Raw genomic sequence first — 144,179 nt, 5'->3', positions numbered from 1 at the left:
TTTTCCACAAACAAAAAATACATGTTTCTTTATTTTTAAAGGAGATTCTAAGTACCAATTTTTACATCTATAAACTTTAAAAGTTTTGAGATGTAGATACACTCATTTTAAAAATTCACCCCCTTTTCACCCTCCCATTAATTGGATTTTCCAAAAACAAAAAAATACGTGTTTCTTTATTTTTGAAAGAGATCCCAAACACCAATTTTCAGGTCTGTAATATCTTCAGTTTCTGAGATATAAGTAACCTCATTAAAGGCATTCAACCCATTTTTCACCCCTTTTCACCCCTCCTATTGGGATTTTCCGAAAACAAAAAATGCGTGTTTCCTTATTTTTAAAGAAGATTCTAAGTACCAATTTTTACATCTGTAAACTTTCAAAGTTTTGAGATATAGATACACTCATTTTAAAATTTCAACCCCCTTTTCACCCCCTTAGCGACGGAATATCCAAAAATTCTCTCTTAGCGAGCACCTACATCTTAACATGAATATATCCCCAAAATTTCATTTCTTTATGTCCAGTAGTTTTGGCTCAGCGATGATAAATCAGTCAGTCAGTCAGTCAGTCAGGACAAGTTATTTTATATATATAGATGAGCGGTCATCTGAAGGGAATTTTTCTTAGGCCGTCTGTTTACAATCACATCAAGGAATAAAACACGTGCATCTGCTGACTTAAATTCAGTTCCTGAATAAACAGGGACAGTCATTTTGAAACAAGCGATTTGTGACATGACTGACCCATGGTATTTCCTAACAGAAGACCAATACTGAACTATGTTCTCCAGAGGTCAAATATATCTGTAGCCAGAGAACTCAGACGAGCTCAGAACACATTTTAAATAATAAAGTAGCTCTGTTCATTGTGTTAGAACCTAATTATTCACGATGATGATCGTCATTTTAAGAGAGGATGACGTGATATCTACTGTAAGCGACTTCGTCACTGGAGGGTTACCATGTTCCAGAATGAAAAATACAGGGGTTGTAGGGAGGGAAATTATTCCACATTTTCTTAATTCTGAAAACATCTATAAACATTCTTCATGTGTCCATGGTTTACTTCTTGAGAAAATAATATTTCTTATTACCTCGAGCATTTCGAAGAAACTCATTTCTAAGTCTTGTGTTGTCATAGAATTGAGGACAAGTGACAAGTAGTTATAGGAGATAAGGAGAAAATTCTTGACGCATTTGTCTCATCTAACCAATGAACACATAATGCGGAAGATATTCTTGCCGCGGCGGCTTTATAGGTCACGATTGTAAAGAAATACTTACACTTTTCAAACATTGTGCATTTGTCTTCAGAATGTTTCCGCCATAGGCCCAATACAATTGTTCCCTCCCGCAGAAATGAGAATTCCTTAAATTTTCTCTTAGTTAACCTTCGGTACCTTCAACACATTCCACAAGTCAAAAACAAAGAACGAACGACTATAATACTAACATATCGGTAGATACTCTCGAAACAAAGGGTGAAAATGGTTAACAGTAACAGTCGATACTGATCGGCCAGTCTCAAGTGCTCCCATCCAGATGATACTAATACAGAAAACGGAGTTATCTAAATGTTTTAGCGGGGACTGAGAAAGGACATTAAAAACCGGCTGTCACCCATGTCAATCGATTAATTTAGCAACCCTCTACTGGTAACTCACCAAGGTGGCTGTTGTTTGAATTCCGGCCAATGCCTGTGGGAGTTACATCCGTGTGCTTCTGACTCCACACGTGTCTATAACCACTACATCAACAGACACAGAAAGCTTGCTTGGACAGCTGTTATAGGCTTATTAAGAAACAAAACAATTTATTAATCAGCACCACCGACATTAATACGTAATAATAATAATCACGAACATCTTCATTATAGACTGTTGTGCCTTTCCGTGTTCAGTCGTCTGCAAGCCTCTGTAAATTACAAAACGCCACCGCAATCCTCTATTTGTAATGAGCTCTGTGGCCTGGCTTAATTCTATATGCCTTATCTTTAAATCATTAGAAAATTAATCGAACCATTGTCGTCTTGCTACCCATCCCCTTCTTTTACCCTTCGTGATAGAGTCCATTATCCTCTTCTCTTCGCCTCACATGACTCCACCACCGAAGGCGGTTTATGCATACAACTTCGTAAACCGTGTTCATTCCTAACTTAGCCTTTATCCCCCAAATCCGAGTACCCTCCTACCATTCTCCCTAATAATTGCTAGAATGTATAATAGATAGCCCTTGCTATTTGAAGTTATATGTTTTCGTGTGTCCAGCCTATTATTCCTTGCTACTCTAACTTCCATGCTTTTCGTGTGTCTAGACTATTCCTTAAGAGATTTGGTGTAAAAAATGACGTCAACACATAAAACTTTTGTACCTGTATATCATATATTATGACCAATTTTATTTCATTAAATATTTGACGATATAACTACTGTACTTCTATGACCCGTCCGAGTGCCTCGTGAGCATTGGCGCAAATGTCGGTAGGCCTTCTGATCAGTGGAGAGATGTGGATTTGTATATCGAGCAAAAACTTACTTAACATTTTATAGATAAGGATAAAACAAATACCGCTATGTATTAACACTGAAATTCCAGAGCTGGTTAGGATATTCCTCACTCCTGGATCCCTGCTCGTCACCACTACCTCAACGCAGGCTCAACGCGCTCAAACTCTTTCTGTTTAATTCATTTACCTAAATGCTTAGGTTTATAAGGTGTGTTTCTTACAAATATTTTACGGATGCATCTAAAAGTCATGGGCCCCATAGAGTTGGCGCTTCTAATGTTATAATAATAATAATAATAATAATAATAATAATAATAATAATAATAATAATGTTATTTGCTTTACGTCCTACTAACTACTTTTACGGTTTTCGGAGACGCCGAGGTGCCGGAATTTTGTCCCGCAGGAGTTCTTTTACGTGCCAGTAAATCTATCGACACGAGGCTGTCGTATTTGAGCACTTTCAAATACCACCGGACTGAGCCAGGATCGAACCTGCCAAGTTGGAGTCAGAAGGCCAGCGCCTCAACCGTCTGAGCCACTCAGGCCGGCACTGATGTTATCAATTTGCTTCGTAAATGAATAAGTTCGGATGTTAAGGAAAAGTCATATTTCTTTCCTGAGCTCATTTCACCCGAAACTGAAAAAAACTACGGATGATCGGTTTCTGACCACGTTGAAAGCAAGTTTATATTGAATATAAATGCATATTTCAGTCATTTATATTATTTTGGTCATATTTTGCTCATTGTAATGATATAAGGTCTTATTTGGTCATATATATTGAGCATTATTGTTTAAATTAAGGCTTCGTTTTCAACAAGGTACATGTTATCTGCGTGGAGTTTCAAACACAGGATTTCAAAATACTGTAGTAGATATACTTTTTCTTTCATATAGGTATGAGGTTTAGAAGATGATTCCGAGATAGCTAAAATCTTGCTAACACTCCGTTTTTTCTGCTTTTATTGTTTTTTAAAGGAAAACAGAGTGCGAACTGCACCTCAGGGCTATGATACTGAATAAATGTATAAAGACTTGACGTACCTATTCTAGCTCTGTCAGTTTGCATGATTAAATGTGTCTGCTGTTTTATCGCCAATCACTTATTTGGCACGTTTGATGTTGGTAATACTCTCATACTTACCAGCTATTCCAAAATTGCTTACGTCATATTTGACCTTTTTTAGATCATACTTAGCTAGTTTTTAGGACATATTTGCTTGCATACTTTGTACTTCTTTAGGTCATAAACTTTCGAACCACATAAATGAATAACAAGTATGGCATGTACTTTTATATACAATGTTCCCTCTTTAGTTCCTTTGAAGTATGTCTAGATATCACTGAAAATGTATGTTCCCAGTATCTGGAATACCGTACCATCGTCTGACCTTGACAGTGAGAAACGAGGTGAAGTTCAGAGAGTGTAAGAGGTTGGGGAAAGTAAACATAACGTCTACTCCCACAATGCACCTCAAGTGGAACAAACGATCTTCTTTTATTAGGACGCGGTGCACTCTACGACTCCAAGAGAAAACGTAAGTCTTGTTTGTTCGCAGGAAACGCAAATTCACTGTGGCTTTAGCGGAGAACTGTGTCAGTGAGTTAGCTCCTGCTCTTCAAGGTGACATTCTTCTGTGACGAGAAATATGCCACTGTAAAATATTTCCTGTTATCAGTTTCACTAGATACTGAGATTTTTCTTTTCCGTTGCAGAAATAAGCATAAACCTATGTGGAGAAAGAACCAACTCGATTCTACCAACACACGGTTTGGAGACCAAGGTGCAGCGCGCAATTTTGCGAAATGGGGAGAACAAAAAAAAGTAAGATATATATATATATTGGTTATTTGCTTTATGTCGCACCGTCACAGATAGGTCTTATGGCGACGATGGGATAGGAAAGGCCTAGGAATGGAAGGAATCGGCCTGGTGTGAAAATGGGAAACCACGGAAAACCATATTCAGGGTTGCCGACAGTGGGATTCGAACCCACTATTTCCCGGATGCAAGCTCACGGCTGCACGCCCCTAACCGCACGGCCAACTCGCCCGGTGATAGTGTTTTTAAACATAACACAGTGTCAACTGTTCACGCCCACGTTGGCGGGCTCAGTGCTTCTGGTAGTTGAGTGTTGCGCAAGCTGGCGGGCTCAGTGGCTCGGGTGGTTGAGTGCCGGCAGCCCTGAAGATGGTTTTCCGTGGTTTCCCATTTTCACACCAGGCAAATGCTGGGGTTGTACCTTAATTAAGGCCACGGCCGTTTCCTTCCCATTCCTAGGCCTTTCCTGTCCCATCGTCGCAATAAGACCTATTTGTGTTGGTGCGACGTAAAGCAAATTTAAAAAACATTATTACAGACACTCAACACCTGACATGATGCGCATGATTCTCTCCTGAGTAAAAAAAAAGGCCATTCTGCATTTCAGTGATTCATTCCACAAATTTGTAAACCATTTTTCACTGGTACTTCAATAGGGGCTGCCTGGCCGAGGTGGTAAAGGCGTGTTCGGTTCGCCCGGAAGGACGTGGGTTCGAGTCCCCGTCAGGAAGTCGTAAAATTTAAGAAACGAGATTTCCACTTCCGGAGGGGCATATGGCCCTGAGGTTCACTCAGCCTACACCAAAACTGAGTACCAGGTTAATTCCTTGGGGCAAAGGCGGTCGGGTGTAGAACTAACCACTCTACCCATCACATGCCGCGGTTAACAATGATGGAAACCTTTACCTTCCACTCCTCCAAGGGCCTTCATGGCCTGTACGGAGGTGTCTTTGTCTTTGTTTTTGGTACTTCAATAGCTTCATGAATGTATATGACCCTACTATGATAACAAATTCTTCTTTCTGGCCTTTTTCTCAGGGCCAACAATTCGTGCGGATTTGCTCCAGCTTTTCTGCGAGATGCCCTTCCTGACTCCAACCTTGTGTGGAGAGATGTACCATCATATGTGGTTAGTTGTGTGTGGATGGAGATGTATATTGACACGTTCCGGGGTATTCTGTGGAACGCAGAGGTGAAAGAAGGTGCGGGATGGAATGGGTCTTCTACGAGAGTCAAAGGTGAATTTAAAACTTTAAAATGAAGGTTATATTTCTTTTCAGATATTAAATTTTAACAAAACTATTCACTTGGTGAAAGAACAAGATTTCAGGTACAGAGCTAGTTTGGTACAAAATCGACAAACAGAAAAACCAAGAATTGGTAAGTTTGAGCTTCACGCTCATAATTTACAAAGGTCCCAACATCGCTAATGTTGCGTTTAGTAGATAGGCAAGGAGACGAATCTCCCAATTTGTTTCACAAGAAATTTTAAATCGCAATTTCGAACAACACTTTGCTCCAACGTTTACAAGTTACGGCCTTCCAAAGGCACCACTCAATTTTTTTTTTTTGTTTTTTGTTAGTTGCTTTACGTCGCATAGGTCTTATGGCGACGATGGGACAGGGAAGGGCTAGGAGTGGGAAGGAAGCGTCCGTGGCCTTACTTAAGGTACAGCCCCAGCATTTGCCTTATGTGAAAATGGGAAACCACGGAAAACCATTTTCAGGGCTGCCGACAGTGAGGTTCGAACCTACTATCTCCCGAATACTGGATACTGGCCGCACTTAAGCGACTGCAGCTATCGAGCTCGGTCCACTCAATATTATACATATATATTTGACATTTGAAGAAAAGAGCCTCAGTGCTCTACTTCTACCCAGGAGACTACGCTCCCAAACCCTTACAGCCTACTCAAGGCAACATTTAAGTTTTACATTGGTGTTTAGAGCGTCTTTACTCACTAAAATTCACACTTTCAGGCCTCTCCAGGCACAACTTGCAACTTACAATACCATATCAATTACCTTTAAGTTTACACAGGAGTATGTAGTACCCATTCTACTGGGCCTTTATGGAAATGTATGGAGCGGACACTTGCACTCCTTGAAATCAAGAGGTTAAACCCCTACTTGGACTTGTGTCCCGACAACGCAGAGGCTAATCCTTAACTACTGAGGTGACTAGATGGACAAGTTAAGTTACAATTTACAAGCGAAAATGGTTACAAAATCATAGTCACCTCAAGATTAATGGAAAGGAAATTCGAGAGGGTAACGCACTCTCTATCCCCGGTTTTCAGTTTAAGTACTTGTGATTAACTTGAACTTTTACATGAGCAGAAAGAAAGTTTTGCATTTTAGAAAATTTACGGCTACATTATTAAAGATAGCGAACCTTCCCCTCGGGTCGGCTTGCGGAGATAACTACTGAGTTAGAAAGATGGTGGTCATTACCTTTGCTGGTGTTCTGCCTGCCGATGAATGAAGCACCCGTCTCCTGCCTTAGCACACACACTCAATAACACGACGATCAGTACGACAAGTTAGCTCGAAAAGGCGTCAGCTTTTATACACGAGAGGAAGGTTCGAGAAGGCTCTGGACTAAATCCGGACACACCCTCTCATTTTATTGGACAGTCGAAAAGTTACAAGAAGTCTATGATTGGCAGGAAAATAAACACACAAAATTTTCTAAACGTAAATGTCGAGAAGATCATACTTTTGTCAGGTATAAGCCGAGAAGTAACATTTAGAAGGCGGCGAAAAAGAATGAAAGATATAATATTATTACAAAATCTATTATTATTAAAAAAAATCATTCACCGAGCTCGATAGCTGCAGTCGCTTAAGTGCGGCCAGTATCCAGTATTCGGGAGATAGTAGGTTCGAACCCCACTGTCGCAGCCCTGAAAATGGTTTTCCGTGGTTTCCCATTTTCTCACCAGGCAAATGCTGGGGGCTGTACCTTAATTAAGGCCACTGCAGCTTCCTTCCCTGTCCTATCGTCGCCATAAGACCTATCTGAGTCGGTGCGACGTAAAGCAACTAGCAAAAAAAAAAAAGTTATGACAATAGGAAAATGGTCGCTTGAATGAGTATCTGATCATGTATGCCAGGTAATAAGTGGAGACATACTTCTACGGCAAAGAGTGAGATCAACAGCACTTGGAGCAGTGTCGTATGCTGGGATCAAGACGAGGGCTACCCCTAGACTTAGGTTACCTCTTTCTTGATGGTTGGTTTAGTGAACGTCAAGCCTTCGACGTTTTGAGTTGCGGCCAATAGCCAATGGAGTAGCCTGGTTGTGTTGTCAAAGCTGCTTCACAAGCTACTGCCCTGGTCTCGGCTACTGCCAATGCTCAACCCCTGATCAGTGGAGATGTTAGCCTAAAGTTTAGCAAATTAAAGTCCTGCTTGTCGCTAAATGGATAGAATGCTTGCCTTTAATCCGATGGCCACGGTTCGATTTTCAGAATCAACCCCCTCACTTGTTAATTCCCCTGACTTGGGGACTGGGTGTTTATGATGACTTCACCATTCATTTTATCCTCATTAGGTCACCACCAAGCCTATACAGATGCCATGCCCCATTATTATTATTATTATTATTATTATTATTATTATTATTATTGTTGTTATTATTATTATTATTATTAATTAGTTAGTTAGTTACAGCTGTAGTTTCCCGTTGCTTTCAGCCGTGTAGCAGTATCAACACAGCTAAGCCATGTTGAGTATTATTACAAGGCCATATCAGTCAATCATCCACTGCCGCCCATGCTACCCCCCTTTCGATGAACCATTCCTTAGTCTGGTCTCTCAACAGATACCCATCCGATATGGTTGCACCTGCGGCTCGGCTATCTGCATCATTGGGACGCGCAAGCCTCCCCACCGCGGCAAGGTCACATGGTTCGCAGGGGAGGGGGAGTGTCATAAAGAATGTCCAAAATAACCGAGATTACTGTTGAGTCCACAGTTTTCGGGTTCCCTAGGCTGATTGCTGACAATCCCAGAGACAAGTTGGAATCGTGTATCTCATAACTCTATGTAGTGTGGAAGAATTAATGGCAGGCTATTTTACACGTGCTGTTCCCGCGGTGTATGGGTAGCATGTCTGCCTGTTACCCGGAGCCCCCTGGTTCGATTCCCGACCAGGTCAGGGATTTTTACCTGGATCTGAGGGCTACTTCGAGGTCCACTCAGCCTACGTGATTAAAATTGAGGACCTATCTGACGGTGAGATGGCGGTCCCGGTCTAGAAAGCCAAGAATAACGGCCGAGAGGATTCGTCGTGCTGACTACATGTCACCTCGTAATCTGCAGGCCTTCGGTCTAAGCAGCGGTCGCTTGGTAGGCCATGGCCCTTCGGGATTGTTGCACCATGAGGGGGGGGGGGGGGGAGTATTATTTGACAGACGAAGAAGAGTTCTCAATGCCTAACAGGCATAGTTTCGAAGCTGTGACCAGGATGGAAAGCTTGTAGGTACTTATTCGATGTAGTGCTATTTCGAGCAATTAACCAGAACGATTATTAATAGATAAGAGGGGCTGTTTGAAAACAACAGCTGGTGGACGAAAGTCATTTGGTGGAGTTTTCTGCGCTCGCTTAAGCGTACCCATCCCTTTAATCGCCAAAAATAGAAGTGGGGAAAATTACTTTCTGGCTGTTGGAGAGTGGAGTTCGAACTTCATATTAGCAGGGCAGGGTGGGGAACTGAACACAGGACATTAACACTTTAACGATAAACAGAGCTTGGAAAAGACTATAAAAGTTAATACGCGTTGTTTTCTTTACCAATGTAAACATGTAATCAAGTATTATCATCCAACAAACACGGAGAGCTGCGAGCTAACAGGTATGTTTTGGTTTAACACGTAGTCTTAAGCTCTGCACGTGACTGAGAACAAAAAAATAAACGCGACAATAACAAACAAAACATGTAGAAACTTCATGAAGAGTGCACTACGCTGTGGGAGTTGCGGCGAACTCAATGTCAGCATAACGCATGCAGTGGAAGCGTGAAGCAAGGCCAGCCACCCGGCTCTGGGTGGGGGAGGTATCCCCTGTCTCTCGTAACAGGTGAATGAAAGGGGATCTCCAAGGACACACAATTTAGGAATCCTGCGGCATCACGAGGTCCGTAGCTGAGTTTGATATGATTTCTACTAATTATTTGTCATATGCCGTTTGTCCGACTCCTTGGCAGAGTGGCGGGTTCGATTCCCAGCCGGGTTAGGGATTTTAATCACGTCTGATTAATTCTTATGGCTCGGGGACTGGGTGTTTGTGTTTCTCCCAACACTTTCCTCTTCATATTCATGCAACAAGCCTCCGTGGTTCAGACGGCAGCGCGGCGGCCTCTCACCGCTGGATATCGTGGTTCAAATCCCGGTCACTCCATGTGAAATTTGTGCTGGACAAAGCGGAGGTGGGACAGGTTTTTCTCCGGGTACTCCGGTTTACCCTGTCATCTTTCATTCCAGCAACACTCTCCATTCTCATTTCATAGCATCTATGAGTCATTAATAAATCACTTTGGGAGTGGCAACCCCATCGTACTAATAGCCTATATATAATTTATTCATTCCTTCCCTGACCCGGTCAATGACTGGAAAACAGGTTGTAGGTTTTCATTTCATTCAGGCAACACACTACAATACCAACTATCACAGAAACACGAAATAGTGATTATATCCGTCCATATAGGGTTGGCGTCAGGAAGGGCATTCGGCCGCAAAACAGGACCGAATCCATATGTGTGACGCAGTTCGCACCCGCGACCTCACAGATGTGGGAAAAGCTGTAGAAGAAGAAGAAGATTTACCATATGGCATTTAGCACCGGGAGTGTCCGAAAGACATGTTTCTGTTCGCCTGGTGCAGGTCTTTCTGTTTCACACCTATGGGCGACCTGCGCATCTGGATGTGGGATGATGATGATGATCATGATGACGTAGGGAGAGGGTAACACTCGGTGTCAGCACGTAGCCTACTCCTGTCGAATAACACCAGTCCCATCCGATGGACGAATCACCATCAACTGTGTCAAATGTCCTCACTCCACATGAAACATGCGAATAGGCTTGGAATTGAATCCAGGTTTTTGGCACGAAATTTAGTGGTTAGTAATTGTATATCAACTCTCCTAGCCAGCCGGCCAATATTCTGATGATGAAAATTACTTCGATGAACGGGACTCGAACTAGCTAACCAAGAAGTCAGATATATAGACTTGATTCCTTTAACGATCATGTCCACCAGGAGGGCTTCTTCCACTCACTTGGGTCAGGTTTTTCTTTCTTATTCAACTCGTGTTCTTCTCCAACCCTTTCGGTGTTGGATTTACAAGGCCTTTCGTCACACTTCCCTTTCTTTGACCTATACCTTTCTTCGAAAGGTCGAACTTCTTCCTCTTTTCTTCTCTGGAGAGTTGCGAGGAGTTGGTTGACCATCCCATCACCACCACTCCATGCCGTTTTCACTACCAGACCACAGCATTATCCGAAAGTCGAAATTGGCATGCGGGCTGCCTGTATGGCACAACTTCATAAGGTCTGCAACCTGACAGTTTAGGACATTATTATTATTATTATTATTATTATTATTATTATTATTATTATTATTATTATTATTATTATTGTGCTAGGGGCTTTACGTCGCACCGACACAGAAAGGTCTTATGGCGACGATGGGATAGGAAAGGCCTAGGAGTTGGAAGGAAGCGGCCGTGGCCTTAATTAAGGTACAGCCCCAGCATTTGCCTGATATGAAAATGGGAAACCACGGAAAACCATCTTCAGGGCTGCCGATAGTGGGATTCGAACCTACTATCTCCCGGATGCAAGCTCACAGGCGCGCGCCTCTACGCGCACGGCCAACTCGCCCGGTATTATTATTATTATTATTATTATTATTATTATTATTATTATTATTATTATTATTACTGCTCAGTTCTTTTGCTATGGTCAGCTTCAAGACTTTCGGCTCAGAGTGTTCCGTGTCCGATTCCCAGACCGGTTATGGGATTTTAATCGCACCTGGTTAATACTCTGGCTTGTGGACTGGGTGTTTGTGCTTTTTCAATACATGTCTCTTCATACACACAACAGATTACATCACACTATCAACCACATAAACAAACAATAGTGAATGAATTCTTCCATCTAGAGTTGATTTCAGGAAGGGCATCCAGCAGTAAAATTGGTCATGTCCACATGTACGACACAGTTCGTACCCGCAATACCGCCAGTATGTACAAGAAAATGGCAGAACAAGATTATTATTATTATTATTATTATTATTATTATTATTATTATTATTATTATTATTATTATTACCATCATTACAGTACTATTTACGAGAATAGTGATACCATGAGTAAGTCAAGAGGAAAATAATATATTATACATGTTACTAATATTGATATACATGAATGATTAAAGCTTCAGATTAATACACATGATAGGTCAGCTTTTCATGAAATCTCCTCGAGCTGTAATGACGGCTGCTATGTCATGCCATTGAATCAGAGTGTTTAGATATCTCCTGGGAAATATCTTGCCACTTTGTTTATACACGATGCTGGCTGTTGGAAGACTTCGACGGGCTGGTTGTCGACCGATCATTCATTTTCCCAATAGGAGACAAGTCAGGCGAACGAGTTGGCCACGCAAGAGGATGTACCTGCTGTGCAATCACCAACTTCTTTGAAATCTAAGTAAACAATTGATAAGAATTTGAATCCTGGGCGACAGTCCTAAAGGAAGATGAGTGGTGATTGATTGATGAAATGAAATGACGTATGGCTTTGAGTGGCGGGATGTGTCCGAGGACTTCGGCTCGCCAGGTGCAGGTCTTTTTATTTGACTCCCGTAGGTGACCTGCGCGTCGTGATGAGGATGAAATGATGATGGAGACGACGCATACACCCAGTCCCCGTGCCAGGGGAATTAACCAATTATGGTTAAAATTCCCGACCCTGCCGGGAATCGAACCCGGGACCCCTGTCTCCAAAGGCCAGCACGCTAACCATTTAGCCATGGAGCCGGACGATTGATTGATTGATTGATTGATTGATTGATTGATTGATTGATTGATTGATTGATTGATTGATTGATTGATTGATTGATTGATTGATTGATTGATTGATTGATTGATTCGCCACTGTCGTGCGGATGAGATGTCTACCGTCCGTGGTGTTGTCACAAGTCGTGATCTACTGTCATATTTTCTATGCGTCCTGTTCTGTTCAGTTCACAGCTTCCACACTCGCATCACTGTTCTGCTACTAAGAAACATCGTGGTGCGAAAATGCAGACTGACACCGGACGATTACTCTTCCCCGCTCAAACTCTGTTGTATGTTTACACTGCGCCTTTTTATCATGACGAGGTGAAGTGACTCTTGGAGAAAAGTTCAAAACCTGTTGACTCTGATACACTAACTGCTTGACTCCTCGATAGCCTTCTATTTATAGACGTACCATGACAGTCCAAATAATAGCATTGCAGGGCCCAGTAAACAAACTCACTCACTTCTCTGTAAGTTTCACAGCCTTCCTTTATAGTGATCTCATTTTCATTAACATACGTGCATTTAGCAGTTGTAATGGAAATACTCAGAAAAATTTACGAAGAAGGTCGACACAAGAACGACATTCACCTCCTGTAAGTGAGGGATAGAAAGCTGCGTGGTCATAGAAAGTGACTAAAAGAGATGTCTCTTCCGGGGCTTGCTATTCGGCAGCGTAGGGTGGCAACCACGGGGTCCCAAGCTGATTTGACATTGTATTAGGGTCTTTCTAAAGAGTTTTACCGCCTCGTGCGATAACAGCAAGTGCTCCCACCCCCACCCGCACACTTTTACACATAATGTATTTTTCATCCGCAATGTCAATCCTCCGAGACTAACAAGTAACTACGTACTTACACTCAAACTGTCCGGCTCCATGGCTAAATGGTTAGCGTGCTGGCCTTTGGTCACAGGGATCCCGGGTTCGATTCCCGGCAGGGTCGGAATTTTAACCTTAATTGGTTAATTTCGCTGGCACTGGGGCTGGGTGTATGTGTCGTCTTCATCATCATTTCATCCTCATCACGACGCGCAGGTCGCCTACGGGAGTCAAATCAAAAGACCTGCACCTGGCGAGCCGAACTTGTCCTCGGACACTCCCGGCACTAAAAGCCATACGCCATTTCATTACACTCACACTCTGTTCATCACAACGCAATGCTCTGTTTTACATTCCATTGCATACGAACGAACGAGAGAGTTTTCTGCAGCAGAAACAGTCACGATGGCGACTGTGATTTGAATTAGTTTCTATTAATATACAGAAAGTTTTTTAAGGTGCTTTATGTGCTATATTTATGTCACACCGACACAGATAGGTCTTATGGCGACAATGAGACAGGGAAAGGCTAGGAATGGGAAAGAAGCAGTCGTGGCCTTAATTAAGGTACAGCCCCAGCATTTGCCTGATGTGAAAATGGGAAACCACGGAAAACCATCTTCAGGGCTGCCGACAGTGGGGTTCGAACTTACTATCGCCCCAATAGCGGATACTGGGCGCACTTAAGCGACTGCAGCTATCGAGCTCAGGATTATACAGAAAGTAGATCTTACGGAGCCAGAATTTTTTTTTTCCGTTGGTTTGCTTCTTGTTTCACGACGCACTGGTACATGGGAGGTTTTCCGCGACGGAAGTATGGTAAAGGGTTAGGACTAGTAAGGTACTGACCGTGGCCTTAATTAAGGTGCAGCCGCAGCCCTGTGTGAAAATGGGAAACCACGGAAAATAATTTTCAGAGCTGCCGACGGGATTCAAACTCACTATCTCCCGAATGTAAGTTCACAGCTGCGCGACCCTAACCCCACCACCAACTTGCTCGGTTAGAAATCTTCGAAATGCACAGCAAGACTTGGTATTACATAAGAAGGACAAGCCAACAGTGAGTGATTACTCATGACAGATAAGAGGGCAGTGTTGTAATATTCATGTGTCTCACACAAGGTTATTTGCATTTCCGTCATATTTCCTTATATCTTCATTGAGTATAACCCGAAAGTTCCCTACAGTCTGTAAAACACAAGATGCAAAATAGGCCTATATGAAAACACTATAATATACCTGTGGAAGATAATAATAATAATAATAATAATAATAATAATAATAATACACATACATACATCATTATAGACCGTTATGCCTTACAGCGTTCAGTCTGCAAGCCTCTGTGAATTTACTAAACGTCGCCACCATCCTCTAGTGGCATGGCCACAATTAGTTCTATACCATGTATCTTTAAATCGTTAGAAACTGAGTCTAACCATCGTCGTCTTGGGCTCCCTCTGTTTCTCTTACCCTCCATAACAGCATTATTCTCCTAAGTAACCTATCGTCCTCCATTCGCCTCACATGACCACACCACCCAAGCCGGTTCATGCGTACAGCTTCATCCATCGAGTTCATTCCTAAATTAGCCTTTATTTCCTCATTCCGAGTGCCCTCCTGCCATTGTTCCCACCTGTTTGTACCAGCAATCATTCTCGCTGCTTTCATGTCTGTTACTTTAACGTATTAACACGACATCCTGAGTCCACCCAGTTTTCACTCCCGTAAAGCAAAGTTTGTCTCAAAACAGACCGATATAAGGTTGTTCGCGACACTACCAGCATGATTTGCGTATGAGAAGATTTTCAAAATATTCTTCCTCCTGTCCAGTGATTCCCTGGGATCTATTATGAGTTCACCTGAATTACTCAAAACATTGTTCATTTCCTTTTTCCCCTCCCTTCTCAAGATTATTATTGTCCAGAAAGGTTTCCCTGCTGCTCGACCTAGCCTTTCCAGGTTATTACCAAAATCTTCCCAAGATTTCATTTTGGATTCAACAACTATTTGTCTCGCTCTGTTTCATTCATTTACGTACAGCCATTTCTGAAAAGCCTTCTTTTTACGTTTGCAAGATGCTCTCACTTCATAATTCAACCAACATGTTCGCTTTTTCCCATCTTTACACACAGTTGTTCCTAGGCATTACCTTGCTGTTTCTACTACAGCATCCCTCTGTTCCACCATTTCTCTTTCTATATCCTGAACCTGCTTACTGTTAGGAACTTCTCACTGATCATATCCATGCACTTCCGTCTAATTTACTCGTCCTCGAGATTTTCTACCCTTATTCGTTTGCAGACAGATTTCACTTTCTTTATCCTAGGCCTACAGATACATAGTTCACCACCGATCAGATAGTGGTCTGTATCATTGAAAAACCCCTGAAAACCCACTCATTCCTAACAGATTTCCTGAATTCGAAGTCGGTTAATAGATAGTCTATTATGGATCTGGTACCTCTACCCTCCCATTTGTAGCGGTGAATAGCGTTATGCTTGAAGAATGGGTAACTGTTAAACCCATACTAGCACAGAAGTCCAGCAAACGATTCGCATTCCTATTAGCTTCCATATCTTCAGCACATTTACCAATCACCCTTTCGTATTGTAACTGTTCGCTCTCCTAACTTTACACTTGAAGAGACGAAAGTTAATACTTGGGGACACATGGATATAAATATAAACTACATGTGGCTTGCCCGCAATTTGCCACGCAAATAGAATCAATTATCATTCCATGGTTTCCCATTTCTCTATGTAATGTTTGGGCGCCAGCGTTACAGTTTTAAACAAAACTGTAAAGCAAAATTTATATTTACTAGCATAGAGACTTATACTTAGGGGTAGGATTTTAAATAATTAAGTATTAAGTATCGCTTGAGAAAGAAAATTAACGCAATATAAAATAAAATGAATTTATTATACAAAAATGAGATGAATCGGAAAAGTTCCTTAAAGCTTGGAGGGATTTTAGAATCTACGTTACTGAAATTAACTGTTGCTTGCTTTATCTAATTGACTCTCACCAATTGCAGCTTCCGTTGAGGTCATCTATATTCCGTGGTAACTTGTTCCTCTCTTCTCGTTGTAGAATTGGCTCCATGGACATCCTTCCATCCTTCTGTGATATGGTTTGGGCTATCTGGACTAGCACTCCCTAATTGCCTAGTCTTTAAATTAGACATTGGCCCTGTACTTGTGACAATTGATCACCGTTGATCGTAGGAGGAGAAAATACAGAGATATGAATTTTTCCATGTCAACAGAAAATCTCAATCCAACTTAGCTATTCTACTGATACAATACAGACTTGCACCAAATTTCGTGGACGTGAACTAAATGTAGTTCTTCGTCCAGAATAATTACTGAATATATCACAAGTCATAATCTTGTTCCGTCTCACCCTGATCCGACAGCATCACAGCAGCTAAGTACTGTGTCGAAGCGACAACACACTGTCTGAAGAATAATAAAGTAGTTGTGGTTCTGGTAGTGGTAGTCGAGGGTTGCTCCGCGCTAGATAATATATCCCCGGGCAGTCCCCACTCTTGGTAGCAGCTCAATACCAAAACTCAATACAACGAAGCATCTGATTCGTAGATCGCATTACCATCTCCCTCTCTTCATTCTTCACAGGTAACCAGTAGGCGTGACGATGATGTAGATGCCTGGCTTGTTAGCCTCGCGCGCGGGTCGCTGTATAGCCTACTACCTTTTGCTCATGAGTTAAACCCGTGAATCGTCCAACTTCCCCGCTTCAAGAATAACTTTTCCGTGTACACAAGTATGAGATGAAACGACACCAACTCTGTCTCAACATTGACCATATTTACAATACATAATGAATTCCTATCCTACATAATATAATAATTTAAATAATAAATGATGTTCTGATATATACAATATAATTCCAAAAACCTTATTTACATATGATTGAAGTTAAATTAATATGTCTTTATGAATAATTGCCGATGGCGGATAATCTTGATATCGAGTGATATAGCGTAAAAGGATTGTACACTAATTTAATATGGCTGGAGAAGCCTGGACGGTTACAGTATCCTTCAGTTCTATTTCCAACTCTCGCATTGAAATCGCCCAGTAGCACTATCCTGTCCTTGCTGTTGACCCTGATTATGATGTCACTCAATGTACCATAAAATTTGTCTACTTCATCCTCATCTGCACCCTCACATGGTCAATACACTGAGACAGTCCTCGTTATAATTCCTCCAACTGTCAAATCTACCCACACAATTCGCTCATTTACGTGCCTAACAGAAACTACGTTGCGTGCAAGAGAATTCCTGATGAATAGCCCTACCGCAGACTCAGCCCTTCTCTTTCTAACACCCGTCAAGTACACTTTATAATCTCCTATCCCTTACTCGTTATCTCCCCTTACCCGAATATCACTTACTCCTAGCACATACAGATGCATCCTCTTTGCTGACTCAGCCAGTTCTACTTTCTTTCCTCCATAAGTCCGGTTAATATTGAGAGATCCCCATCGAATTCCATTTCGTTCGCCAAGTTGTTTCCAAGGATTCCCTCACCTGTCAAATGGAGTTGCACTTCCTTACTCCCATAAGGTCCGAGGCTTGCTTAAAATGTTCTGAGCTCGGTAAATTCATGAAGCAGGATGCTACCCTACTTACACATAGTCCAAGTGAGGATCTCTCCTCTAACGGGTTTGGGACCACCGGTGGATTGTATAGTCCTAGCCGCCTGAGCACAAGGAGGGCCATGACTCAGAATATGTCCGAGATGCCCACTCCCATTCCGTATCAACTGGCATCCCTACTCTCAGGACCATTTACAAGGCCACTCAGCCGTTGCCCATGGTTCACAAACTCGAACGTGACTGCAGTAACCCATACAGTGGACCATAATAATAATAATAATAATAATAATAATAATAATAATAATAATAATAATAATAATAATAATAATAATAATAATAATAATAATAATAATAATAATAATTTTATTAATAGTAATAATAATCGCATGACCTTGGCTACCGTGTGCAAGAGTTTTTAATTTGACGCCAAATGGCTGCTTGCTCGTCAATTTCGACGTCAGGTTTTATTCTAGGCCTACTAGAGAGCAGAGTAAACCGAATTTCTCTTGAGCAGCGTCTATGGCTGACTTTTCGATTAATTTTGTTGGGTGAACACCACAATTCACCAGAGATCTTTCAGATGCAGGCATCGTACGGCATGGAGTATCGGATAGACTTTTTTCCGCCCTTCAAAAATCCGACTAACTCTGCCGGGTTTGTACAAAATATAATAAAATATTTGAAATTATTATTTTAGGCCCTATATCACAGTATAAAAAATTGTCACCTTATAACGTCTTTTCCGCATGTTGAGACACCCAGGACGAATTCTATTTCGTTCGCCAAGTTGTTTCCAAGGATTCCCTCACCTGTCAAATGGAGTTGCACTCCGGTACTCCCATAAGGTCTGAGGCTTGCTTTAAATGTTCTGAGCTCGGTAAATTCATGAAGCAGGATGCTACCCTACTTACACATAGTCCAAGTGAGGATCTCTCCTCTAGCGGGTTAGGGACCACCGGAGGCGGTAAGAACGGTGGGGGCAAGAACGCGAGTTCGTCAATCTGAATCGCGCGGAAGTAAGAAAGTAACCTCATTTTCTCGAAAAAAAAAACATTTTCACCGCCAATCCGATTCCACCATCGTTCTTAACATAACATGAAGAGCATCTCTGATTTCTTTTTTGTCGGTATAGTTCTGATACTTCTTCTTCTTCTTAATCTGTTTACCCTCCAGGGTTGGCTTTTCCCTCGGACTCAGCGAGGGATCCCACCTCTACCGCCTCAAGGGCAGTGTCCTGGAGCTTCAGACTCTGGGTCGGGGGATACAACTGGGGATGATGACCAGTACCTCGCCCAGGCGGCCTCACCTGCTATGCTGAACAGGGGCCTTGTGGGGGTATGGGAAGATTGGGAGGGATAGACAAGGAAGAGGGAAGAAAGCGGCCGTGGCCTTAAGTTAGGTACCATCCTGGCATTTGCCTGGTGGAGAAGTGGGAAACCACGGAAAACCACTTCGAGGATGGCTGAGGTGGGAATCGAACCCACCTCTACTCAGTTGACCTCCCGAGGCTGAGTGGACCCCGTTCCAGCCCTCGTACCACTTTTAAAAAAAAATTCGTGGCAGAGCCGGGAATCGAACCCGGGCCTCCGGGTGGCAACTAATCACACTAACCACTACACCACAGAGGCAGACTAGTTCTGATACACTAATCATTATCAGTAATAGCTAGCAATAAAAACTGTACATTATTTTTTAAAATTATAATTGTTTTAAGAAACCAATAACGTAAAGTGACTTTTGGGATATTCTGTACATATCTACCATGAACTGAAGAAAGGAGTACTCAGATCCCAGTACAGAAAAAGAGTGTAAGATAAGAAAAAAATGTAATATTCCACGGCTTCATAGGCGTAACTTCGTCAGAGTCGCATAAGTACACGAGTTGATTTACACAGTTCAGATACGACGGTAGAAACTTGGCAGGAAAGTCCCGTGATCACCATACATGGTGTGAACCCCTGGGAAGAACAGATACACAGAGTTGATTGGCCAGCACCATATGTTGCTAATCAGAAATGATGCGGATTTTTATCGCGTGACCCTGGACAATGAACTCATTTGACCGTGAATAATAAGAGAATGCTACTGCCAAGCTCTAAAAACCTGTAAATCCTTCTTAATTAGCTCGGCGTTCTACTATAACTGAAATTCAACTTGTAACCGTACAACAGGGTTACAGATTCCATTCAGTATTTATTATTATTATTATTATTATTATTATTATTATTATTATTATTATTATTATTATTAACCCGATTCATTAGATTTTATATTCTGTTTCTCATCATTTAGACTGTAATAATTAGGCATCACGCATATTATTGTATTTAATCATAGGTTAAGTGAAATTTGTTTGTAATTATTCTGTATTGCTGTAAGTGAGATTTGTTGGTTTCATATAGTCATGCTATGGCTTGTAACTCTGGCTAGATGAGCTGGCATAGTATTTTGCAATCGAGGCTATGTTTAACTGTGCAAGTCGAATTCCCGGTGACGCATGAAACTTAGTCATCTGCAATCCGCTTGGGCACGCTTAGACAACACTTGACTGATGACAACAGTGCGTGGGCACGTGATTGCGACCAAGTGTCAGTATTCGCCAGCTACTGTATGTTGAAGTGGAAGGGATGAACAGAGAGTAGGGAGATGAGTCGTCATCGCGAGGTTATAAAAATCGATGCAACGGTGGTGAGAGGTATTCAGATCATATCGTTCAGATCATATCTATCAGATCATATGTATCAGTCAGATGTATCAAATGGAAGAAGTGGTCTTAGAGTGATGGTCAGAGCTAAGAGTTGTGTTTTCAAGAGGTCTTGTAATAATCGAGGAGGTCTACAAGTGGTGGTTGTATCCGAGCAGAGACGGGTACTATGCTGATAAAGAAACATCATCTTCTTGTGAGGATGGACTTCACAAGATGTTTCAATAATATTTTCCAATTACTTATAATATATTGAGTGGACGCAATTACATTGGAGCTCCCTACACGCGTTCATGGTATGTAGGCCAACTCCTTGTTATATAAGAAGATAACAGCAGACGGCTCCCGACTTCAGCTCATAGGTTTTCCCAAGAATTTCAAGTTCAACAGCGGTGTATGCAGACATCAGGTAATTAAAGCATCAGACATGTTATGCATTCATAACATGAAGAAGAATGTAATCAGCGGCGATATCACATCTCACTTGAAGTTCATGCCAATAATTTTTTTTTGTTTAGATTAAATTGTCCTTTTATTAGTACCGCAAATCTCACTATATATATTTTTTTGTTAAATTAAAAGACGTCAATGATTGTTCATTGTGACGTAAATTATAGTCATAAACTCAGTTTTATTTTAATTATAATAAGTGATTCCAGCTCCATGTACAATCCTCAATTGTGGAAATGCAACAGTAATTTAATATTGTGCTGATCCATATCCCTGTATATTGTCAGATATGTGAGTTTATCACCTCACGCCTTGAGATAATTGATATAAGAGGTATGCTCTACCGAATTTTGTTGTTTTTCTTAAAAAAGCAACTGGCGCTCAAACAAATGTTATTTATATTGTGTGGAAGATATGAAGGTATAAGAGTAGTGGTAGGAGTAGCCACAAACTCAAGAGCTTAGAAAAAGTATCCTTCCGCACGTGAGCACGTCCCCTGTTCCCTCTTTCCCGACTCCGTTCTCTATGTCCGCCACAACCAGCTTACATATTATTAACGCCGTGCGTCTATCTGACAAGTACTTCATTCTGAAATAGTGAAGCATCAAACAAAATCACATCCTTTCACATAGCTGTACTTTGATTACGCACCATACCTATTTATTCCTTTATTGACCATGTAAAACCTATAGATTACTGACGAATACCGAGGCAAGAGGAGCAAGGTTTATTTTTATTTCATAATGCAATTTGTGTGAGGCATATGGGGACTTACAACATAAGTATACGATTCCGCTCTCGTGCAGCGACTGTCAGTGGCAGTTTCTCACAGTTCAAAAAGCTGAAGAAACACCTGTGAGTGGGATTGCCAAATACAATGTTTCCAGGAACGTTGTAAATATTGTAGTCTCGTCACTCGGAAGGTAAAAACGAACTCATAATCCCCTCATGACAACACTTCTGCAGGTAGAGGGCGGTTACAAATATAAAGCAAAGTAGGCCTACAAACTATTATTATTATTATTATTATTATCATCCAATACGCCAAGAATCCTATTCCCATACCGTGTTAAGGCCCTTCCTGTTTTATTTACGGCGAGTGCTGAGCTGACACATCGACCTTTCGCTGGAGACTTGGATTTTCCGCGGAGTTAAAATTCCACGCGAGCATCGTAAACACCGTACAGAACGCCGGTCAGCACATCTTCCACAGTCCACAGTGGATTCTCATCTCGTAGGCTACTGTAAACGTTTAAAACAATTTGGTTTAGATTTCCTACTAAATTTTTCTCCATTTTTGTTAGCTTTGAAGTATTTCACAGGGGACTCGAGCGTCACAGCATCACACACGTCTTGCTCACAGCTGGCAGACATTATGAATACTGAACATGCTGTTGCAGCCAGTATTGCCAACAGTTTTCTTGGATCCATCTTCAACGTCGCACATATTATGCGAACTTATCAGCAATGGAATGAACTCGAACAAAGCTTACTAAGTACACAGTGCGCTAAGATATCAATATCATATTCAATAATTATTAATTTGATACATACACCACTGAGAACAATAACTATTCATAGCCATCTTCGTATGAAATATAAGAGTTGGTAACGAACCCGAATAACATACCACCCGTGATATAATTTTCCATATTTATACAGGGCAAAAATTTGTAATTCATCAAGTCAGTTCACCAGAATATCTAACCAAACTGAAGGAAGTTCCTGACTTCAGGAACAAGTAACAAACCGAGGGAACTATTTGGCGCTGCGGAAGACTTTTCGCCGACCAGACGTCTGACTAACATCAAAGGAACCGCTAAGGTCTTGAGTTGACTCTCAGTATAGCAGTGGTTGTGAATCATTTTGCCTCTGACCTCCCCGCCTTTCACATCTTTGACAAGGGAAGAGGCCCCTCTACCCTGTCTATAATTTTTTAACAAAATAGAAGTCATAGTTTTCATTTGTATTCACGTTGCTTTGTATTTTTATTCATACAACTAAGAAGGGAAGTGCATGAAGCGAATGTTAAATTTTCACGCTTTCATTACAGCCTGCTCGAAATACCTTTCAGGTCGTGTTGATTTTGCGCGGCAGCGAGCTAAGCCCCCATCAGTTCGCTTCACCCGGCACCACAGGTCAAGCCATAATGAACGGCTTTCGAACGCATTTTATGGAAGTCTCATAATTACACATTTATCTTCTTTGCTGCTTCGAGTTCTGCGCTAAACATCGGAGGTTAAAATTACACACAATGTCCTACACGTATCATCATGTATAGGAACCAATTTATTATTATTATTATTATTATTATTATTATTATTATTATTATTATTATTATTATTATTATTATTATTATTATTATTATTATTGTACCGGGCGGTACACCTCCACGCCGCGAATTTAAATATTGCGCCAGTTGAACTTCTCTACAGGAGAAAGCCTGAACTTTAACAAACTGTATTAACTCAACGGTTTCTCGGAATATGTCACTACTGTAAATTTGGTAATTTTGAAGTGTTCTGAACTGTGTCTATTTTGATATGTGTGTTTGTTTGCTCAGTATCAAGAAGTTTGGACATTCTCTAACAGATGTCTCTACCAAAACTTTGATAACGCACTCTGGTGTAAAGGAATGAACTTTCTTGAAGAAATTTAGCATTCATAAGTTTTGTTTTTACTAAATTTTGTTCTGTGGTTTGGGGGTTGGCAACAGTTATCCTTTCTTTCCGCCTGTTTTGAATTTAACCAATAACTAATTTTTGTAATTAATTTCTGACCAATAGTGTCTTTCTTTCTCAATGTTGATGTGTAACGTTCAGCTATCCAATAAAAGCGAAAGGGTGTGTCTACTCATTCCTGAAAGGTCTCAAATGTTCCACGAGGGTATACTGCTGAATTTTTTTGTCTCGGGGCCACTTCAGTAACTTCTTTCTTAGTGTGTGAATATGTAGCAGGGGGCGGGAAGCGCCTTTTTCTTCAAACAGCAGATCATCTACAAGGTAATGGACTGTTAACATCTTCATTTCTTGCTAGCTCAGAGGTTTAACTCTCGGGGAGGGTTCGAAACCTTTAGTATGTAACCTACCTTTTTAAAATATAAATTCTTTTCTGTCTATCTATAAATTACAAATCTGTAAAGCGGGGATAGAGAGTGCTTCACCCTCTCGAACTCCCCTTCATTTTTGAAAAAGGAGGTGACTACGTTTTCACAACCGTTCTTCTCTTCTTTAATGTAGTAAAGTTTTCTCATACGTGTCACCTCCCTAGCTTGGGATTAGCCCCTGTATGATCGGCCTAGCGCCACATAGGTTTTAGACAAAACTTGGTGTAGGAGTGCAAGTTATCGCCTCCATTCATTTTGTATTTTGGGCCATTAACTTAACCTGCTTCGTTTTCTTCATGCGAAGGCCCCGTAGGTTGGGTATTAATTACCCCTGTTTCCTTGTGTGCCTTAAGGGCAGATAGAAATGAAGTTTGTTGTAGCCTTTGAGAGGCTCGTAAAATTGAGAGCGGGTCTGCTCTTTTCCTTAACATTGTAATTAGGAGCAAGTGCTCCTTGTACTTAAGGGTTTTCTGCCATTTAGCAATTGTGGTTGTGAGCTGTGAGCTCAGAAATTAGACTTGGGGCTCGAAGCCTAAATCATGTAACAAACTGTAAATTGTTAATTCGTTGATCTGCTACTTGGTACCTGTTATACTCTGCTAATTGTTGATTTTGAAAAGAAAATATAACCTTTGTTAAAGTTTTAAATTAACTTTAATTCTGTAGTTGAGACCTATTCCAGCCCGCACCTTCTTTCACCTCTAACTACCACGGATATCTCCGTAACAATTATTATTATTATTATTATTATTATTATTATTATTATTATTATTATTATTATTATTATTATTTCAATTGGCTTTACGTCGCACCGACACAGATAGGTCTTATGACGACGATGGGATAGGAAAGGCATAGGAGTGGGAAGGAAGCGGGCGTGGCCTTAATTAAGGTACAGCCCCAGCATTTGACTGGTGTGAAGATGGGAAACCACGGAAAACCATCTTCAGGGCTACCGACAGTGGGGTTCGAACCCACTGTCTCCCGGATGCAAGCTCACAGCTGCGCGCCCCTAACTGCATGGCCAAGTCGCCCGGTATTTATTTATTTTTTCTGCCTAATAGTCTTTTTTTGGGTGCTTCCAATACATGCAGTCATTCAGTTTGTAACGTCGTGCGTCAATTCGAACGTTATCATTCTTTACCCGATACCTCCATTTCTAACTCGTAGTTGGGCTGCCTAATCATATGAAATGGGGTCGCTCAGCGGATACCTCAGGGTTTTCAATTGCCAAGTAAGGCCGCTATTAGCCGTGGGCGACTAGTGGCGCAACTAGTTGCTCTGGAGAGTCACGGACCATTGGATCAAATGGAGCCTATTAGCCGCGGGCGACTAGTGGCGCAACTGAGCAACTAGTTGCCGGCCGTCATCTGAACCGGCGACTGCTCTGGCGACTTTTAGTTGCTCAACTGCGTGACGGGGCATTGCAGTAAATGTAGCCTATTAGCCTTGGCGACTAGTAGCGCAACTAGTCGCCTGATGTACCTCCCCGCGCATACGGAAACGTCACTCAAGTTCGTGTTCTCACACCAGCTTGACGTAATGCGGACGATGGAACGCAATTGAATCAGCGATCCACCTAACCATTATCTTTCTTCATTACCTTGTTTGGTATCGTGCTGTGGCAGAGTGAATATTTTACTTATTGTGATAGTTTATTTATTGAAGATGGAGACATCAAATAAACTACAACAGCAAATGAAGGAGATGGCAAAATAATTTGGAAGTCAAATAAATAATGAAGACCATTTTTGACTTAGAATGAAAACCGGTCACTTGGGATTCCAGAACTGAAGCTTAGGCCTACACTGACAAAATAAAAACACTGAATTCTTGGAACAGCATTTTAAAGAACTTGAGGTGAGTATTACATATATATATATTTTTTTGCTAGAGGCTTTACGTCGCACCGACACAGATAGGTCTTATGGGGACGAGGGGATAGGAAAGGGTCAAGAGTTGGAAGGAAGCGGCCGTGGCCTTTATTAAGGTACAGCCCCAGAATTTGCCTGGTGTGGAAATGGGAAACCACGGAAAACCATCTTCAGGGCTGCTGACTCTGGGATTCGAACCCACTATCTCCCGGATGCAAGCTCACAGCTGCGCGCTCCTAACCGCATAGTCAACTCTCCTGGTGTGTGAGTATTATAAAACGTTTACTACTCTTATATGGAAACACAGTATGTAATGCCCATATAAATTCAATAATCGTTTACATTTACAAGTACCATTGATCCATTATATGGCTCTATTAGTGAATTACAGCTCAACTGGGAAACACTTGTTTAGTCGTATGTCGTTTTCCGTTATTTCTTCTTTTATGTGGCCAAGCAGTTCGCAAAATGACGACTTTGACAAGCGCAGGTAATTGAAAAATTTACTGTCATCCCCATTTACATCGTCAAACAATGTATAAACAAATATAGGATGTTTCTGCACTTTCCTAACCCTTCGGTTTTTCCTTTTTAATAGATGTTCAAGAAGAAGAAGTTCTTCGTAGGACGCCATTCTCTCAACTGGCTATTCCCCGGTATGAACCGAGCAAGTATTCACAAGTTGCGCCACTGATCGCCCGGTACTTAAATCCGCTGGCAACTAGTCGCCCACGGCTAATAGCGGCCTAAGACATGTAATCTTACTTCAAGATACGCTTAACGTGATTACGAAGAGATTAACAACTCACGGGTGACGCGTATAGAAACTCATGACATATAGTAATAATCGTCAACCAAATTTTTTTAAATCAGAGTATTTAACTACGTGAGAACTGGTCATGACTAAATGGAGTACTTAATTAATCAAAAATTCTCTTAGCTAAGCAACTAACTTACCAACTAGGCTACAATGAAAGAACTCATGATACATAAAATTGTAGAAAATAAACAAGATATTTATTGATTAAATATTGGACTATTAAATTGGAATTTTATGCAAGGCATTACTTGACGTTGCATATTAACAAGTGTGGATTGTGAGTCAGCGCTGGCTCGTAGAAAGAGAAATAATATGTAGTCATAAACTATCTAGATCAGTTCCTTCGTGAAATAAAATTTGCGTATGTACATATTTACAATCGATCACTGGACATCTAAGGTCCATACTGCAGTTAAGTCATAGATACAATACCAACACAATCAAGTTGTTATGAGAGCTCATTTGCTTTAAGATTAATTACACAAGTCTGAATTAAACACACGGTTAAGCTGAAATGTCTATAAAGTCCACTAATAAGCTCAAACTTGAAATTGAACCAAATTATAACTTTAAATTGCAGGACTAAACTGTATATCACAGATATATTTAATCGCCAATCATATTAGAATTGAGCGTTGAGAATATTAAATAGTAAATCGTAGCTGATAAGTAAACTCGAATAAGTAAATCTAGATGCGTAAATTTAATTGCATAAATCCATATGAATAAATCCCTATTAATAAATCCGAACTCATGCTTTATTGCTACGTTCTCGTTGTGCATGGATAACTACTTACGAACTAAGGCATTTGTTCCTAGTGCCTGTTAAATTCGGCTCCTACTCTAACATTTCCCTAGCTGTAGTTCGTTTAGAAAACGCAAGTTCAAGCAGAGAATATGTTAATCTATTCAGCTATCTAACTAACTTCAACATAATCTTTGGCTGTCATACACATGTCTTTTAGGCTCAATGTCCCTTTCCTTCGTTATATTCCATAACATTCTACTTCAATACAAGCTATTTTATTCATACACAGTTACAATGGAAGCGCTATGTCGCTGTATTCAGAAACATAATATATTTATCGGTGTCGTGAATGCATTTGGTCAAAACACAGCTATAAAACGTATCGTTGTATTCCGATATTCATTACAGCGCATCTAAAGTTGACATACGATCCCGTCACAAGCATAATTCTACAATAGTAAATTCTGTTCATACCTTGGCTTAGGTCACTCCAGCGGTGTGGGCAATCTCACGTATACGAATCTAAAGAATGTAGTGTGGCCTATCTTAAACTGCAGGCACTCAATGGCCTCTACGTAGTGCGTATATAACTTCTCATATCACTATATAACTCATACTTTTCCTCAAGTTAGCACAATTGCAACCTTACTTCAACATCCATATAATATCTTAACATCGTAGCCTTAATATTAACTCGTCGCGTTCCCGAATACATGACCATGTCAAACTACCACACTATGTTTCTTAAAACAACATTTTAAAGTTGCTATATCTCATACCCTATGATTGAGTTCAATGCCCTTATTGCGAATCAAAAATAATGCGTGATTTCATATGTTTATTTTACACCGCGCGCAACCAATCATGACGTCGACTTGTAGCATTACCAATACGAAATCTCTGTAATCTGCCAGTATGTCATTACTATCAGCTGTTTTCCAAAATTTTTTTCAAACCTCACGCTACATACGTGTATTTTGACCGATATACGATGACGTATATATCCAACACATTAGAATCTAATGCTGTATTGCTAAATCATGTAACTACGGACTTAAATATCTCACACTTCGCTGGTAACATTCACTTGCATTTCTTATATATCGGTTTATATTTGGCCCATCGGCACATGCCTAAGGCACATGTGTAGGCAAACCAAAAATTTTGTGATTAAATATTGTAAATGACTTAGCTCGCTCATGGTTGGTCCTGGTCCAGCTGTTCTGCTCCCAAATGGATGTAGTTGGGTCTGCGGTTAGGTCATGGGTTGGACATCTGGTACATCATCTGCTTCCTCATCACGGGATTGCTGTCTGTTTCCATCCGCCTTCCTCATCATGGCTCTGTCGTATGGTTTCCCGTCGCCTTCTTCATGATGCCTCGGTCGTATGTTTTCCCGTCGCCTTCTTCATGATGCCTCGGTCGTATGGTTTCCCGACGCCTTCCTCATCATGGCTCGGTCGTATAGCAAGATGTACTGGTCCCCAGCTCGGTCCATCATGTATATTTAGCACATCATCCTCATGGTCTTCTTATCAGCAACTAAATTAAGGATTATAGTGCAGTGAACAGCCATTATATAATTCTTTTTGAAGTCTGTAATCCTTAAATTTATTATTTCCTTTGTGGCTCTCCGACGTATATCTTCGACCTCGTTGGTGTTGATTTCAGTGAATGTATCTCTGTCAGCCGCTTCTTGTAATCTTGGGAAACTTACTTTATTCTGATTCAATAATTCGAGATGTATCTCTACTTGTATGAGATCCTTTTTTTATGCTGGTTTGGTCTCCCTCTGCAGAGTATAGATCAACTGCGCTCCGTATCCACCCACGCGTATCTCGTGGTACTTAGTTGATTCCTTTTTAATATCTCTAATCGACTATGCTTATTTTTTACAATGAATTGACTTGTTTTCTTCTCGTTCCCGACGCTTTTTCCTTTAGTATAGCTTCTGATCCTTTCTTCTTCCTTAAAAAATTATACCGCGGTCGGTAGTTCCGTCTTCACTCTTCGTTGAGAAAAATTAAGATGGAGATTTCTTAACAATCAAGTTTTCTACTTTTTTCGTAAAACAATACAGTAGACAGTCCACTGTCCGTTTCACCCTCAATACTCGACCTCTCCATGACGTTATGGCCTTCTATGTCACCGCAACTGGTGTCTATTCTTTGCTTCCTATAGATTAAATGGGCCATACCTTCCCTCGGCGCCATTTTGAAAGCTGTCGCGGAGGTGTGAACGGGCACAAGTTCATTCGTGAAACTCTCTCCCAAGTTGGTGATTATCTGGGAGAGAGGATTCTTGTTTACACTGACTGACAGAGCAAATGCAACACCAAGAAGGAGTGGTCAGAACTTTATGCCAATTGCAGGGTAGACTGACGTCACTGAGGTATGCTCATGATGTGAAATGCGCCGCTGTGCTGCGCACGTAGCGAACGATAAATGGGACACGGCATTGGCGAATGGCCCACTTCGTACCGTGATTTCTCAGCCGACAGTCATTGTAGAACGTGTTGTCGTGTGCCACAGGACACGTGTATAGCTAAGAATGCCAGGCCGCCGTCAACGGAGGCATTTCCAGCAGACAGACGACTTTACGAGGGGTATGGTGATCGGGCTGAGAAGGGCAGGTTGGTCGCTTCGTCAAATCGCAGCCGATACCCATAGGGATGTGTCCACGGTGCAGCGCCTGTGGCGAAGATGGTTGGCGCAGGGACATGTGGCACGTGCGAGGGGTCCAGGCGCAGCCCGAGTGACGTCAGCACGCGAGGATCGGCGCATCCGCCGCCAAGCGGTGGCAGCCCCGCACGCCACGTCAACCGCCATTCTTCCATTCTTCAGCATGTGCAAGACACCCTGGCTGTTCCAGTATCGACCAGAACAATTTCCCGTCGATTGGTTGAAGGAGGCCTGCACTCCCGGCGTCCGCTCAGAAGACTACCATTGACTCCACAGCATAGACGTGCACACCTGGCATGGTGCCGGGCTAGAGCGACTTGGATGAGGGAATGGCGGAACGTCGTGTTCTCCGATGAGTCACGCTTCTGTTCTGTCAGTGATAGTCACCGCAGACGAGTGCGGCGTCGGCGTGGAGAAAGGTCAAATCCGGCAGTAACTGTGGAGCGCCTTACCGCTAGACAACGCGGCATCATGGTTTGGGGCGCTATTGCGTATGATTCCACGTCACCTCTAGTGCGTATTCAAGGCACGTTAAATGGCCACCGCTACGTGCAGCATGTGCTGCGGCCGGTGGCACTCCCGTACCTTCAGGGGCTGCCCAATGCTCTGTTTCAGCAGGATAATGCCCGCCCACACACTGCTCGCATCTCCCAACAGGCTCTACGAGGTGTACAGATGCTTCCGTGGCCAGCGTACTCTCCGGATCTCTCACCAATCGAACACGTGTGGGATCTCATTGGACGCCGTTTGCAAACTCTGCCCCAGCCTCGTACGGACGACCAACTGTGGCAAATGGTTGACAGAGAATGGAGAACCATCCCTCAGGACACCATCCGCACTCTTATTGACTCTGTACCTCGACGTGTTTCTGCGTGCATCGCCGCTCGCGGTGGTCCTACATCCTACTGAGTCGATGCCGTGCGCATTGTGTAACCTGCATATCGGTTTGAAATAAACATCAATTATTCGTCCGTGCCGTCTCTGTTTTTTTCCCAACTTTCATCCCTTTCGAACCACTCCTTCTTGGTGTTGCATTTGCTCTGTCAGTCAGTGTATTTATTTATTTATTTATTTATTTATTTATTTATTTGTTCTACAGGAACTAACTCCATTCATTCATTCATTCATTCATTCATTCATTCATTCATTCATTCTTTTATCCATTATATTCATTTCATTAATTCACTCATTCATCCAATCAATCCCTCATGCATTAATGAATGCTCTCTCCCAAGTTGGTTGCTATCCGTGTTTGAATCAGAAGCATGTTTATTCATTCACACACGAATACGATTCATTCATGAAATAATTCATGCACCAATTGATGCAGTCATTCTACTCATTGAATTTATTCATGAAACTCTCTCCCAAGTTGGGGGTTATCCGTGACTGGGAGAGAAGTTTTTTTAAATTATTATTTTCTACAGGAACTCTTATTATTCATCCATTCTTTTACGAATATCTATCCCCAGTTGGTGGCTATCCGTGACTGGCTGCGAAGAGTGTTTACTCATTCATTCGTTCACGAACACAATAATGAAATCATGCATCCACCAATTCATGTAGACCATTCATTCATTCTTTTTTTCTATTTGCTTTACGTCGCACCGACACAGGTAGGTCTTATGGCGACGATGGGACAGGGAAGGTCTAGGAGTGGGAAGGAAGCGGCTGTGGCCTTAATTAAGGTACAGCCCCAGCATTTGCCTGGTATGAAAATGGGAAAACACGGAAAACCATCTTCAGAGCTACCGGCAGTGGGGTTCGAACCCACTATCTCCCGAATACGAGCTCACAGCTGCGCGCCCCTAACCGCACGCCCAGCTCGCCCGGTCATTCATTCATTCAAATTTATTTTGTGAATGGTAGGATTCCATTAAATTATGAAGGATTCCATTAAATTATGTGTGACAATACATGCAATAAATTCTGTTCTATTCTAGTGGGTGTTTATATTTTGTGTTTAACATACAGTGAGTCAAAGTGAAACTCGTACACCACTAGTAAAGTATAGTAAACTCGTGTCCTCATCCCGAGGTGGTGCAGCTCTTTTCAGGTACACCCCCAGTGGAGGTGAGCTGCATGTACCATTTTAACCACATACCAGCCCTCCTGCCATTCTTAAATTTCTGGCAGTACCGGTAGTCGAACCCGGACCACCGAGGACGGCAGCTAATAGTGCTAACCTGTTACGTTACGGAGGCGGACGTACCGCAGTATAACCAGTATATGTTTATGAAGAGAAATGTGGACATTAGCATATGTTCCCATTTCATGTGTGCAATAATAAAGACATTTTTTAATTATTATGTCACCACGGGCTAGTTAACGTATCCCTGAACTTACCAAGATACAATAGATTCATTGTCGATACGTTGCTGGGACACGTCAAAATGAAACTCATACAGTTCTAGATGGATAAGTAAGAGGGCAGTATAAATACTGTATGTTTGTGTTTAAAACAACGATTTCGCTGGTTTAAACACACGTTCTCCTATGGAGGTGCGGGACAAATCCGCGTATGCCGTGAAATCAATGCTAAGTATGCTCGTAGAAGTGGTCGCTTTAGCGTTCATTGCTGCGATCGGTTTACCTCTCACGGTGCACGGATGTACCGATATTTACGAATAGCTTTTGAGTGTTTGGTTGATTCCAGCACTGGGCATAATTATTTTATCCCGAAGGACAGTGTGTTAGCTTCCAGCATAACAATAAGCTATTTCACATCTCAAAGGCAGTTCGGCAACGGCTTGTTTCGCAGGCAAGGGTCGAGGTGATATCTTGGTCTCTGAATAGGCCAGACCTGACTACCATTGAGAAATTCTATGATCTAATGAAAAATAAAAAATCTGTGGGAACGCCGTCGTCGCTCGAGCTCAAATAAAGGGCTGTGGACAATGTTGCTCAACTTTTGGGAAGAACTGGCCGATAGGGAGGGGTCTTTCCATATCCTCGCCAAACTGACTTCAAGCGGTCATAGATCACAAGGGTCGACAGACCTGATAGTTATTTGTTTGTATCTGGTTGGTTTTATTAGTAGAGACTGACATTATTTCTCAAGGCACATTTTTTCTTTCTTTCTTTCTTGTTTTGTTCTCGAACCCAGAGCCACAACTCAAAGAAACGAGTAGAATAACCTCCTAATACATACTTAAAATCCCTGACACTGTTGTAACTCTCTCCGTTACTAATGGTATGTGTTACTCATAACAACTACTGTACTGTACATACGCAGATCAATAAATACAGATGCAATAACATCGTCTTAAGAGACGCGGCGTGTAGTTAAATTCTACAAAGCAATTTCCAAGCGCCTGTATGTACCAGAGGAGCGGCTATTGTTTAGTGCGGGCTTCCAGTCAACTGTCACTAAGACCTCAGCAATAAACACACACGAGAAAATCCCTAGGCAAACAGTACAGAACGGTGAGAAATACTGCACTCACGAGGGAAGAATTCTTGATCCGGAATTTTCCACTTTAAACTGCACTGAGTAATAAAAGTCTTAGTACGGGTCACGGTTACTCATAGTTCTACGCCTCACCGATTAGCGTCTTTAACTAAGAACAAAGGGCAAAGCAATCTTCGCAGTTACGTCTATCTACATTTTTTCTGTGAAATATTACTCTACTGTATGTTTGAAAGAGCCGGCCCATGGTGTAGGGGTAGCGTGCTTGCCTCTCGCCCGGAGGCCCCGGGTTCGATTCCCGGCCAGGCCAGGGATTTTCTCTCGATATGAGGGCTGGTTCGAGGTCCACTCAGCCTACGTGATTAGAATTGAGAAGCTATCTGACGGTGAGATGGCGGCCCCGGTCTTGAAAGCCCAGAATAACGGCCGAGAGGATGTTTCGTGCTGACCACACGACCCCTCGTTATCTGCAGGTCTTCGGGCTGAGCAGCGGTCGCTGTGCAGGCCAAGGCCCTTTCAAGGTCGTTAAGTGCCGTGGGGTGCAAGAGAGTACTTCAGTTATAGACCGGTTTCTGTGCGCAATCGAGTACATTAAGTCGGCATTTCTGGTTTGATTGAGAAGAAATTGAAAAAATTTTCAACAAGAGACGTAATCCCTACAATATATTACTGTCTTTGTTCAGTACCAAGACACTTTTAAATAAACATTTTTAGTTTCTATGCTATAAATCAGGAAATACATTATGGGAACTCTAAGACTTCGTTATCGGAGTGTTGAAGAACATGGAAATCGACCTGTCATTAGGACTTGGTCAAAAACAGTCATCAAGCCTTTAGAAAAGTTGTAGAAATATGATGACATATTAGAAAATGGTACAAAATGTTGTATTATCATGGACACTAGATTTGAACAGGTTTAGACTTACATTATATAGAATTGAATCCTGACCTGTCACATGGGTGAGTGATTCGTGTTACGGAAACGAGAATTCTTCGCTGATTTCTGGGAGTCACGCGGTTGGACCGAATCAGAAATGAGTACATCCGGATTGCCTTTGTAGTGTAACCCACTCCAACGAAAATGAGAGAAGCTAGACTGCAATTCTCTGGCCATGTGGCCAGAAGAGATGCAGCGTCGATTGCAAGAACAACTCTCCAGTTCAATGCATGAAGACCTAAATGGAAATGGGTGCACTGTTTTCGTACATACAGTGCAAATTTCCATGGTTCGCCCAGGTGATACAATAAATAGGACAAAACAGAGGACATGATACAGAATGGTGGACTCCACACTAAAAGGGAAGTGGTGATGGTGGTGATTACTGTTTTAAGAGGAAGTACAACTAGGCAACCTACCTCTATTTAACACTAATCAGAGGGGAAGAAATGGAAGGGATCCGACACTTCGAAAAATGAAGATATCGGCCAAAGGAAGACAAGGGCCACGCAAGGCGTAAAAGTGAAAGACTCCCAAGCCCTCGCAAACCTAATAGCGTCGGGGCCGGAAAAGAACAAGAGTTGACCAAAGGAGATCAGATAGGATAGATGAAAGTGAGAATCCTGGCACAAGTAAGTGGAAGCAATGTCAGGACTCAGCTAAGGGCCGCCATGGTCTCCAACCCATGCTTCAAAGTTTAGAGCCCCTGGGACCCCTTATAGTCGCCTCTTACGACAGGCAAAAGATACCCCCACCCACAGGGGGAACACTAAAAGGGAAATACGCCAGGAAGATGAAGAAGAAGATTTATTTTTATTTTATTTTTAGACACAGATATGCCTTATGGCGACGATAGGAGAGGAAAGGCTTAGGAATGGGAAAGAAGGGCGTGGCTTTAATTAAGATACCAGCATTTGCCTGGTGTGAAAATGAGAAACCACGGAAAACCATCTTCAGGGCTGCCGACAGTGGGATTCGAGCCCACTATCTCCCGGATGCAAGCTCACAACTGCGCGCCCCTAACCGCACGGCCAACTCGCCCGGTTTTAAAGCTTTTCATCCTGTCAAAAATACTAATTATTACACATATAACAGATCTGTGAAAACACACGCGCACACTAATAAAGAATGATACGTTTTGATCTGCAAGAAAATCCTCAGATTCTATCGCTAATACACAAAGAAATATTGTGGGATGACCATCAGTACCTCCCCTCCCCTCTTCACTGAACAGAGTTGTTGTCTCCAGCATTCCCCTCACCCCTTTACACAGCAATCATGAACAGAGCAAGGAAAGTGGCTTCAGTTCAAACGTAGTCGCTGGAGGTAACGGACGATTACCAGCTCAAGTTAAGTACAGACAAATTTTCGAAGTTACTAAAGTAACAGTGGAGTAGCCTACTACTGCGATCATAATTTGTATCACTTGTTCATAACATTACCAAATCACAATCATTGACAATATTACGCAACGTAAACATTATTATTATTATTATTATTATTATTATTATTATTATTATTATTATTATTGTTATTCGTTCGTAATCTGTTTACCCTCCACGGTCGGTTTTTCCCTCGGACTCAGCGAGGGATCCCACCTCTACCGCCTCAAGGGCAGTGTCCTGGAGATTCAGACTTTGGGTCAAGGATACAACTGGGGAAATGACCAGTACCTCGCCCAGGTGGCCTCGCCTGCTATGCTGAACAGGGGCCTTTGAAGGGATGGGAAGATTGGATGGGACAGGCAAGGAAGAGGGAAGGAAGCGGGCGTGGCCTTAAGTTAGGTACCATCCCGGCATTTGCCTGGAGGAGAAGTGGGAAACCACGGAAAACCACTTCCAGGATGGCTGAGGTGGGAATCGAACCCACCTCTACTCAGTTGATCTCCCGAGGCTGAGTGGACCCCGTTCCAGCCCTCATAGCACTTTTCAAATTTCGTGGCAGAGCCGGGAATCGAACCCGGGCCTCCGGGGGTGGCAGCTAATACCGCTAACCACTACACCACAGAGGCGGACATTATTATTATTATTATTATTATTATTATTATTATTATTATTATTATTATTATTATTATTATTATCTATATGAAACCACCGAGAAAATAATGACAACGAGGAAAAGAGACTGCTTTTTTATGCACACATCAAAACGATAAACCAGGGCCTCTCAGAGTGCATGCACCTGTGCACGGTGCAAAAGACGACTTCGCTTGGTTGACCAGAGTGCAGACCCCACTCCTCGATTTGAAGCAATAGCGCTGTCTCTCTTTTTATCCACGCCTGTCTCGCTCGCTCCGCCTGTCTCCCTCTTCTTCACTTGATCCATAGCGCTCCAGATCCGAGCCGAGTTAAGCCGAGCTTAGCCGAGTAGCCCAGAGACGAAAAGTTGGTCCGAGCTGAGCCGAATGGGACCGATGCACTGTGCACAGGAACGCTGCACCTCAATTTGCACGCGTGAGATTTTGGGCGTTTGAGAGGCCCTGCGATAAACCAAGAGAGATTGGCCAAGAGGACACTCCTCCTTCAAGAAAAATTATTGGGAAAACAGCAGGTGCAACTAAAACAAATGGGTGTTGATCAGTAAGAGATAAAGCAAAGAGTAACGTTTAGGAAATACATCGCCAGTATCCAGTATTCGGGAGATAGTAGGTTCGAACCCCACTGTAGGCAGCCCTGAAAATGGTTTTCCGTGGTTTCCCATTTTCACACCAGGCAAATGCTGGGGCTGTACCTTAATTAAAGCCACGGGCGCTTCCTTCCCACTCCCAGCCCTTCCCTGTCCCATCGTCGCCATGCGACCTGTCTGTGTCGGCGCGACGTAAAGCAGAAAAAAAAAGCGGAAATACATCGTGGGAATAATTTGCTTAAGGACACAGGGTAGAGTTGAGAATAGAACTAACCACCACAATACATGTCTTTATGATGCCACCTTATTCTCATAGAACACCCAAATTTTACACATGCATTATTTAGTTCTTATTTAACCCAGAAGATAAAAATATGGCATGATTTGTGCGTTCATTTCCACAAATATTAATGTGTAAAGTATTAATGGTTGATGTATTTTTCTCTAAAGGTACACTTTTCTCTGAGACTGTGGAACCAATTGAAGATATTGTTGAGGGTATCTACATAACAGGTGAAATATATCTTGAAAATACGTATAATGTTGATCGCAAAAAATATCACATATGGTTGTTCAAGTTTAATATTTTTATGACCAAGCTGTTAGGAAAATTAAAATAATATCTCACCTAGTATGTAAATCTATGTCTATAAATCATATGTATGAAGTTGAATTCCTCTCTCTGGACCACATTCTGCGAAAAGTACAGCGGCGATTAATGTCATAGTCCCGCAGCACCATGCAATATTTATATATTTCAGTTCCTTTTAGTGGATTTTATTTTCAGCATTAGGCCTACCCAGTTCTACTTACGCACACAACCGATTCTGAGCACTTCCAAGTCAAACGAGGAACTTGTTTCTTGTAGAGAAGGAGGGTGCAGTCTCAAAATATCCGAGTCTGAACATATCCGAACATGAAACTGAGAGAAAACAAGTATCAGAATATCCGCAAGAAATATGCAGCCGAAATACACAAGCTAATGAGTCTCAAAACATCCAAAGGGACACACACACATAAATGTGCCTTAAAGGTTGTTGTCTTCCCTGTACAGCTCTAACGGAGGATGAACGATTTATCTTGTTTGGAAAATTCGTGAACTATCTCGGAATAACCTTTTAATTTGAGTACCCAGGTGACAGGAGGTTTATTTTTTATTTTTTTATTTTACTAGCGGGGTACCCGTACTTCGCTACGATGAGGTTGAATTTGTATTCATTCATTTTATTTGACTTTTTTCGACTTCTTCATCAACCAGTGGCTGGACAATCTATTTTATTTATTTTATTCATGAAAGAACCCAACATGCAAAGCTCATTTTTTTTGCTATTTGCTTTACGTCGCACCGACACAGATATGTCTTATGGCGACGATGGGATAGGAAAGGCCTAGGAATTGGAAGGAAGCGGCCGTGGCCTTAATTAAGGTACAGGCCCGGCATTTGCCTGGTGTGAAAATGGGAAACCACGGAAAACCATCTTCAGGGCTGCCGACAGTGGGGCTCGAACCCACTATCTCCCGATTACTGGATACTGGCCGCACTTAAGCGACTGCTGCTATCGAGCTCGGTCAAAGCTCATTTCATTGGACATATGCATTACATTTAAAAAGTAAGAAAACCGACATATTCAAGATGTGATATCTGTTAGTTACAATGGAATTTTAAATTGAAACTAATACAATAATATAAATAACAATATAAACAAAAACTAGAATAAAATTGAAAGACACTAAATTATAGGCCAACTAATAACAAAAACAATGTTTACATGTTTTAACTTAGTAATTTAGAGATAGCCTATACTTTTTACACAATTGCTTAGACCAGGTACGACTGAAATAATAATTTCCTTAAATTAAATGTATTAATTGTTGAAATATATTTTATTTCATAAGGTAGTTCGTTGTATATTTTAAACAAATAATTCTTCAGACTTTTTGTTCCATAAATTACTGTACCTGATTTACGGTTTTAATATTCCGATTTTTTCGTGTGTCAGGTTGATGTATATCTCCATTATATGGTATTATAAGACACTGTTAAAGGATAGCATTATAAGTTCAACCGGTCTGTTTGAAAGGAAGCTGAAACTTTCCAAATAGCCGTGGTGGATATGTATTTCGAAAATTGGAAGAGAAGAAAAATATTGCATTTCAGACCAAAAAAATCAAAAGGTCTAAAGCTAAATACGATGAAACTGAAAACATTAAATTTTATTTTGAGAATATTCTCTTACTTCAACAAATTGGACTGACAATTGAAAAATGACGAGAAAACATGTTAAACTGTGTAAATAATCACTATTGTACATACAGTATATGGCAAAGCAATAGCTGCGTTCAAGAAATGGGACTAAGACTGACTTTATAGGCTGCAAGATTGTACATATACAATTTAAAATATGAGACTAGGCCTAACACGGCGCAGTTTCATGGCGTCTGTGAGCCTACTGACCCCCATGATTGTGCGAAGCTGCACGTCAGGCACAACTCAAGATTGAAGTACTATTCATAGCAGAGGGCACACAAACCAAGCTGGTACTAACAATGAACCTTTTCGCATCGTTTTGTACTACTTTGTGTTAATAATAATAATATTGTATACACGCAACGTGTTTTAAAACAGTACCACCATTGGAAATTCGGATAGTTTGAGACTCGTCGTCCAGGTAGCAAACTGGCTTATTAAACCGTCCTCTGGAATTTTGAGACTCGGACATTTTGAGGCTCGGGTATTTTAAGACGACATGGAGAAGAAGATGTCTCGTTGCAATTTTGGTGAAAGCTGGAATTTTAGGATTAAATGAGAAGGGGTGGGCTTCAATACCTCGCCATTGAAGCGAGGTATTGCTGAACTTCCCCTTGAGGCGGAGAAGGAAGGGGTTATTTTCAGTCTTGGAATGTAAGCAGTATAGGCTGTAAAGAAAAAGAATAGACCGATGCGAAAATATAGGGCAAAAAAGAATTGAAACAAAGGTTAAATAGCCATTTTAGACACTTTAAAGCACTCTTATTTAGACCCCATTGTCAAGCGCGCGTGTGTGTGTTAAGAAAATAATTAGTTTTGCCTCAATTCCGCTGTCTACTTATGATAAAGCGATAAACGCGAGGGAGCGATAGCATTGGCACTCTCGGAATAACCTCACGACGTCAGAAGCAAAGTCAAGTCTTGCAGCGTGTCTGGCACGTGACACTACATAAGTGAAGTCTGTGACAGAGGTTCAGTCGTATGCCATGGCCGAAAGGAGGACACAGGGCAGGGAGGGTGCACCCACCTTCACAGAACTCAACGACCTGTGCGCTCAGCGGGTGAGTACAATAAACTTCCGATAACTACTTTTTCGGTCTGGGTGCCGGAATTTTGTGCCCCACACGAGTTGTGCCATCAACACGAGGCAGGTATATTTCAGCACCGGACTGATCCGAGGTCGAACCCGCCAACTTGAGCTCAGAAGGCCAGCTACTTAGCCTGACATTTTCTTTCAAGATACCAGTTGGGTTGAAATTCGCCTAGGATGTACGGCACTGGAACTGGGTAATTTTTCATGATTGTTGATATTGTGTTCATAACTAATGGACGTTCAGCTTAACAGTAAAAAATGAAATGTCGTATGGCTTTTAGTGCCGGGATATCCCAGGACGGGTTCGGCTCGCCAGATGCAGGTCTTTCTATTTGACGACCGTAGGCGACCTGCGCGTCGTGACGAGGATGAAATGATGATGAAGACAACACATACAACCTGGCCCCGTGCCATTGGAATTAACCAATTATGGTTAAATTCCCCGACCTGGCCGGGAATCGAACCCAGGGCTTTCTGCACCGAAGCCCACTACGCTGACCGTTCAGCCAACGAGTCGGGCATGAGAAGCCAGTGATAATGCCACTTAGCTATCATGGTCATTTAGGAAGTGGTGGTGTAACAAAGATTTTAGCGCGTAGTTTTAATCAACGGTATTCTGTATTTCAAACACACACACACACACTCGGACATTAAATTTTCTGCACGGAAGTGAACGTTAGGTAGACTCATGATGTTTGGATGATAAGTGCTCAGCGTCTCTGCGGGAGCTCTGGGTTCGATTCGCGGCTGGACCGTGCGATTTTAATTGTGCATGCTTAATTCCCTTCCATCGGGACTGGATGCTATTGCTGACTTCAACTCGCACAGCACACACAACACAATAACACAATATACCGAGCAAGTTGGCCACACGGGGCGCTTAGCTGTGTGCTAAAATTCGGGAGTTGGTGGGTTCGAATCCCGCCGCCGGCAGCCCTGATGATGGTTTTCTGTTGTTTCCCATTCTCATGCCAGGCAAGTGCTGGGACAATACCTTAATTAAGGCCACGCCCGCGAATTTTCCTTTCCTAACCCTTCCCCTTTCATGCTACGATGCTACGATGTGTTGGGGCGACGTTAAACCAGTAAACAAAGAGAGAACGAAAATGAAAGAAAGAAAAGAGAATAACAATACACACACGGGCCTTCAATGAAGGGTCTACTTTTTAACTGCTACATCCGGTTGTGAATGCCACACGAAATAAGAATATTTATTATTATTATTATTATTATTATTATTATTATTATTATTATTATTATTATTATTATTATTAATCTGTATTCCCTCTAGGGTTGGTTTTTCCCTCGGACTCAGCGAGGGATCCCACCTATACCGCCTCAAGGGCAGTGTCCTGGAGCTTCAGACTCTGGGTCGGGGATACAACTGGGGAGGATGGCCAGTACCTCACCCCTGCTATACTGAAGAGGGACCTTGTGAAGGGATGGGAAGATTGGATGGGACAGGCAAGGAAAAGGAAAGGAAGCGGCCGTGGCCTTAAGTTAGGTACCATCCCGGCATTTGCCTGGAGGAGAAGTGGGAAACCACGGAAAACCACTTCCAGCATAGCTGAGGTGGGAATCGAACCCACCTCTACTCAGTTGACCTCCCGAGGCTAAGTGGACCACGTTCCAGCCCTCGAACCACTTTTCAAATTTCATGGCAGAGCCGGGAATCGAACCCGGACCTCCGGGGATGGCAGCTAATCACGCTAACCACTACACCACAGAGGCGGACATTATTATTATTATTATTATTATTATTATTATTATTATTATTATTATTATTATTATTATTATTATTATTATAATTATTATTATCCACAATGTGGAAGTAACAGTCCGACACCTTGGCTAAATGATCAGCGTTCAGGCCTTCGGTTCAAAGGATCCCGGTTTCTATTCCCCGACGGGTCGGGGAGTTTAATCTCGACTGATTAATTGTTCTAGCTGGGGGACTGGGTATTTGTGTTTGTCCTAACACTGTCCTCTTCGTATTCACACAACACATCACACTACCAGCTAACACAGAAACACGCAAGCTGACAGGTGCGCGACAAGCGGTAGTAGAAGAAGAATGTGGAAGTAAGTATGAGACATAAAAATAGCAAGAATGATTGCTGGTACAGTGAAAGCTACTAGGTACAGTTCCACGAGAAAAAGGCTTGTTGGAGGGGTAGCCTAACAAAAGGGGTAAGCGTTTTAAGATCATTTTAAATAGTAATACTGTGTAACCGCGTCCACGTCTGTGGTGTAGTGGTTAGTGCGATTAGCTGTTACACCCGGAGGCCTGGGTTCGATTCCCGGCTCTGCCACGAAATTTGAAAAGTGGTACGAGGGCTGGAACGAGGTCCACTCAGCCTCGGGAGGTCAACAGAGTAGAGGTGGGTTCGATTCCCACCTCAGTCATCCTGGAAATGGTTTCTCGTGGTTTCCCACTTCTCCTCCAGGCAAATGCTGGGATGGTACCTGGCTTATGGCTACGGCCGCTTCCTTTCCTCTTCCTTGTCTATCCCTTCCAATCTTCCCATCCCCCCGCAAGGCCCCTGTTCAGCATAGCAGGTGAGGCCGCCTGGGCGAGGTACTGGTCATCCTCCCCAGTTGTATTCCCCGACCCAGAGTCTGAAGCTCCAGGACGCTGCCCTTGAGGCGGTGGAGATGGGATCCCACGCTGAGTCCGAGGGAAAAACCGACCCTGGAGGGTAAACAGATAAAAAAGAAAAAGAAAAAGAAGAATACTGTGTGAACAACCCTTCTCCCGTTTCTATTAGGGGTCGGGAATGAAGTGAGATGAATCTTCACGTGGCGAGTTTTTACGATACGACAGGATGCCCTTCCTGACGTCAACCTAATCAGAGAAGTTAATAATAATTTCGTGTGGCTATTTCTAGTCGAGTGCAGCCCTTGTAAGGCAGACCCTCCGATGAGGGTGAGCGGCATCTGCTATGTGTAGGAAACTGCGTGTTATTGTGGTTGAGGATAGTGTTATGTGTGGTGTGTGAGTTGCAGGGATGTTGAGGACATCACAAACACCCAGCCCCCGGGCCACTGGAATTAACCAATTAAGGTTAAAATCCCCGACCCGGCCGGGAATCGAACCCGGGATCCTCTGAACCGAAGGCCAGTACGCTGACCATTCAGCCAACGAGTCGGAAAGAGGAGTTAATGAGATTAAATGAATGATGTGATATACTGTATATGGTAGTAAGAAGATAAAGGGTGAAAACTGGTGACGGCACATAGCCTACTTCTGTCGAATAGCACCAAGGGTTCAGCTCTAGACTTAACGTCTCCATCCGACGGACGAATCACTATCACTATCAACACCGTCATATGGCCTCACTGCATATTAATACTGAGGAGGACCAGGCAAATGCTGGGGCTGTACCTTAATTAAGGCCACGGCCGCTTCCTTCCAACTCCTAGGCCATTCCTATCCCATCGTCGCCATACGACCTATCTGTGTCGGTGCGACGTAAAACCCCTAGCACACAATACTGAGGAGGACCGAGCTCGATAGCTGCAGTCGCTTAAGTGCGGCCAGTATCCAGTAATCGGGAGATAGTGGGTTCGAGTCCCACTGTCGGCAGCCTTGAAGATGGTTTTCCGTGGTTTCCCATTTTCACACCAGGCAAATGCCGGGGCTGTACCATAATTAAGGCCACGGCCGCTTCCTTCCAACTCCTAGGCCTTTCCTACCCCATCGTCGCCATAAGACCTATCTGTGTCAGTGCGACGTAAAGCAAATAGCAAAAAATAAAAAATAAAAAATAATAAAAATAGGAGGGGTGTTAGAATTGAATCCGAGCTTTTGACACTCAATCTAGTGATTAAAAATTGTATACCACCACTTCTCTTACCCTGCACGACAACATTCTGAACCGGCTAACCACGGTCTCAGACCATATGACTTGTAGCCTTCACGATGATGAACACCAGGCGGGGTAAGTCTTAAATACTAATACTGTAATATGTACAAGATTCAAACGCAAACACAATTTGGCCTTTTCAAAAGCTAATAAATTTAGCTGTCCGCCCCTGTGGTGTAGTGGTTAGTATGATTAGCAGCCACCCTCGGAGGCCCGGGTTCGATTCCCGGCTCTGCCACGTAATTTGAAAAGTGGTACGAGGACTGGAACGTGGTCTACTCAGGTCAACTTAGTAGAGGGGGGTTCGATTCCCACCTCAGCCATCCTCGAAGTGGTTTTCCGTGGTTTTCTACTTCTGCTCTAGACAAATGCAGGGATAGTACCTAACTTAAGGCCAAGGTCGATTCCTTCCCTTTTCCTTGCCTGTCCTTTCCAATTTTCCCATCACCCACAGAGGCCCTGTTCAGCATAGTAGGTGAGGCCACCTGGGCGAGGTACTGGTTCCTCTACCCAGTTGTATCCCTGACCACACTCAAGTCTCACCCTCCAGGACACTGCCCGTGAGGCTATAGAAGCGGAATCCATATGTGAGTCCGAGGAAAAATCCAACCCTGGAGGGTAAGCTGATTAAATAATAATAATAATAATAATAATAATAATAATAATAATAATAATAATAATAATAATAATAGAGCGCTGCTTCCTTTATAACTATTTCATTTTCCAGACCCTTTTCTAAAGTCCGTTCATACATTCAGCACCTAGTGGGATCGTAGCCTATCCTATAGAGGCAGGTCTCTGACGACACAACAATCATTTACATTCTTCTACTTATCATCATCATCATCATCATCGCCTACAGGAAGGAAATATAAAACATCCTTGAGATGTTAAGTGAAAATTTTTCATGTGTAAAACAAAGACATGAAGATATACAGACGTAATTTCAATTTTAGATACACCGGGCGAGTTGGCCGTGCGGTTAGGGGCACGCAGCTGTGAGCTCGCATGCGGGAGATAGTGAGTTCGAATCCCACTGTCGGCAGCCCTGAAGATGGTTTTCCGTGGTCTCCCATTTTCACACCAGGCAAATGCTGGGGCAGTACCTTAATTAAGGCCACGGTCGCTTCCTTGCCATTCCCAGGCCTTTCCTATGCCGTCATCGCCGTAAGACCTATCTGTGTCGGTACGACGTAAAGCAAATAGAAAAAAAATAGCTACATACTGGATTCAGTAGAAGGGGTGGGGGTTCCTTCTATAGACGCATAAAATGCATTGCCTTTATGTTGTTTTAAATCGGTTCATGGAAAATCTGGTCACTAGCAAAGGTGATCTTAAGATAAGTTTTCAGTGTACATACAGTTAGGAATAGTGCCGAGAGAACACTCGTAATGGTGAGATGAATTCTAGGTGGATTAATCTGCACGTGTGGACCGGCTTTAGTGGTGACGTCATGTGAAGCGAATAGTGCAGAGTAGGTTACCTTGGAGTATAATAACTCGGTCACAAAAGGTAAGCGATGCAGAAGGAGACTAAAATGATGACGGTTAAACTCGGTTCTTAACTATTTCCAGGTAAGAAGTGTTCAAATAAACCAGATCACACCGCTGCGGTAGTTGAAGATACAGGTACACAGGAGAGGAGTTTAGTTCATTCGCAGATCCTTGTTGGCAAAACAGATAGTGGCGGAGGTGATTATTAGGGCCCGGGAATTTATGATATGTCATATTTTTTCTTTATATAATTTCCATGGGAAATGCAAGTTAAACATAATTTTACCTACGGTGACTAAAATGATTCAATTTTCAAGGGTCATATAAAGTCATGTTTTGTCTATTTTAACGTTTTTGTCATTTTTGGATATTTTTTAATATATTATGGTCATATTTCCACGTGATTTTTCTTATTTTTGTCGTATTTTTTATCTCTCTATTCCATTTTCGCTTACCTGCTTGCAGTCGTCTCAAAGACGGATATTTTACATCTCCTAATTGTTGTCTGTAATTTCTTACAATTATCTTTCTTAGAAATATGTATTTATATGATTTAGGACGGTAAACTGTATAGAAAGAGACAGATGCGTATAAAACGTCGGAATAATGAGACTCAGCTGAGCTCTAATTATTTGACGTGTTTCAAATATGCCCCAATAACATCCTGCGATGTTGAGCGCTCTTACAAGTCAGTGATACGTGAAACTAGAAGATCTATCATTCTTGAAAACTTTAAAATATATGTAATTCTTTCTGATCGCCCATCAAAATGAGACATTTATTTCATTCTGTGAAGAGTCGAGAGTTACTTCTGTATTAAATTCAAAATATAATAATAAAATTACTATTATTACTTATTATTGGTTCGAACCACACTGTCGGCCGTCCTGAAGATGGTTTTCCACGGTTTCCCATTTTCACACCAAGCAAATGCTGGGACTGTACCTTAATTAGGGCCACGGACGCTTCCTTCCCACTCCTAGCCTTTTCCTCTCCCATCGTCGCCGTAAGACATATCTGTGTCAGTGTGACGTAAAGCAACTAGCAAAAAATTACTTATTATTATTATTATTATTATTATTATTATTATTGAATATTCTAGATTTTAAAAGTATATTTTCAATATAATGTTAATTTAAACAGCGGCAAGATTTTGAAAAATTCTAAAAAGTGACAAGAAATATTTTAAGTCATATTTATTGTCATAATTTAATACATTTTTAGGTCATAAACATCCGGGCCCTAGTGATTATTGTTTTAAGAGGCAACCATCTCCCATTAACACTAACCACAGGAGGTCCTACACAAGTGTTTGCTTCCACGCCCTTCGTGGAGCTTCCCTTTTGCCGATACTTTCATTCTCCGAAGAGTCAAATTTCTTCCTTTTTGATTCCTGATTAGTGTTAAAGAGATGTTGATCGCCCAGTTGTACTTCCTCTTAAAATAGAAATTACCGACATTCCCCAGGACTGGGTAGTAGCATTCATGCCACAGCCAGTGCTTGTTGGTGTTTTTAAAGATGTTGCAAGATGCAGTGATAAGCCTATTATTCGTTCAATGGTCATTCTCAACCAGGGAAGAATCTGTTCTCCCATTTCCACAGATTTATTAAATTTTAATTATTTTCAGAAAACGAATTCACTATACGAGTTTCTACAGGTCTTCAAATATAGCATGTGACTTATCATCTTATGTTATGGCGAGTGCCTTATCTCAAGTACATGCTGACAAACACTCGTCTCCAACACGTCTAGATGGGAGTTGACGTAATACTAGTTTGAAAACAAAGCTTACAATGTATGATTCAAAATGTAGTTGAGTTGAAGTGTTACCTGCGTTCCCTATCTGACTATAGAGTAAGCTACTGCAGATAATACAAGACTGCTTTCATTTAGCAAGTTGCCTGACCACAGAAACCCGTTTAGTGAACAATCTCACTGTGAGAAGCCCCGGGGATACAAAGTGACGCAACAGATCAAAGGTACCAGAGATATCTTATTTATTTTTATGTATTATTTATTTCATCTGTCCATCCTCTGGACTCAGCGAGGGATCCCACTTCTACCACCTGAAAGGCAGTGTCCTAGAGCGTGAGACATTCGTCGGGGATACAACTGGGAAGGAAGACCAATACCTCACCCAAGCGACCTCACCTGCTATGCTGAACAGGGACTTTGTAGCTGGATGGGAAGATTGGTATGGATAGGCAAGGAAGAGGAAAGGAAGTTAGGTACAATCCCGGCATTTGCCTGGAGAAGAAGTGAAAAACTATGGAAAATCACTTCGAGGATGGCTGAGATTGGAATCGAACACTCCTCTGCTCAGTTGACCTCCCGAAGCTGAGTGGGCCCTGTTCCAGTCCTTGAACCACTTTTCAAATTTCGTGGCAGAGACAGAAGTCGAACCCGGGTCTTCGGGGGTGACAGCTAATCACATTAACCACTACAACAGAGTGGCAGGCAATTTTAAGTCTAACTAAATATTTTTACAGTTTTCGAAGCGCTGAGGTGCTGGAATGTTGTTCCATATTGAACCATTGACTTACCATTCCATCGTTGGTCGGCCACAGCTGCTGCAGTAGAGCAATATTGAACTCTTAAATTTTGGGGTCGTTGCGAGAATAATTCGGTCACGATCTTAACCAAACGATGGGGTTCAGAAGAGAGCCCAACTACTTGAAATGAGGAGCCAATATGTGCTTACTAACTTTTATTGAATCAAGTAATTGCACAAAAATATTTTATTTATATAAATCCTTTGTCAATAAAATTATTAATTATTAAATGTTTCAAACGCAGTCACATTGCATAGCGTTATTTTTATTGATTGCAATATCGAAGAATTTTCTTTGGAGAAAAGTAGAGATCTCACAGATTAGTGAACAGCCAAACTGAAAAAGTGAAAAGAAAACCTGAAAATCGGACACCTATTGATCCAAACGATAACTGAGAATTAATCCACACGATCCGTGGAAAATCTGACCTTCAACAAGTAGAATGCCGGATTTACTCTTAACTAAGGTTATCCACCAGTCAAATACCCTGTCGGATATGGGAACACCCGCTGAATGGACCCTTAATCGAACCAAATTGACTATCAGTTGCTTCGGATAGGTTGCGAAATATTATTGGAAATCATGGTGTTCACTACAAGTTAACAGCAGCATTCACAATTGAAAATAAAATTCCACCATGTATTGTCATCTCGTGACACCCTTAAGTTATAAAATAATCCCGATGCTGAAACGTGCATCACCCAAACAGCTGTTCAGAAGGAACCAACAACAACACGATCCGAGAGGATCTTACGTTACGTCGTTCTGAAGGAACAAAACTGCGAAATGCAGGAAACACTTATTCATCACGCATTTAGAAGAAATGCCAAACAATGAGGTTAAATAAAAAGTGGTAAATCACTTGAAAAATATTATTATAAAACCAACTTTCAGGTTATAAATGGTTACGTTACGCTTAATAAAATTACAAGTCCACATGGTAAAATAAAATAAAACACAGAATTATTTCCTTTATAACAATGACTACCATCACAGATCCATCTACTTATTGTTTGTCCCAACACATTACCTACAAAGTTATCAATTGACCACACTCAACTACGTATGAAAATGAAAGAACGACAAAAATTGAAAATGAAATATATTACCGGCTGACGAATCGAACCCGCATTGGTAACTCACGTCTCACCTACTACTAAGTGTCAACACGCACACTATCAAAGCAAAACGGACGTCAGAACGACAGAACAATTAAGTCCGTAAAATAAAATACTGAAGTTCATTGAACTCAAACACGCATGTCGAACTGCAGTAAATATTCAATCACCATTAACTCAGTACCCAATATTGGACAACCCTCACATGTCATTAGTGGTTCCATAATCTTTGGTAAACACCTTACAGCTGGTAAAGGGCTGCGCGCAAGCTTGGCATCAATATTACTCAACTAACACTCTTCGCATTGCATACACTACTGCAGACACTACCATCGCTCAAGTCACTTCGCAAAAACATCTAATCTAAGACTTGAGTATATACAGCTGGCATCCCAGACCTATCGTCAGGCCTACCTAATGTCTGCACACCCTAACACTAACCTCTATGTACACACACACCCTCCTAAACCTATCGTTGAGCGTGAACTAGGACGTCTCAGCATCAGTATACTCCTAGGATAACACGTGACGTCCTAAATCTATTGTCGAGCGGAAATTGGGTCGTATACGCTTCCTCTAGCATATCAGGCGAAATCGTAACTTCTAACACACTCTTAGATATTTTAGCTGTAAACCTTGTCGAAAAATAATAGCACACAATGAAACGAATCTTGCCACAGAATGAACGCAAGTCGGGAAATGCAACTAAGTCCCTATCTTGTTACTAAAACATGAAATTGAAAATAAAAACGCGTGGCAAGCAGTCCACAACTCAAACACGATCTCGGCATGCGCAATGAAGTTTGGAAAAATAATAGCGACTTCCAACACACGTCTAACATTACGTGGACCGGGCGAGTTGGCCGTGCGCGTAGAGGCGCGTGGCTGTGAGCTTGCATCCGGGAGATAGTAGGTTCGAATCCCACCATCGGCAGCTCTGAAGATGGTTTTCCATGGTTTCCCATTTTCACACCAGGCAAATGCTGGGGCTGTACCTTAATTAAGCCCACGGCTGCTTCCTTCCAACTCCTAGGCCTTTCCTATCCCATCGTCGCCATAAGACCTATCTGTGTCGGTGCGATGTAAAGCCCCTAGCAAAAAAAATCATTACGTGAATATCGCCAAAAACAGTAATCATCACCACCGCAAAAATCCAGGCTGTAATTTTAGGGTGAAGCCCTCAAATCGCCTACCATCTCATAATTCCAAATACATATCCATGACCATCAAGTGAAACGAAATCCAGTGAATCTACACAGCCAAACTATCGCTTTAAAAACGTCCAATATCTCATCCCACAATGTTTCCGATTTAATGATAAATTATCGCCTCGTAATTTTTGAAATTTACTGATTGGAAACTCGTCATTACAGTCAAATAACACCAACCGTGTATTTAAAATGTTCTTCTACCCTTGAGGTCATATTACTATAATATTCATTATACTGACTTTACGTAACTAGTCACTTGGTCTTTAACTACCACGAGCTACAATCTTCACCAGAAATTGTTTTTCACTTAGGATCTTAACTTGAAATCTTAATACTCATCTCGAACCAACCTTCTCCTGGTCTCAGTTTTCGGATTGTTAGCGGAATATACTACAGCCTGCCACATAAATATCACATTTAATATACAGCCTGCCTCAAAAATTTTTCGCCATCAGCAAATATAGCCTGTCTCAAAAATTCATTCTCATCCCCTTCTCACGGTGGCATCGCATGAAATACATAGGCTTCCTCTGCCTTCAACATCTATACAACTTTTATCTCAACATATATAAATTCTTCGCCATCAATCCCTTTTCTCATATTTCAAGATTTTTCAAACCTCAATCCTCTCGTGACAAACAACTTTTATAAAAATCCCTTTTTATTTTATTTTTACTACAACTTTCGGACCTCAGGAATACAACAACGCACCGTGTTTTCATATATCACCGACATACGCGATGTCACAACATTTTACTTCCCATGAATAAAACATAACTTCATCAGATTTCGCTGGATTTTGAGACACACGCAAACCTTATTGAACATAACTGTTAAATCCACTTTTAACATAGAAAAAGTTTAACCCGCGGTAAACATTATTATTATTATTATTATTATTATTATTATTATTATTATTATTATTATTATTATTATTATTATTATTATTATTATTATTATTATTATCATTATTATTTCGACAAAAAAATCTGAATTCATACGATATTTGAAATTAAGACATTCATCGCGACTACATGATCGTTATCACCTTCCTAATTTAACTCAGTTTGGACAATATCTCAAAGAATATTAACACATTATTTAGACTTCGCATTTTATAGTTTCTTGACGTGAATTTTACAGCACTGAAGAGTTTCACACGACTACCAGAAATGTAATACATTCGCCTGATCATTATTAAATATCAATCCGACACAGGCCTTGAAAATTGGTTGGGACAAACAATATTCTAACTACAACATTTATACAAAGATATTTACAGACCTGTAATCGTAGACATCATCCTGGATTATGGCTGCATCTAGCCAGCAGGCTTTGTGCCTAACCTTCCATGGTTATATTTGTCGTCATCTTCTTATACATATAACTTAAACTACACAATGATTTATATTCGGTGCCGATCACCACCACAAACCGCACTTCCTTGGCGTTTTGCCCTTGTGACGAGCTCGCTCCTCAAATGGTGACTGACACAGTTTCTCAGGACCTTGCTGTCGTTCACCCTATTACTGGCCAGGTGTTCCAAACAGATAAGAGAAATCAGACCTCGCTACCAGCTCTCAGACTTCACTTTTAAAAAATATTAAACGCACCTGATTGAAATACAGGGAGACTCTCAGCTACATATTTTAGCCAACTACCTACACCTTCAAAGTTATCATCTGCGGCAGTTCGGAAAAATTCCTATCACCTTTTTGCTTTAATATTTACTTGAACCATTGACACGAACATGTACCAAGTTACTTGGAGACCAATACCCCGCACTTTCTTCCAGACAAGTGACGTGAGCTTCGCCGTTCAGATGACCAGACAGAGTGTGTAAAATAGACGGATGGGGATTTCTTTTATACCCTCTGAGAGGACGCTACCCTTTCCACGAGGCTTGGTTGTGCAATATACTAATTCCACATCCAATAGACCAAATTTCCTGAAATTTGTTCCATAACTTCGGACAGACTTACGATTCATTACGGTGTTAATTTCATATTTTTCCCATACTCGCAACAGGCGAAATGAATTATTTCTGCCCGGACATTTCGCGGGTTTTTCGTCATCCATCGGCTTTGGCACGTGTCGCTGATCCGCAGGCCGGACTCAAATCCTTCTCTAGGCTTAACTGCATTTATATTTACCCTGGGGGTTCTATCTTCACGTATGGTTTATGAATAATTTAGATTCTTTATTCCTGGATTTACCATGTCACCAAAATATCTCGCTATGAAGAATTTCTTGAATTTGATAAATTGTTCAATATTCGAAGTCCACCGAAGTGTCCCGGTATTTCACAAGCTCGCGGCTTGCTCGACACGGGAAGTTCGTTCCCACGAGACGGCCAGACTCTTGAAATAAAAACATGGCTGCTCTCAAAAAGTAGTTTGTAGCTGAAATAAATATTGGGAATAAAAAAAAATAATTTTCTCATCGTAGAATTATGGGTTCATAATACTGTATTTTGTATGTAGGCTACTGTATGTTCGGTATTCAACCCGAAGGCTGGTTTGATCCTCTACAGCTCCACCAACAGCTGTCACAGATAGCCTAGGTGTCACTGAAAAGGCATACGGTCATACCATGTTGAATACACCGGTTCTCGTCCGATTACCGCAGTTAAGCAATATTGGGCGTGGTCAGCAGGTGGATGGGTGATCGATTGGGAACACCACGTGCCGTTGGCTCAATTCCCAATAATTTATTTTACGCGTCGCTAAATCTACCGACTGGAGGCTGACGTATTTAATAATAATAATAATATTTGTTTTATGTCCCACTAACCACCTTTTTACGGTTTTTCGAGACGCCGAGGTGCCGGAATTTAGTCCCGCAGGAGTTCTTTTACGTGCCAGTAAATCTACCTACACGAGGCTGACGTATTTGAGCACTTTCAACCGTCAGAGCAACTCAGCCCGGCGCTGGCGTATTTAAACATCCATTTAGATATAGGCTAACCTCAGCCATCCTCGAAGGGATTTTCCGTGGCTTTCTTTTCGAGGCAAATGCCGAGATGGTATCTAACTTCCTTCCCTCTTCCTCACCTATCCCTTCCAATCCCCCCCCCCCAAAAGACCCCTGCACAGCATAGCAGGTGAGGTGACAATAGTGACAATGACGAGGATCGAACCGACCAGCTTGGGCTCACGTAGCCTGAGCCGCTCATCCTGGCAGAGAAATATGATTCCGGAAGAGGTTGCCTTCTTCTCTAAAACAAAGAATGAGCCTTTTCAAAGATATGTTTGAGTCTTCCTTTCTCTTTTTTACTTTCTTTTTGAACAATGTTTCCAGTTTTGTATCAAATGTTCCTTCTGAATTCTTCCATTTTTATTTTCATTTTCATTCTTATCTACTTGCACTTATAGACACATTATGCTATGGTTTAATACACCAACACATTCAGTTCCTTGTTACATTAAGCATAACATAAATGGCTTCGTCTTTGATTTCTACTGTATGATAGAAGGCAATAGACAGGTTACGAGTATTGCTGTATTTCAGTAGAACTTTCTCGATTTATCTACGGGCTGCTCAGCGAATTAACAGCTCAAATTGTAAAACGGTTGGATAGTGTCAGATACGGTAGTTCACAATTGAAGTTCGAATCCAATTCGCTACCTTCTGTATGTGTTCAACGTTCTTATTATTATGTTTGGCGTTACTAGTGGACACTCGATGCCGTGGAGGAGTCGGCTAACTGACTCTTAATGAAATATCTCACCGTAGTGAATTAACGACTACTGACAATGTTTTTACAGAACATATATTTTTCGTGGAATCCGAACCAACCCGCGAACTCCTCTAGCAACTTCTACAAAGGCCTTAACGCTTGCAATCTGCGAGGAAGGGAACACATATACCGCTTTCTCTCAGCAACCACACATCAAGGGCTAGATTTCGAAGTTCATCTTAGGAGTAGGTGGTGGTGATGGCGGCGGCGATTATTGTTTTAAGAGGAAGCATAACTAGGAAACCATCCTCTATAACTTATAACATTAATCAGAGAGAAAAAAATGGTAGGGTTCCGTCACTTAGAACAATTGAGATATAGGCCAAAGAAAGACAAGGGTCACGAAGGGCGTGAAAATGAAAGACTCCCTGGGCCTCGATTGCTCTGATGCCGTCGGGGTCGGAAGGCAACACGAGTTGACCAAGAGAGGTCGGATAGGATAGATGAAATGAAGAGTCTGGCACAAGTAAGTGGAAGGAAGGCCAGGACTCAGCTAAGGGTCCCATAGGATCTTGGGGCGGGGTCAGACAAGTTCTCCCTCATGATGCACTTTGTCTCGGCCTACACGTTTTCGATTGGGCTGAGATCAAGGACGCAAGGAGGCCAGTCTATAAGAATTATTTCGTCGTATTCGGCGAACCATCGCTGGTGTGTGTGTGTGTGAGAGAGGGAGAGAGAGAAATTGGTCCTGGTGAAAATGAATTACTACCTCAGAATACGGTTGCCGCAACCATGGGACCCTAATATCACTCCTAATATTAATGAGCGGGCAAGCTGGCCGTGCAGTTAGGGAGATAGTGGGTTTGAACCCCACTGTTCGTAGCTCTGAATATTTTTTTCCGTGGTATCCCATGTTCACACCAGACAAATGCTGAGGCTGTACCTTAAGTCAGACCACGGTCGCTCCCTTCCCACTCCCAGGCCTGACCTATCCTATCATCGCCATAAGATCTATCTGTGTCGTTCCGACGTAAAACAAACATCAATAAAAAATAAAATTAATATACACTGGCGGATAAAAATATCCAGACTCCAAGAAGGGGTTGTGCTAGATTAACGAACGTTGGTAGGCGCGTTTATACATCTGAAAGTTGACATTGAATCAAATTTCCCGCAAATCGCATAAGCGTGGCGCAAGTAGTGGCCCCATGACGTTGCGCTTCAGGTTTGCTTTAAATACGGGCTGTACAGTGCTAGAGGTTTAGTTACCTGTGAGTTTGGACAGAGGGACTGTGAGTGGGTCAAGAGTGCCTTCACGACGATGAAGAGGTCAGCATCAACACTCACTGCGGTTGAACGAGGGCGTAAATTAGGGCTATGTGAAGGTGGATTTTCCTTCCGCGCTATTGCAGAACGACTTGGTAGGAATGTCACCAGTCTGCATGCGTGCTGGCAGCAATGGTCACGAGAAGGTACGCTCGCAAGAAGAGCAGGCTCCGAACGTCCACGTGGCACTACCGAGAGGGAGGACCGCCGTATTCGGCTTATGGCTGTGGCGCAGCGGACTGCGTCTGCAGCAGCAATTCGAGCGGCCGTCTGCCACTTCAGTGGTGTCTAGCGAGAGCTCATTGGAGGATAGAGTGGAGGTCCGTTGTGTTTTCCGATTAAAGCTAGTTCTGCTTTGGTGCCAGTGATGGCCGTATATTGGTTAGAAGGTGGCCAGGTGAGCGCCTTCATTCCACCTGTCTGCGACGTCGACCCACTGGACCTACATCGGGAGTTCTGGCCTGGGGAGCAATTTCCTATGACAGCGGAGCACTCTCGTGGTTATCCCACTCACCCTGACTGCAGATGTGTATGTCCGTTTGGTGATTCGACCTGTTGTGCTGCCATTCATGAACAGCATTCCCGGGGTTGTTTTTCAACAGGATAACGCACGCCCCCATGCCGTTGTTGTAACTCAACGTGCTCTACAGAGTGTCGACATGTTGCCTTGGCTTGCTCGATCCCCCGATCTGTCCTCAACCGAGGACGTATGGGATATCATTGGACGACAACTCCGGCGTTATCCACAACCGGTATTAACCGTCCCTGTATTGACCGACCAAGTGCAACAGGTATGGAACTCCATCCCAAAAGCTGACATCCGGCATCTATATGACACAATGCATGCACGTTTGCATGCCTGCATTCGAGAGTCAGGTGATTACACTGGTTATTAATGGACCAGCATGGCACATTTGCGATGGCTTTTCTCGCGCTTATATTAACCTGTAGTCTTGTACCTTTAATCAATGAAATATGTTGTAACGTTCCAGACGTTACAGTGTAATTATGTTAATTTTATTATGTGTAATTAATTCAGAAATTTAACGTCATGATATTTATTTTGGTAAGTAATTGTATTATAATTCATGTTTAATCATTTGCTCACTATCATTTCATTACTTTGTAACTACGACTTGTAAACGAGGGCTGAATATCCTAATATTCACTTAGATTCTTGCGACATTTGTTTAAAATTAACTTGCAGTAGATTTCCGCTATCTTGCCACATCACCGAGGAAGGAGAAAGGACAAATTTAGACATCAAGTTCTGGGAAAAGCAAGCACGTGTTCACGCGTCCTCACGAAAGCTACCGTATTTCGACCAGAATTATTCAAACTATTCAACGCCTATATTTTGAAAGGAGCGTCATATTGCCATGGATACTGAGAGAATGGACCAATAGAAGAACAGTTAATATCAGAGTTAAGACCCGTCAACTCTAATATCTGGAGTGGGGAGAGACATGTCATCTGATTGGACCACGTGTAGCGACCTGTAATTAGCGCCAGAGAAGGTTATAAAAGGGCGTGCTGGAGCTCTTGGCTTCATCTTGGACCTGCTACTTAATCTTCTTCGTTTGATTCTGCAGTAGTACTCTACTTCATTACCACGACGTGGTACTTAGAAATTCTGAATGAGGGGTGTATAGCCACTCTCATCAGGAAGTACGTACAGCTCGGCTACAAGACCGGTTTGAACCAGTCTAAGTCAATAGGTAGTATTAATCTAGATAGAAATGAAACTTCAGAGAATATTTTCAGTAAAGTTGGAAGGATTCTTAATTGAGTATCCTCTCCAAATAACCCAAGGTGGTTCTGCTAACTATGACTTAGGGCTTATCTCCAATATATGGGATAAAGCATAATAGGGAGTGTTAGTTTTGAAGTCATTTTCCAATTAGTGGGAAGTGCAATTTGCAAGGCAGGAATGGTACTTAGCTGCAGATGAAGAGATATCAAAGACGACCGATGATGTTCCCGCTACAAGGATGGAAGCTTCCCAAGGACCAGCAGAACAAGACTCAATGGTGAGCAAGCGAGTTAAAGATATTGCAAGTTTTCGCGAAGTAGAGTCATTCAATTCTTTATTAAATTCATTTTATATTTTAAATTCAGTCTTCGTTAAACCGTCGTCATTTATATTAAATCTAATAAATAGTATTTTTCTAGTTCACTTTAATCAATCTGCCTTAATTAGCCTTTTGATTTTTAATTCTCCTGCTTAATGATTAGTGCACTTTCACCCCACCCCTGTGATAAGAGTCCGTCCAAGCTTGATTATAAATTTTTATCTTTAAGTCCTCAACTTAAAGATTGGCGCCCTTAGCTTGAATGGTTGCATTTCTCGTTAGATGTTTGTTCTCCGAGAGGGGAAGTCACATAAATGCCGCTCCAACGTGTGGCGAGAAAATCATTAAGTACGGAGCAGTTAATAACAGTAACGATATCAAAATTAGTATTATGGGCAAAATTTGGATATCCACGTTGCATTAGGAGTGTTTGATTGTGGGAAGGGTCATGGCTGATCAGACGAAAGAGGAGAGGATGTTGCGCAGTGGACGGGCGATAAAAGGCAATAACGTATTGAGTTCAGAGGAAGAGTTGTGTAGTCTAGTAGAGGAAAATGAAGATAGAAGTGTAAGTAGTATGGAGAGTGAAGGCAAGCAGAAAGAAGTCAGTATGGAGTCAGATGATAGTAGGATGGGGGGCGAAGCGGAAGTAAACACTAACAATGAAAGTAATAATAATGATCAGTTAATGGGAATGATGCAGTTAATGTTAAGTAAGATAGAGGACAGTAAAACTGAAATAAAAAGTGAATTGGAACAAATTAAAGGTGAATTAGAACAAACTAAATCTGAGCTTAAAGGTGAATTAGAACAAACTAACACTAAAATTGAGAATATTAAATATGAACTTAAAGAACAGTTAGAGCAAACTAAAGCTGAATTAAGCAGGGAGATGAGGGAAAATAAGGAGGAAGCGAATCGGAGAATGGACGAACACAGTAGGCAGTTACGAGATCTGGTGGTAAAAAATGAACATTTTAATAAGCGATTAGAGGACCAGAAAAGTGAATATGAACGGCGAGGGAAAGAGGTAGAAGAAAAGTTTGCGGGGCAGAGAAGTGAATTCCTGGAATTAATGGGGAAGGAAAACAACTCTACTAGGGAGGAAGTAATGAGGCAGGTCACTAGTATTGATAAGAGAGTTGAGACTCAAAGAGGGGAAATACGGATATTTAAAGACCACGTCCAACAAGAGATTGACACAGTAAAGCTTAGAATAGAAGATGAGACCCGGGCAAGTGAAGAAAGGTTTGCGATAGCTGAAGAGAATAAGATTGAAATTAGGACATTGAAAGAGAAGCAGGTTAATTTGGAGAGAGAAATTGATAGGAGAGACAGAGATGTAGAATGCCGGATGGAGAAAGCAGAAAATCAGTTAAAACAGGTGGCAAAGGATAAACAGGTTTTCACGGGAAGGCAATGTCTAGGAAATAGCTACATTAGGGAAATAGAACTACCTAAATTTAATGGGAAACAAACGAACCCGCTAGATTTCCTTAAGATGATAGAAAAACGATTTGAAAAGCGTCTAGAGGAAGGGTCTATGGACTGGGAAGACGTTATGGAAAATATTGACCATGCTTTTGTAGGAGAAACACGGTCTTGGTTCATGGTATATAGGCAGACGATGACGAACCTGAAAGAATTCAGAAATAAGTTTAGAGAGAAATTCTGGAATGAAGCGATACAAGCTCGGGAGAGAGAAAGGGTGGTATTTGGGAGGTACAAACAGCATGAAGGAGTTACTATGACCGAGTACTTCCTGGCACATGTCATGATTTGTCAGAACTTAGATGGTATAACCGAGGGGTCTGATGTAGTTAGACTACTTTTAAGACATTTTCCGGACAGGGTGAGAGAAGCGGCCTGTATGCAAAAAGTTGGTACTATTCAGGAGATGGAGAACCTACTAGGCAGTTTTGATGCGTTAGGTAACCTTAGGAGTAGAACGGAGAATATTCAGAACTTTAGTCATCACAACGGAATGAGACATAACGGTAGAACACAGAATCACGAAGCTCGCAATCAGTTCAGACCTCAGCAGAACAGCAGGAGCGGAGCACAGGAATATAGGACAGGAAATTCCCAACGGAGGCCAGAGCAATGTACTAATGAGTCCAACGTCAATACACAAAGGGAACCTTTAAACTAACAAGAGGCTGTAATGTTAGGTCAGAATTCCAGCCTAGTACGAAGGTAGCGAAGTGTCTTGCCATGAAAGTGTTACCATATGACCTCGATGTTAGAGACGATTTGTTGTATGAACCCGAGCAGAATTATGGAGATTCAAGTAATAAAGTAGTCAATCCCGTTGTTAAATTGAAAGTCTGGGGGGCGTGGGTTAAAGTTTTGATTGATTCTGGTAGCCATATATCATGTATTAGTTCTCAGTGGTATGAGTCATTAGTGAAACAGGGTATTCAGTTGGAGGAAATGCCTGTTAAGTCTACGTTCATCATTACGGCTGTTGGTAAGAAGTCTAAGCAAATTTGTAAACAAGTAGCTGTCCCGATCTGCATTAATAATTCTATTAGCGTTCAGATATGTTTGGTAATTCCGCATTTGATATTTGATCTTATCTTGGGATCTGACTGGTTAACGTTAAAATTGGCTCAGTTAAATTACAATGATCTAGTGCTAAATTTGAGGTGGAATAATGAGGATATCAAGGTCAAGTTTGAGGAGGAAATTCAGAGGAAAACGGAAGTTAGTACAGTGTGGAGAATGAGAGAGGTTTCTAAAGTAAATGAAGAGGCTAGTGAGGGCCTGAAGTTGTGTCAGTTGTGGATTAATGAGGAGAAAATATGTGGCTTGGAAGAAGCCGTAAGTAGAAATGAGTTAAATGAAATCCAGAAGGACAAGTTATTTGAAGTGTTGTGTGAACACGTGGAGATTTTCTCCGAGAAACCTGGTGTTACTCATCTGTATGAACATTCTTTTTCTGTGCTGGATAAGACTCCATTCAGCGGACCGCGGTATCCGATACCACACAAATATGCAAAAGCCGTAGAGGATCAAATTCAAGCTATGTTAGCAGACGATGTGATTGAATTATCAAACAGTCAATACGTTAATCCCTTAATTGTCGTGCCTAAGTCTGATGGATCAATACGTTTGTGTATTGATGGCAGGGAGATGAACCGACGTATTGGTGCTGATCATTTGAGATCACAAACCATTGAAGAGTTGATACAGAATTTTCAGGGTAAGAGTTGGTTTTCTACGTTAGATCTTAGGAGTAGTTTTTGGCAGATACCTTTAAGATCAGAAGACAGGCCTCTTACTGCTTTCAGCTATAAGCATAGTTTGTACCAATTTAGGCGTGTTCCTTTTGGCACCCGTACGAGTTCGGCAGCTCTTATTCGCGCACTTAGTATTGCCTTGGGAGATGATACTGGAGATTATGCTACTATTTATATCGATGATTTGGTTATAGGATCTTGTACCTTTGAAGAGCACTTGGACCACTTGGAGAGGATTTTTTCTAAATTAGAGTATGCTGGTTTTACTCTGAAACTTGACAAATGTGTTTTCAGTAGACGAGAGGTGACTTTTTTGGGGCACCGTGTATCGGCAATGGGAGTGACGCCTGAGAGCACAAGAATTGAAAAAATATTGAATACTACGACACCTAGAAATATTAAGGAGCTCAGATCGTATATTGGTGTATGTAATTTTTTCAGACGATTTGTAGTGAGATTTGGTAACTTACTAGAGCCTCAGAATGAACTAGTGAGAGTGTTAGGTTTGCCTGAGGAACCACCTCGTAATGCTGAATTTTACGTCCGACTGGCACGGGAGAACCTGATTAAATCTGGAGATAAACGTAAAAGACAACAGAAACGTAAGGTACTGGATAACTTTGAGGTAGGTGATATGGTTTTGGTGAGAGTTCCCATGTTGTCAAATAGTGAGGATAAGGTAACTAAGAAATTTTTTCTTTTATATCAAGGCCCTTATAAAGTACATCGTAAACTAGGACCCTGTGCTTACAAGTTAGCGGATGGCGAGAGCGTAATGAATGGTTCATATAACATTAGTAGTTTACGGAGATACCTGTCGTGTGAGGTGGCTGAACCGGATGGTGAGATATAGGTCAGTAACTCGGGGAAGTTGCTACTTGTTATGTCAGACTACGAGCGGGATGAGTTTACGTCTCAATTGTGGTGGTATTTCCTAGTTGTGTTTGTAAACAAGGGAGGTGTTTGTGTGGCGGTAGATTTACGCTTGTTCATTGACGATAGATCATCTGTTTTCCGTATGTGAGGCCATGAAATTTGATATATTTGTTTTCTGAGATGTTACAGAAGGCTAATTAAAGCTGACGACGGCAAATAATTAATTTTCCCGTATGTGCATTTCTAACTTGCAATAATTTTACCGTGAGCTTAAATCACGTGTGTATTCGAGTGAAGTGTACTACATCCTGCTTCAAGATAAGGTTGAAACATTCGAAAGAGTGATAAAAGTGTAAATTGTTTATATCATTTGTTTTCCATGTTTCTAATGTATAAGATTGGAAAAGAACGTGTTATTGCTATCTAGCAAAGAATGTCGGAGAGATGGGGAGTAAAAGGACAGATAGACACTCGGCAGAGTCTATAATCTGAAATTGTATATATATTATGTTATATTTTCTAGGATAATCTTGTTTTTTTTTTACAAAAGTGAAAAGTTGCTCATGTTGGGCATAAGTTTGTAGCTATACTTCAAGATGAACTGAAATAACAGACAGTCGCAATGGTAAGCAGTCTAAGAGAGATATGATGGAAAGAGTGAGATATAATTAATTGTATGAAAATAATGTCGCTCGTTATGGGCAGGTAATAGAGGTATTTCAAGTTAATGTGGGAGTAAGTGTGTGAGTTCTCAACTCATATGATATTTGTTAAGAACTCATGGGGGCGTATGTAACGTTCCAGACGTTACAGTGTAATTATGTTAATTTTATTATGTGTAATTAATTCAGAAATTCAACGTCATGATATTTATTTTGGTATGTAATTGTATTATAATTCATGTTTAATCATTTGCTCACTATCATTTCATTACTTTGTAACTACGACTTGTAAACGAGGGCTGAATATCCTAATATTCACTTAGATTCTTGCGACATTTGTTTAAAATTAACTTGCAGTAGATTTCCGCTATCTTGCCACATCACCGAGGAAGGAGAAAGGACAAATTTAGACATCAAGTTCTGGGAAAAGCAAGCACGTGTTCACGCGTCCTCACGAAAGCTACCGTATTTCGACCAGAATTATTCAAACTATTCAACGCCTATATTTTGAAAGGAGCGTCATATTGCCATGGATACTGAGAGAATGGACCAATAGAAGAACAGTTAATATCAGAGTTAAGACCCGTCAACTCTAATATCTGGAGTGGGGAGAGACATGTCATCTGATTGGACCACGTGTAGCGACCTGTAATTAGCGCCAGAGAAGGTTATAAAAGGGCGTGCTGGAGCTCTTGGCTTCATCTTGGACCTGCTACTTAATCTTCTTCGTTTGATTCTGCAGTAGTATTCTACTTCATTACCACGACGTGGTACTTAGAAATTCTGAATGAGGGGTGTATAGCCACTCTCATCAGGAAGTACGTACAGCTCGGCTACAAGACCGGTTTGAACCAGTCTAAGTCAATAGGTAGTATTAATCTAGATAGAAATGAAACTTCAGAGAATATTTTCAGTAAAGTTGGAAGGATTCTTAATTGAGTATCCTCTCCAAATAACCCAAGGTGGTTCTTCTAACTATGACTTAGGGCTTATCTCCAATATATGGGATAAAGCATAATAGGGAGTGTTAGTTTTGAAGTCATTTTCCAATTAGTGGGAAGTGCAATTTGCAAGGCAGGAATGGTACTTAGCTGCAGATGAAGAGATATCAAAGACGACCGATGATGTTCCCGCTACAAGGATGGAAGCTTCCCAAGGACCAGCAGAACAAGACTCAATGGTGAGCAAGCGAGTTAAAGATATTGCAAGTTTTCGCGAAGTAGAGTCATTCAATTCTTTATTAAATTCATTTTATATTTTAAATTCAGTCTTCGTTAAACCGTCGTCATTTATATTAAATCTAATAAATAGTATTTTTCTAGTTCACTTTAATCAATCTGCCTTAATTAGCCTTTTGATTTTTAATTCTCCTGCTTAATGATTAGTGCACTTTCACCCCACCCCTGTGATAAGAGTCCGTCCAAGCTTGATTATAAATTTTTATCTTTAAGTCCTCAACTTAAAGATTGGCGCCCTTAGCTTGAATGGTTGCATTTCTCGTTAGATGTTTGTTCTCCGAGAGGGGAAGTCACAATGTTACCTCGACAAACAGACTGCTATAATTTCCGTATTCTACATTCTTTATTTCATGATGTTTGGAACTTTACCGCCAGTGTATTTGGCTGCATCTAGCTGACCTTGCATCCTGTAAAGCATTCCAAGTCCACGGGAAGACACCCACCCCCATATTGGTCAAGACACACTACCACTATTAGAATAACCAGTAGCGGCTATTAGGGAGGAGGCGCGGGGGTGGCAGTCGCACCCCCACTTTTTGGAGAAAAAATTACATTTTTATTCCACTTATCAGCCTGAAACTAGGAATCACAAAAACAAAATTGAGCAAACCCTGTTGTCTTTTCATCTAATTCTTTCCTTTAATTTCTTAAATTGTTAAGAAAAGTAATTAGCGGAAATACGCACAAAATGTCATTCGTCGCGGCTAACCGAATTGTACAGCTCCACAGCAAGTAGTGGAGACCCGCGGAATAATATGTAACAAACATGTTCTGTGACAGAGAGTAGCAGGGATATATATCCACCAAGATCACCAGCTTGCCGTGCGCATTCGTCGGTCTGACAGTCTCACTCCTCAGTCAATGTGTCTGTTCAGTTCTGTCTAGTGTCTGTTACTTTGTTACTGTGTATTCAAACACTAAACACTTTTAAATTGTATAATCACAACATACTTCTATTTAATTGTAATACATGTATAATTATTGTTCCCTTGGCGAAAGTTTCATTAAATAGTACTATTATTACCGGACATAAGTTGATAAGACTGTCAACCTTTACGTCTCTATCGAAATTCGCTCAGAAAGGATCATAAACTTACCATTTTATGGCTATCTCTTTTTTTCCAATTTTGATTTCCCTCCCCCCACTACTTATCCCCAATCGCCGCTACTAGAAGAATCTATGCCGTACTGGGATGAGTGGACGGTGATACTTTGGAAGCCGGTTCGGATGTTGGAATCATAGAAAAATAAGTTTTACGATACCGGTACCGAAAGTAGCCGAGAGGAGAGATCCTTCCTCGATGCCTGCCAGGGACTCACTAATCGGTCCCCAAATGTTTGAAACCAAACAGCGTCAAAGTGCAACATGCGACCATCTTCTTCTTTCCCTATTGGCCTGCTGTGATCAGCTGTGTTAATATTGCCTCCGAGTGTGCTCGCATGATGTGTGGCCACAGGGTTACCACATTCGGTTAAAACAATAAACGAGTGGCAACTCACATTTAATAGTCCAGGGCAATCTCTGTCGCGAAAGTGGCCCCTTCAAGAGGCTCTTTTCTATGGCTGCGGCGCATACTGTCCGCACGACAAGAAAATAAAATAATTTAGCATCACTAACCTTCATCTTTCATGTTATTCACCAGGTCTGTATAATGCCCCGAGGTTGGCAAACCTGTTCAGTGAACTGTGAGATCGTCGTAGGCGTCGCCATGTTGGATCTGTAATCTATATTTCACAAACCGACAACAGAAGTTTTGTCAAGTGTATGTATCAGCTGCCCCTACCGATATTTTGCTCTGCAACCCAACAGACGTATGAGTTGGTCATGAAGTCGAGATTTTCTCTGCTAGTATCCCATTTAGCACCGGTGCACTGTAAGGTCATTCTGCAAATGATTGTGAACACGATTAACCTTCCTGCCCAGCGTTGCCAACCTCCGAAAATTGAAAAACCATACATAAATTCAAAATAAACCGTATTCTTTATCTCAAAGCCGTAAAGTACAAATATCCACCAAAATATACTAGAATTCAATAGAATGCGTGCAACAATAGCAAGTAGCAATAATACCAAATAGGAATACTTAACTGAAACCTATTACTATAAGTAAGAAAATACAAAAATATACTACTTTGCCCTTTCTCCACATGTTGGATTAGGACGCAGCCACTTTCTATACAGTCTATTCTCTCCCACGACTGCCTGTACTTTTGTTTTCTTCTCGGTGTTTTGACAGAAAGTTTTAATTTTTTGGGTGTCAAAGGAGCTGCTTCATTTTTGGAATCAGAAGATAGCCACATCTTTACTTGTTTGACATTCGAAAGAAACGCCAAAGAAAGTAATACATACTTAATTAATAAACAGTAAGCTAACCAACAATAAATTGAAGCACTGCACTGTCACGCAAAATAATTTATAAGTACAATATTATTAATAAGTTTGACGAAATCACATTATACATAAGATTTAAAACTAGACGCTGCACTGTTACATGTTTGACGTTACACCACACTTCACAAAGGTTATGAAAAGATTGACGGAGTTCGGTGCGGGTTGAATCAAGAGTGTGGCTGTGAACAAATGTACGACTACGAGATTACAACTGATAAAGTTTCAAGTAGGGTAATCCCAGTCGTACAGTGAGACAGAAAAATCCCACGTGTCAGGCTATTCAGGCGCTTTATGTGTTGATCCGAAACCATCACAAACGTGAATCACAACATTCAAAGCTTGGGAGTCCCCTGGGGAAGTGGAGATCACGCCATACGTGTCCAGGAAATGAAGTACACAAGAACCTCGTTTATCCGGATTAAGTGGGACCGGGACTGATCCGGATTAAGTGGGACCGGAACTGATCCGGATTAAGTGGGACCGGAACTAATCCGGATTATCAAAAACCCGGATAATCCGGAAAAAACTAAAAAACAAATACAGTAGATGTTATATAATCTGTTAACATAACTTGTACAGTAATACCTTTTTTCAACTGTACAAAATATATAAGAACATTTTCCTTACATTTAATTATGTTATTGGTTTTACGTCCCCCTAACTACTTTTACGGTTTTCGGAGACGCCGAGGTGCCGGAATTTAGTCCCGCAGGAGTTCTTTTTACGTGCCAGTAAATCTACCGACACGAGGCTGACGTATTTGAGCACCTTCAAATACCACCGGACTGAGCCAGGATCGAACCTGCTTTCTTACATTTACGACACTGTTTTATGCACTAAAATAATGTGTAAGTTTTTCTGTTCTACATTTGTATAGCGTTTGCGCGCAGCACGATCACAAAGACATTTTACTAACAACAGTTCTGCCGATGTGGTTTCAGTCTGGGGTTCTCAATAGGCCATCAGTTTGTCCAGTTGCATTGTTGCCTCTCCATGAGTCATTGTTTCTCCTGATGGAGCGCCGGTTTAATTTTCGAATTTACCATCACTCTCGTCGTTACCTGCCGAGGAACAAGAGGCAATAATTTATTCATGTTTCAACAGGCCGTAGTCTGAATTACAGTCATTTTTCAGCCAGTCATTTACGTCGTTCACATCTACGTCCGAGCATCCGGGAATGCGTGGAAATGAGTCAAGGAAATCAGAAGAGTCCACGGTTTCCCATTCTCAATTCCAGGCGAATACCGGGACGGTACCTTTTATAGACCGTGGCCGAAGTAATTCCAATTCCTGTCCTTAACTATCCCTGGCGGGGAAGACATTCAAGAACAGTCGACCCGTAAAAGAAATACTGTACAAGTAAAACTAAATTTTTATTATTTTCGATCCGGATAAACCGGAGATCCGGATTAATGAGGGTCGAATAAACGAGGTTCTTGTCTATGTTAAAAAAGGAAAAAGAAATGTATAAAAAATCTTAAAATTTCCAATAATAAAACTGTCAATTTAAAAATTTCTCAGAACCGTATCTAACGCGTAGGCTACGGTTTGACATTCGAACCGCATACCGTACACACAGGGTTGAAAACCGTAAATGTACGGCTCTAACCGTGCGGTTGGTAACGCTGTTGCTGCCAGTGGCGTAGCCAGGAACGGCCGATAGGGGGTTATAGTTTGATGATAGAGCACAATGAAGGTGTCTGTGCGTGTGTGGTGCGCGTATGCAAGACTTGTCATTATAAGGACACCGTTACAAGTGGATCATGTTGATGTTTAGACTGCAGTACACTAAAAAATCTTATATTCAAATAAATAACATGGACAATACGATCAAGGTCAAAAGTTTTACAGTGAATGGTAAGTTCAGTTTGCAATCTAAAATTCAACTTTCGAGGCTTCTTAGAAAACATATTCAAAAGATCTGTTGGTCCTACAACTACGCCTCTAAGTGTCTATTTAGTTTATTGACAATTTGTGTTTATTTTCTTTTCGTAAAATTTCCATGGGGGTGATTATAAATCCCAGTAAAGCCCCCTTGGCTACGCCCCCAGAGAAATTAAAGTAGCTGGGTAGCATTTTAACAGTAGGACGTTGAAATTAACTGCCGAAACAGTCCAGCAGCAGAGGCTTCTTTCGAGAAACTTAGCCGACGCGTTTTCTCGTTACACACGAAACTGACTGTTCTAGGCTGTTCTGTATGCTTCTCATACTTGGTGTCCCTATCGACGGCATATCAAGATGTTAGATAGTATCCACCTGAAATATTTCAGATCAATCCTGCGTATCAAATGGAATGATTACCAAAGATGGACTTCGAAGGGCAAACTTATTAGATGCCGTATTGAGACAGTGGTCACAAAAAATCAATTACAGTGGGCAGGACATGTTATCCGGGTGCAAGACCACCAGCTATCTAAAAATACCTTGCATAGTGGATTACAGGACGGGAGAAGAAAGGTTGGTGGACAAAAACTTCGGTTCAAAAATGTCCTGCAGCATAGTATTGCTCCCGAGTGTTTGGCAGGTGATCGCTTCAAATGGTGTCGCATAATTAATACACAAGCAAACTGACGCTTTCAGAAAGGAGCACCTGCAGACAATGGATAACAAACGGGATGAACTGAAGAATAGGCAGGGGCCAATGACCTAAATGTTAGGTGGCGGTGGTGATTATTGTTTTAAGAGGAAGTACAACTAGGCAACCATCCTCTATATAACACTATCAATCAATCAATCAATCAATACTGATCTGCATTTAGGGCAGTCGCCCAGGTGGCAGATTCCCTATTTGTTGTTTTCCAAGCATTTTCCTAAATGATTTCAAAGAAATTGGAAATTTATTGAACATCTCTCTTGGTAAGTTATTCCAATCCCTAACTCCCCTTCCTATAAATGAATATTTGCCCCAGTTTGTCCTCTTGAATTCCAACTTTATCTTCATATTGTGATCTTTCCTACTTTTATAAACGCCATTCAAACCTATTCGTCTACTAATGTCATTCCACGCCATCTCTCCGCTGACAGCCCGGAACATACCACTTAGTCGAGCAGCTCTTCTTCTTTCTCTCAATTCTTCCCAACCCAAACATTGAAACATTTTTGTAACGCTACTCTTTTGTCGGAAATCGCCCAGAACAAATCGAGCTGCTTTTCTTTGGATTTTTTCCAGTTCTTGAATCAGGTAATCCTGGTGAGGGTCCCATACACTGGAACCATACTCTAGTTGGGGTCTTACCAGAGACTTATATGCCCTCTCCTTTACATCCTTACTACAACCCCTAAACATCCTCATAACCATGTGCAGAGATCTGTGCCCTTTATTTACAATCCCATTTATGTGATACGACACTTCGATAAATGAAGATATCGGCCAAAGGAAGACAGTGGACACGAAGGGCGTGAAAATGAAAGACTCACTAGCCCTCGCAAACCTAATAGGATCGGGGTCGGAAAAGAACAAGAGTTGACGAAGAGAGGTCGGACAGGATAGATGAATGTGACGAATCTGGCACAAGTGGAAGCAATGCCAGGACTCAGCTAAGGGCCCCGTGGTCGCCAACCCACGCTCCCAAGTTCAGATCCTCTGGGGCCCCCTTTAGTTGCCCCTTACGATAACGTGTGTGTTATTCTACTGCTCCCACCCACAGGAGGATAGATGTCAGGTCCTTTAAACAATCATCATCATCATCATGAAGATCACGCGGAAGCGACAGATCATTATACACCTACAATGCCAACAATATTATTTAGTGCACCACCTGTCACAGTCACTTGAAAACAAAACTGGGCTCAGGAAGAACACATGTCACCCATTCACACAAATATTTCACATTCCATCACTCTTTGTCAAATGAACCATCAAATTCAATCTGTTTCACTCTCAGGCTTTTAGCCTTCATGTTAATACTGCTATGAATTCAAAGCAGAATCTTAAATTAATTAATCATTGAAAATGTTTAAAACGGAGTAGGCCTATATTTTTCTGTTATGTGAACGAATCCGATCATCGAGATTTCAACTGTATCTTAGCAACAATTCAACAATATCGTGACCACTATTCAATAAAAACTGGACAGACTTGGACTGCCTAACCACAATATAATTGTGCAAAAGGTCTTCCTTCTTTGGATTAGCTGCCACCCCCGGAGGCCTGGGTTCGATTACCGGCTCTGCCACGAAATTTGAAAAGTGGTATGAGGGCTGGAACGGGGTCCACTCAGCCTCGGGAGGTCAACTGAGTAGAGGTGGGTTCGATTCCCACCTCCGCCATCCTGGAAGTGGTTTTCTGTGATTTCCCACTTCTCCTCCAGGCAAATGCCGGGATGGTACCTAACTTAAGGCCACGGCCGCTTCCTTCCTTATCTATCCCTTCCAATCTTCCCATCCCCCGCAAGGCCCCTATTCAGCATAGCAGGTGCGGCCGCCTGGGCGAGGTACTGGTCATCCTCCCCAGTTATATCGTGACCCAGAGTCTGAAGCTCCATGATACTGTCCTTGAGGAGGTAGAGGTGGCATCCTTCGCTGAGTCCGAGGGAAAAACCGACCGTGGAGGCTAAACAGATAAAGAAGAAGAAAAGGTCTTCCTTTCCACTAAATAATTGACATAGGTTTAAATAATCAGACAGCGTACTATGGTTTTCTGTCCCATGAGTGAACACAAAAACAAACCACGGAGTTTGTCATGTTGAAGCGGGTAGCGTAGCGCGTTCAGCATTTATCTACAATCAAAACTTCTCATCTGCGATCGAAACTAAGATTTTGGGAACTTGAGGATTATCCTCACCGTTGATCTACCGACACTGTTATACTACTCGATAAGATCTACCAGAAATATAAATATAAAATGAATGATACTGTCAGGTGGAGACTCGTTCCCTGTGCGGTCCGCCCCTACCAGATATAAGATGCATTTCCAATAATGTCCGCAGCGGAGGCGATAATGAGATTCATCAACAAGCCGAGAACTCAGGTGCCGAGCTTTCCTTAGCAACTGTTAAGGCGAGCTCTGGCCCGAAGACCGATCCGCGTTCTGACACGAGCCAGCAATGTTCTCTCGACTGAGGGGTGGTATCATGGCGTACAATATTGTACTACATGAATTCTCTCTTCTTTCGAGAGGTAATTCATTGCCTCGTGTTGCGCGTCGTATGTCTCGACGAGTTGGTGAATCTCTTCTTGTGGATGATCGCCACGCTGAGTTGGGGGCGTGGTTGGGGCCCCCTGTGGGAGGGTGGGTGGTTGGGGCCATCGCATATGGAGCTCTGGGTGTTATGCGCATCATGAAATATGAAGGTATTGTACAATGTATAGCGGAAGATATGTCCGGAAATGTGAATGTAATGTAGAAAGTGCAGCATTATGTCCGGAAATGTGAATGTAATGTAGAATGTGCAGCAAATAAAAAATACATTAATACTATGCTCTTGTCTCATTGTGAAGGTACACAGTAGCCGAGATTATTACTAGAGGTAATAATATCCTTCAGTGAAAAGTGGACAGGGTTGGATTGCCTAACCGCAATATGATTATCCGAGAGGTCTTCCTTTCGACTAATGTATATAATTGACATGTTAAGTGAAATGAAATCACTTCAGAATCCAAAGAATGACATGTTCGGACAAGATAGTTGAGGTATTTTTTCCCTCTCTGCACAGCTACGCTTGTGTTAACAACTCACTCGGTTTATTTGAGCATGTGTTGTTTTTCAAGAACATGCAAAACCAGCGAGGTAGTTTGTGTCAGGGAGAGACTTACTTGTAGGTGATGTCATGCACTCAACGACTTTTTCAAAGACGTTTCCTGTGCGATGGGGCTAATCATCACACATACCTAGTAAAATATTATCTGCGTCATTTAAAGGAATGTGTAAGCCAATACGATGGATGGAGACGAAATTGTAACGATTCGAAAACACTGTACTTATAGTTACCCTGCGGTGCACCTGTAGGCCTACTTGCATGCCGTCGCCAAATTGTTGCAAACTTGGAAAAATATGGGCATATTAATCATTTGATTTTTGACTTTCAATTATTCTGATTCACATAACAAAACTGACTTAACATTGCCTCTGAAAATCTTCAGCTTAGTTTTTATGGTCATCATTTTGCTAGAGCTTAACAACGGCCCCCTCCAATTTTGGGATATTTTTGCCTTTTAGAAAACGTTTTTCAAAACTGCCTTTGTAGCATACAATAGTAAATAACCTATGTATTACGTTTCAGAATGGAGGCGAAGTCGTATTTGCAACGGACGATTGGTTTGCAGTGGCTGAGAATCTTATCAAGGTACGGTACAGATTATTTTTCACTTCCTTTTTGTCACCCTGTTTAACATCACGGAAATAAAAAAGCCTTGGAGTCGACGGTGTGAAAATGGGAAACCACGGAAAACCATCTTCAGGGCTGCCGACAGTGGGGTTCGAACCCACTATCTCCCGAATACTGGATACTGGCCGCAGAGCTACCTCTAGCTGAGTCTGGTATTGTTTCCACTTACCTGTGCCCAGCTCCTATCTGACCACCCTCCATCAACACTTCCAACCCGATGCTGTTAATTTAATAATAATAATGTTATTAATTTTTGTCTCTTTTAACAACTTTAACGGTTTCCGGAGACACCAAGGTGCTGAAATGTTATCATGCAAAAATTAATTTACGTTCTGGTAGAACTTGCGACATGAGGGTGATGTATCTGAGCATCTTCAAATAACCATTGTACTGAACCGGGGTTGAACCCTACCGAGCTTGATAGCTGCAGTCGCTAAGTGCGGCCAGTATCCAGTATTGGGGAGATAGTGGGTTCAAACCCTACTGTCAGCAGCCCTGAAGATGGTTTTATGCAGTTTCCCATTTTCACACCAGGCAAATGCTGGGGCTGTACCTTAATCAAGGCCACAGTGCTTCCTTCTCACTCCTAGACCCTTCCTGTCCCATCGTCGCCGTAAGACCTATGGCTCAGAAGACCAGCGTTATACTGTCCAAGCTATTCAACGCGACATGTGTTAGTTTTGCAAGGCTTAGAGGAGATTTTTCATTTTCACCCACCATTATGGTGGTCCTTCCCTTCACATTGCCAATCTCACTTCTGATTAGAGCTAAGAAGGGGTTATTATCTAGTTGCACTTATCCTCAAAACAGTAATCACCACCACCACCTCCACCACCGCCGCCGCCGCCGCCACCACAGACACTGAGGACTCTTCTTCCCAATCAGCATAGAAGAAGTCTCTCTCTCTGCCAAAGAGCCTCCAGTTCGGAAAATACAAAACTACTCAGCTTCTCTGCATTCTTCCAGTATAAGTTGACACTTTCTGTACGGTATATTCTCTGCGGGTGACGGTTACGCGAATTATTGACTCATTTAGACACTGGTAACTTCCTGATTAGCTCTTTCACCTCCGCATGAGTCGGCGTTCCTTCACATTTCTAAATGTTGCATCATGTGATAGTCTTGGCAAAAAAAAAAATCTCTGTACACACCGTTGATGTCTTCTGCAACATGAAGCAGGAATGACAGTTTGTCCGTTTTCTTCATCGCATGTAGGTGGAGCCGTATAAGCAATAAAGAAACATCTATAAAGGGTGCTTGATTTACAAGTGTGGCATACTGAAACCGTACAGTGTCCTGTACAGCTCATGGGAATGATATGTGCCTTTCTACTCCATTAAAATTACTCCTAAAGGTCGCGTCATTGGTAGCAGTATGGGCGAAGGGGATCGAGCGGCGTCCGGCCAGAACGGAACCCGCGATAGAGCGCCTGCAAAACAAAGGGAGGACAGAGCAAGAGCCAAGCCCCCGCGGAAATACCCTCTCAACTTGCAGAGAGAGATAGAAGAGGACGCGATGCTGGAGTAGTCAGATACGCCCCGAGGTGTGGCTTAGCTTCCCAGAGTTCCAAACTAACATAAGGAACTTCCGGTTTTTTATGCACGTGTCACGGGTGCCAACGTCGGATTTTGGCGCGTAAAAAATGGAATGATATTTTGATCCAGACATAGGAAAATTATGTGAGACACACCATTGAATAGAGCGGAATTTTCTGCGTTTCCCAGACTAAAAATATGTAATAACTTATTCAAGGGAAGAAATGAGGTCACCAGCTGTCCAGATGTAATATATCGCTAACACATGTAAATACAACGGCGTCACCCAAGCTAAGAGTCGCGCTCAAAAGATGACTCCACCCTCCAAAGGACGCTATGAATTAATCAAAGGCGGGAAGCAAATTACATAAAAACTGCCGATCGTAGGTCCAGCACGCCTTGCTCAAATGAAAGAGGAGACAGAGGGCTGCAAGATGCACTATTTAAATGTCTTCAATTCTTGGTATGAAAGGAGCTCTTGTTCTTAATGAACCGTGAACGTTTACGCCCCCAGGCTTCCGGCGGGCAAGATAATATAGGCCGCGCTGGCCATCATAGAGGACAGTTGTTCTTTGCGGGTCGTTGAGACGGACACTGTGTCCCGGGGTGCTCCAGTTTACAGTCCGAAACCCTTGACCGCTTACTGAAAGTGCTATTGTGTCCAGCACGCCTTTGTGAAGTGAACGGGAGGCCAAACGAGCCTAGGTGAATTGTCTCTGTGCTGCGTGTCAAACTAGTTAATCCGCGAGCATAATTTACAAACAAGTAGCAGAATACGGCTGAGACAGTGCCGGCTTTAATGAGTCAGTGAAATTCATAATTTGGTATCACCCAAAGTGTTACTTTGAATCAGGGGGCTCGAGTCTCGTGAGCCACCCGATTCTTGCTGTGAACGCGCCCGCCGTGATTTGAAAGACCGTCTTATTCGTGGTGTAAACTCTGGAAATAGAGGCCGTGTGACGAGTGTAAAGTGTCACCCATTTTGGATTACTGTACGATTTCAGCTGTGAACGAGTTCCCCAGGATGTCGGACTTGTATGGACCAGGGATGAAGGACTGCACGCCCGCCACCTACCGCGTGGCCATGCAGCACTAAAGCTCCATCATGGGTCTCCCGTGGAAGGAGAAACAACGGCCACCAAACAGATGAGTGATGTCCAAATCTAATTTCTAAGCATGTCACATAACCGGGGGATAGGATTAGCTTTCTTTGTAAATATCAAACTGTTGTAAGATAATGCATGTCCTATATGGAAATTTTATTGATCTTTAGATAGTTGAAGTAAATTCAGGGGAGCTAAATTCCCGGACGACTCATTTTTTTTCTTAATGATTAGCTTATCGTGAGGGTTATATTTCTAGTAATATGTAGAATGTCCTAGCAAATATGGGAACAAGGTTAGGAGAATATTTGAGTTTCCCTTAGGGGTGGTTGGAACAATAGTGCTGGCGAGCAGGGAAAACCATGTCAAAATGTTGGTAGTTACTGTCCCACGTGGCTGTCGTATATGCCGGGGAAACTCATGGGTCAGTCAGTCAATGCATGCCTAGCTTACACATATAATTAGTGCATGTACAGCAAGAAAGAAGAAATCCCGACCGAGAGAGGTACATTTTGTGTTATTTAGGTAGGTGTGATGGACCATGTGCAAGTCTCCCGTGATTTTTGATTAATTGGCCAGAATGGTTTGGAGTGGTTTTTTTTATCTATAGCCGGGGTGAGACCCAGGGGCAGGAGTCCCTAATATTTGGTCAGAAGATTTAAATATAGGAATATTTCCTGTGGTAGGAGCGAGGAGTGTGAAAAGGTGGACTGGAGGGGTCATGAGAGCCCTATGCCCAAGGGAAGAAGATACGCGATATGAGACGTAGTGAGAGGGCCGAATGCCCGAGGAATTTACGATGAGATGAGTTAGAAGTGATCGTGCCCACAGTCGACGTTCGGCGTTAATAATGAGAAGGGAGAGAATAAAAGAGTATTTCATGGGAATTCCACGATAATATGAATAAGCAAATGAAGTGGGCCATGGATATATGTCCCCGAGATGAAAATGGTGGACGTGTGAGGGAGAGAAGAATCTGGCGTGGCCAATGAATGAGAAATGGCCGTGCGAAGTGAATGGCCGCCCTTCCTTTTTTTTTTTGTGAATGCCTGGCTCTCGCCCTCGTGACAGAGGGATCCCTTTGTACCGCCGTATTAAGACTTGGAGCTCTGGGTCAACCTCGTGCTCTTCTGTTTGGTTTAAATGGCTTAGCTAAGAATACTTGTATAATGATAATATCACGGTGATTTTTAAAGGTATTTAATAAATGAGTAGGGATCTCCCCCAGATATCCGGTGATATGAGACTATAGCTATTCTAGGGATCTACAGAAACCCACAGTACCTCTCGGTCGGGAGTCGGCCAGTTCGACTCCGGATTATGATGGCGCCCTTGAGCGAGCTGCTCCAGTCGTGCGCCTTGGGCCGGAGACATTGATAACCATGCTGTTTCTTTCTAGGAATGGCTCTCTTTTGTGCATGAAGTGTATTTATCCGTATATCAGTGTATGTTTCGTAATTATGTGCATATATTTTTGAGTTCAAACAGAACCTATGTGCACGTTGTGTGGTCTTGGTGACAGATGAGGAGTCCGGGGTTTAGCGAAATGGTATGTGTGTTTGTTTGTGTATCATGCAAATGTTTCTTTTAATATGATAATTATGTGGCGTAGGCCCCGGTTATGTTCGTGCTAAGAACAACAAGTAATTTGTGAATAGGGACATCAGATCATCTCACGGTGTGACCGACAGAATAATATAAAAATTTCATGAACGGTCTGAACTAATGAGGAAAGATGAACGATAGCAAATCGCAAAAACCTCAATCATACCGTTATACAGACGACGCCCATGGGCGATTCATATTTTAAAGTGATCATTATTTTCTTTTCCTCCCATATGTGGAGAATTAATTGTATACAGCTGTGTCAACTTCTTTAATATGTCGTATTTGAATAAATTCGTATTCGTAACCCCTATTTTATGATTCTTGTCATTTGTAGCAGTGCTAAGCAGTATCCACTAGGCATTTGGACCCAGAGATCCTACTTTCATATTATAGACATAAGGCTCCATCTTAAGTATTTGTTTCTTTCTTTCGAACGTACCACTCCCCCAAGTGCTCATGCTGCCGGGCCGGCACAGAAAGTAGGAAGGGGAGCGGTTCGAAGCTCGTTAAGCAATTCGACCCGCTCTTCAATCCAATCTCATCCGTGGGTGTTTACCCCGTTACGTGGAGGCATTCTTATGCGTGGGTCATCCATTCGAAGCCCGGAAGGGTGTAATACATATATTTGTAAAGGTAAGGTAAGGGTTGTTCTGCCCGAAGGCAGGTCCGAACCTCCGCAGAGGTGTTCCTGAGCCGAAGTTTACGTGCGGTAGGGTGGCCAGTTCCTTTCCGCTCCTCCATTCCCTTACCCCCCACCAACAGCGCGTGGCAACCCATCCAACTCCTGACCACGCCCACGCCCAATGTTGCTTAACTTCGGAGATCTCACGGGATCCGGTGTTTCAACACGGCTACGGCCGTAGGCTAAGTTGAATGTAAGTTGTCATACTGAGACTAGGAAACTTGGTAAAAAGGAAATTGAGCCAACGGCACGCGGTGATCAGACGAGGACCAGTGTATTCAACATCGTATGGCCGTTGGCTATATTTGTAAAATACTAAAATATACCGGTAAAACACATCAAAGTATTTATTTAAATTCTTATTATTATACATCCATAATTAAAATCAAAAATATCTTTAACTAAAACCTAAGAAAAATAGACCTTGTTACTTCATAACATGTTTTCAATGGCGGCGATTAGGTGGGGGAGGGGAAGCAGTCGACGCCTCCCCCCCCCCCACACACACACACTTTCTGGAGAAAACATTACATTTTAGCTGCCTGAAATTAGGAATTATAATAATTAACACAAACAATTTGTACAAGCCTGGTTATCTTATCAGCTAAATCATTCATTTATGTTCTTTAATTACTCGTATTAACAAAGTTATTAGCGGAAATATGAAAAAAAATGTCGTTTGTCGCGGCTAACCGATTTGTATAATGCCATAGCAAGTAGTACTGTGAGGAAGGGTAGCAGAAGTAAATAGTTTGCTAAGTTCGTGGACACTGATTGTGAGATATGATTCACTCACTTGCCGCGTGCATTCATCAGTCTAGCAGTCTCTTTAGTGTCCGTTAGTTTCTTAGTGTATAGTCATCATCATCATCATCTGTTTACTCTCCAGGATCGGCTTTTCCCTCGGACTCAGCGAGCGATCCCACCTCTACCGCCTCAAGGGCAGTGTCCTGGAGCTTCAGACTCTTGGTCGGGGAATACAACTGGGGAGTATGACCAGTACCTCGCCCAGGCGGCCTCACCTGCTATGGTGAACAGGGGCCTTGTAGGGGGATGGGAAGATTGGAAGGGATAGGCAAGGATGAGGGAAGGAAGCGGCCGTGGCCTTAAGTTAGGTACCATCCCGGCATTCGCCTGGAGGAGAAGTGGGAAACCACGGAAAACCACTTCCAGGATGGCTGAGGTGGGAATCGAACCCACCTCTACTCAGTTGACCTCCCGAGGCTGAGTGGACCCCGTTCCGGCCCTCGTACCACTTTTCAAATTCCGTGGCAGAGCCGGGAATCGAACCCGGACCTCCGGGGGTGGCAGCTAATCACGCTAACCACTACACCACAGAGGCGGACCCACAGAGGCGGACACTGTTTTTACTACAAGAAATAAATGAGAAAACATTGAAGAAATTAGACGCAATTTACTAAAGTAAAAAGGATGTGTCTTAAAAACATGTCATTTTGACTTCAAATCTTTACATTTTGACTAGATCCCCCACTCTCCAATGTCCTCAGAGTGCCTGGAACTTTAGTTTTCAGCAAGTAATTCTGCTGGCGTCAATGGCAGTATTTATGAAGTACAACACATTAAATCTTAGCATCTCATGATGCAGAGCAAAGATCTGTCATTTGAAATAGCTTCCTACTAATTGTCAACTGAGATTATGGTGTCCCTCTAATGATTTTCATCATTCTGCATATCCGGTACATGTACTGGTTGAAACCCGTAAATTGCATCAGTTCGGTCAGACTTTCAATGCACTGGCTACTAAGTAATGACAAAGTACATGGTCATGATCAGGAAGATTTCAGATCTATATTGCACTAGATTATAGGTCTTATATTTTTTTGTAAATTCAATTCCTTATTGGTGAAGTCTGAGTGCAATATATTTTCTTGGGCTCTATTTTATTCCGTCCAGATATTCACTGTTAATAAGGCACTTTATCATATTGCGAACAGTCTTTCTAGTTTATAGATGTTGATAATAATGGTGGTCCAGAATATCTTAAGTCCCTTTATCTTTAAAGGCTGAAGAGCCAGTGTGGCATGAAGGAGAGTTCACTGATTGCGGCAAGTGGATGGACGGCTGGGAGACAAGACGCAAGCGCACTCCTGGGCATGACTGGGCTCTGCTCAAGTTAGGTAAGTGGTCCCTGTTCCTAAAAAATCACAGCAATAATAATAATAATAATAATAATAATAATAATAATAATAATAATAATAATAATAATAATAATAATAATAATAATAATAATAATAATAATAATTTCGTGTGGCTATTTCTAGCCGAGTGCAGCCCTTGTAAGGCAGACCCTCCGGTGAGGGTGGGCGGCATCTGCCATGTGTAGGTAACTGCGTGTTATTGTGGTGGAGGATAGTGTTATGTGTGGTGTGTGAGTTGCAGGGATGTTGGGGACAGCACAAACACCCAGCCCCCGGGCCATTGGAATTAACCAATGAAGGTTAAAATCCCAGACCCGGCCGGGAATCGAACCCGGGACCCTCTGAACCGAAGCCAACGAGTCGGACACAGCATAATTACAGAGATTAAAGATTTTGTTGTTTGTCTACCCCTCAGTCTTGTTTCTTGATATGGGGTAGGGAATGAGTTGGGATGAATTTGTACAGGGCATATCCGTGATAATGTTACAAATTTTCAGGAATGATGGAGGATGGCAAATGGATCAGTTTAAGATAAGGAACCGTAGTGTGAAATTTGGTTGAAATGTATCCTGTAGCTTTTCAGTTACAAGAACTCAAACAGAACAAGAAAAGACAGGCAAGACACCAAAGGTAAAAGATACATAGCGCTCGTTATTCATCATAGACTGGAATGTTACTATGCTTTCTTGAGTGTCATTGTTGAACGTACAAACGTTTTTAAATTACCCAATATTTTATTGTCTGTTTCAGTTTTGGGGATTGCACGGGCACGCCCCTCAAATCGGGACGAAACGTGTACTAATTAGACGTTAAGCTAAATCCAAAGTGGACGATAAGCTAAGTTTATGTAATAACAGATTAGCAATTAAAAAGTATCGGACCGAGCTAGTTGGCCGTGCATTTGGGGCGCACAGCTATCTGGGAGATTGTAGGTTCGAGGCTCACCGTTGGCTGCCCAGAAGATGGTTTTCCGTGGTTTCTCATTTTAACGCCAGACAAAGTCCGGCTCCGGCTAAATGGTTGGCGTGCTGACCTTTGGTGAAAGCGGTCCCGAGTTCAATTCCCAGCAGGGTCGGGAATTTTAACCATAATTGGTTCATTTCGCTGGCAAGGGGGTTGGGTGTATTGCCGTCTTCATCATCATTTTATCCTCATCACGAAGCGCAGGTCACCTACGGCAGTCAAATCGAAAGACCTGCATCTTGTCCTCAGACACTCCCGGCACTAAAAGCCACACTCCATTTCATTTCATTTACACCAGGCAAAAGCTGAGGCTGTACCTTAATTAAGGCTAAAGCCGCTTCCTCTCCGCTCCTAGGCCTTCCCTATCCCATTGTCGCCATAAGACCTATCAATGTGATGTTGGTTAAGATACTAGGCCTATACCTGAACACTAAGGCACTATTTTCTCTTGTCTCCTAGAAAGGTTGAGATCTGGTAGGCTTTGTCTGTGTCTAGTTGCTAAGAGATCAATATTTTTGTTTTATTCCTCAATGTATCTCCATGATTCCCGGTCTAGAAAGCCAAGAGTAACGGCCGAGAGGATTCATTGTGCTGACCACACGCACCTCATAATCTGCAGGCTTTCGGGCTGAGCAGCAGTCTCTTGGTAGGCCATGGCCCTTCGGGGCTTTTCTGCCATGGGATTTGATTTTGTTTATCTCCATTACTATTTTCCAGGGGTACCTGGTGTGGTGCGAGGTATAGTGATAGATACTGCCTTCTTCACAGGGAACTATGCTCCAAGATTTTCACTTCAAGCTGCTTGCCTCAGTGTAGAAGGTAAAGTAATACTTTGAATCAATCAATCAATCAATCAATCAATCAATCAATCAATCAATCAATCAATCAATCAATCAATCAATCAATCAATCAATCAATCAATCAATCAATCACCACTGCCTTGCATTTAGGGCTCCTGCCCAGGTGGGTAGTTACTTGAAATGTCAAAAGTCACTAACTATAATCAAAATTATGGGGAAAATTCATTTTTAAATTTCCATGTTTTCCCTTCACTTAGTGATGATAGCTACTTAATGTATCTGTGCTAAAGAACTCGAAATGAAGAAATATCTTTTACTTTTCAGACTTTGGTTTCTTGCAAATATTGAATTTAAAAAATCAATACTTACTGATATCAGTAATACTGTAATATATTATTGCTGGCTGCCTGTGCTACTAAGTACCAATGTCATATTTACTCCAGTTACCAGGGTGTAACACATTAATACGTAGCACTTCTAAGATATGAATCATGACTCCACGTAATCTTGAACTGTAACTGTCATACTGATTGGGGGGGGGGCGGGGGGGGCGGGGGGGGGCGTGAAATTTATCATTAAAACTCAACAATAAATTAATTTCAGTACTGGCCCAAGTTATTGTAACAGTGATGTTTCGAGAGCCATACCAGTCTTGGTGATCAGACCTCAGTACTCGATGATCAAACACTGCTCGCTAACAAAAATCTCCATTTAAAAAATATATCATTGCTAATAACACAGATAGTCAGCTGACAGTCTAGGGTGAAATTATGTGTATAAACTTCAGAATATATTTTATAGCCTTCGGATAAAAATAACTACAGTATTTTTACTTATATTTCTTTCTTCCAGATGAGGAGAGTATACCTGCCCGAAAAAGTGAACTTGGAGGAGCAGCAACTCCTGACATGTTGAAGCAAATTGCAAAACTTAAATCAGAGGTAAATACAATCAATCAATATCAATCACTACTGATCTGCATTTAGGGCAGTCGCCCAGGTGGCAGATTCCCTATCTGTTGTTTTCCTAGCCTTTTCCTAAATGATTTCAAAGAAATTGGAAATTTATTGAACATCTCCCTTGGTAAGTTATTCTAATCCCTAACTCCCCTTCCTATAAATGAATATTTGCCCCAGTTTGTCCTCTTGAATTCCAACTTTATCTTCATATTGTGATCTTTCCTACTTTTATAAATGCCATTCAAACTTATTCGTCTACTAATGTCATTCCACGCCCTCTCTCCGCTGACAGCTCGGAACATACCACTTAGTCGAGCAGCTCTTCTTCTTTCTCTCAATTCTTCCCAACCCAAACATTGCAACATTTTTGTAACGCTACTCTTTTGTCGGAAATCACCCAGAACAAATCGAGCTGCTTTTCCTTGGATTCTTTCCAGTTCTTGAATCAGGTAATCCTCCTTTACATCCCTACTACAACCCCTAAACACCCTCATAACCATGTGCAGAGATCTGTACCCTTTATTTACAATCCCATTTATGTGATTACCCCGATGAAGATCTTTCCTTATGTTAACACCTAGATACTTACAATGATCCCCAAAAGGAACTTTCACCCCATCAACGCAGTAATTAAAACTGAGAGGACTTTTCCTATTTGTGAAACTCGCAACCTGACTTTTAACCCCGTTTATCAACATACCATTGCCTGCTGTCCATCTCACAACATTTTCGATGTCGCGTTGCAGTTGCTCACAATCTTGTAACTTATTTATCACTCTATAGAGAGTAACATCATCCGCAAAAAGCCTTATTATGTAATATGGATGTAACTTAATGTCAGTCATTTTACAGACATAGTTCTTCTAGAAATCCACAATGATTTAACCCCACATACTTTAGAACAAATTCCAATAGTCTATTAGACAAACCTTAGAAAGTGAACTTTAGAAGACAACTTCTGTGATAAGAAATGCTACAATAGGGCAGTTATAAACACATACCACTTGATAATCATCTGCAATTTATTAATAAACTTAACAAAGTTCTGAAAATCTGAAACTTATCTTTCTTCTTTAATGTTGTCGCATAGAAATATTGCAAACTCAAAGAAACCTGATCTTATTTATACTTTTCCAAGTTGCAGTTCACTTTATCCAGAAGACCTGGGTAAAAAGAGAATAAAATATAAATTTCCAACATGACCTGGGTAATCTAAACCTGACGTTAAATTCAAACTAACAAGTTGGTTTATTTTTATTTTTTAATTATGTTCATTATGTAGAGACGATAATGATTAACAACTTACTTTGTTGGTGAGCCTTCAAACAACTTTGTTCAGCCATCTTCATCTTTATTCCAGTAGACGAAAATACAGTGGAACCTTGGATTGTGAGCATAATTCGTTCCGGTAACATGCTTGTAATCCAAAGCGCTCGTATATCAAAGCAAGTTTTCCCATAAGAGACAATTGAAACGTGGATGATTCGTCCACAACACAAACATATTTATTCGCATACCATTTCTGAAACAAAATGTAACGTAAAACAAAATTAAAGTGCATTTTTTCCTTACAACAAAATCATTGTTGGTGTGAGGGAGACGAGAGATGACATGAGAAGAGTTGCTGTGTAGCACGAATTTCACTAACGAAATCACTGCTACCTCTTGACTCACTGGAATTGTTTTCTTTTTGTGCAACTTTAATGAGGAACCTATCCTATGACTGTTGCTTTTGCCTCGTTTTGAGGATTTCACGAATATGTGACAATGCATTGTCATTGAACTGATTCATCGTTCGCACTGCTACAGCCTTATTCGGGTGGTGATTTTCTACAAAATTTTGCACCGTTTCCACATTTTTCACTTCACCCGAATCTCAGTTGAAGTGAGAGATTCCATTGACTTTTCCTCCTCCTCATCCCTGGATGAGATCTCCATAACCTCCTCCTGTTGTTCGCGATGCAGGTCCATCAGTGCGTTGGTGGTCAGTTCCTATCTATGTTCTTCCACCAGCTCTTGAATGTCCACGTCATTCACCTCCAGCCCATAGTCTTCCCTAAGAACACAATTTCATCGACAATCAGCGGCACCTTGTAACCAACAATCCCCTCAAAGTTACGTCCAAGAACACAGTCCCGCCATAGCTTTCCACAAGCGGAAGTGAGAGTTCTCTTGGTGACTCTATTCCAGACTTTATCGATGATCTCCGGAGAGTAAGGTTTGTTCCTTCAGTCACTTCAAAGCATCTCTGAAATAGTGCTTTGGAGTATAGCTTCTTGAAGTTCAAAATGACTTGCTGATCCATAGGCTGGAGTAGTAATGGGAGGAAGCAACTTAACCTTAACGAACTTGAATTCCTCCAGTAAGACGTCCTCAAGGCCTCAAGGCCTGGAGGATGAGCAGAAGCATTGTCCATAACCAGCAAGATTTTGAGCAGCAGATTATTTTCTGAAAGGTATTTCCTCACTACAGGATCAAAGATCTTGTTCATCCATTCAACGAACGAACAGGGGAGGGGAAAACGTAGGCACACGTGACGCTCGTTTTGCGGAACCTCACTCGCTTATCAAGTTACAATTTATTTAAAATGTTTGCTCATCTTGCAAAACACTCGTAGACCAAGTTACTCGCATTCCAAGGTTTCACTGTATTGTTTCACATTGCAGGAACCTCAATGTGCAGGTTGGAAATGGCAGAATTGGAAAAGGAGAAGTGATTGGTCCAATTGAATATGGAGAAAGAAACAGTGAGGGAGATAAGTTGATTGAATTTTGTGAGAGAAAAGTAATGATTATGGGTTACACTTGGTTTAGAAAGAAGAATAATAGAAAGATCACTAAGTATGGCTGGGGTGAAAGAAGGACAAAAACAGTTATTGATTATTTCTTGGTTGAGGAAATAAATCATAAACAGTTAATGGATGTAACAGCACTACAAGGTGAGGCATTTGACTGGAGATCACAGAGTGGTGGTGGCAAAAACTGAAAATAGGTAAATTTGTGAGATTGTAGTGGTGGTGGTGGTGGTGGTTGTGGTTGTGGTGGTGGTGGTGGTGGTGATTATTCTTTTAAGAGGAAGTATAACTAGGCAGTAAAAGGAAAGAAAAGTATGGAAATTAAAAAATAAAAGAACTCAGGAGAAATTTCAGGAGTAATTAAAACCACATATACCTATAACTTTACAAAGGTGAAAAATGAGAGTATCCTCCTAATTCAATACAATAAATATTCCGTCATTAGACGGAGTAAACAAATTCAAATATGTTTTGGCTCGTTTGAGCCATCTTCAGTGAAAAATGAGGGGAGTTTGAAATAATTTACATAATATAAGTTGAAAAAATGCTAAAAAAGATAATGAAGGAGCAAATGAAAAAACAAACAAAAGAGAGCCTAGACAGAAACAAAATTAGCACAAATATACAATATTTACATCAATATGTGGAGCAAAAAACAACTCACTGTGACAAAATTCAGCGAAAAGGTGTTAATTTAAAATAATAATTGAAACTAAAAACTGTGTTAACCTAAGAAAACAAAGGAATGAAAAAACAAATGATGCAGATGGAAATGAACAATAGTAGCACATGGTGAGGTTGTGCACATCATAGTTTACAAAATAATTCAATGTTTTTTCATTCCTTTGTTTTGTTAGGTTAACACAGTTTTTAGTTTCAATTATTATTTTAAATTAACACCTTTTTGCTGAATTTTGTCGCAGTGAGTTGTTTTTTGCTCCGCATATTGATGTAAATATTGTATATTTGTGCTAATTTTGTTTCCGTCTAGGATCTCTTTTGTTTGTTTTTTCATTTGCTCCTTCATTATGTTTTTTAGCATTTTTTCAACTTATATTATTTAAATTATTTCAAACTCCCCTCATTTTTCACTGAAGAGGGGTCAAATGAGCCAAAATATGTTTGAATTTGTTTACTCCGTCTAATAATGGAATATTTATTGTATTGAATTAGGAGGATACTCTCATTTTTCACCTTTGTAAAGTGAAAACTGTCAATATGGAATGATTCTAATATCTTGTAATATACCTGTAAGTTATCAGAAATAGGAAGTGTAGAAGAAGAATGGACTAAATTTAAAAACACATTTGTAAGCTGTGTAGAGAAGATTTGTGGCAGAACTTTGGTGAGAGTGAAGGTAAAGGAGACATCTATGTGGAATGAAAAGATGAAGGAGGTTGTTAAACAAAAGAAGAAAGCATGGCAAGAATGGAATAGAGATAGGAAAGTAGGAAGTAAGATTAAGTATCAGGAAATTGAAAATGAGTGTAAAAGAGTGGCAAATGAGGAAAAGAAAAAATGTTCCGAGATTCACACAAGAGTGAAAAATTATGTAAATGGTGAAAAAAGGATGCTGTATGGATTGATAAAAATCTACACAAAACAAATGAAGGAAGAGAGTGGACATGTAATAACAGACTTAGAGGAAATAATGTATAGGTGGAAAGATGATTTTGATAAACTTTTGAATGTGAGAAGTTATGTAGAAGAGAGTGTGGTGGTAAATGAGAATTATCCAGAAATGGAGAGTGATATTGCAAGGCAGATGTGGAAATGGCTGTTAAACAAATGAAAACAGGAAAAGCAGCAGGGATGGATGAAATGTGTGTGGAAATGATAAAGGCAGCAGGACCTGTTGGTCTACATTGGTTATATAGGCTGATAAGGTGTATATGGAGGAAAAAGCAAGTACCTGATGATTGGTGTAAAGGTGTAATAATACCAGTATTTAAGAAAGGTGACAGGACGGTATGTGACAATTATTGAGGAATTACACTGTTATCACCAGTGGCCAAATTATTGTAGAGAATAATGGAAAGGAGGATGAGAGGAAGGGAGGAAAGAAATTTAGAGGAAGAACAGTATGTATTTTGACAGGGCAGGTCAATGACAAACTCTCTATTTACCATGAAATTACTGATGGAAAAACATTGGGAATATGGAAAAGATCTGGTGATGGCATTTCTTGATCTAGAGGAGGCATGTGATAATGTGAATGGGGAAAAGGTATGGGAAATCCTGGAAAGAAAAGGATGTGGAAGGCAATCAAAGGAACTAGTGAAAGCAAAGTATAAGAATTATTCCAGTTGTGTGCAGACTCTAGTGGGGAGAACAGATTGGTTTAGAAACCAAACTGGATTAAGACAGGGAAGTATTTTGTATCCACTTATGTTTATAATGGTAATGGATGAAATTGTAGAGGAAACAAAGGCAAGATATGGAGGGGATATGAAAATATTGCTATTTGCAGATGACATAGTGATCTGGGGAGTCAACAATACAGAAGTGCAAATCCAACTAAAGGTTTTAAATGACAATGTTGAGAAATATGGTATGAAAATCAGTATGGAGAAGAGCAGAACAGTGGTGATGGCAAGAGGAGAAAAAGAGAAAGAAAAGGAATCATTAGAATCAAGGGACAAAACCTGGAGGTTGTTGAAGACTTCAAATATTTGGGAAGTGAAATAATGCATGATGTAAGGTTGGATAAGGAGATCAGCAGAAGGGTACAAGTGGGAAATATGTTCTACTGGAATGTATGGAACCTGGTGTGGAACAGAGAATTTTCTATGAAATGCAAAGAGATAATGTATAAGACGTACTATACCTGTACAATACCCCTACATTAATGTATGCATCAGAGTCTTGGACTTTGACAGCAAGAAATGAGAGTAAAATCCAGGCCAGTGAGATGAAGTTTCTGACAAGATAAAAAAGCAAAGTCTTCTCCATACATGCCATGAAAGCCCTGGGAGGGGTGGAATGTAAAGGCTTCCATTATCCATAACCTCGGCACTTGGTGGGATAGAGTGGTTAGCTCTACGTCCTGTGACATTTGCCCCCAGGAATTAATCTGGTACTCATTTTTGTGTAGGCTGAGTGAACCTCAGGGCCATGTGCACCTCTGGAAGTGGAAATCTCATTTCTTAAATTTTTCGACTTCCATATGAGATACCAATATAAATGGTCCATTATTGGACATTATAAATTTTTCAGCTAACTCATTCCTGGTTGCCAGCATTTCACCCCCCGTGTGCTAAGTTGGGCTCATCAGTTGGTACTCAGCACACCCACCAAGACGCATGCACTAGCCTTCCACTAGCCATGCACTAGCCATGCACTAGCCATGCACTAGCCATGCACTAGCCATGCATCTTGGTGGGTGTGCTAAGTACCAACTGATGAGCCCAACTTAGCACATGGGGGGTGAAACGCTGGCAACCAGAAATGAGTTAGCTTGAAAATTTATTATGTCCAATAACGGAACATTTCTATTGGTATTATAAATTTATTCATTCGGGACAAATATTTCATCTATATCATTCCTGACGAGAATCAAACCCACGTCCTTCCAGGTGAACTGAGTATGCCTTTACCACCCCAGACAGGCAGCCCCGAAAACAAGATAAAACAATGTAAAATAAATGGCAACTAAGGCTAGGTTTCTCTGAGGGTATGGATCGAAGGACTTTCGTGAACTGATGTTCAATAAAGTGTAATTTAGTTAACCTTTTCTAGCATGACCTCATTATTAAATATTTATGACAAAAAAACCAAGGTAAATTTATGTAAATGTCATAGAGAAACAATCAGTAATAAGACAAAGTGTTTAACATAACATACTCACAACTTAAAACTTGAGCACCAAGTTCTCACTGCATGAAAACTAGACCTGTACATTAAAGAATGCATATGCGCCAATGCATGTATGATTACCTAAAATCCTACTCAGATTTTCTGCATCCTTTTAGGAGAGGGCAATCCCCATTCTGTTTTAGGTTACAAAGTGAAATTACAATAAAGAAAAAGTGAATTCAAAACATAAAATCGTAACCATAGCAAAATGTTTGAACTTGCTAAGAGACATCAATTCACAAAAGTTACATGCAGTTAGTGCTACTGATATTAAGGCAAAATCTGAAGCAAAATTAAAGCTAATGTTACAAAATTGTTCAGAAAATATATTCCTCAAACCAAAGTGAAGATATATGCAATTGAAAAAATTACATCACCATAAGCTATTACAATTTATGGTTAATGTAAAATCCAAAGGTGTACTCCTGCATAATAAAAAATTGACATAGAAATTTAAGTGAAGTTACAAATGAAAGTTAATAAGAACAAGAGTGCTTACCCCAAAGGAGAGCTGAACATCCTCTCCACACCCTCCATGTGAGTGGAGCTCAGAGCCACCACGTCCAACCGCTGGGACGGTCAATCAGAAAAGCTGAGGTGCATCCACATGCTCCTACCAAGATATGGGTATCGAGAAACAGGAAATGGAGTAACCACAAAGAGGACCAACAGAAATGCAGAGTTAAGGCTCCAGTTTTGCTGTTAACCAATTACAAGACTCTTTTATATTGTTCAGTCATATAGCTCTTCTTTCTTGCCGATTGAAACAAAAAAAATAAAGCTCCTAGAAAATGACGGGGGTACTACAGGATACCCAAAAAGTTTATACCAAAATTAAAAGATGAATATTTAAATAAATTAGTGTTCATAAATAATTTAAAATAATTTTCCACCATCACACATTAAACAATTCACAATTTTATCAAATATTTCAGATATTTAAACAACATTACCAGTATCACATGCTAACACTTTGCAAGAGTAACTTAAATTTCATTTTTGTTCATTTAACAAAAATAAATACAGTTAAGATCCTTTTGTTTACCTTTCTCATAATTGTAATACCCCAACATAAATTGGACATTGCTTTAAAAGTAGTAGCTGTTCATCGATAATCAATGTTATAAGAATTACTGCAACTTTATGTCCGATGTGGTATTCATAGATCTAGATATGCTTTTGATAATGCTGACTGAACCACATTATTTGAGATTCTGAAGGTGATTGGGATCAGATACTGAGAAAGAAGAATTACCTACAATTTGTAAAAAAAAAAAAAAAAAAAAAAAGTTTGCAGTGATAAGAATTGAGCAGTTTGGAGAAGAAGAAGAAGAAGAAGAAGAAGAAGAAGAAGAAGAAGAAGAAGAAGAAGAAGAAGAAGAAGAAAATCCAAAAGGAGTGAGGCAAGGATGCAGTCTGTTCCCCCTCTTCTTTTCAATGTTTATATATAAGAGGTGGTAAAGGAATTCGAAGAGGAATTTGGAAAAAGAATCACAAACCAAGGAGAGGAAATCAGAACCCTGAGATTTGCCAATAAAATTGTTTTTTTTTTTACCTGAGTCTGCAGAAGATATGTAGAAATTGCTGAATGGTATGGAAAGGGTCTTGGGGAAGGAGTACAAGATGAAAATAAATAAGTCCAAAGCAAAAGTAATGGAGTGCAGTCGTACAAAGTCAGGTAATGCAGGAAATATTACTGTAGATTAGGAAATGAAGTCTTAAAGGATGTAGATGAATATTGTTACTTGGGTAGTAAAATAAGTAACGATGGCAGAAAAAATAAGGACATAAAATTCTGACAAGCACAAGCAAAGAAGACCTTTCTTAAGAAAATAAATTCACTCCCTTTGAACATGGATATAGGGATTAGAAAGATATTTTTGAAGACTTTTGTCTGGATCGTGGTATTGTAAGGAAGTGAAACATGGATGATAACTAGCTGGGAAAGAAAGAGAATAGAAGCTTTTGAAATGTGGTATTACAGAAGAATGCTGAAGGTGAGATGCGTAGATCGAATCATGAATGAAGAGATGCTGAATCAAGTTGATAAGAGGAGATTGATTTGGCTAAATTTGATGAGAAGAAAAGGTAGAATGACAGGACACATCTTAAGACACCCAAGACTTGGTCATTTGGTTTTTTGAGGGAAGTGTAGGTATAATAAGATTGGTAGAGGTAGACCAAGGTAACTGAGCTCGATAGCTGCAGTCACTTAAGTGTGGCCAGTATCCAGTATTCGGGAGATAGGGGTTTCGAACCCCACTGTCGGCAGCCCTGAAGATGGTATCCCATTTTCACACCGGGCAAATACTGGGGCTGTACCTTAATTAAGGCCACGGCTGCTTCCTTCCCAATCCTAGCCCTTTCCTGTCCCATCGTCACAATAAGACCTATCTGTGTCGGTGCGACATAAAGCCGCTAGCAAAAAAAAGACCAAAGTAAGAATATGACAAGTAGATTAGAGCGGATGTAAGATGTAGTAGTTACGTAGAAATGAAAAGGTGGGTGGAGGATAGCGTGGAACGGAGACCTGTATTAAACCAGACTATGGACTGATGACTCCAACAAAAACAATAAGAATTACATCAACTGCTCTAATGTTTTTGTTTCACGTAAAAATAGAATCTATTTTCAAAAGCCCGTCTAACATTCTGAAACACTCATTTAAGAGTATTCCTGCAAGCTGTGATTATCTTTTGTTGTAGTTCTTCAGATGACTGATCCAAAGTGCCCCCATGGAAAGAAACCTAAGGGGCTTAAATCAGACGAACTTGCAGGCCATTTGGTATTCTTCTTCCACTAATTCATCTATTTGGGAATGTATTACTGAACCACTGTCAAACATTCTCCACTTAAGGTGATGGTGCTCAGTCATGCTGGTAGTTTGCCTTTAAAGCAATTCTACCAGTGGCGAAGCGTGCTAGTATCCACTGTTACCACTGGTAACAGTTTGAAAATATAAAAATCTAATATTCTTTAATAGTAATATTTTTGTTCCTTCACCTGGATATGTCGCGAGAACTCTATTGCAGCAGTCTGCCACCGTCAAAGCTGAGCGAGAGGCTGTTACCACTCCATGCAGTGGTTACGCGTTGAATCTCTTCTAAAAGCTAGGCGAGTATTACTGTGCCTGCAACAAGCAAGGCCCCATTCCCCTCGACACTGGGATTATCCTACTATGTTCTCCACTCATGTTACCGCAGTGGAAAGTGGAAACAGAAGCATATAACATCGGTGCTGAGCTGTTCCGTCCATTCGTTCCACTACGCACAACAGTGCAATGTTATATTATTTTGTTATTGTTTTCTATTATGATACGATGTGACTTCTGTTGTTAAAGTGTGAATTTATATTTAATTTATGTTAGATAAAGATAGCCTATAGGACTGCACAACATATTAAACATTAAAATGAGTGCTGTCTCTTCTACCTCAAAAATAAGTGAGTTGGCAGGCCCAGAATGTTCATGTATAATAGAAAGCTTAATGAACATGCCATTTTCATTGAGAACTTTTCAAGAAAAGAAAAACATAATTGAAAAAGGTAGACCTATGCCTTCTCTTAAAAATTTGTTCAAGGAATCAAAAAGAACAGTACGATATTTTCATGACTCATGGTACATAAATCTGGACTGGTTATGTGGTTGTGCAAAAATGAATAAACTGTACTGTTGGCCATGTATTCTATTTTCCACACAAAATAATGCTTGGATGAAGACAGTGTGGACAATTTAGATAGTTTCAGCATTTTAAAGAGACGCCATGAGGAGTCTCAAGCACACATCAATGCTGTTGCCGATATGATTCAGTTCGGGAGGTTTAGAATAGAGTTCTGTTTGAGTACAGCTTACAGAAAGAAAATTGACAAGCATAATAAGCTACAAAACAATAAGTAAAATTGTACAAGGTCCACCTTTTCACTTATTCTTTTGTAATCTCTATTCAATATGGACCAAACATGAAATTCTTGACTTTAAACATAATAAGCTATTAAAAAGTAACTGATATATTGTCAGCACTTTACTAGATACTGTGTTTTTTCTTTCAAAGCAAGGATTACCTTCCAGGGGTCATCGAGAAACTGAAGAATCCGATAACAGAGGTAATTACAGGGAGTTACTAGCACTAATTGCTAAGAAAGATGACGTTTTTTGGCACCACTTAGAAACATCTACAGTTTCCTCAGGACTTTCATGTGATATACAAAATGATATTGTTGAAGCTATAGCTATTTTTATGACCAGCAAAATTAAAGACGAGGTTAAGAAAGCGAACTTTATTTCAGTTATTTTGGATGAAAGTACAGAAGTTTCTAACAAAGCACAACTCTCAACTGTATTTAGATATGTTAGGCCTGAAGGCAAAATTCAAGAGAGTTTTTTGAGATTCAGTGATGTAAGCAGTGACCGTTCTGCTGTTTCTTTCTCTAAATATCTCTTTGGAGTGTTACAAGAATTTCAGTGTGATGAAAAGTTAGTATCAGAAACATTTGATGGCATAGCAGTGATGGCAGGACAGCACAATGGGTTGCAGAAGTTAGTCAGGGATAAATATGACCAGACTACATTTGTTCATAGACTCAACTTGGTATTTCAGCAATCTTTTAACCACATCAAGAAATGCAAACTATTTTTTCAGACCTTCTCCGGGTTAGCAGGGTTTTTCTTCATCATACCCTAAAAGGGCTACTTCTCTTAACAAAGTAATATAGAGACAATTAAAAGGAGTAGCACCTACCCAATGGATATATGCTGGTAGGCTCGTTGAAGTTGTGTCCTCTCTCCATCTCCATACAGATTTCCTTGAACTCTTCAGAGGAATTAAAGATAACGCAGACAAATGGAACGGTGGAACAATAATTCAAGCTAAGTGTTACTATGTTACCCTGCAAGACATTGATTTCTATTTCCTATGAAATTTATTTGCTGAAGTGCTTCCTCGATCTGATGTTCCATATCAGATCCTTCAGAAGAAAATATGTGATATTGCCTTCTGCTCCAAAGAGATCAAGCAATTGTAAGCGTTTTTGTAGACAACCAGAAATAATTTTGAAATTATGTGGTCAAAGTTGCAAGACAATGAAGGGAGGCAAGATTACCCCCAAAAGTGCCAGAGAATTTATTTTATAGGAACTAAGAAAACATCGCATCTCTGATTGTACTTGGAAATAATTGACATCATATCCGTGCAACTATCAGATAGATTTTCTGATATTAACAAGCTGGAGTTCCTTCAGTTAATTGATATTGACCAGTTTAACAATTTCATAAAGGAGGTCCCGAACAGTGCCTATTAGTTGTTAGTGAAGACGTATGGATGAAATTTTGCCTGCATGAAACTTAAAAGTGAACTGTCTGTCCTCTATACAAAGCCGGACCTTGTGAAAAATAATGCATATGACCTCTACCAATATTTGCACACCAGTGGTCTTAAAAAATCATATTCAGAAGTAATGAAATTGATTGACCTCATTCTCACCATCCCGGCAACTAGCACTTCTGCTGAAAGAAGCTTCTCGGCCTTGAAAATGATGCACACCTTCCAAAAAAATTCTCAATACAGAACAGGCTCTCTGCACTTTCTTTGATTGTGATTGAGAAGAAATTTCTGAGTGATATAATGAAGAGACCTAATTTCTACAATGCTGTGATAGATATTTTTGATGCCACAACATGCCATCATATCAAGCTGAAGTACAAGTAGGAAATACTGAGGTAAGCCTTGAAGCTCTGTTAGAAATTAATTTTATACTTTAGGTGTTCAATATATTATGTGCCATTTCATCATTTTCAAATGATGTTATCTTATACAAAAGTAATATCAATTATCAAGTCTTTCACTTTTATGAAATGACATCTGTACTGCTCATAAAAATGCCGCGGTGCAAGCGACAATATACTCTCAGAAAGAGTGTGTAACACTTTTCAAAATGCCACGCCACTGAATTCTACCATTCTCATTTTCCTGATTTTCAATGTCTTCATTAATGAGGGGATTAATAAAATCTTCTAACATTTCTAGGATAGTTTAGAGTGTGGTGTGTGAATTGCAGGAATGTTGGAGACAGCACAAACACCCAGCCCCACAATCAAGAGAAAACTACTCAAGATTAAACTGTCTGATAATAATAATAATTGTACAATCTCAGCTGCTACATGCAGGCATTTGGATTTGATGCCATCTAGGCTGCCTGTGTGTCAATTTCGATGTTTCACTGAGATGGCAGAGTAAAACAGATCAGTGTTAGGTGAAGTGTGGCTGAGTTGTAATTATTGTTGGGTAAACAGCAAATGTGTCACCAGAGATCTTCTACATGCCAGCATCGTATCATGATGATGACAATGTATGGCCTCCAGGGAGGCATGGTGCAGGTCTTTTGAATTGATGCCTATGGGAAACCTGTGTGAATTTGAGGATGGGGCTCTATCTATGGTGAATTCTAATGATGAGTACAGCACAAACATATGCAGTCCACAGGCCAGAGGAATTGACCAATTAAGGTTAAAATCAATGACCCAGCTGGGAGTCAAACTGGGGTCTCCTTCGACCATTTAGCCATAAGGACAGGCATCGTTCAACACGGAGCTCCCTGTATAATGGAAATATAAGTTCTTTTGAATCTATTACTACAGTACTACACATTACCAATGAACCTGCAGACGATGACTAAGAAGAACATCGTTTGTCAGTTGCTTAGCTCGATGTGCATTTTGGCTCTTTCTTGTGATGTATACATTCAGATTTCTACAGTTGTCATTCAGCAAGAAGATCACTGACTGAGCTGTTCCTATTCTCTCTCAGCACTAGAACTGTGCAAGTTAGTTTTAGCAGATGTTCTTTTCTAAGTCAGCCCCTAATACATTACTGCTTTAATATTCCACAGGACTGGGTAGAGCTGGTGCCCCGGTCTACTCTTCAGGGAGGATACAAGGACACACGTTACAACTATTTTGCAGTGGACAGTGATGAAACTTGGACACACTTGAGACTCAACATGTATCCTGATGGTGGTATTGCTCGGCTAAGGGTGTATGGAGTGGCAAGGCCGGACTGGGCCACCATCAGCGCTGATAAGGTGAGTAAACTCTTCTATTGTGTTCTTATAAGGTTAGAAGTATCAGTTGGGGTATGGATTCCATGACATCACAAAAAGACTTGTAAGATCAACTGTCAGATGCTGGTCAATGATATCAGAGAAATAACACATTCCACTGCCACATTTGTTAACGAGCAGATGGAGTGCTTGTTGTTGCATGAGACAAAAAGAATGAAGTAGGTACAGTAAAACAGTGTAAAATGGATCCTCTCTTAAGCAGAAACTTGCCTTTAAATGAAAATTACTTCAGTCCCTTGATTTGGGAGTAAAATGTAATGCAACTTGCTGTAGATCAAGCAGGAATTATCAAACACAGAAACTAACGAGGTTGTACACACTAGAGATGTCATCACAATCACGAACTATGATTTAGTCACAGATACCAAACAGTATGTTTGAGTCATCAGTCCATAGACTGGTTTGATACAGCTCTCAATAACACCCTATCCTGTGCTAATCTTTTACAGAGAGAGCTGCATGTCCTCGGGAGTTAGTTTTGGCTGTAGATTCCCATTGCTTTCAGCCGTGTAGCAGTATCAACACAGCAAAGCCATGTTAAGTATTATTACAGGACCATATCAGTCAATCATCTAGACTGCCGCCCTTGCAACTTCCAAAAAGCTGCTACCCCCCTTTCGATGAACCATTCGTTAGTCTGGTCTCTCGACAGATACCCATCCGATATGGTTGCACCTACAGCTCGGCTACCTGCTTCACTGAGACACCAAGGTCACATGGTTCACAGGCGAGGTACCGAACAGTAGCAATCATAATATGTGATTGATGAGTAAAATATCTGTGATTTACCATTTTTCTGTCCTGTTCAATGAATTACTGTAGAATGTCCAGTAAGTTGATTAAAAATATCTTGTGTTAAAGGTGTGCAAAAATGCTGATGTAGTCATATACAGTAAAGTGAACTGTTTTGGAGTATTTGTAGACATTCTCACAGCTATGAACTCTAGAGGCAGCATTAAGAACTGTTATTCTGTGACATGCACAAGAGTTAACTTAGCTGAGAGCCTGAGACTCCTACCTTCTGACGTAGTTGTGATTGCCACTGTGCAGCCAATAGGAAAGCAGTTCTTATACCTGTTATACAGGTCATAAGGACCAAGAAACGAAACTCAAGATGTAAATATCATGGCACTTGATCACTTAAGGCCTGCTTTTAATACATTCTATTTTGGCCTTTCCTAAATTTAAACATACTGTACTGCTAAGTTATTAGAAATTTGTTTCTTAAGAAGAGAGATTTCCCCTCTACTCTCATTAAAATTCTAAACTATTTACTTTCAAACTAATTCAGTAATAAGGGGTCTTTTCTCTGACTTGGAGGGTAAACTACCGCCAAGACAAATTGTTTTCTCCCTCACCAGTGCAGTAAAAAAAAAAATTAACAGAAAAATATAAGTTAATCAATAAAATTATGGCCATTGTTTTTATTAGTTATTTTTATTAGTTTAATTTATTTAGTTTAGTTATTTTTATTTATTTAAAAAATAATGGTGTGAAAATATGTTTTGTTTATGCTCCTATTGATATAATAAAGCCTAAATATAAAGCATTTAGAACAGTAAAAGAAATAACATAATCAAATGGCAGCCACTGTGTTGTAACTGTTATTATAGTCCGGCCCCACAGTGTAGGGGGAAATGCGTCCACCTGTCACATGGAGGCCCCGGGTTCGATTTCCGGCCGGGTCAGGGGTTTTTAATCATAAGTGATTAATATCCCTGGCCTGGGGACTGGGTGTTTGTGTCATCCTTAACATTCCTTTCCTCACATTCATTCAACACTTCCCACTTCCACCATTTACAAAATACATGCAGGTTCCTCACATATGGTGCAAATAGGAGCAAAAGATCTTTCTAGGTCAACGCCCCAAACAAATACCTTAAAAAAAAAAAAAACTGTGACAGTTAAAAATAACAGATACCGTAAAATAGCAATCAGTTGTAACTGTGATTACAAAATATCAATTATTCCCTTCTCTAGTACACACAGCTCTCTGTTTTTTATTCATTTGCTTTACATTGCACTGACACAGATAAATGATGGGATAGGAAAGGGTGAGGAGTGGGCAGGAAGTGGCCGTGGCCTTAACTAAGGTACAGTCCCAGCATTTGCCTAGTGTGAAAATGGAAAACCACAGAAAACCGTCTTTAGGGCTGCCGACAGTGGGGCTTGAGCCCACTATCTCCCGAATGCAAGTTGACAGCAATGTGCCCCGAACCACGCAGCCACTCACTCAGTACACTTCACTATTTGCAGCACTTCAAGTAATTGAGACCCTCTTATTACTCACTCAAGCATTCCTGAATGACTTCTCAATGACTCACAACTGTCTCAGAACTCATTCAAGACTGACCGACTCTCGCCAGTGTTTTGATTTATGAGTTTCATTTCTGTATTGACAGATTACACATGAACAGTTAAGAAAGGATTTCCACCCTATCAATACTGTTTATTGTAAGAATTAGCTTACAGTACAGCTCTCAGATCGTACGCAACCCAGCCACGACAACAACAACAACAACTATAACACCAGCACACAGATATAGACGAGGAAGGAGCCACCACAATAGCCTAACATCAAGAAAAATACACGAATGACCAAGTCCATATCATCTGCTTCCAAACTCAAAGAATAAGACTCCACTCACAGCTGCACATACTTACCTCTGTCTATATAATCAGATTTGTTAACAACAAAAGCAGTTTATCATATATACATATGAAGACATCATTTAAGCAAACAATAAGACTTCTTAAGAGACAACTTCACCAACGATCGCATGCACTGGATTATGTACCGCACAACTATGGACTCTAAAGACGGGAATGAAGATATAGTCTAGACATGCACTATCAAGTCCATGAAATGTTTTATATTCATTATTTTAATGTATTTTAATATGTTCTGTGTATTTTAGTGTGTTTATTGTATTTGTGTATAGAACTTAGATTTAAGCTTAGGATAGATTTTAAAGTCAAATTTGTAGTCCCAAAGAAGATAGCTTATACCCATGTACCTGAAAGTCAAATCGTAACACATAACTAACTCACACTCAACATGCCCAATTTGGACACAATCAGATACGGTGTTTCCTTACAGCATCCTCCTTTAGACAGGGTAATGTCAATTATTGTTTGATATATATGTAAACGTATTTATGTTCAGCTGATGATGACCAATTAGGGTCGAAACCGGTACTGTAAGCTAATTTTTACGATAAACAGTATTGATAGTGTGGAAATCCTTTCTTATCTGTACATGTCTCACCAGTGTTGTTCTTGATGTAGGCCAGTAGAAGATTCTTGCAGTTTCCACTTCCAGATAATGTTGAGAGTCTTCTGCATTGTTAGCCAGCACCCAGCTTCTTCCAAGAAGCTGCCTTATCGTGAGCATAAATAATTTGGCGGTACTATTTTGTTGTCTGCTGCTGGTCTACACACATTGTTGCCACTGCACCGGGATTGTAGCCTTCTTCTGACCCCCCCCCCCCCCCACAGCACTCTTGACATTTATTGTCACAATACTGTTACCTCCATTTACATATTTTATGAAAGAAAATTTTGAATTTAATATTTCAGTGAATACTTCTGAAGCAAGTTACTTGATTTTTTCCCTAGAATAGTATCCAATTCATGTAACTGACTGTGACAGAATACCTGTAGTTAAAACAGTTTCTTCATTCTTTTGTGTTCCTCTTTGTATTGGAAATAACATTGTATGTCAGTGAATTTCCAGCCTGTCGATCTGATCTCGATGATGAATGGAGGACTGTGCGTGGGCTACAGTGATGCTCATTATGGTCACCCAAGGAACATCATCCGTCCAGGTATCGGAGTGAACATGGGTGATGGCTGGGAGACAGCCCGCAGGCTGGACAGACCTTGCATTCTAGAAGGTACGTACTCATGATAAACATTGGTAGAATTGCTTTTGTGATAGACGACTCTGTGTGCATGAGGCTTGGGATTCAAAATTACAGTGTGTTATTTTCTACAAAAGACTGCTTTTGTGATTACATTTTTTGAATTACACCTCATTTTATACTCATTATTTTCAAAGACTTCAAACATTCAGAACCTTTCATACTGATCTTACCAGTGGCAGCACATGGATGAAACATCTGGGGGTTCACTGCTTTGTAAAATAATGTGATGGAATAGTGACATCGTTTGATTAGCAATGCAACTTTCCTTTTAAGGCATATGGCTGCAGCTTGAAGAAATGACCAAAACAATGAGGAATGAAAGAAAGAGAATATGAAGTGTAATTACTTTTAACTGATTCACTTTCCTCTGATTTTGAAGACGTTGCTTCCATAGGAATAAATGCTTCAAGAACATGTTAAGCAGACTACTGTTATATATGTCTTGATGCATTTCAATGTTTACTTTTCATAAAACACATATTACTAATTAAAAGTGTCATTAATTACATAAACTTAGGCTATGTATGTCCATTAATGCTATACAAATAAAAGTTACCAAAATATTCCGGTTCTCTTTTTACAATTTGCTTTATGTCGCACCGACACCGACAGGTCTTGTGGCGACGATGGGATTAGAAAAGGCCAGGAGTGGGAGGGAAGTGACCATGGCTTTAATTAAGGTTCAGCCCCAGCATTTGCCTGGCATCAAAATGGGAAACCATGGACAACCATCTTTAGGGCTGCCGACAGTGGGGTTTGAACCCACTATATTCTGGTTCATTGTAGTTAATTGCATAAGAACCACAAAAATTTGAAATTAAAATCCCTTCAAAACCTACCACACACGGCAAAATTTAACCCTTTGCTTTGACAGTGCTTGAGCTAATTTCGGGACTGCTCGTGTCTGTCGCTGGTTCACTTGCCAGTGAAACCTCAGTTATGTTTTCCTTGCTCCTCATAACCCTCACCTTATGTACCCTCGTTACGTCCCACAGCCCCGTTCCCTCAGTCCTGAAATTGAGTCAAAATTATCACTATGTACATGAATATGCAGAGCTAATTAAAGGAGTAGGCTCTTGATAAAGCATTTTACTAAGACTTACCTATTACCTATTTCTAGAGGGTTCACTCAACCACTGAACAAATAGAACGAACTGTGCCTGGATCTTACTTACTGCATTCATTTAACAAGCATAACAGGAATGGAGAATTCTACTGAGGATGATATACTGCTGAAAAATAAACAATACTACAGGACTTGCTTATTAGATCACAAACGAGATGTTACATACAGAACAAAAATAGCCAACCACACACCTCTGGGAACTCAATCCATAACCTGTGACTTTTGTGTTCAGTGTTCACCTGATGGTTCATTCTTGTTCTACTGGCAGGGATTTTAGCTGTGGCCAGTGAAACTGTAGAGTACACAAGTCGCCCTCTGTGGACCATTCAAATTGAATATTTAGCTTTGAAGACACATTGTACTTGAACAGATCCTTGCAAAGAGAACAAGAAAGACCTAGGCCTCTGTAGCCCAATTGGACAGCATTGAATAAGAAACCCTAAAGTGGAGGGTTGGGTTCTGACTGGTGTCTGGTTGGCCACTTTTGTCCTGAATGAAAATTTTCTTGAGAATATTATGTACTCAACCTAATGGAGCTGAAATTCTTTGATAAGTACAAAGCTGTCATGAAAGATAAATAGTCAGCACTACAGTAGTTTCTAAATGGAGAGCCGTCTGGTCACAGTCAGGTAGCAGTGTATGATCATAAGATTTCTGCACTCTTTTCTATGTAGTGAACAAGCAATAACAGTGCAGCCAGATCTATTACAGTAATAGTATTGTGATACTGAAGACCGAGTACAAGACGGCCTGCAAAAATGCCAGTGTAATTGCATTACATTGGCAACAAGGCCAATGGAGAGCAAAACGACGGTGCTGGCGAATTGTTGAGACTCATGATAAGTAAGCTCCTAGAAGATGCAGGAAGCTGATTAACAAAGGACCAGGTCTAGAAGTGGGAACTGCTTACTAGAATCTTTTATGGTCCAATATAAAGAGCACAACTAGTACACGTCAGTCGGTCTGGAGTTGGTTGAAAGTGACTCACAAGGGAGTTAGTGTAACTTGTGACTGCAATTCCAAAAAAAGTTTTGGTTTGCATGTAAAAGTTTTACATGTACAGTACATGACAAATATGTGTACAATATTTGCCATTTACAATTACACTGCACTTTATAATCATGCATATGTTCAGTCACCGAGTTCAAAAAATGGGTTGTTGATAGTTCTGGCAAAATATTATGAGGATGAACATGTCCACAGGGTATAAAGTGCCAGAAACAGAGTTCTTTATCACAGTAGGAGCACTTCATGAATGCCTGCATTAAGCAGTCTTCTGAGTCACACTACTTTCGAACATAAAAAATATGTACGGGCGGTGTTTTAAACCTCTCGGGTCTGAAGTCATCATATCCACCTACAGTCCAGGAGTACTGAACAAAGTCTGTGAAGACTGGAGAACAGAACTGACTCTGTAGAATATTCATCAGCAATGAAATTGAATTCTCAACAATGATGTGAATTGATAGTCATTAACGATACTGTGATCTTCAATCCCCTTCAGTACCGCCTTGAACTGTCGGAAGAATACCACATCAAGTGGTTGAATGTAAGGTGTGAACCCAGGAGGGATCGTCTTGACTGTATACACCATGTTCTGAGGTTGGATAGCATCGATGTGAGATCTATCACAATGTATCCCAAGCAAATCAACAAGAAGAAGAGACTCCTTCACTGCATATGGGAAGTAGACATTTTGAAAGAATTGTGACAGGGTTTGTTTTGTGATTAGGCTGGAATCCAAAGCAACTTGAATCAGATTTTGCAGTTTCCACATGTGTTGCACTACTCGCACTCCAAACTGACCTATAGGTTCTTGGTAAATCACCAGCATCTTTGCCAATGTAATGGGTTGGATTGTGTAAGAATGAGTTGTTGCATGATTACTCTGCACTGAACTTGTTACTGACTTCTGTCCCTTGAAATGCAGAGTTCGTGATAAGTGAAGTTCTTTCCGTATACCACTTTGATCAGTATTATAAATCTGTATACGTTTGATATTGTTCATTAAGGCAAATACCTCATTGCGAAACTCATCACCATCTGTATTCTAGGTTTTAGTGGTTACACATTTTGACAAGATGGTGCTTCTATTTAAACCATGCAACCCATCAATGGATAGATCCAGTGAATCGAGTCAGTCCTATATCTTGGGCCTTTTCCAAACTCCAAGCACGAATATCCTTGTCGTGAACATTAGCACCTACAACAGTTCTTGCCAACCTGAATTTTTCATCTACATAATCATCAAGCACTGGCCTTTCTCCCCTTTCTCTACCACGTGACATAAATATTGTAGATGATGTATGTCTTGCACCATACGATATCATTTTTGTACTGTACTGAAGCTTAATCTTTTAGTTTTCCCAGAATCCTGGAATGCAATAATCTCCTTTGCCTTTTCAAAATATATATCACCCTACTTCTTCCTCTTCAGTGGGCTAAAGCAGACAACTGGCTTCCATCAATTCTTAACAACTCTTCTTCACTGTCAGGTTCTGGATCATCCATAAATTTTTCCACAATCAGACAAGTCTTCTTCTGCATATTCTTCAATATAGTCTATTGTATTTTTGTGATGTATATTATTACCACTGGTTGCCACTTTTTCATCACATTGATTATGAATGCAGCTGCATTTCTCTCCTTCACTGTAATTTCTGTGGATCTTCTTTTGTGTTTGTAATTGCTAACAATCATGCTCATTATATCTGCAGGATTCATTATTACACAATTATGCTGACAGTGAAAGTAACATGACTTGCTACAAAATTGGTAACACCACAAACACATGGATTAACTGCTGAGGTTGATACAACACAGACGGGAGTCACTATTATACTTGTTTCCTTGCTCTTATGTGTCGTGTCACATCGGAATCTTTGTCAGGGACCTTCGGTACGGTGCGGCGTGCTGACCATAGCACTGCAAATAACTATATTAGCTAGAGAAAAAATGTTTACGATGACTTAAGTTACTAAAGTCATGATATCATGTTAGGTATGGTCCATTGTGAGCGGAATATTGAATCTTTGTGGCTTACAGTGTAATTGGCTATGGCACTTAGTTTGTGCATTTTTGTAATCAGCACCTCAAATATATTCATACAACCACAACTCAACTATAATTGTGATCGCAACTTGCGCTAACTCCTTGCTCAACTGCCAGTGAAAGTAAGCAATACAAAACAGTCGCAAGTCTGTGATGAGTCATTTATCGGGACTGAGTCTGTCAGGCAGCTAACGCAGAGTTCAGTCAAAGTTGCTAGTTGTGCACTGCTGTGCAATGACACTGTAGTCTATAAAGCAAGAATTCGATGTACCAGTGTGCAGTATGGTCACTGTGTCGAATGGAAAACTCAAACTTGAGTGAACTTATGACTAATTGTAAATATTATATCAATAAATTTAGTGGCTGACTGCTGTCATTTCTTGATGGATAAAGTACTTTTGCATCCATCTCTTGGCACAGGCCAGAGTAAAGTGTAGCTTCCACTGAAGTCCCAGTCTCATCCATGGCTGTGACAATATGGAAGCTGCTGGGGTATGGGTGGTGCTGATTAATGATATTCAGAGCACAACCAGTGTGTCTGAGTGTCATGAAAGGTGTTGCTTATAGGGTTAGTTGTGCTACAATAGCACTGTCTGGCCCAGTGAGGAAAGCAATGGCAAACTACCTCACTCCTCATCTTGCCTAGTACGCCTGATTTTGGTACTGCCATTGGTTTTTGTGGTTTCCCTATAACTGCATAGCCTTTGGTGATGCTATTTGAGGATCTAACCAGCCTCTGGGCTGATGACCTAACAGACAGACAAATTTAGTGGATAGTAAAATATGCTATCTGTATGTGTAATAATTTAAGTTAAGAATCCCGATAACCTGCCACAATATTGTCACTATACTAAGAATACAAAAATAATGAAAAGAACAGTGCCAAGTTTCCTTACTTCTGTGGAACAGCCAGAACCTCCTTGGCAATTTCACTGTTCATTGTCTTCATTCAGTCTTGTAAAATTATAATTATAGCCTGTAATATTCTATCACGTCCAGGTAGTTGCCTTTTAAATAAAACTGCAGTGTCTTAATTATCTCCTCATAACCCAAAGTGGAAGACGTCTGACATTTCAGAGAAAGTAAAGAGTGTTGAAAGGTTTGCAAATGGAAGACTCTCTAATACCAGTGGGGCCAAATGAGAATGGAAGTTGCCCAAGGGAGATCGAACAAGAAATGTGAAAGCAAGGAGCCTGCTGCAACTATATGGAAGCAATGCCAGGGCTGGCTAGGGGTCCTCAGGGTCTTACCCCACATTCCCAAGACCCATGACCAATTTCTCTCATAAAATAAAGTAAACATTGAAAACAATTCTCCACACCTGACTCTGCAATACATGTCTCTTTGAAATTCCTGCTTGAACCTGGTTTGTTTAAAAATAGTTTGTAAAATTATGGTCTCATAGAAGTAACATTTGAATGTTTCAGATCACCGAGCTCGATAGCTGCAGTCGCTTAAGTGCAGCCAGTATCCAGTATTCGGGAGATAGTGAGTTCGAATCCCATTTTCGGCAGCCCTGAAGATGATTTTCTATGGTTTCCCATTTTCACACCAGGCAAATGCTGGGACTGTAGCTTAATTAAGGCCACGGATGCTTCCTTCCCACTCCTAGCCACTTCCTGTCCCATCGTCCCCATCCATGTTGGTGCGATGTAAAGAAAATTGAAAAAAAAAAATTTCAGATCATCCATTCACTTCACCAGGAAGTTGAAAACTGAGGTTTAAAGAAGGAAATAACCTACACAAAGTACTGTTTAGTTTATTGGTGGTACTGCTATAATTTTCTGTGTTTGCTCAGGCATTGTAGCTAGGTGTAACACAAAAAGTGTACACCACTTGCTTTTAAAGTGATAAAATCATATCTTACTTCCTCTTACTTTCTTCCTTTCTCATTTTGAGGATGAAACGAGATGAGGTGGAGAATATAACAAAAGACACTGTAGAATAGACATCAAATGTGTATCAAATAGAATTCAATAGAAGAAGTCATATAGGCAGGATCTTGCACAGCAAGGCACAAAATAGAACTGAAAACATCTTGTATGACTGTGCATGTTCAAAGATTTACTGCCTGACAGCACTTTAGAGAAAAACAAGAACTGACAATACTTTCACATTCTAACCATTGACTACATCTGCATTCAAGTTAACATTGCAGAACTGCACAGCTTTCCATTTGAAAACTACTATGGATACATTTTTAAACAATTATATTTGGAATTTTGCTCTGTAAACCACATGGAGAAAAGCAAAGCAAATGCTTTACTGATGTACTATGGTATGTTGATTATTCTTAGTCCAAGGGAGTCTAATACAATGGTCTTCAGTTCAATCAATCAGTAACTACTGATATCCATTTGGGCAGTCGCCCAGGTGGCAGATTCCCTATCTGTTGTTTTCCTAGCCTTTTGTTGAATGATAGCAAAGAAATTGGAAAATTATTGAACATCTCCCTTGGTAACTCCCCTTCCTATAAACGAATATTTGCCCCGATTTGTCTTCTTGAATTCCAACTTTATCTTCATATCTTCCTACATGATGACAGCCATCTCAGATGATCTCGATAGCCGCAGTCGCTTAAGTGCGGCCAGTATCCAGTATTCGGGAGATAGTGGGTTCGAACCCCACTTTCGGCAGCCCTGAAGATGGTTTTCTGTGGTTTCCCCATTTTTCACACCAAGCAAATGCTAGGACTGTACCTTAATTAAGGCCATGACCGCTTCCTTCCAACAGAAAGTTACAACAAGCTGCTCCAAGTTCTACAGAATAAAAAGCGGTATATACTGATGGAATTCTACACAACAAATGCAATACTAGACAGAAGATGGACGCAACCTCTGTGTGAAATGAGGCAAGTCGTGACCAGGCTTAGGCTTCGGCCACAGTGCAGGCGGCGAGCGGAGCGTTGCGTTGTGTGGCGGCAAAGATAAGACTCAAACCTGCGTTAGCAAATGCATGTGGCCATAGTGCCAGCGGCGCGTCATTTTGGAGGGGAAGTTGGCTCAAGGACAACGCTGCCTGCCGCCAGCCGCTCACTCCTGTTTGAGATTTCAGCTGCGCCGCTCGCAATGACTGTTCGTGAGTTAACAGGAGAGGAGATGAAAGTGTTAATTTCTGAAGTTCAAACCTGAACTTTCCTATGGAATGACAGAGAGAACAACTTCGAAAACCTAACAGCGACAAGGGAAGCCTGTAAAGAGATTGGAACGATCTTAAATGTACCAGATAAATTCAGTTAAAAATTAATCACGGTTATGGACATAAACAATATTGTCTTTAATGCATCATATTATTATTATTATTATTATTATTATTATTATTATTATTATTATTATTATTATTATTATTATTATTATTATTATTATTATTATTTTACGTCCTATTGTTATTGTTTAATTAATATTATTATCCATTGTAATATATTGCCGATATGAAAACTTGTGTTCGTCATTACATCTGACTTTTATGGGTCTCTGGAAGTTGGTGACTTGCTTCTGCAATCGCGCTTTACGTTTTACAAAGAAGTCAAAAGTTTGAATGGACATAGAAGTTATATATTTGAAAAATCTTAGCAGGAAATCAATTCAGTTCTCCATATAAATGATAAAATTCCCCATGCATTTCACGTTATTTATTTACCTACTGGATGATTACGAAATTCTCTCTTAGTCCTGCGTCGAATTCTTCAGTTTAGATAAAAAAAAAAATTCTAAAAGCAGAGACAAACGAGAAACCTTTGAAACTGCCATTATCTAATCACCTCGTGCAGGGGAGACACCGCGCCGCTTACTGACTCTCGCTAGATGTCCACACAGGCGCTCTCTCCTCCCCACTCTTCAACTTTTCGACAGCGGCAACGCTCCGCTCGCCGCCTGCACTGTGGCCGAAGCCTTACAGTTCATGGTTTCCACCACAAGATTTGCTCCTGAAAAGTGTTTCATGATCCAGATGAAAATGTAACAATACATGTGGAACTTATCACATAACCACGTGCCCAAACCGAACCAGGTCAATAGTGGAATATAGCAAGGAGTGGTATGACTGTTCAGAACTAGGAAATATGCTGTATTACTATGTAGGACAAATTCTAAAAGGAATATGACATATATGTATCATTATGGCCATTCAGCTGCAATAAATTCTTTATAAATAATGAATGAAAACCTAGCTGCTCTCACTTCATCATTCAATCAACGTGTTCACTTTTTCACACAGCTGTTCCTAGGCAATGTACCTTGCTGTTTCTACTACAGCATCCCTGTATACCACCCATTCTCTTTCTATATCCTGAACCTGTTTACTGACCACTGTTCAGAACTGTTCACTAATCATATCCATGTACTTCTGTTTAATTTTCTCATCCTGGAGATTTTCTACCCTTATTCATTTCCAGACAGATTTCACTTTCTCTATCCTAGGCCAAGAGACACTTAGTTCACTACAGATCAGATAGGGGTCTGTTTCATCGAAAAATCCTCAAAAAACCGGTACATTCCTAACAGATTTCCTGAATTCAAAGTCGGTTAAGATATAGTCTATTTTGGATCTGGTACCCCTAGTCTCCCATGTGTAGTGGTGAAAAGCCTTATGCTTGAAGAATGTATTCATAACTGCTAAACCCATACTAGTACAAAAGTCCAGCAAACACTTCCCATTCCCATTAGCTTCCATATCTTCCCCACATTTACCAATCATCCTTTTGTATCCTTCAGTTCTATTTCCAACTCTCGCATTGAAATCGCCCATTAGCACTATCCTATCCTTGCTGTTGACCCTGACTACGATGTTACTCAATGCTTCATAAAACTTGTCAACTACATCCTCATTTGCACCCTCACATGGTGAATACACTGAGATAGTTCTCATCCTACTGTAATTCCTCCAACTCCCAAATCTACCCACATCATTCGCTCATTTACATGCCTAACAGAAGCTATGTTGCGTGCAATAGTATTCCTGATGAAAAGCCCTACTCACACTCTGCCCTTCCCTTTTTAACACCCGTCAAGTACACATTATAGTGTCCTGTCTTGTCATTATTATCTCCCCTTACCCAAATATAATTTACTCCTAGCACATCAGATGCATTCTCTTTGCTGACTCAGCCAGTTCTAATTTCTTTCTTCCATAAGCCCCATTAATATTGATAGCTTCCCATTGAATTCCATTTCGTTTGCCACGTTGTTTCCAAGGAGTCACTCGCCTGTCAAATGGGAGGACTCTGTTACTGCTATACGTCTAAGTCTTGCTTAAAATGTTTTGAGCTCGGTGAATTCATGAAGCAGGTTACTACCCTACTTACACATAGCCCAAGTTAGGATCTCTCCTCTAATGGGTTAGGGACCACTGGTGGATTGTACAGTCCTAGCCACCCAAGCACAAGGATGGCCATGACTCAGAATATGTCCAAAATGCCCACATCTATTCCATAGCAACTAGTATCCCGACTCTCAGGACCACTTACTAGGCCACTCAGCCGTTGCTCATGTTTCATGAACCAGGAAATGACTGCAGTAACCCACACCATGAACCACTATGGGAATATATTGTTGCTAATTTGCACACATATACATAATAAGCATTAAAATTTAAATCAAAATTAAAGTTCATAATATCTTATAAAGTATCTATAATATCCAAGTAATTCATAATTGCTCATATTTTTCTTAGCAGATATCTTCAGCCAAAATTTTTTTTGTTTAAGGCATACTCTTTAATTCATTCAGACTCCCTGATTCTTTCTGTACCGTCCATGAGAAGACATTTCTCACAAATGACTTCTGCAGGTTTGTTCAGACATAAGTAGGTCTTGCACTTTTCACACACATGTTTGCTACAGCAAATCCTTTTTTGTCTCATTCGAGCATGGTTGACATCTTTTCCTCTCCTTGCTGCTGGGCTCTGAAATATCTTTCACGCCATCTTTTAATTACCTTTTAATTTTGAATTTCTCCATCAGACATTTAATTTAATTTGGCAGACTTTATACGTGTGGTTTCCTTTGCAGCTGATCCAATAGTAAACCACGAGTCAACATTTTGACATACGTCTGTCGTAGTATTTATTTTTATTTCCTAGGAAGCTAATTCTTGAGTTTATACCTGCAGTGCTTAGGATGTGGGAAAAAGATTACCATTGGCCTCCTTCTTGTTGATCTAGTCACGTCGTACATAGCACGAAATTTATCAACAACGTCAACTCTGGATTTTATGTCAGGTTTCTTGTCTACACTCTCCGATACTTCATTTGATGACATATGCAGACTTGAAAGAAGAACCACAGTTCTACATTTTTTGGAACATACGAAACAAGAGTTTCAATTTTTGTGAAACCAAAGATGCTATCATATTGCTGACAGCCTTTGGGAGAAGTGAAAATTACTGGTAGTTCCCTCTTGCTTTGTCTTTATGAAAGATAGTTCTATTTCCTCTAAGTCTCTTACTAACTTCAAACCGGTAAACCAATTGTCTGCTGTAATGTTCCCTCCTGTACCTTAAATTGGTTCTGTAAGTCTCAATATGACTGCATCCACATTTGCTTTTCAATAGGGTCCTTTAGGTTGCTCTCCACAATATACTGTATTTCCATGCTATATGTGTAGATCAGCAATGCATCACACAAACAAAATATTTTGATACCATACTTCCTTAGCTTTGATCGTATGTACTGAAAAAATCCATAGCGGCTATGGAATACTAGAAGCTGTTCGTCGACAGTGACATTTTGATTAAGAGAATAATGTGTTTTGCAATAGTTTACAAAAATTGCCAACCTTTCTCTCACAGCTGCCAACTTATCTCTTTCATTGTTCTGCTCTTGAGGTCCTGTCATCAAAACAAATACTGTACATCCCATTAGGAATTGGAATCATTTTTCTTACATTGTCTAAACATATTGATACCCAGGTCATCTGTTATCCAGTAGTCATGAATATTTTGACATACACCACAAAATACTCTTGCAAGGTACAATAAAGGCAAGAATGCTTTAATTTCAATGACATCTGCCCGTCTGCCATCTCACTCACTATTAAATTTCTCTTTCATACTATCTATGTAATTGTTTGCATGTTCAACAATCAACTCTAACTCTGTATCACTAAAAGAAAATCTTCCAACAATCAATTTCCATTCTGGGATTCTTAGCAGTCCCCACAACCCATGTTGTATCGTGAGAATATTATGGGGCCGTATCCGTGTAACTTTTATTGGTTCCTTCATCCAATTAGTACCATCCTTGCCTAAACACAAAGACAATAGTTGATTTGAAGGTTATCTGTCCAATAATAATACAGTAATAATAGACTACTACAGTACTACTCCTTACCAATAAAATAACTAGTGTCATCTAATTCTTCTTATTCATTACCAACCTCCTAATCAACTTCACACTCAGTATCTGAGTCTACGGATCTTGTTTCAACTTTATCTTCAGTATCGGAGTCATCACTTTCTTCAAAATCGTCATCAACTAGCAAATCATTATCATCCAAAAGTAGATGATATACCGTACTTAATCCACATCTCCTTGCTTTTATAAGTCATATATCTCTTTACTCATGTTCAATAAATGGCAGGAATCACATATGATAAGAAAATACTATAGACAACATAAAGTTCTGCTAACGCAGCTTACCAAACTAAAGCAATCGCGTTGGCAGTTCACTGACAAACTGTTACATTAGTTGGCATCCTGTTCTATCAGTCCCAAGTGACACAGCAGCTGACTAATAGCTCATGTGAAGTTATTTACCAATCTCATCATGTTGTCACTGCAGGAAAACACTCACCAAAGTATGACATAAGACGTCCTAAAGCAATAAAAACATGAGCACATCTATTGGTTAGATATTAAAACTAAAACCGACCATAGAGCTGTCAGATCCATATGTGACTAACAGAGGGTTGATATTAGATTTTATTTGATTCTTCTTCTTCTTCTTCTTCTTCTTCTTCTTCTTCTTCAGTTAACTTGCTCTTAAAATGATCAAAACTTGTCATGTTCTGTCTTCTTTTAATGTTTGGAGGGGCTGATGAACTTCTGTTTTTATTCTTACCACTTAATTTTAACACTTAGCACACAATACACCCAAAAGAGCACATCTTCAGTAACCTATATTGGCCATTATAAAAATGTTTCATAAGCTAAAACCTTAATTCAGATTATTGGAGTAAAAGGAAAATCTTTACTAATGATAACCCTAATCAGAATTATCTATCTAATTATAGCTGTTGAAGATGGAATACTCCAAGTTCCTGGCTGTGAGTGGGCCATATTCCAACTGGGGCACTGCGGCTATATAACTCTTGTTGAAGTGGACACTAGCCACTTCAAGGGGAATTATCCTGACTCGATTAGGATAGAAGGGACCAAGAACTGGAGCCAAAAAGATAAAGACAGCATCTACTGGGAGCTTCTTCTGCCACCAAAAAAGGTGATAAGCAAATTAAAATTCTTTAAAAATTGAATACTGTGCCATTTTCTTAAAAATGATGATTCCAAAAGTAATTACTTAAGTTGTGGAAACATATGTATCAAAGAGAGACAAGAGAGTAGGCACATAAACAAGTATAAACAAAATTAAGGTTCCTGTAGGTAAAGAGAAAAATGTTTTGTAGATAAAAAGAGGCCTGCTTTGTGTTCCCAGAATGAACAAGATGAAACATTTAAGAATATTTGAATGTATTCTTAAATATTTCACTTGAGTTCAAGTCAAAATGGATGTTATAATGGAGCTATTAACGCATGTTACTTGTTCTCAGAGTGACCTCCCTTATGACCCAAAACTACACATCATGTCCATGTCCAAGCTCCATGAAGTCATACACTGCCAAAAATAATAAATTAGTACACCCTTTAGAGTTTTCCAATTTATTAAGATTTATTGTTGAAACAGTGCATATAGAGTACATGAAATGATTACATTTACAGATCAATAGCTCAAGTGGTACTGAGGTACCAGGTGTCGATCCATGCTGAAACACCCATATTAGTATGTAGTGCATCCTCCATGGGCAGCAATGCGGGCGCTGATTCTGGCATCCATTTGATCATACAGATGGTGAATACTGTCTTGGGATACATTATTCCACGCCTGTTCGACTTGTTCACGTAGTTCTGCAAGAGTTGTGGGTTGACGAGTCGCACGTGTCAGTTGTCGTCCCATCATATCTCACACGTGCTTGATGGGAGACAAGTCCGAAGATCATGCTGGCCAGGGAAGTTGCTGCATATCTTGCAGAGCATGTTGAATTTCACGCGCAGTGTGTGAGTGAGCATTATCCTGTTGGAACAACACATCACCTTCCTTTTGCAAGAATGACAAAAGAACGGGTCTTACAACATTCTGCACGTACCAAGCGCTGGTGAACATTCCCTCCACAAACACCAAAGGTGAACGAGAGTTGTAGCTTATCGCACCCCAGACCATAAGGCCTGGGGTCGGGCCAGTGTCTCCTGGACAAATGCACTCTACAAGACAGCACTTGCCAGGTCTATGTAGTACGTGCAAATGACCATCACTTGCATGCAGGCAGAATCTGCTTTCATTGCTGAAGACCACGGCCTGCCATTCCATCTTCCAAGTGATCCTCCGACGGTACCAGTCGAGCCATGCACGTCGATGCTGTGTGTGAGTGGAAGACGGGCTAGAGGTGTGCGTGCCCGTAGTCCCACTTCTAGTAACCAGTTGGCAACAGTTTGTGTTGACACTTCTGGGCTCATAAACCCTCTTATCTGTGCTGTGATAGCTGTACGATCCGCCACTGCAGCCTTTACAAAACGACGATCTTGGCGGATGTCCAGAACCTTGTCTATGAGTGTGAGAATGTTCACGTGACTATTGCAACCAGAATCATTGCACAACTGTCGCAGCACGTCCAACTTGTGTGGCAATTCTCCAAAAGGATCATCCCGCCACTCAGAAGTCCACAATTTGACACCTGTCAAACTCGCTCAGTTGGCTGTAGGAAGCACGAGTGCATCTCCGTGGCATGGCACCTGTTCGCTTCACACCTTTACATCACACTGAGCCTTATGGCTGTAAACATTCCCTATTAAGGGGTACATGCAGATGGCACCCTGGCAGCTATGTCACTATGCTATCTGTTGACGGATGACGTTGAAACCATTATCAGTACATCTACTATACCCCAGGCGGCATCTGCCATCATCGGATCAAAATCGATGTTGTCTTTTCAGGTGTACTCATTTTTATTTTTTACCCCGGCTGTGTATATAAAAAGAATCTGGCTCAATGGCTAAATAGTTAGCATGCTGACCTTTGGTCCACAAGGTCGATTCCCGGTCATGTTGGGGATCTTAACATGTCCCCTGTCCTATGAGCCATATATGGCTCACAAAACGTGGCAGTGAGATGTCTTACTATGCATGAGAACCACACGTGGCTCACGGGACACCTACAACTCCTACGGCTAATATCTCCACGGAACTCGCTAGAATGGCACAGTTTTTGGTGAGTATTTGCCCAGACGATTATGAAGTACCAAACTAAAGTGGGACATTTGGAAAAATGTTTTTGTGTCTTAAGTAAATCACAAATTTAAAAATCTGAAAACTTCAATAAGGTACATACAGTACATCTATTGTGTTTTACATATGTTTCATTTAGAAGCAAGACTGGCAATATACTTTTTTGCACATAATACATTCAGTGTCAATTTGTTTTACTTCATTAGCAGCATTTTATGAACTTTTGCCATTTTTCTTAGGTTGTCATAGCATCTGGAACAACATTTTCTCAAAATTTTACAGTCTTCTTTCCACTCGATTTTAGTTAGAAAACACAATCTTCTAACCAATGTAGATGGTCTTGTAACCAATGTACCTGCCGCAGGTTGATTGCACAGTCGCAGGAATTCTCGTATTATTTCTTGCTGTGCCTGCAGCACGGTCAATCTTTATTTCCTCCTTGTGGTTGGATGTACTTGTTGGTATAACAGTGTGGCATTTGTTACCAATGCACATATCACCACATCAAGTGCTACTATTTTATACCACGTGTGGGACTTCCTCTTCGGATCACAATAGCTTGAAAGCGTATCAGACACATCTATGCCTTTCTTACAGCCATTGTAGTCTAGCACAACCTTTGATTTAAGTTTTGGCTGATAATCGGCTGATAATCGGCTGATATCTACATCCCAGTCCCATGGCAAGTTGAAATCATATCTTTTTCTTACAGCCATTGTAGTCTAGCACAACCTTTGATTTAGGTTTTGGCTGATAATTGGCTGATATCTGCATCTCAGCCCCATGGCAAGTTGAAATCATACCTTGTTTGCCTTTCCATTTCAAGACAGATATATTTTCTTTCTGACGTGCAGTAACTTCACCTTTTTTGGGGGGCCACCTTCTTTAGTTTTGTAGCTCATGGGAGGTCTGCTCTATTCATGCACAGAGTGCCACACAAATCTTTCTCTGTAGTAGATATTTAGCTAATCCAAGACTACTGTAGAAGTTATCACACACTATAATCCGTCCAGCTTCCAGTAAATCATTGTACAAAAGATCTAAGTTACTGCACTTCCTGGCTTATCCAAATTGTCAATTACAGGGTCATGTCCTATATAGATACTATAGTTCCACACATATCCATCTTGTGTGCACAGTTCATGGATCTTGAGGCCATATTTGTGGGATTTTGATGGGTTATATTGACGGAAACATATTCTGCTCCTAAAAGGCATCATAGATTCATCACTGACAATGCACTCTCCAGGTGTCAATAGATTCTTCCAGTTGTTGACAACAATGTCTAGTAGTGGCTTTATTTTGTACAGATCATCAATCTGGGAAGTGTATTGTTCGCAAAGTACTGACAATGTAGTATCAAAGAGAAACGGTTGTATGACATGTTTATATTATGAAATATTGGATGATAATATATCAGATCTACCTTTCAGTGTGATTCTAATGTGGGAAACTGCACAATGCTCATCAACAGATATAAGCCTATAAATTTTAGTAGTTCCTCTCATGTCATATTTGTCCACCTCTTCATGCGGCTATTACTAGCCATGTCCACCTTTTGCTTCAGTTGGACCATGTTCAAGTTAGTCTGCATTATCATAAGGTCGAGTACTTCAACACTCAAAATTTGTTGATAAATAAACACTATAATCTAATCACCTAAATGGTCCGTATTGATAGTTTGAGCACACAAGTATGAAGGATGAGAGTTTTCCATCTAATCAATACTTTATTCTACAAAGTGTCTAAAATTTTAATTACATTAAAAGACAGTACTGGTTTCAACCTGTTAAATAGGTCATCGTCAGCTGTTGATGAACCTGCATATTCAATAGCGACTGTACAGAATAAAACACCACTAAAGTTAAACATGAATGCCATTATTCTAATAATATGCTTAATGTTAAGATATATACATATGGTACAGTTTTGAGTTCCTAGAGTCTCATGAATGCCACATATTCCAAAAATTATATTTGCTATAATGTTAAAAATAGGGTACAATTCTTAGAGTCTAAAGAGACACTGACATCCTGGTGTCAAGTTCAAATATTTTATGCTGTAATGCCAATATTAAGTCCGACAGTTGTATAAGGTAGTTCAAAAGTGCATTGTTGGGCCGCAAATATGCGGGGAACGTTGTGTTCAGTAGAATATGAGGTTCTGTACTTGTTTTACAGGTACTATGCTCATTCTGAGTCTATATCATTGCAGATAAACATGCTAGTTTTTACTAGACTTCTTGTTGAGGCGTAAGTTGCTGTGTATGACATTTTGAAATTAATGAATGTAAGTGTGAGTGCTCCCCTCTTCATACTTGCATTCCGCTCAGGTGAAGTAAAAAAGTCTGAGAAAGAAGAAAAGGAAGGTAGAATAACTGAATAACTGAATAACTGATAACTGCCTGCTAAATGGGTTGTGAACTATTGTGTGTGTGTTACTTACGTGCGAGCTGGATGTCCTTGAGCATAGTCGGGAGCGTGCTGCACACTCTTGCGTGTACGTCGTGTAGCATTAAGATTGAGAGGTAGTGGGGAGGGGGAAGTAGTTTGTGGAGGGGGTGGGGTGGAGTGGGATGTGTCTTTTGGGGTGTGTGTGGATTTGTGCTTGCTGATTCATTTTTAGATATGTGTCTTTTAGAATGGGAATGGCTGTGTTGAAAAGAATGTTTGTTTTATCTGTGATTTCTTTTAAGCTGACATTAGGATTAGTGTATTGGTCCATACTAATGTAGAAATCTTCCATTATATTGATTAATGGGCGTGTGGGGTTCATATTTAAAATTTCCATGTCATTCTTGATATTAGTGAACTTATGCTTGTGATCCTCGACATGTTGCCCTATGGATGAAAAATTATGCTTGTGATCCTCGACATGTTGCCCTATGGATGAAAAATGATTATGTTTAGTGGCATTGATATGTTTGTTGTAGCAAATAGAAAAACATCTGCCGGTGCGCCCAATGTAGCTGGCTTCACAATCATTGCATTTTATACGCTATACTCCTGAGTGGCTGTATTTGTTGTTTTCATGGACAGATTTAGTATTATGTAAAATGGAAGCATTATTACATGTGGTTCTGTAAGCTATTCTTAGACTGTGTCTTTTGAAAATATTGGTTATGAAGTGGATGTGGGTGTTGTTAAAGGTAAAAAGTGCATCGTCTTTCTTAGGTTTACTATTTTTACTTTTATATCTATATCATCTGATGGTCAGGCAGGCATCAATTTTTGGTAATGAGACAAAGTCTCTCATAGGGCATTGACACTGCCAGTGGCTCCAAATAGCCTACGCAATGGCCTCCACTGTATGCACTAGCCACGCGTCTTGGTGGGTGTGCTATTTACCAACTGATGAGCCTGACTTACCACACAGGGGCGAAACGCTGGAAACTAGGAATGAGTTAGCTGGAAAATTTATAATGTCCGGTAATGGACCATTTATATTGGTATTAGGTTTCATCATGCTGACCACATGACACCTCGTAATCTGCAGGCCTTCAGGCTTAGCAGTGGCTGCTTGGCGGGCCATTCCCCTTTGGGGCTGTTGAGCCATAGGCTTTTTGTTGTTGTTGTTGTTTGTTTTTTTTCCTTTGGACCTTTTCTAGTTCTTGCATCAAGTAATCCTGGTGAAGGGTCCTATACAATGAAACCACAATCTAATTGCTGATTAGTGTCTTACCAATGAATTAATACATCCTCTCCTTCAACCCTTAAATACCATCATTACCATATGAAGAGATCTGTAACCTTTATTTACAATCCCGTTTATGTGCTTAACCCAAAGAAGATCTTATATTAACACCTAGGTACCAAGCTTGATAGCTGCAGTCGCTTAAATGCGGCCAGTATCCAGTATTCGGGAGATCGTGGGTTCGAACCCCACTGTCGGCAGCCCTGAAGATGGTTTTCTGTGGTTTCCTATTTTCACACCAGGCAAATGCTGGGTCTGTACCTTAATTAAGGCCACGGCCGCTTCCTTCCCACTCCTAGCCCTATCTTGCCTCATTGTCACCATAAGACCTATCTGTGTCGAAGTAAAGCAAATAACAAAAGAAAAAAAAAAACCACCTAGGTACTTACAGAAAGTGATTTCCATGGGGTAGTTCCACTCCATTAACGGTAGTTAAAACTGAGAGGACTTTTATTCTTGGTAAAACTTACAACTAGACTTTTCATCCCGTTCACCACCATAACATTGTCTGCTGCCCATCTCACAATATTGCTGAGTTCTTTTTGCAGTCGCTCACAATCTTTTAACTCATTTATTACTCTATACAGTACAACATCATCCTCATAAAGCTTTATTCAAATCATGTATATACAGAATAAACCTGAACTCCACTGACGAGCTTTCAGAGGTTCTTCAAGGATAGCTACTGAGTTTATTGGTATAAGGGATACGTGGTCTCCCATGGCTTGTTACAAAGTAATAATGATTTATTGATTTTGTTACCCCAATCATCCTTGTTTATTTTCACAACTGTGAAAAAAGCCTGTTATATGTTCAGCACAGTACACAACAAATGCAGAACTGTTCCCTTACAGGTAACAACTCCATGCTGTTAGCTTCCAGCATGTTAAAGAACTCCTGCAGAACAAAATTCTGACACCCCAATGACTGTCAAGAACTAGCATTTAGGATGGACGTAAAAAAATAACATTATTATTACCTTTTTTAATGCAATACATGTACAAAGCTAATTGGGGCAACAAACCAAACTAAATTCAATTACTCTGTAACAAGCCACCGGAGATCACGGGTCCCTTATACCAATATTTTCAGAAGGTATCAATGAACACCCTCCGAAAGTTTGTCGGTGGAGTTCAGGTTCACCCTGTATATATGAGAAAACATGTACAATACTGCCCTGCAGGGACCTCGCACTTAATCATTATAAGATCAGATAATACTTCACCAAATCTAATTCTCTGAGATCTGTTTTCTAGAAATTTAGCCACCCATTCAATCACTCTTTTGTCAAGTACAATAGCCCTCATTTTTATCAGGTATCTCCCATGATCTACCCTATCAACAGCCTTGGAAAAGTCAATACACTGACACATGAAGTGTATTGATATTTTGATATGTAGGTGTAAACCTAACTTAATGGTGTAATTGAGGCACAGAATGCAATAGTTGCCACCATTTTTACAAAGTGTCTTGCTTTGAGAAGAATATTTTGTGGTAACCCTAGGAATAAATAAATATAATAACATGATACCTCATTTTCTGTTTCAGCTGTCTCCTCACAAACAACACTTCTTTTCAGATGATGTCTTGATGACCACAGAGCCAGTTTCCCACATTCGAGTCATAATAGCCCCTGATGGTGGGATCAGCCGTTTGAGATTGTGGGGATATTTGGAGAGGAAAATCTTATAAGGGGTGCAGGAAGAAGAAGGAAAAGAGATAATACTTGCCATTAAAGAGGACTGGTTGTCTTCATGAACCAATAAATATTTCATTAGATTTCATTTTGAAAAGGAAGTACAGAAGGAAGACTTCCTATCACCTCATAGCAACATAAATATTTGACAGTTTGTCTTCCAATGCCTTCTTCTTTGAGCCATGTTATGTTGCCAACAAATTGACTTTGTTTCTACAATGATATTCTATAACATTACACAAGATTTTATAGGTGTTAAGTCTTTCTTTTCATTTGTCAATACTGTACAACTTGAAGAAGCTTTAAGTTTGATCTGACATTCAGAAAATATTTAAGAAACTGAATCTTGTGTTTTAGTTAATAGGGACTATCCTTGCTGAAATTTATATATGTAAAAAACCCATATTAGCAGAAAACTTAAGGCCAATTTTAATACCAATATATTCTAATGTATCTCTTGAATTTTCAGACTTGTTTTAATTGCATTATGCAAATTTATGAATTTTAAGAGAGAGAAAGGAGACATGGTAACCGTTTTTTAAAAATAGTTGAAACTGTGACTACCCTTGGGACTCAAATATAAATAGATATATTAACCTATGCTGGTAGGATTGAAAGATATACACAACTTCATTACAGACCGTTATGCATGTCAGTGTTCGTTCTGCCCGTCTCTATAAATGCAGCAAGTACCTCGTCAATCCTCTGTTTGAAACTAGCAATGTTGTCTCATCTAGGTCTACACCTCTTGACTCAGCTACCTCAATAGATCAGTGACAGCATGTCCGAGTCATGATCTCAAGTTTGCAAGTTTAATTCTAGCTGAGGTAGTCAGTCCATTCTCAAGGCAAAGCAAAGTCATACCCATACAGGCCAAGAAGGCCTTGGGAGACGTGGAAGGTAAAGTCTTCCACTATCCGTAACCTCGGCACCTGGTGAGTTAGAGTGGCCCGGCCGCCTTTGCCCCCAGAAATTAACCTGGTATTCATTTTTGGTGAGTGAACCTCAAGATGATGTGCACCTCCGGAAGTGGAAATTTTGTTTCTTAAATTTTTCGACTCTCTGACGGGGAATCAAACCAACATCCTTTCAGGTAGAAAATCTTGGCACTCCAACGTCACTTTTATTTTCTTTTTCACAATTTGCTCTACATCGCACCGGCACAGATAGGTCTTACGGTGATGATGGGCCAGGAAAGGGCAAGGTGTGGGAAGAAAGCTGTTGTGGCCTTATTGAAGGTACAGCCTAGCATTTGCCTGGTGTGAAAATGGAAAACCATGGAAAACCATCTTCAGGTCTGCCAACAATGGGGTTCAAACCCACTATCTCCTGAATGTAAAATGTCACTTTGTAGCATGATGAAGATCTTTTCAGAGTCATGTGACAGAATTAAATAAACTCAGCTATAGTATCCATCAAGTAGGATTCTGATTTCGTTGATAGACCACGGTATAATCAGAATGTTGAAGTTTGTAAGCAGACTGCTTAGATTGAGAAGCTCTGCAACTTGGCAGCTGAGGCCGTACAATTATCATTATTACCTCTTACCTTGAAATCATCACTATCTGAGTCTCTTGTTTCTCTTATCTTGTATACCAGGTCCATTATTGTTCTCATACTAAATTTGTCCCAAAATACAAGGAATATATGTGTCTACCTATTCAATAAATATATAATTTAATAATCTCTCAGATTATTTTACATAATTGTGGCACATCTTATGATTGCTTAAGCCATCATCTGCCATAAAACTTTCACTATTGATCAAGATACAGAAGTCAATGAAGAATTTGTAATTCACCTATGTATACATATTTACATTTTGATCTATTTAAAATCAGCATCTTGAACAATTCAAATACTGTACTTGAATGAGTGGAGACAGAACAATTAAAATAATGTTGCACAAAATAATTTTGACAATATTAAAATTTCTTATTAAGGTCTCTTAACTTTACTAACATTTGGAATCTTCATAGAGAAATAAATTTAGTGGCCTCCATGGCTCAGGCAGCAGCACGCCGGCCTCTCACCGCTGGATACCGTGGTTCAAATCCCGGTCACTCCATGTGAGACAAAGCGGAGGCAGGACAGGTTTTTCTCCAGTTTCTCCAGTTTTCCCTGTCATCTTTCATTCCAGCAACACTCTCCAATATCATTTCATTTCATCCATAAGTCATCAATCATTGCCCTAGAGGAGTGCAACAGGCCTCGGCAGCCGGCACAATTTCTATTCTCGCCGCAAGATGGGGGTTTCATCCATTCCATCCCTGACCCAGTCACTGACTGGAAAACAGGTTGTAGGTTTTCATTTTCCATAGAGAAATAAATTTACAGTGCTGTGCTATGTAAATAGATTATACGTGCTCTCATTTTGTGATGGATGATGTAATGTTAATATGGAACTTGTTACATAGCAGTGTTGGTAAGCTAGTTACCGCATGATGAGCCCAAATTAGCAAACTGGGGTGAAACGCTGGCAACCAAGAATGAGTTTGCTGGAAAATTTATTTAATTTACACTGGAATTATGCATTCACTCATTCAGAACAAATATTTCAGGTTCCCTATGGGAATCAAGATCTACATCATGTTTTCTTGCTTATCGATGACTGAAGAGTGGAGAATCAATGACTGAATGTACCTGAGCAGCATATACATGCTTATTATATTACGTTAAGTGACTAAATATTTCTATTTTATTATTGCTGTAGTGTGCACGTGAACACAGATTCACTCAAATAAAAATACACTTTATAAATCTGCCTTTTACTGCAACAATGTAGTGAGTGTGCAATTCACTTTCAACAATGTATCCTAATTCAGAATTCCTTTCAAGACATTACTTCAAAAACAGAGAAGTGAAGAATCTTCAAGAAAATGTGGTCTCTGGTGATGCAAAATGGTAAGTAAATTTACTGATAAAATAATATACCTACAGGTGTTTTCTGTTTGAAAATCTCCCGGTCATATCCATGGACAGAACACACATGGATTATTATCATTATGATAAGTTGACTGCTGTTGTGGTGTAAGAGTAACAGTGACAGCTAGGCTGAATCCTCCTTCTACATGAGGTGTCATAAGACCACTGGCATCTATGAAGAGTAATGCCAGTAATATGGACCTAAAAGACTACAATAAAACATCAAAAGATATCCCGTAAGTCATTACCAACATTAAACAATAATACTTTTTCATACCACACCAAACTCCATGGTGTTACAGCCCTGATGGTTCTTGGACTACCAAGTGACCACTGCTCATCCCAATGGCCTGCAGATTAAAGGTCTGCATTCCCCGTTTATGGTTGGTCGAACGAAGGTAGCCATGTAGTTAAGTCCTACTCCGCTAGCGAGTGTGACCAGTCCGACCACTTGACACTTGACAGCCTGAGCAAACGCACCACATTCGGTCTAACTGATTTTCATTCGCTAAAACATTTGTTGCAAACATGGAACAGGAGTCCAAAGACAGGGTGAAAGCAAAACCTGAGAGGAAGCAATGTGGATTACTAAATTAAGAAAGGATGTAATGTGGGAATACTTCTTACTAGTAACAACTGAGAATGTGCCCTGTAAATGTTGTGCTTCCTTATTGACATTTGCATCTACTACCTCACATATGGAAACATATGTGTGAAGTGTGGCTGAATCAAATAGAATACCACATGATATCAAGCAAAACATTGCACAGAAGTGCATCAAAATGTGTGCAACAGATCTCCGTTCCTTTACGGTTGTTTCGGGAATAAGTTCCTACTGTAGATCTATGTCAAAAACGAGTTAATGCTGTCGCAGACTAGAGACGAATAAATGTTGCCAATATTCTTACTACAACAATCTATTTATTAAACGATCACCTTGCATAGTGGACAAGTGACAGCACAGAATCTCCAAGACTTCCTCTGCTAGCATTCCAGCCTCCAGTGCAGCAAGTGAAAAAATTTCAGTTCAGCTGGTAACTTTATTTGTGACAAAAGGAGCTTGCTTAACCAAGATGTAGTAAATTAAGATCTCTCGATTCATTCTATACTGAAACAGACTAAACAATGGTGAATGTTTATAATGATGTGAAAGACAGTACAGTTAATATTCTGTGTGTACTAACATGACAAGTTATCTCACAGTGTTTATAGTTGTTTTGTCATTACATTATATTACTTTAATGCATATTTCATTAAAATATTTGCATGGTGTCCAACATTTCATAGTCAGCCACTCTCATTTTAAGTTTGTTCATCATAACTTTGTTGATAATGCCTGTAAGCGCATCAGACGCCTTACCTCAGACTATACGGTGCTAGCCAAGCAGATCAAAGTCGACCGTATTAGCGTTAGCGAACGAACTGAGTCGTTTGCAGACCTCTACTGCAGATTATGAGGCGATGAGTGGTCAGTATAACAGTTCCTGTCACCCAGCATTCTTGGCTTTCTAGACTGGGGCCGCTATCTCACCATCAGATAGCTACCCAACTGTTGTGACATGGAGTGAGTGATACTCAAACTGGTCCTTAAAATCAGATAAAGCTCCCTGATCAGGCCCAGAACTGAACCTGGGGCAGAAGTATGAGAGGCCAGGCCTTCTTTACTTGTATTTCAGAAACATTCAGATTTTCCTGTGAACCAACTGAGGGCCTAATTTACTTTCTATCAGAAGTTTACGGCCAAATATCATACCCTTTTGTTTGGATTCCTCTTGCATAGCTAATAATAAAGTAATATTTTCATATGTAGAAGGTGATGCTTTCGGCAATGATTCATATGGGAATGACTATTTGATGTAATTTAACATAGTATGTAGCAGGGGCGAATGCTGGTCATAAAAGTCAGGCTTGCTCTTCTATTCGTGAAAGTTGGTGGGTTGGGACATGCATAGTTCTGAATGAATAAAATTTATAAACCCAATAATCGCGAAATCACATGAACATTTTAATCATCGGTTACATGAACTGCATTCAAACTGGTTACGTCACACCTTCAAGAATGGCCAACAGAATAAAAATCAGACACATTTTATAATTATTAACAAATCATAACAAGCCAGTGATTACATAATTTAAACAAGTCAACGTCAAACTATGTAAACAGAAAAATTGCAACTATTTATTAGATCTTCCTACTTGAAAACAAACTCTACTCTGCAGCTTCTCTTTACAAAACCATCAATAACTTCATCATAGGAAGAGGACTGTAATCTAATTTTTACAAGCAATCCTTTTTCAATCGACAACGTAGCTAATGATGATAGCCTCTCCTGACCTTGAGTCGATCTGCAATATGTATTAATGCGTCTCAGTGTTGAAAAAGAACATTCTGCAGAGGATATAGTAGCAGGAATTGTTGCTACAAATTTGATGAGCTTGAAAATTTCTGGCATACCCATGTACAATTTATTAGTATGCATAAACTGCATTAGGTCTGAAACACTTTTCTCGTTAAAATTAGAAGATGAATACATCACACTTAATTCGGTATTTAAGCGAACAATGTCGAAAAATGACCCATAGGTCTTTTCTAGGGCAGTAACATCACTGTCTGGAAACCTATTTCTGTATTTCTGTGCTTCTCAAACAAATCACAATCCAACAGCGAGAAGAACACACATTTCTTTATGCATTTAAAATGCTCTCCTATTTGGACAAGTACATTGTCAATAATTTCATTGAATAGACGTTTGTATTTTGATTTTTCTGGTTCATCACTAATTCTTCGATGTTTAGAGCACGGCTGTCCTCCATAAACATCAATTTCAGTATCAACATGTCCATACAAACTATCAAAATCTTCATCTCTCATAGACTGGATATTTAAAAAGAGCTCCTCAACCTTCTTGCCACAGTACTGAATATCCAGACTTTTTGGTTGTAAAATACTGAACACAGTATCGGAGAATGAAAAAATCATGAAGAACACTGCCAGCAGAAATCTAGTGTTGAACTTAAGTAAGAAGAACAAAAATCCTTGTGCTTTCAATGTAGTGGCTTCATCCCAGTCGTCTGAAGTATCCTGTACATGTTGAAAGAATTTCACCAGCGTATCATAATATTCCTTCACAGTATTAATAAGACGTGAAGCAAAATTCCATCTCGTTGGTGCTACTGTTGGCAACTTCTTCTGAACAAAATCTCGAAGAGCAGCTGTTCTCTTTGTAGACTTTGAAAAAAAAGCAGCAAGTCCTGACATTGTTTGGAAGAAAATTGTACATTCTTTGAGTTTTGAAGCAGACTGCTGTAGTGTTAAATTCAATAGGTGGCTATAACAATGCACAAATGTCGCATATGGATACTGGTCTTGAAGTAGTTTATTAAGCCCATTCACATGACCGGCTAAGACAGCAGCACCGTCATACGTTTGAGCCACAATCTTTTCCTCACAATTGAACTCTTTTAAAACAGCACGAACATGATTTAAGAGGGCTCCAGCAGTGTGATCTTTACTAACGTCAGCAAAACCAAGAAACTTCTCTTGAATTTCACCACTTTCACCTACAAAACGGAGTAAAGTAGAGAGTTGTGACTTATTAATGATATCGGACGTTTCGTCCAACATTATTGCCACCATGCAAGTGCCCAGATGGTTTTTCTCTTCCCAGACGGCAGTGGAGGATGCTAAATCGAATTAGGACCGGCCAAGGTAGATGTGGAGCCACTCTCTTCAAATGGGGATGGAAGACATCACCGCAATGTGACTGCGGACAAGGGGAACAGACAGTGGAACACCTTGCATTTGAGTGTCTTTTGCGTAGTTACAGAGGCTCTATTGAGGACTTAAACTGTGTCTCAAACGAAGCTCTTCTCTGGCTATTAAATTTTGACATGGAACTTTAGTTACGAGCTTGAGATGGTAGTTGTATATATTGTAAATAATATTGTATTCATCATACGCTAAATAAATAAATAAATAAATTGCCACAAAAGTTGCTTGTTTGAGCTCCTCCTTTATTCTTCTCACAATTACTGAACTTATTTCTGCTATTAAATCATTTTGGATTGCAGACGACGTCCGTCTAAAAATGGTGGAGTCTTTCAGATGAGCTGCCAGAAGAGGATCATATTCACTTATAATTTGTAGAAGTTCGATGTAATTCCCTCTGTTTACGGAAGTTGCAGACTCGTCATGTCCGCGAAATGGTAGTTCCTGTTTTGCTAAAAAAACACACTGCATCAATCAGTCGTTTAAGTATGTCACGATTTTTCTTTACCTTTTCATTATGAAGTTGGTCACTGATGCGTTTCTGTTCATCCAGCTGGTGGTCGATCCTTGTACGCCCAAAGCTATTTAACTGCAAGAAACACTTCATATGGTTTGCAGATTTCTCATGTCTTGTAATGGACAGTGTCAGGGTGTTCAAATTGTCAAAGCCACTTTTACACCATACACCGTTATCAGCAGAAAATAGTAAACACGGCCAGCAAAACAGTCTATTCAGTTTCTTGGATTCTGTCAACCAGTGCATATTATTATATTCAGATACAGAGAACGAATGTACATATTCTCTATTTTTCTCCCTGTGCTGTGTCTTTAAATCTGGCAGCGCCAGACAGGGCCTGCCATTCTTAATAATGTCTGTTTTCTCTTGGATATTCTTCCTAGAAAATGGATTTGATAACAAGCTGTCAATATTGCACGGTTCGAAACCCATTGCAGCACGTCAAATAATTCAGAATATATGATCAGGAACTTACAGTACACTACTCACTGACACAACACACTAGCTCTGTAGCTCTCAGACCAGAGCTTCCAACTACACATTACAAACATAACAGCTTGCAACCGGCCTTGGAGAGAAGAAACCTGCATGCACATACATTTCTTGCTGTGTCGACAGCTTCGCTGAAGCTCTTAAGACATGAGCAAGCCTCGCTGGACTCGCCAAGATATATGCAACATGCGATTTGTATAATGCAGATCTATTACAGATACGGTACATATTGTAATTTTTTTAACTCGCCTGCTTTAGAAAAATATTGCGCTTGCGCAGCAAGCGTGGCATGCTCGGAGAAATCGCCCCTGGTATGTAGTATGTACACTGGTCAATGATGCAAATCCTCTTAAAGTGAGAACAAATTGACGGTGTGGACACGAGTGTAAACATGCAACAGGGCTACAGATTTCATTCAACATTTATCATTATCATTAATTGCTGATTCATTAGATTGTATATTCTGATTTTCATCATGTAGACTGCAATATAATTAGGTATCATGCATATTATGTCATTTAATCACTGGATAAGGGAATCTTGTTTGTAATTATTCTGTAAATAAATAAGTGAGATTTGTTGATTTGAAAAAAGTCATACTTTAACTGGTAACTATAGGCAGATGAGCTGGCATGACAATGTGCAACCAAGGCTATGTTTAATCGAGGTTGTATCAGGCAAGTATATTTTCTGCTGACACATCTAGATGGTAATGGTTTGTATGCGTGGAGAAGCTATTTAGACACATGACTGATTTTGTAAAGTGCGTGGTCACGTGGTTTCGATAGTGTGTCTGTATTCGCTAGCTACCGTGTGTTGATGTGGAAGGGATGACCAGGTAGAAGGGATCTGAGTAATCATCACGAATTTATAAGTCGATGTAAAGATAGCTGTGTCATCTAAGAGGAGGGGTCTGATCTGAGTGGTAGCCTGATATGTCATATATGAGTGGTGACTTGTACTGGGCTGATTGTGAAGCAGCAGCATCTAATTCAGAGCTAGAACTTTGTAATGTAAGTTTATTTCAGAAGATTCACCAGAGGCTTGGTGCTGTGGCAGTATATACATCGAATTTAACTGATATATGCAGTTAACAGTCGTCAGTGTACTTTGAATTCTTTATTGAAATCTACTATGAAATTCGCAAACGTTGTTCGTGAATTGAATCATATGTAGATACATCTAATATCACATGCAACTGTTGTATTTATTTCAACAGTCTCTATATTAGCTATCAGGACATGTGAAACTATAGTAGATAGCATGCCTGAATATTACAGGTTCTTCAGTAAAGTTTTCCAATTCCTAACAATAAATAGTGAATGGACATAACCGCATCAAGGTTACTTTACTCGGACAGGGAAAGTAGGTCAACTCCAGGTTACACAAGAAGATTAGATAACAGAAGACAAGTGCCAACAGTTTTTCCAGGAATTTCAAGTTCAACAGTGGTGTTTGCAGACATCAGGTAATTACAGCATCAGACATGTTATGCATAAACAACTTGAAGAAGATTTTAATCAGCAGCGATCTCATAATTAATTCACACTGAAAGCCTATAGCTTTTTAAATTTAGATCAAGTTTTATGTAACAACAAATCTCACACGGTATTTTTCATAATATTAAATTAAAGTATGGCAATGCAAGTTCATTGTGATGTAAACTATAATCATTAATTCAGTTTTCATTCAATAGTAATAGTAATAATAATAATAATAATAATAATAATAATAATAATAATAATAATAATAATAATAATAATAATAAGTAATTATATTTCCAAGCACAATCCTCAATTGTGGAAATGCAACCATAATCTACAATTGTCCTGATCCGTATTCCTGTATATTGCCAGATGTGTGAGTTTATCACTTCACGCCTTGAGAATAATTAAGATAAGAGGCACGCTTTCCGAATTGTGTTGCTTATTACAGCAACTGGCGCTCAACCAATTTGTAGTATATTGTGTGAAGGAAATTAATAGTAAGAGTAGTGGTATGTTTAGTTACATGTCGCCATAACGTGGAGCTCGAAAGTGTCAGAAAAAGATATTCTGAATGGCAATATACATTTATCAGTTTTGTAATGAGTACACACATATTTTAACAGGGTAATATTAGGAAGCTCATTTTGTTGAATTTTGTATTTAAGGGTAATGTCAGAAGAAGTGCAAGGGGAAATAGCTTTGAGATTGCAAAAAATTAGTGGGAAACCGAAGATGGACAAGGATAACAATATGCAGTCAGGTGATGAGGCTGATCCAAGGTGATAACATGAATAGCCAGTAAATAGTAGAAACCAAGGAAAATGCTGTCACGCAAAATCAAAGCAAGGAGGGGATGGACCTTTGTTTATTCAATTTGCTGATGTACAAAATGAATGAGCATAATAATATCATTAGTGGGAAAATTGAATCTCAGAATAATATCATAAGTGAAAAAATGAATCTCAGAATAATGCTATGACTGAGAAAATTGAAGCAGTCATTAGTGAGAAAACTGATACTCAGAATAATGCAATGAGTGAGAAAACTGAAGCTCAGGGTAATATCATAAATAGTTTTAATAATAATATTGATGAAGTTAGTAATAAGATAGATCATAAGGTATTAGAGATAAGTAAGCAAATTAATAATTTTAACTCTCAAATGTTCATTTTAATGTACCGGTAATTGTATTGTACATTGTTTTTGGACTTTTTGATGTATTGTATAATTTGTGTTATGGCTGATGATGATCTTGACCTTAGATCAAAACTAGTACCAAATTAAATTAACTTGTAATGTAAACACATTGCAAAACTTTGTATTAAAAAAGTGGAACTGATAAAATTTATTTAACTATTAATGAAATCACAGTTCAATATGGACAAATTTCCATGAAGTTTATATCCCTTAATGATGCAAGCCTACCAGGCAAAATGAAAAGCCTATCTATACTTAGGTTTAAGAATCAAGATAGCAAAATTAGGCAAAGATATTGAATTCGTTTAACAGTGTTTCTCTCACAATTTAACACCTAATTTCCTTGAAGGTAACGTTAAGAAACACCGTTTTTCATCTTAAATCTTGAATTCAAAATCTATCTAATTTTAACTCTCACATGTTCATTTCAATGTCATTGTACTGAACACTGTTATTAGACTGTTTGATATGTATAATTTGTGTTATGGCTGATGATTAAAGACAGGGATTTGTCTATTTTATTCTTGTGTTCAGAAACGTAGGCTTTTGAGTTATAAATCCATTTTAGGGTCCTTTAAGCTAGATTTCGTTGGTTTTATTGTGCCTATAAATGCTTATTTCAGCAGTTTGTGCCTATTTGAAGTATAATTGCCTATTTGATGCCTTTTAAATCTATTTTACGGAAGCTGATTTTCTTCCAGCACATTATATTGTAACTGATATGCTCGACAGACTTATCTTCTCATTTCTCAAGATCGGTTTACCCCACGAACAAAAATGAGAATTCTTGGAAGTCACCAGAAATAGTTCTTGGGAAATTTCCATCAGGAGAAACAAGGAACAATCTGACCTCGAAGCCTTCAACCCCTCCAACCTTCTAAGACATATGCGAGAACCAATCAGTGTCGAACTATGTTGCACAACCCATTTCACGTATACCTCCTTCTTGATGTGAACAATGTCGTATGCGTACACTTTATCTTCAGAATGTGTTGTGATTGACTGAAGCATAAGTGTGTCTATGGCAATGCCCAAAGAAAAATCACCGGGCGAGTTGACTGTGCGCTTAGGGGCGCGCAGCTGTGAGCTTGCATCCGGGAGATAGTGCATTCGAGCCCCACAGTTGGCAACCCTGAAGATGGTTTTCCATGGTTTCCCATTTTCACACCAGGCAAATGCTAGGGCTGTACCTTAATTAAGGAAACGGTCACTTCCTTCCCACTCCTAGGCCTTTCCAATCCCATCGTCACCACAAGACCTATCTGTGTCAGCGTGACGTAAAAAATATTGTAATTGCAAAGAAAAATTGTCAAAGTCCTACTGCCTCAAGTGGTGGATCACAGGGTATCCCAATTTCACTATGGATGGAGGGGTAGTCTTCTACCAAACTTGCTGTAAGGAGGTAAGTTCGTTTGTTCCTTTTATCTTTTTTTTTTTTGACTGAACTTCAATCACATTTCATTGTAGCATTTATAGGCCTATTAATTTATGTATTGTGGAAAGTTGTTTTGCTGCAATGCTGTATTAGTTGTGAACTTTCAATAATTTATATTGCTAAAATGTAAATAATCATTTAAGTACTGAATGAGGAGTTATAACCCCAGTGGTCACTTGTCACAAAGTGGATGAGAATTAAAAATCAGTATTTTGAACTCTGATTCATTTCCTGAGAAAATAGACATTTACAATTGAAATATTCCCTTTCTTTCTTTCTTTTATAATTTGTCTACCCTTCAGGGTAGGTTTTTGCCTCAGACTCAGCAAAGGATCCCATCTTTACCGTCTCAAGGGCAGTGTCCTGGAGCATGACACGTTGGGTCGGGTATACAACTGGGGAGAAGGACTAGTACCCGCCCAGAAAGCCTCACCTTCTATGCTGAACAGGGGCCTTGTGAAGGCATCTGAAGATTGGCAGGGACAGTTAAATAATAGGGAAGGAAATGGTCGCGTCATTAAGTCCTGGCATTTTCCTGGAGGAGAAGTGGGAAACCATGGAAAACCACTTTGAGGATGGCTGAGGTGGGAATCGAACCCACCTCTACTCAGTTGACCTCCCAAGGCTGAGTGGACCCCATTCCAGCTCTCATGCCACTTTTCAAATTTAGTGGCAGAGCCGGGAATTGTACTCGGGCCTCCATGGGTGGTGGCTAATCATGCTAACTATTACAACTGAAATACAGTTTTTTTAAATCGTGAGTAACTTTCACCAGCGCTAGGTGTAGGCTCTAATGAACTCTATTACGCTTCCGCTAAGCCTTCACGAAACATAGGTTGAAGATCAAATGTGGTGCAGCTAGGACAATGTCACAAAGGCTAGACATACAAGATGGCATGGCTTGGACGATGCCATAGCTTGTTTTACAAGGCTGCAAAGACTATCTTTACAAGAACAGGCCAGTGAAAAGACCATTGGTCTGGATTGGTGAGGTCCGGTTAATAACTGTTGTGCTGGGGGGGGGGGGGAAGCAAAGAGAGTCTGGGGAGGGGGGGGGTGCATAAGCTCTAGCATCCCATCTAGAGTCTTGCTAAATTGTGACAAAAAGTAAGGTTATGGGCGCATGCCACAACAATTTCAAATCATGCGGTTTTCTAATTTTCAATGAGGGTGGCAGCCTTGTGGGCACACATGATGCAGGATCTATTGCAGGCAACAGAAAATAGTCTTAATGACAGCTGACCAAAGTTAGCGAATAGCAACATATAAAATGTTCACAAATCTGAGATTTATAGTGCCTTCATTTTAATTCTTCATATAAGTAAGAACCTGGGTCCCTGGCAAGCATATAGGAAGGATCTCTCCTCTACGCCACTCAGGTATCATTTCACGTTATTTTTATTATTTTTTCACTCAGTGAACTCCAGATTATACATGAACATTTTTGAGGACATATTTAAATGTAAATTATGAATTATCTTGTTTCTACTGCAAAGTTTTATACTTCTAGAAACATCACCTCTAATAGTCTATTTCCTTTTTTATGAAATAAGTGCAAGTTTATACTAAGCATTATTGCCAATTAGCCCAGTTGTATATAGGAACATCGTTATTAAAGTAAATTTTATTATTTTTCAGATCAAATGTGAAAAGATACCATATAGATCAACATAGAAATACTGCAATGCATTTGACACAAGTACAGAAAGCTGCGTCAATGCAGCTTTTCTACCAGTCCACTGTGAACAGCAACCAACAACAATTTTCTATAGACCTATGCACTGCAATGGTGGGGCTAATATCCTCCTGCATAAACTGGAGCATCTTCAAACTTTAACAAGCTGCCGGGAGCAATCAACAAGTTGGAGAAAAGTGGCTTTCCCCTAGTGGTCCTTTAGGGTTGTAGAAGAAGTCAGGAGAAGCTTTGACCAAACTTCTGGGAAGGTAGCCGCTGTCAGCAAAAAGTTCCATAAGAGTTCTGCAACAGAATCCATGATGGAAAGCGTCGGTAAAAGTAGCCAGGGTGCTGTGAGGTGAGGTAGATGAAGCAGTTGAACTAAAACTGGAAGAAATGGCTTCATTGAAGTTTTGTCTGATCACTTTCTGTGATGTTGAGAGATCTTTCTCTCAGTACAAAACATTCTACCCGACAGAAGAACAAGATTGTTACTGGAAAGTTGCTTGTTGCTTGTTGCTTGTTGTAAATTCCTTTTATAGTAATTGAGTGTGTTATTAAATTATAAGTATTTTTTCATACCTATTTTACATGTTACAGGCCAATTAACATGAAATTTATATCCCTTAATGATGCAGCCTACCTGGCAAAATGAAAAGCCTATCTATAGTTAGGTTTAAGAATCAAGATAGCCAAATTAGGAAAGGATATTGAATTCCTTAAATAGTGTATCTCTCATAATTTAACACCTAATGTCCTTAAAGGTAACGTTAAGAAACAGTGTTTTTTGTCTCAAATCTTTAATTCAAATCAAAATTAGATAGATGCATGCTCATTTTAATGTCATTGTATTATATATTGTTTTTGGACTATTTGATATATTGTGTAATTTTTGTTATAGCTGATGATAACCTTGACCTTAGGTCAAAACTAGGACCAAATTAAATTAACTTACGTCAACACATTTCAAAACTTGGTATTGAAGAGGTGGAACTGATCAAATTTATTTAACTATTACTGACTGATACGGTATCGTAATAAAATTTTATCTTGCTCCTTAACATTTGTTCCAGATAAAATATTGACAGCTTGAAAATCTGATTCTTGCATTGTTGCATTTAATGTGAAAACCTCTGGAATGAATTAGATTTTCGAGCTGTCAACATTTTATCTGGCCTCGCATCCACACCGTCAATTTGTTCTCACTTTTAGAGTATGATAAGTATTGACAAGGCGGAAAAGTATTTCATAGAAATTGAATATAAGTCAATACAGACAAGATTGAACCAACATGGTTAAAATAATCAATTCTGTATACATCCAGCTGGTCAGGGTAACTGATGGCAAATGCTTAACAGTAAATGCCTCAAATGCAGCTTTTCTCTTTGAAAATCTTGAGAAAAAAAAATTGTGAAGCCAGATAGAGTTTGAAAGAATACTTTACATTCTCTAATGCCTGAAACAGACTGTTTTAGCACTAGGTTTAGCTTGTGTGAATAGCAGTGCACAAATAAGGCTGACTGATATTTGACAAAAATAATCTGTTGTAGACTGTTATGTGTTCCAGCCACAAAAGAACACCCATCGTACGTTTGAGCGACTAATTTGTCACCACATTGGAATTCACTGTTTAAATTGAAATACATGCTCAGCCAGAGAAACAACAGAGCGATCATTACTCACATCAATGAACCTAATAAATCTCTCCTGAATATCAATATGTGTAACATAACGAATCACAGAAGAAAGCTGGGATGTTTGTGTTAAGTCCATGGCCTCATCTTCCATCGCAGCTACAAATGGTGCTTCTTTGAACTCTTCTGTTATTTCATTTAACAAAACAGCTGAGACTGAATGAATTAAGTTGTTTTGGATATCATAGGAAGTACCAAGAAACGCAGCAGAGATTTCCAAACGGTTCCAAAATCTTTCACCATAAATGACTCTACAATGGAGCAATTAAACAAAATTTCCTCTATTAAATGAGTCGTAGTTTTCAGTGTGGCCCTTAAAAGGCAGCCCTTGCTCAGCCAGGAAACCAACAGCAACTATTAAACAACTAACTATACGCCTGTTTGCTTTTACTTTTTTCTTATGTTTCTCCTGATTAATTTTGAAGAAAAGACTTAAGGATCCTATTCTAGTGCTACCGAACTTCAATACACCTACTTTGGAATTAACATGGTCAACAGACTGTTCATGTCATTTCTTTAATACATAAAAAACAAGGCCAGCAATACAAGGAACATTAATTTCTTCAAGCCACGTATCATTTGTATACCAGGAATCATTAAAATGACACACTTTGCCTCTTTTTTTTTTTTTTTTTTTTTTTTGTTATCACAGTCTGGCCCCGTGGTGTAGGAATAGCGTACCTGTCTCTTACCTGGAGGCCCCGGGTTCAATTTTCTCAGCCAGGTCAGGGATTTTTACCTGGATCTGTGGGCTGGTTTGAGGTCCTCTCAGCCTACGTGATTACGATTGAGAAGCTATCTGACGGCCCCGGTCTAAGAGGCCAAGAATAATGGCCGAGGGAATTAGTAGTGCTGACCACATGTCACCTCACAATCTGCAAGCCTTCAGGATGAGTAGCAGTCACTTGGTAGGCCATGGCCCTTCAAGGCTGTTGATCAATGGAGTTTAGTTTGGTTTTGCTGTTACCATAACTGATATATTAGGAGGGGGTCTCCCATTGTCTATGGTTTGTTTCTTAGCAGAAAAATTTATGCTAGAGAATGAATGTTTTTTAAGAAGTCCTCAATAACACAGCCATATTCATCCTCCATCATAACTAAATTTCCCTTTTAAGAACAACAACAAAGCCACGCTCATAACAATCACCACTGAACACTGCAAGCAATTGCTGTTACGTTAGCCTCACGACTGAGGCTAACATGCGAGCCTACTACTCAGCATGGTCAGCTCTGTGCAGTGTTTCTGAATGCATGTTTGCCTTGGCGAAACGGTAAACAGAACGGACAGTAGGTATAACTTCATCGTTGGACAGATGCAAAGCTTTCGTCACTTAATGTTTAAATATACGGAAGAGAATTAGGCCGTATGGTTGTTATAATATAGTATAGGATATTAAATAAACAATTTATAAGCTGTAATATTAAGAAGTCATATTCTTTATCTTTTGTTTTAGACTGTGATCATGGCACACTTACCATATGGTAATGCTAGCTGTTTGTGTAATACAAAGCTCTCTTAAAGTGTTTTCGATTTTGTATGGAACTTAAGGTTGCTTTCAATACATATTCCAATATCACATTCAAAAGTTTGATGACTACCCTCCTCCAACATGCTGGCATCTCTTTTCGCCCAGGGTTGGAACCAGGAGATGATCTAGTCTGTCGTACCGCAGGTTATCGGGTATCCTTTTTTTCTGTGATGCTTGACCTTGATGGTCTTTCAGCACACTTTGGTCCTATTACGAATGTGGTAAGGTAGGTTTGTGCAATTTCCTGCCTAAATACTAGCTATCTGACACCTATCGTTTTTTTGAGAATCCCAATAAATACTTGGCAACTGATTATAGCCTGATGAAATAAGAATGGCAATAACACATTTCATTTCTTCAACAGGAACCTTAGTATCAGGATCATTAGAGAAAGGAGCATATTCTGTACACTAATCCACAAGATACTCAATAATATAATTGTCCAGAAAACACCCGTATATTCCTAAACTGATCGTCCTTATATTTCCGGTAACTAGGTTTCAGAAACTCTTCAATATCACCTTCGATCCATGAGACATTTTCTAGCCCTGGCCTGCTGTCGTTAATGTCTTCTGGATTTGAGAAGACATCATTATCATCATCAATGTGGATGGTGTTGAAACAATAGATTCATTCCCATGAAGAATTATTTCTGATCTTTGGAGACAGCTGAAGACCATTGAGATTGTCCAGAAGAGTTTCGCCATCTTCATATGCAGAATCTTCATCCGTTAGAACACTGCAATCTGGGGGCACGATGTATATGTTACTGACGTTATGATTATTGACATAGGCCATCTCAACGGCCTCTTCTAAAGTGAAACGGCGTGGAAATAAAGAAACATCTATGTACATTATTCGTCTCCCATCACCTGCTAGCATTACCACATGGTAACAACTCTAATTCTCTTATCACAGCAAGAAGCAAAACCAGTGGTTTGGTAAAATTTTATCACAGCATAATGGGATCATGCTTCTGGAGTACACATCCAGTGAAAATAAAAATCCATAGCCTGTTTCCAGTCCTTCGATTTGGTCAGGAATGGAATGAAGTCCCCATCTTGCAGCGAGGATAGGAATTGAGCAGGCTGCCGAAGTCTGTCGCACTTCTCTGGGATAATGATTAATGACTAACAGATGAAATGAAATGATATTGGAAAGTGTTGCTGGAATGCAAGACGACAGGGAAAACTGGAGTACCCGGGGAAAAACCTGTCCCACCTCCGCTTTATCTAGCACAAATCTCACATGGAGTGACCGGGTTTTGAACCATGGAACCCAGCGGTGAGAGGTCAGTGCGCTGCCGCCTGAGCCACGGAGACTACATTACACTACTTTACACATCCAGTATAAAATAAATAAAAACGTTTATAAGCAATTAGTAAAAATTCACTTATTGGAATCTAGCTTCCATTTTCCATGTGTGAAAAGATTGTGGAGATTTTAGCACCACACAATCACACCTGAAATTTCAAAATGGAATGAAAGTTATTCTGCTCTAAACAATGAAACCTTAATATTGTTGTATTGTAGCCAATTTATACAATTGCTCCTCAGCATTACCGTATGGTAACGCTATGCATTCATGGGTTAAATTCTAAGCCTACATTATTGCTCTGCAGCTGAAAATGGCCTAATAAGGCCGAAACATGTACTGTTACTTTTAATTTGATGATCTTGCAATTTTGAATAAATCTGAGTCTACTGACTAGATGGAATATTATGCTAGCTTTTTCATTTATATAAATAGTCATGAGTAGGGCTCAGAAGTTGAAGACCTATAAATTGCCTAAAAAGACCTATGAAAGAACCTAAACCTGGCAAAAAGGACATGAAAATGCAATCCAAATTCATTCATAATTTTAATTATATATTTAATGAAGGAATATTATGTTTTAAAAATGCAAAATTCTGGTGGTATGCAACATACAGTGCCAAAATATATGAGTGAAAACTTCTTTCAGACAGTATGTATTTTTATAAGAACATAATTTTAAAAACGGAATTCCATGTTTGTTAAAAAATATACTTGCATAATATTTTTTCCACCTAGAATGAATTCAGTGAACCCGCAGTGGTCATCCTGGAGAAAGAAATTGAAATTAGTATAACTGGAAACATATTTGGCTTAACCATATTAGGTTTACGGAAATTGGAATTCGGAAACCTTATCTCAGTTGGTTTTGTAGTATATCACAATACAATAGTCATCTCCAGGTTCTTATGTGTAAAGGATCATCTGTTTTCAGACAGCACATTACACAACTTTGAGAAACTTCTCTCCTCATCAACGGATGTTAAGGGTTCATACTAGAGTACTTCCTTTCCAAAACCACTCGCATCAAAACTTTCTCCTTTCAATATTTCACTTATCTTACACATAATTTGATACCCCTGAATTTTTAAGCATGTTTCATTTTTCTCCTCTTTTCATATATGTTTCAAATATATGTATTTACTAGAGAAAGGATGTAAAATGGATGAACTAATGATAATTTGAATTGAGAATGGGCAGTAAAAATTTAGTCAAAAGAAGGTGAAGTTGCAAAAAAAGCCATTTAGACCTACGAAAGGACCAATAGGCCAAAACGCTGAAAAAGGCAAAAACAGGACGAATTAAACTCATCATTTTCTGGCCTCGAATGACCCAGACTGAACATATATTATGTTGGGCCTCGTCTTCGGACACCCAAAGATAAAAAAAAAAAGGGATTTTTCCTCAACTTCTGAGCCCTAGTCATGAGCATCACTAATTAGATTGAGGTTCTTGGCTATAAAATCCATTTACTGTATCTAAATATTAAAAAATTCAAGTCTGGTTAGTGTCAGTCCCGTAGTCATTTTTTTTTCAGTCTTGAGCTGCAATTCCATTGCTCGGGTCTCTCTCTGGGTAGGGCATCATAGCTCTGGAGAGGTGCTATCATAATCTTTCTTCATCAGTTGGTCAATACATCCATGTGCCCAAAGGATAACTAACACTACCATCTGGCTATGTACATCTACCTCAAACTGAAGACAGTTTACTTGTAACACACACTAATAGTCGACATTCATATGGAGAAATTGAAGGAACTTACTAGAAAATTGAATCTAGCAAAGAAGGCAGCTAAGGATAACATGATGGCAAGCATAATTGGCAGTCATACAAATTTTAGTGAAAAATGGAAGGGTATGTATAGCTTTTTTAAGGCAGAAACAGGTTCCAAGAAGGACATTCCAGGAATAATTAATGAACAAGGGGAGTGTGTATGTGAGGATCTTCAAAAGGCAGAAGTATTCAGTCAGCAGTATGTAAAGATTGTTGGTTACAAGGATAATGTCGAGATAGAGGAAGAGACTAAGGCCAAAGAAGTAATAAAATTTACATATGATAACAATGACATTTACAATAAGATACAAAAGTTGAAAACTAGAAAAGCGGCTGGAATTGATCAGATTTCTGGGGATATACTAAAGACAATGGGTTGGAATGTAGTACCATATCTGAAGTACTTATTTGATTATTGTTTGGTCGAAGGAGCTATATCAGATGAATGGAGAGTTGCTATAGTAACCCTGTGTATAAAGGAAAGGGTGATAGACATAAAGCTGAAAATTACAGGCCAGTAAGTTTGACATGCATTGTATGTAAGCTTTGGGAAGGCATTCTTTCTGATTATATTAGACTTGTTTGTGAAATTAATAACTGGTTCGATAGAAGGCAATTCGGTTTTAGGAAAGGTTATTCCACTGAAGCTCAACTTGTAGGATTCCAGCAAGATATAGCAGATATCTTAGATTCTGGAGGTCAAATGGACTGTATCGCGATTGGCATGTCTAAAGCATTTGATAGGGTGGATCATGGGAGACTACTGGCAAAAATGAGTGCAATTGGACTAGACAGAAGAGTGACTGAATGGGTTGCTATATTTCCAGAAAATAGATCTCAGAGAGTTAGAGTAGGTGAAGCTTTGTCTGACCCTGTAATAGTTGAGAGGGGAGTTCCTCAGGGCAGTGTTATCGGACCTTTATGTTTTCTTATATATATAAATGATATGAGTAAAGGAGTGGAATCGGAGGTAAGGCTTTTTGCGGATGATGTTATTCTCTATAGAGTGATAAATAAGTTACAAGATTGTGAGCAACTGCAACGTGACCTCGAAAATGTTGTGAGATGGACAGCAGGCAATGGTATGTTGATAAACGGGGCTAAAAGTCAGGTTGTGAGTTTCACAAATAGGAAAAGTCCTCTCAGTTTTAATTACTGCATTGATGGGGTGAAAGTTCCTTTTGGGGATCATTGTAAGTATCTAGGTGTTAATATAAGGAAAGATCTTCACTGGGGTAATCACATAAATGGGATTGTAAATAAAGGGTACCGATCTCTACACATGGTTATGAGGGTGTTTAGGGGTTGTAGTAAGGATGTAAAGGAGAGTGCATATAAGTCTCTGGTAAGACCCCAACTAAAGTATGGTTCCAGTGTATGGGACCCTCACCAGGATTACCTGATTCAAGAACTGGAAAAAATCCAAAGAAAAGCAGCTCGATTTGTTCTGGGTGATTTCCGACAAAAGAGTAGCGTTACAAAAATGTTGCAATGTTTGGGTTGGGAAGAACTGAGAGAAAGAAGAAGAGCTGCTCGACTAAGTGGTATGTTCCGAGCTGTCAGCGGAGAGATGGCGTGGAATGACATTAGTAGACGAATAGGTTTGAATGGCGTTTATAAAAGTAGGAAAGATCACGATATGAAGATAAAGTTGGCATTCAAGAGGACAAACTGGGGCAAATATTCATTTATAGGAAGGGGCGTTAGGGATTGGAATAACTTACCAAGGGAGATGTTCAATAAATTTCCAATTTCTTTGAAATCATTTCGGAAAAGGCTAGGAAAGCAACAGATAGGGAATCTGCCACCCGGGCGACTGCCCTAAATGCAGATCAGTATTGATTGATTGATTGAAGTTTGGTCACCGGGCGAGTTGGCCGTGTGGTTAGGAGTGTACAGCTGTGAGCTTGCATCCGGCAGATAGTGGGTTCGAACCCCACTGTCGGCAGCTCTGAAGACGGTTGTCCGTGGTTTCCCATTTACACGCCAGGCAAATGCTGGGGCTGAACCTTAATTAAGGCCACGGCCGCTTCCTTCGCAGTCCTAAGCCTTTCCTGTCCCATCGTCGACATAAGACCTATCTATGTCGGTGCGACGTAAAGCAATTAGCAAAAAAAAAAAAAAAAAAAAAACCAAGATTGGTCCACCTTTTGCTTTTATCTCAGCCATAACTCGGTATGGGGAGACTTTCCATAAGGTGTCGGAATATTTCCGAGGGTATGGCATCCCATTTTCCTGAGGAGCCTTAGCCAGAGACCGTGTTGATGTTAGACGGTGGAGTTTGGAACAAAGTCGTTATTCTAAACCATCCCACAGGTGTAGTATTGGGTTTAGGTCTGTGCTCTGGGCGGGCTAGTCCAGTTGTAGAACATTATCAGCATTAAACCATTGGCTTAGAGAGCCTACTTTATGACTTAAGAGTATTATCATGTGGTATACACAATGGTCATCACTAAACCGATTATCCAAGGTAGTCAGTACGAAAGAATTACAAATGAGTTGATAACTAGTGATGAATAATACTCTTGCTCGAGACTGATATCACAGATTCTCCTGTGCTGCGAATCTGTGCGACGTTCCAGTAACAATGAGTGTAAGCTTGATAGTATATCAACAGTTACTGCGTGAAATAAGATCCTCATATGCAAACGTGGGTGCCGATAAATTTTGTCAAAAGCCTGGAAAAGTACTGCATGTTCGATTACGAACGGAATGACAGTATCTTAAACTATCATGACTTACTTGAGGTAGACATCTTAGCTGAATAACCTTGCATTATTTGTGAATAACTGTAGATAGGATGTTCACTTACCTGGATTAAAAATTTCGTGTGGCTATTTTTAGCCGAGTGCAGCCCTTGTAAGGCAAACGCTCCGATGAGGGTGGACGGCATCTGCCATGTATAGGTAAATGCGTGTTGTTGTGGTGGAGGATAGTTTTATGTGTGGTGTGCGAGTTGTAGGGATGTTGGGGACAGTACAAACACCCAGCCCCCGGGCCACTGGAATTAACCAATAAAGGTTAAATTTCCCGACCCGGCCGGGAATCGAACCCGTGACCCTCTGAACCGAAGGTCAGTAGGCTGACCATTCAGACAACGAGTCGACTTACCTCGATACCAGAGGCGTACATTATTTGAACGCGAGATGAGGCAAGATGCTCCTTGTTGCATATGCAACCACCATTACGCATGAGCGGAACGTATAATCTAAAATTCCCGAGTTTGATCTAATTGTTTCAACAGGGTAGGAACGGGCAATACTCTCGAGACAGATTCTCTAGAATTGCGATCTGTGCAATGTGTCAGTAACTACGAGCGTAAGCTTCATAGTATACCATCAGTATTCTCATATGAAAATGTGCGTGACGATAAATTTTGTCAAAAGCCTAGAAAAATACTGCATGTTCAAGTATGAGCCCCGTAATATCATTAACGAAAGTGAAAATACAATGACAGTATCTTAAAAGGTTCAGGAGTTATTTGAGGTGGACATCGTAGCTAAATAACCCTGCAAAATGTGTGATTAACTGTAGGTATGATGCACACCTACCTGGATACTGTAACCGTACAACATGGTTACAGATTCCATTCAGTATTTATTATTATTATTATTATTATTATTATTATTATTATTATTATTATTATTATTATCATTATTAACCCGATTCATTAGATTTCATATATTCTGTTTCTCATCATTTAGACTGTAATAATTAGGTATCGCGTATATTATTGTATTTAATCATAGGTTAAGTGAATATGTTTGTAATTATTCTGTATTGTAGTAAGTGAGATTTGTTGGTTTCATATTGTCATGCTGTGGCTTGTAACTTTGGCTAGATGAGCTGGCATAGTATTTTGCAATCGAGGCTATGTTTAACTGGGAATGTTGTGTACAAGGAGATTTCCCGGTGACGCATTCGGTATAGTCATTCTTGGTCCGCTTGGGTACGCTTAGACAGCGCGTGACTGATGACATCAGTGCGTGGACACGTGATTGCGACCAAGTGTCAGTATTCGCCAGCTACTGTATGTGGAAGTGGAAGGGATGAACAGTGAGTGGGGAGATGAGTCGTCATCGCGAGGTGATATAAGTCGAGGCAACGGTAGTGAGAGAGGCAGATGATATCATTCAGTAGATGGTACTCAGTTCATAAGCAGTTCATATCGTGCAGATCATATGTAACAGTCAGATGTATCAAATGGAAGAAG

General features: G+C 40.3%; 1 protein-coding gene and 1 pseudogene across 1 annotated transcript; both read left to right on the top strand.

Annotated features, from left to right (window-relative positions):
* Positions 1-40,385: 40,385 nt before the first annotated feature.
* Positions 40,386-122,927, top strand: LOC136877521 (allantoicase-like). Its single transcript, XM_068228672.1, has 9 exons — positions 40,386-40,518; positions 72,500-72,562; positions 79,556-79,670; positions 81,372-81,473; positions 82,307-82,395; positions 95,945-96,136; positions 99,912-100,071; positions 112,507-112,712; positions 120,011-122,927. Exons 1-9 carry the CDS (start codon positions 40,444-40,446, stop codon positions 120,152-120,154), a joined length of 1,146 nt encoding a protein of 381 aa, XP_068084773.1. The 5' UTR covers positions 40,386-40,443; the 3' UTR covers positions 120,155-122,927.
* On the top strand, positions 53,370-53,488 carry LOC137501574 (5S ribosomal RNA; annotated as a pseudogene).
* Positions 122,928-144,179: the final 21,252 nt, after the last annotated feature.

This window comes from Anabrus simplex, chromosome 7 (assembly GCF_040414725.1).
Source record: "Anabrus simplex isolate iqAnaSimp1 chromosome 7, ASM4041472v1, whole genome shotgun sequence".
In the NCBI taxonomy this organism is placed as follows: Eukaryota; Metazoa; Arthropoda; class Insecta; order Orthoptera; family Tettigoniidae; genus Anabrus; species Anabrus simplex.
Note: the sequence above shows the minus strand (reverse complement) of the source record. Positions and strands in the feature narration are given on the sequence as shown.

What these genes read in the sequence shown, in the direction of transcription:
- LOC136877521 (XM_068228672.1), top strand. Translation starts at nt 40,444, where the DNA reads ATGGCCGAAAGGAGGACACAGGGCAGGGAGGGTGCACCCACCTTCACA. An exon ending in TGGCTGAGAATCTTATCAAG is followed by an intron (nt 72,563 to 79,555) that starts GTACGGTACAGA and finishes TTATCTTTAAAG; the next exon opens with GCTGAAGAGCCAGTGTGGCA. An exon ending in CAGACCTTGCATTCTAGAAG is followed by an intron (nt 100,072 to 112,506) that starts GTACGTACTCAT and finishes ATCTAATTATAG; the next exon opens with CTGTTGAAGATGGAATACTC.